The following is a 144,179-nucleotide window of genomic DNA, read 5'->3' as shown; positions in this document are numbered from 1 at the left end:
GCGTATCTTACAGTCCTGAGCGACAGCATGTGGATTCCTCTCTTCAGTACTTTCCTCTTCAATTCTCCCAAACAACGCACTCAGCACTTAATGGTAAGAGCTCCATCCAATAACACCGGAAAACACCAAATGTATTGTTTCAGTTGTTTTAGCTGATTTAGGGTCATTTTGATGTGTTGAATCCAGAAATCACATTGGTTTTGCTCAATCAGGTCAACTTTCTGAACAAAGCTACAGATTTGTTTACATGTACGGGTAGTTTAACGTCATATGATGCAAAATTGTTTTTCTGACAGGACTTTGCCAAGAATAAAGCCATCCCTCCAGGAGAAGACCAGGTTGTGTACTTCCCTCCTGTTTGGGACTGGTCACAGCAGTTCTCCACCAAAGACCAGACCCTCTTCAACAACCCCATGTACGTCGGAAAAGGAGCTGCCTGCGTTCACAACGGGGAAGTGAAAACCTTCACACGCACAAAGGTGAGTGTTTTACCACCAGTACACAAGCAGTGAGTGAAGCACTTACTCGTTTGGAAAGTAGAAATGAAATAATAAATATAAAAACTTATATTTTAGTTTTTAGTTTTTAGTTTTTGTCACATTTTGAACGACATAGTAAAGTATGACGTTTTTGTCAAATTTTTTTTTATTTAAAATTTTCAAATTTTGAACACCATAGTATAGTATGACGTTGTTGTCAAATTTTGGAACAAAAAATGTTTTTCCAAAAAATTGTCAAATTTTGCACGACATGGTATAGTATGACGTTTTTGTCAAATTTTGGACCAATTTTTATTTTTTTATTTTTAATTGTCAAATTTTGAACGACATGGTATAGTATGACGTTTTTGTCAAATTTTGGACCAACATTTTTTTTTATTTTAAATTGTCAAATTTTGAACACCATAGTATAGTATGACGTTTTTGTCAAATTTTGGACCAAAAAATGTTTTTCCAAAAAATTGTCAAATTTTGCACGACAGAATAGTATGACTTTTTTGTCAAATTTTGGACCAAAATTTTTTTTTTTTTAATTTGTCCAATTTCGGACGACATACTATAGTATGTTTTTGTCAAATTTTGCACCAAACATTTTTTTTCAAAAAAATGTCAAATTTTGGATGACATAGTATAGTATGACTTGTTTGTTGAGTGTTTGAGATAAATCAAATATAGCTCTATGTAGGAATTCTTGACATCACCGTCACTGATATACTTTTTGCATGCGTGAGGAGGATGTGATACTTCCAGTTGAAAGATGAGTATGTGTAATGATGAGTGACCTTTGACCTCCTCCCTCCTCCAGCAGAAAAGCTACAGCTCCACCATGCGAGGACCAGGCACCTCCCTGCGTAACGGAGTGAAGGAGCGCGGCGAGGAGACGCTGGTGCGACGCAGCTCTCTGGTGTCGGAGCTGAAGCCCGATTTCTCTCCGGTGAAAGACGAGAGTCCGTCGGAGCGGTTCTTCAGGGACTGGTTCTCTCAGCCCGCGGACCAGCAGGGCCTCCTCCTGCCTCTGCTCATGCCCTCACACGTGGCTCTGTGGAAGCTCTTCTTCCTCCGCTGGGTTCCTGAAGCCTGCATTCCCAAAGGAGGCCCCATCACCGCCTATCACAAGGTTTCCCAGCTGGTGGATGAAATCGAGATCCTGCAGAGTCAGCTCAGGCAATATAACGGGCGGAGCCCGGGCAATAAGCCCCTCCCCAGACAGAGAGAACCCCTTCTAACCCAGAGGAGGATGTACTTCAAGGCCACTTCCTTGAACGAACCGCAGACGCCTGCAGACTGCCTTTCCTCGTCCTTTCCTTTCACCCCAGTGGGAAACCTGTGCCGCCGTAGCATCTTCGGGACGCCCATCAGCAAGTTTCTGAACGGGGCCAGGACCTGGCTTTCTACAGAGACGCTGGCTAATGACGCCGTCTGAGGACTTTTCTCAGCTAACAACTAACCGTCTGTTTTTCTTTTACTAGTGCTGTGCAATAACGCACGTTAACGCATGACGCGATTCCATGACGACTGACCGGAAAAAGACGTGCGTGATGTCATGTTTACGTGCCGCGACACCGGAGTCCAGGCACCGTTTACCAGTTAGCTCCTTTTAGCACCGATAGCGTTAGCGGTCTTTTTATTAAAGGAAAAGAGCGGCGTACCTGTGTACTGCGTACGTGTGCCTCTGTTTTTAAATTTTAGCGCTACTTTGGAGACTCGGGCTAGCTTTAAATGATCTGAACACAAACCGATAATGTGGCGTTGCGTTCCCGCTTTTTATTTCGCGTTTAGACGAGCGTCTTTGGGTGGAAATCTTCACGCACACGGTGACGCAAAAGCGTGTGAAATTTGATGTAGTATGCATGCCAGGTGGCTAGGTGGCACTGTGAAGCACTGCCATACAACAACAGCAGGAGCGTTGAAACTTACTTCTACTTCTCTCTCGTAGCAGCTAAAGGTGACTTGAATGTGCGACTGATGGATTCTAATCCACATGTTTGTTGTTGTTTGTCTGTACTGCACATGGATCTGACGTCAGCGTACAGGAGGATAGCCAGCGTGAGCGGGAACGCCACGGTGGAGCGTTTTTAAGATTTTCACTCTGGAGGGTGGCTTTGTTTTTTGTGCCATCGCCGTCTAAACGAAAGACAAATCTGATCAAATATTTTGTCGGTTTCACCCGGGAGCGTTGTTGTGTAAAGCCAGACTCATTTCAACGATCTGGCTTCACGTAAACACGACGTCACGCGCGTCTTTTTCGGTCAGTCGTCGTGCGTTAACGTTTGACAGCGCTATCTTTTACCTGTTTCGTAAATACCGAGAAATTTAAATTTAAGACTTCTGATTTGTTTGTTTGTTTTTACCTTTATTATTAAGCTAGAGTTGAGGAGCTCAGAGTCGCTGTTTTAGCCTGAGAGTTGTTATTGTGAGGCGTCCTCTGACCGTGAGAGATGCTGCTCTTAATCTACCCAGATTATTCATGATTCATCATGACCCACGCAAAAAGAGCTTTGTGAGATTTTTTACTTGAAGACGAGGCTAAGAATTAACTTTGCGACTTTTATCTGACTCGCTGCATGTGTGCAACATCCGTGCTAAAGTAGGCCCTTCGATAATCTGTCATTGGATATTTGAAATGATGCATTTCACCGAACACCTGAGGTTTGTGCCTTCCTAGAAACTGTTTGTGACAGAGATGTAAATTGTTAGTTGTCGGGTTTTTTTGTCAGAAAGAGGAAGAGAAAATAACACTTCTACTAAAAACTATACGGTAAAAACAAAGAGAACCAGGTCTGGTTGAATGTAACGGAGCTTTTCTTTTCTTGCACAGACTTAATGCTATTTGCTCCAAATGCCCATGTTTGAATGGTTTTATTGGGTTTTTTATTTGCTGTGTGTGAAGTCCGGGGTCAAACTTTGTAGATGTACTTTATTTTTCACGCAGAGATAAAGGCCTATATTTTAGTATGATACTGGGGGGGGTCAGTGGAGATGTGAGGACTTCAATCTGTGGTAGATGTGTTTCCTTTTCTCTTTTGAAGGGGATTTTTATGAAAACTTGTCTCGAGGCCTTCTGGTAAAGGCACTGAGGACAGAGAAGAGCTTTGACTCAAACCAGTGCCTCGTTTGGTATCGAGTGAATCCAACAAAACGGGACGTTATCTGACAGATTATATTTGGGAGGCGGCAGGAGCAAATTCTGTGGAGCCGAGTTCTTTGTCTGAAAGCATTAAATCATGTGGATACTTGGGTTCACGAAGCTGCTCCTGCTCTTATTGATGCATTTAGAGACATTATTAAAGTAAAAGCCTCCGCTCTTAAGTCTGACAAATGTCTCCCTGGACGTTAACTCGCTGCTTCACGAGTCACTGGTTTGAGACGCGTGTGGGTGAAAATGATCGTTCATCCTCGGGAACGCCTGTTGAATAACTGGTAAGAAACTAGCACTGTGTAATGTTTTTGATGTCTTAACAACTTTTAATGACGATGTTTGTATATAAAAGACCACTGGACAGTTTTAATATCTGTGCGTCCAGTGATGCTCTCATCATTCTTCTGCAATAACTATTTCAGGTTGGTTTTTTTTTTTTTTTTGCATAAAATGTGTGTAATGTGAGTGCAAACCTGTTCTCCTAAATGCTATTCATTGCACATTTTACTCAAAATATATATATATATATATATATGATAGTTTGATTTAAGGTGGTTTATGAATATAATTTTGGCAAATATTCTAAATATTGTATATGCTATATGAAATCTTCCAATTAATATTTTGTGATTAATGGTACTAAATAGCTTTTTATCCTTGATTTAGAGATATTTATATACTTACGTGTTTCCACTAATTCACTCACCGTGTTGCACTCTGCTGTAAACGCATGACAACCGTTGGTTTGACATTAATGAGCAGCAGATGTATTTATTATTATGCAAATATGCAAATGTTCTCCAAGAGCAAAGCGGTTGCTACTGTACACCCCCTGTGCCTTTTTTGGGAAGATTTACCATTTCTGCAATTATTATGCTAAACTAATATGCTTTTTTTTTTTCCAAAGCTGTTGATTTTTATCAATTGTAGTTAAATTCAGAGGTACTGCACTGAAGCTGTTTTTTTTTACCGAAAACAAGGCTCACATGTGTACCTCGAACCAATCAATACATTATTTTTCAAAGGTAATTGTGGTCTGTCTTTTATTTCATTGACGCGATAATGCACACATGCTATAGAAAATATTAGTCAAACTTAGTACTGATTGTTTGTTTGTTTAAAAAATAATTTTCTCTTAAAGATAATTGATAATTAATTGAAGCCCATTGATGTGTGGCTTATTTAGACAACAGAATTATTCCTGATTACGGAGCCCCGGACATGACATGGTCAAAAAATAATTAAATTGTGGGCACAAAATAGTAAATTGAGGCCATAAAATAGTAAATTATGAGCTGAGAAGTCATAATTGTGAGATAAAAAGTCATAATTGTGAGATAAAAAGTCAAAATTATGTCATAAAAAGTCAAAAATACTATACTATCTCATAATTTTTAACTTTTATCTCATAATAATGACTTTATATCTCACAATTATAACTTTTAATCTCATAATAATGACTTTATATCTCACAATTATGACTTTTTATCTCCTAATTTTGACTTTTTATCTCATTATTTCGACTTATCTCATAATTTTTACTTTTTATTTGATAATTTCTAGTTTTTATCTCATAATTATGACATTCTCTCTCATAATTATCTCATAATTTCGACTTTCTATCTCATAATTATGACTTTTTATCTCATAATTTCGACTTTCTATTTAATAATTATGACTTTTTATCTCATAATTTCTACTTTCTATCTCATAATTTCTACTTTCTATCTCATAATTATGACTTTTTTATCTCATAATTTCTCATTATAAATGAGAGTTTTACAGCAGTTGTCGGCTGCAGCATCACCTCCTCAGTACTCCTCAGGACTGCAGCTCCACCTACTGTGCATTCATGCAAACTTCACTTAGTGCTTTTGCCTTATTTTTGTTTTATTTTGTTTTATTTTTATTTTATTTATTTTATAGGTTATTGAGTTTTGTTCTAAACAATGCTCTACGTGTGCATCCTGTCAGTAAATAATAATGTGCTGAAGACAGGTTAATAAAGAAGCTAAAGAGTATTAAACATGTGGCTAAAATAAATGACTTAATAACGTAAATAAACTCGAGTTGACGTCGTTTACGTGTGAGGGGGAAAACACAAACAGGAAATTGAATAAACGCGGTGACGTCATCGGTGAGCGCCTCTGCTGGCCTTCGTAATGGACTCGACTGCTAAGCCTTGATTTCTTCAATTCCTTTCCGCCGCAACATTACACCAACTTTCCGTGTCACGTCCGTGGAGAGGAGCGTGTGTTCGCGATGACATGTGGAGGTACGTGGACGCACCCGGACACGAACACGGCCGGGCGGCTGCGTCATGTTCGCGGCGGGCAGATGTGACTACGACTCCGCGCATTAGCTCGGCTCGGTGCAGCTGTGTTAGCCGCGGTGCTAACGCAGCTAACGCGTTAGCCCGGAGCTGCTGCTGCTGCTGCTCAGAAGCGGACAAACGTGACGAATAAAGCCGCTCTGAAGACACCGGCGGCCGTGATAAGTCACCGTCCACTGGCTCGTGTTCACGCGTGGATTGTCACGCTGTCACTCGGCTGCGTTTACGGGGAAACGGTGACTTTAAGCGACTAGCTAACTTAAGCTAAGTCAGCCTGTAGCACACGGAACACCCAGTTAGTTTAGCTGCGTTTTAACTCATTAGCGACTTCGTTGACCTTTTTAATGAATGAACTGTGTAAAGCAGAGGTTTGTGGTTTATTCTGAGTGAAACCAGAAATCTAATAAACTTGTGAGCCATTAAAATACACAGTTGAGTATATAATCTGTGAGTTAATCTGTTTCTGATCAGACCACAATTACAGGAACATGTTTACTTAAATTAACTTTGTAGAGACCGGGTCAGATGTGTTGAGAGTCATAAAGATAAACAGCAGCTCAATTCTGTGTCATTCTGTTAGATCACTGATTATTGGACACTTCATTAAAGCGGACTTAGACCGGAAGTTCCAATTAAGGCTGTTTTTTCAGTGTGTGTCTGCGTCATTACCTTGTTTATGAAGCCCTGAAGGTTCTAAACAAACAGTTCAGCCACTGCTGAGAACGCTGTGTTTTATTGTAATCTCAGGCTCAGTGAGATCTCTGAAAAAACCCGGTCCGGTTACGTAAACAGCGGTTCTCCTGAACAGCAGATCGTCCTGCTCCGGGCACTAGTCCGGGCACATCCGGTTGCGTACATTGAACCGCAGAAGAAGAATAACGTCCGTTGTGGAGGTGTTTCACGAGCGTCAGTGTCTTCTGACTCTGGGTCTGACTCTGGGTCAAAGGGACTGCGGTGGGGAGTCGTGACCAAACTATTTTTAAACACTTTTAAAACAATGTTTTGATAATGAGTAGCAGTGCATCCACCGTTCCAGAGGGGGGAGCTGTGCTTCTGAGAGCGGGTGTTGTGCTGATTATGTCACTTCCGGTTATTGGCCAATCACAAGACTCTGTCTTCTGGGGGTTAGATTTATGTCTGAAATATCGCGGCTGAGGAACAGCGTCAGAAAAGAGGATTTCTATCGGCTCGTTTACAGCAACTAGGAGGTTTTTGAGCATAAAAACAAGTGAATGTATGTAAGTAGACCTCCATAACTAACATATATATGCAACAGGACCACTCTATGGGAGCTTTAAACTGCAGCAGGTCATCTTGGTCATGTCTACATGCTGACGTGATTTGAGTTTTGCTGTCATGTGAATGGTTAAAACGATATTTTCCATAACACGCAGTTGAGCAGGTGTGCCTAATAAAGTGGCCAGTGAGGGTATTTCGCTTGTTTCTTGAATCTACCTCTGCTTCTCGGCTGTGTCGACGTGCGCAGTGAACGTCCATCTTATCTTTTTATAAAATGGGGTTTGTGGAAAATTTCTTTTAATAAAAATTTCAGTGCAATTTTTCTTGCAGCTGCGTCGTGCAGAACTTGATCTTTTGGCTTTTAGTTTTAGTCTTATGCACAACACATGGAAGAAGATTGGCCAAGAAGATGAATTCCTAAAAACCACATGATGTTGATTTCAGATCCCAAAAGTTTCCTACGATATAATAACGGGCTGAAGCAGAACAGCACCGAAAAAAAAGGCATGTTCACTACATGGACACACATGCACTTAGAGAGTACGGACGGCCATTTCAAGATTAAATGAATAAATATTTGATGGGATTATTCATAGAATAAATCTAAAGTCCAGTACATGAGAGCCAGTGAAGATACTGCATGGTTTAGTGGAGCTTCAAGATGCATTCAAGGAACCTGTTAAATAGGTGTGGGGGAAAAAAACTGATTCACATAAGAATCGCGATTCTAATCATCCACAATTCTGAATCGATTCGAACAAAAAATCGAACAAAACAGCAGTTTGTGTTATTTGTGTACAGTTTATTTATGGGAGAAAAAGGCAGCTAGCCTAAGCTTTTATTTATGCAAGTTATTTTTTTGTACAGGAAGTAAGTTTTGATTTGTTTCGAATGAATAAAAATTAACTTTTGTCTTGGAGGAATACTTCACCGGTTTATATTTAGCTTTGTATTACTAGTATAGGGGTATTGTTTTTGCCCACACTTGGTCCTGTTAGCGTAACTGTTAGCAAAGATGGCTGACACTGTTTACGATCTGGGAACGAGGTCCCGTCCCCCTATGGGTGGGTCTAAAAGTGCAGAATTTGCATTGCGGTTTCAAGCCTCGTCAAGTGTCACTTAAAAAAATGTATTTTGTGTCCTCGATTAATCGAAGAATAATTGGTAGAATACTCGATTACAAAAATATTCAGTAGCTGCAGCCCTAATGCTAAGCTGAATGCAAATCGGTGAAGTTTGCCTTTGTGTGATCACATCATTGGAATCAGTTTATTCAAAAATCACATCATTTTACACAAACTGTATTGTTTTAATGCCATAATATGCCTTAACACGCTTTGCTTTGAATAGAGAATCAATTTTGAATCGAATCGTGACCCAAAGAATCAGAATTGAATCGTGAAGATTCACATCCCGACTGTTAAATGTAATCTCTTCTGCAAAAACACATGCAGTCCAATAACGGAATGCTCACAGCTGCCAACCTGTGATAATAGATGGACCATAAATGAATGATTGAAGAAGTGTCTGATAGTTCTTTGTTCTAAAGTATAATAATCATGTTGTCACTGTTTCTTTCTCTTGTTTTTGTTCCTAGGTGAATTGGCAGAGGAGGTCAGCCCGGTGATTTCAGGACTGGTTTGTGCGTGGGCCGATCGGCTCGCGGGCGTCACTTCCTGTGCAGGACAGTAAAGCCACTCGCTCGGTCACACAGATTGCAATGAAAGCGGCTCAGGAGCGCAACCAGGAGTGCCTGCCTCCCAAGAAGAGGGACCTCCCACACAGCAACAGCGGCGGAGCTGGAGGCACTGGAGGAGGCGGGGCTGCAGGTGGAAGCGGCGCCAGTGCAAGTGGAGCTGGAGGCGGAGGCGGTGGTGCTGGTGCTGGTGTTGGCGAAGATGAGGTGGTTTCCATCCAGAACTCTGCAGCCAACAGTGAAACTCAGGGAGGGAACCCCGCTGCAGAGTGGCTGCGAGCTCAGCAGGGGCTTCATTACGGAGTGGAGAACTCTGATGGTTTACCAGCAGCAGTGCCCGTCGACCAGTACAGTATGCTCTACAAAGTGGCTCTTCCGTCCGCCACCTACTCACCAACCAGTCTTCACCCGGTGCTGAGCCACATCTCTCCAGCCTACACAGTTCACTCTCCCCTCCTGCAGCATCCAGGCCTTTCCTATCCTTCTCTCGGTTATGCCCAGATCCCTCATTCCTCTCTTCAGTTTGTCAGTTCCCCTTATGCAGCCGTTCCGTATGCTCTCACGCCTGGTTTTGTCCCAGGATCATTGATCTCTCCTTCAGGCACCATCCCCCAGTCCCACTCTGTGTCCCATCTTGTTCCTTATCCATCGGTTATCCAGGAAGGCGTCGTTTCCCCACCTCCTCAGGCTCATACCTTTGCCAAAGTCGCAGCATCCGGCGGCGTGCCGATGATGCTGCCTCCGGAGCAAGCCGCCCCGCAGCACCTCGGCGCCGTCGGAGTCCTGCCTGCGGCCGAGCTCAGCTCGCGGGGGTTACCCATCTACTACCACCCTCAGGGCGCCAGGGCCGCCATCGCCGCTCAAGACCAACACAACACTCGGCAGGAGAACGAACCGGAGATGAACGGGAGGGATAAAGAGCAGGGAGCGAGGGAAGCCTTTCCTGACTCGGTCTACGCCGCCAGAAATGTCCGTCTACTGCAAGTAGTGCAGGAACACAACCAAGACCGAGGCCTGCAGAACCGGAGGCTGGAGGGGAGGAACTCGCCCGGTCAGCGCAGCACTCCAGACAGCGACCTGGAGGTAAGATCGTTCCGTGCATCTTTTACTGTTTATATGAGTGTTGCACGCTTTTAATAGAGTAGATAAAGAGTGACGTCTTCACGCAGGTTGCTTGTTTATTTATGTGAGGAAAAAGTCTTATTTACTTTATTCAAAAAGCAGATTTTCTTGTGCATCATAAAGCATTTGGATTAATCGGTCGATTATTTTCTCGATTAATCGATGTATCGTTTAGTTCATAAAATGTTCAAAAACGTTGATCACTGTTCGTCAAACCTGGAAATGAGGAGATGTTCTCGAACGTCTTTGTTTTTCCACAAACCAAAATGATTCAGTTTTAATGATTTCTTTGTTTATGTGGAGCAAAGAAACCAAGAAAATATTCACATTTAAGAAGCTAAAACAATCAGAAATCTGGTTTTAATCATGAAAAAAGCTTCAAACTGATTATCGATTATTATTATTATTATTATTATTATTATTATAAAATATTTGGCGATTAATTTAGTCATCGATTAATAATCGATTCATCGTTTCAGCTCTAAATGAAATACTAGCAAACAGTCATTGGAATACAAGGTCTTTTTAGAGTTTAACTCATTTTACATAAAATTACCATTAATAAGGTTCCACTCCAGGGTTAAGAGAGCCTCGGTCATGCTGTTGTCCAAGTGTAAAGATATGTGACACTTTAACCTGCAGAAGCTGTTTGATTATTATTATTATTGTTTGTTATTTTAAAACTGCATAAATGTTTCCTGTGTATTTTCTGCATGTGTTGCAGTAAAGTGATTGAGAAATAATTGTACACTATGATCAAATGTCTCACTGCTGTGTTTATGCAGAGAAAATGTCATTGTTAAATGTTTGTTGTGGATCTGCAGGTCATTGAGGAACCACTCGATTACTTGTGTTAAGTCAATTCTTTAAAGCTTATTTTATGATGGTGTTGATTCTCTTACAGTTGAAATCATTTGTGTTGACTGACATTATTTGCTGTGTCTTGTATTTACCATGTTTGAAATGTTCCGTAAGTAAAAGCGTTGACTTTAATCCTCGGATCACCTTCCAGGTGCAGCAGGTGGTTGGTCGCATGGCTTCCTCTGGCCACGGTGGTAGTGGAGTGAGGAAGGAGGTCTCCTTTGCGCCGCTGAACCTCTCTCAGGGCGCCCAGCGAGCCCGAGACGTGGACGCAGAGAGCGCAGCCATGAGTTGCGGCCGCGCTGCGTACGCCGTGCAGCCCGCGAGCTACGCTGACCCCAGAGTGAGCGCTCTGCAGCAGCAAACGGGACAACACGCGGTCGTGCTCGCCAACGGGCAACCGGTTCTTATTCCTCTGGAGTATCATGCGCCGCATCAGCCGCAGCAGCACTACGCGGAACTGGCAAATGACGCCTCAGCAGCCGGCCACGCCTCCACCGTCGTGGCCTCCGTCAACCCGAGCTTTAAACCCTCTGATTCCTCAGCCAGAGTGTGCCTCGCTGAGAGGGCGGAGCCTGCAGCGCATCAGCAGCTCGCCCAGCATCCTCCTGTCCAGCCCACAGCAGAGGTGACTCAGGCCTTAGCGTCGAGCCTTACACCTGCTCCAACCTCCTGCAGCTCCTCACACTTCATGAAGGGGGCCATTATTCAGCTGGCGACGGGGGAGCTGAAGCGCGTGGAGGACCTGCAGACTCAGGACTTTGTGCGCAGCGCGGAGATGAGCGGAGGGCTGAAGATCGACTCCAGCATGGTCGTGGACATCCGCGCCAGTCAGCAGAGACCGGGCCTCGTGTCGCTTCACTTCACCGTGGGCGAGCAGCAGAGCAAAGTGGCCATAGACGTTCCCCCCGAGCATCCTTTCTTTGTGTTCGGACAGGGCTGGTCGTCCTGCAGCCCCGAGCGCACGGCCCAGCTCTACGGTTTGTCCTGTCATCACCTGCAAGTGGGAGATGTGTGCGTGTCCATCACCCTGCAGCAGCAGCAGCAGCAGATTCAGCCTCAGCAGCAGAAACAGCCACAGCACAATCACTCACAACAACAACAGAATCTGTCGAGGACTTTGAGCAAAAGCAGCGCTCCATCAGGACCTGGTCCGCAGCTGATGGGACCTCCTGCGCCTCAGCAGTCACGGCCTCAGTCTCACTTCAGGATAGACCGCGTCCACAGAGAAAGACAGAGCGTCGGGGACAGAGACGCGGCCGATAAGGACGAAGCCGCACATTTGGGGGTAGTCGGCCACACTGAGTCGCCCGTCAGACCGAGTAGGACGACGACGGCGGCAGAGCATCCGCGCAGCCACAGCAGCTACCACCTACACACAGAGGGCTCCGTGTTCGCCGGGATGGGAGCCATGCACTCTGCTCTCGGTGCCTCTCAGAGGCGCTGGTCCTCACCGGGCCTCCAAAGATACAATATGAAGGGAGACGAAGGTCCGCGCCCTCACATAAGCACCTCCTCCTCCCACATAGGGCCCTCCTTCATCCCCCAGGAGGTCAAACTGTCCATCGAGGGGCGCTCTAACGCGGGGAAGTAGCATCGCGTTTGGGTAGCAGCCGTCGAAAGGGACTGCAATGAGCAAGAGTGAGTCTGACGAGGAGAAGCAAGAGTGTGAATGTAGCCTCAGAATGTTTGAGATTTTGCACACCTAAAACATACAAAAAAGATCGTTCTCAAACTGGTGAGAACGAGTTCTGCTTTTGGTTCTTTTTCTCTCGCAGCCAAAGGATTATTGGAGCCAGAGCTGAGGTCTGACGGCAGAGTCGACCACATGTAGCTGACGAAATGCTTACCGTAGTCCTCACTCACTGCATTTCTCTTCCTCGCGACCGAGCTCGGAGGTTACTGTCGCGGGATCCAAACGCTCTCGCTTCCTATTTGACCGAGAATAACGAAGGCAGCCGTCGTTGATCTGCGATCTCATTTCTTTGAAAAGCTTTTTCACCCAAAAAGAAGAAGAAGAGAGTTGAGATGAGATGAGATGAGATGTCGTTGTTTTTGTTTCTCCAGGAACGAGATTCTCTCTCAGGCCAAATGTGGCGTCGTCTCGCGCTCGTCTTACAATCAAAAATAGTGAGAAATCAATCAAGAATCGAGAGTTTTTCTTTCTCCACAGCAATCACTTTCCACTCCAAAAAAAGAAGTTTTCATGACATGTTGTGAGTTTGACATGCTATCGTGTGAGTGTGTGTGTGAGTGTGTGTTCATAAATGCCACAGATTGGAACTCTGAGGTTACACAAATATCAGCATTCCAGTCTCATCGTCGGTGAGAATCTCGTCATCCATCGTGCTTTGTGTTAGAGAATCATGTTTTCACTGTAGCTCAGTGTTCCCTGAGCGTTCCCTGAGTGTTCCCTGAGCGTTCCCTGAGTGTTCCCGGTGACGTTGAACGCTCCTCTGAACTCTTTCACCGGTGCAGGAAGCATCGACAGTCGCTCATCTGCGGCTGCTGGTCTTCACCAAAGCCTCTTACGGGGGAAAGAACCAGAAACACTGAATCCTGGCTGCAGCTCACTTTAGCCCAAACCCCTGGAAAAGTGAAGGGAATCGAGTTTAGTCTCAGTCTCACTTTGGTCTCTTTCGTTCTTCACGTTCTCCTGCTCGGTCACCAAATTTAAAGCAATAGTTCTTTTATCAGCTCGTGTGTGAGAGCAGACCCTCATGATCTCATGTTCATCGTTAGGATTGACACTTGTGTTTTTAATTCTTCATCTCTCTGCTGGCTTTTCTTTTTGCATGAATTGACTCGAGTTGCTTCGTCCTGTTTTGGTCGTAACACACGCGGTCCTTTAGCTTTTGTACGCGACGATTGCGTCCCGTTGCACATGTCGACGTCACACTGACCTTGTTCATAGGAATTGCAGTACATTAGGTGGTGTTGTGTGTTTTCGTTTAAATGAAGGGAATATGTTTGAAGTATTGTTTGCGTTGTGGTGACGAGAGAGAGAGAGAGAAAACTACTCTGTTTACAAAATGGCCGGAGGCGAATGCTGCACTTCTGTCTTACCCTCATCACTCGAGAAACCTTAACAGATCAAACCGAAGATAAGTGCAATTAGATCCACACATCCAATCATACAAAGGTTTAGAACCACACGGCGTTCCTGATCCCGACATTCCCATCACAAAGTCTCACGGCACAACCTCTCCCTGTCACCGCGACCTTTGACCCCTCCTTCACTGGTGCCGTTGTTACGAGCAGCTTTGAAACACACGGTCCACATTTTTCCAGCTGGGTTTTTTAAAAAGTGACTGTAAACATGAGAAGAGGAAGAAGAGTTAAATCACTCGCTGCACGGCTGGGAAATGCATTGATTTAATGAATTTGTTCCAATTCATGGTTTAGGGAGATTTACGGTGGCCCTGAGGTGCAAAACACAAATCAAAAACTCAAACACAAAAACATTAAAGGTGCATTATGTGATTAATCTAAAGCAACTGGCCGTAAAATCCTCCTAATATGTCACAGAGACTCAGGAATAAAACAACAGTACAGACAAAATATTTGCTTTTAAAAAAATATTTTGCAGACTGCAAATCATGTTTATGTTTTGAAATCATGTTTTGGCGTCATGTGGCGCCACCTACCGCCGTCTACCAATCATTGCAGTCAGTAGAGTCTCAGCTGCAGAGCAACCCCGGGTTGCCAGTTACGTCAGAAAACGAAACCTAAAAGACCTCGGTATTTTAAAATTTTTGCATGTCCACATTCTTACATATGGCACCTTTAATTCGAAACGTTAAATTACGTACGTAACATTACAGTACATACCTCTTCTGAGTTAATGTTTTCTGCTATTGTGTTTTTGTTGTTGTGTTTTCTGCTCCATGCGGGATTGGAACCCGCAGTGAGGACTGAAGCCTCAACACGGGACAGCAGCTTTGCGTTGCGTTGTGGTTTTGCACCTCAGGGCCACCGTAGGGATGAATTTTTAATTCTCTCTTTAGCGTCCACCACCACTGCTGCTCTTGAGCTTCTGTTGCTCTTTAACACAGTGATGAGTTTGTCACTAACATGGATCTTTAATAACGTTTGGTTGCACTTTAACCCCCGAAATTAAAGTTTTATAGTTTATGGTAAAAAGACACAAACCTCGTTGTGTTTTCGCTGGAATTCACAGACGAATTTGGATGAAATATTCAGGAACTGCACAGTGGATTTTGTAAGCACTGAGCTGCCTTGGCGGAGGGAGGTCTGCGCTCTCTGAGTGCTTTTCTTGTCCAGAATCATTATGAAGGAAAGGAAATGACGTAAAGTTTTAAAAATTGAGTAAAAATTTCTGTCGTCCTGTCGTACTTTAACGTGCGTTTGGATAAACGAACGTGGAAAAATGTGGACTTGTTCTTTTCAAAGCTGTTCAAAGTAGTAAATACAGCTGCAAACGTCTTAACTCGCCACGCTGTCGGCAATATACACAATATATACACAATATAACACAATATATACACAACACCTGATCACATTTCATCTGAGAAGTCTTGGCATTTTCTATGCAGTAAACTCAGGCCGACGCAGACGCAGGTTGTTCCCCTCGAACCGTCTGCTTTACAGGAGTTCAGCTTCATTCATGAGATTTCTTAGGAAAACAAGCCAGCACACGGTTTTGTCTCTTCCTCATTCGTCCACGCCCGTTGTTGTTGTTGTTGTTGTTGTTGTTGACCAATCAGTGAACGTCTGACGTAGATCTGCAACTAACGGTTATTTAATCGATGAATCGTTTGGTCCATAAAATGTTAAAAAACGTCGATCAGTTTTTGTCAAACCTGGAAATGACGATGTTCGCGAACGTCTTTGTTTCCACAAACCAAAAAGATTCAGTTTTAATGATTTCTTTGTTACACTCTTAGAAATAAAAGTGCTAAGTAGAACCATATAAGGTTCTTGGGCTTGTCCTCATAGGAGAACCCGTTTTGGAGGGTTCCACCAAGAACCAGAGGCGATTCTAGAGTCTTGTAGGGGCCCTAGGCAAAAAATATATTTGCATAAATTGCAGAACAATAACTTCACAGAGGTTAAAGTGAGGTGGGGCTCCTTTAGCGAGGTTCAGGGGGGCCCCCTATTGGCTCGGGGGCCCCAAGAAGTTGCCTGTTCACAAGCTGCGCCTCTGCCAAGAACCCTTTTATAAAAGCCTTTATTCAGGAAAGGGGTTTTAAAGGGTTCTCTGGATCGAAATGGTTCTTACTGGAACCATTAGTGTTACAAAGAACCCTTGAAAAACCCTTTCTTTGGAAAAAGGGTTTTTGAGAACCCTCATTTCTAAGAGTGTAAAGAAACGAAGAATATATTCACATTTAAGAAGCTAAAACAATCAGAAATCTTGTTTTAATCATGAAAAAGTCTTCAAACCGATTCATCGATGATCAAAATAGTTGACGATTTATTTAGAAATAAATTGATTTATTGTTTCAGCTCTGAAGACTCAAGTCAAGAGTCGTCTCAGATTTCCCTGCGTTTCCGTCACAGCGTTATTATTATTATTATTATTAATATTATTATTCATAGGTCAAGATGCATTTGAAGGGTGCAGCTGTGCCTCGTCGTCCTCCTTAAAACCATCCTGTGCAACCTTTTTAGCTCTGAGCTCCACTTCTTCTTCTTCTTCTTCTACCACGATGTTCACGTCTCTTATCGTCTGATGTCGCAGAGAAATAATTGCACTAAATCTCGCCTCCTTTACAGTGTTTTTACGAAAAGGAAAAAAAATAAAAAATTAAAACCGTTTGCAAAATTGAAGAGTTTCAAAAATGTAAAGCACACAAAAATCAAAACGCGGAATTTTTCACAGCTTTTGTGTTTGTGTAGATAGATTTGTGCGTGTGTTTTTTTTCGGATGACGCTTGTCAATAATGCCTTAAAAGTCTCTACAGTGGTTAACGGACGCGACGCTTCAGACAGGAAATCTACAACCTTTGCTTTTTCAACTTTAGATCGTTTTAACATTTAATTTACAGTTTTTTAAGTGCGTGAAAGTGAAGTAAACGGAAGCTCATTTTTTACAGGACGAGGCCAAAAGCATCACACACACACACACACACAGGTGTAGTTATTGTTTGAACTGTTGCACAGGCTCCTCCGACGTTTCTTTAACGGACGCCGTTTGTCGCCGCGTTAATCGGACGCGTTTTTGTGACGACGGGAGTCGCGTGATCCAGTATTGACGGTTTTTGGTGTCGGCGGCGTGGGATTTAAATCAGGAGAATCAAACGGTTAAAAAGTTTTAAAGTCTGTGTTTTCACATTTTGACATTGTACTCGTTTTAGCACAAGGCGACACTGCTTTTTATGTGACGTGTAACTATTGTAAAAAAAAAAAAAAACGACAACAAAAAACACACAAAAAGAAAAACGGTTTGTTTTTTTTTGGAAAAAAAATGCCTAAATCTGCAAAATATATGCAATGATGTTTATGTAACATTCAATCCTCAAGTATAATCCAGGTTGTATGAACTTTGTATAGTGAGTTTTAATATCGTATGGCAGTACCAATATGTATTGATCTTTATCAGAAGCCTTAGCGTTGTTGACCCAAAGTGCTCCCTTAGAAAACCCCACACCTACCTGACGTTAACGAAAGCATTAATATCTCTATTTTGTTGCATTTTTATTTGTACCCTTTTGAATAAAATAGATTTGTACTGTATATTTGTACCTCTCTGTGAACTACTTAGGGTGGTCTTTGTTTTTTGTTTTTGTTTGTTTTTGCTGTTTTAATTCTATGTAAGGACACAAAGATATTGTATTTTTATTGTTACAGCTAACTTGGAGACATTGCATTTATCATGTTTGTTAAGTAAACACAATATAATATATATATAAATATATATATATATATATATACATACAAATATAAATATGAACTATTACCCAACTGGTGTGCTGTGTTTCTTAAGCTGCATTCAAGACGTGCTTATTAAGATTTAAGCATTTCATTAAAAGAAGTATCTTTGTGTAAAAGTTTAAACTCAAACAATGGTTCTGTTCAGAGCTTTAAATGACAGCACGAGTGAAATTACCACAATAACCACACGGTGGCGTTGATGTGCAACTTCTCAGCTTTCACAATTTGTGTGATGCAAAGTACGCATGCGTAGTTGAAGGGTTAAATGTAAACAAATGTGACCGCTACGGGTAACCCAGCAACAAGTTGGCCAAGCACAACCCGAGTTAACATATTATATCTATTTTAAAAAAATATATAGATTTATTTTTTTTACACGTTAGCATTTAAGCTAGCAGACTTTATCAATAACCCGTTCGTAAGCTAGCGGACTTCATCGCTAATGTGTTAGCATTTAAGCTAGTGGACTTTATCACTAACAAGTTAGTAAGCTAGCAGACGTTATCACTAACACGTTAGCATTTAAGCTAGCGGACTATATCGCTTACATGTTAGCATTCAAGCTAGCGGACTTTATCACTAACGTGTTAGCATTTAAGCTAGCGGACTATATCCTAACGTGTTAGCATTTAAGATAGCGGACTATATCGCTGACACGTTAGCATTTAAGCTAGCGGACTATATCCTAACGTGTTAGCATTTAAGATAGCGGACTATATCGCTGACACGTTAGCATTTAAGCTAGCGGACTTTATCGCTAACACGTTAGCATTTAAGCTAGTGGACTATATCGCTAACACGTTAGCATTTAAGCTAGCGGACTTTATCGCTAACACGTTAGCATTCAAGCTAGCGGACATTATCGCTAACGTATTAGCATTTAAGCTAGCGGACTTTGTTGCTAACCCGTTAGTAAGCTAGCGGACTTCATCGCTAACGTGTTAGCATTTAAGCTAGCGGACTTGGCAAACTTTCTCCAGAGCTCATACACAACAGACGGATGGATGGATTATTACGCGGCCGAAGGAGAATAAGTGGACAAGTTGAGGTGAACAGACACAGAAGTTACATCTGAGATGACGACGTGACGCCAGCGATGAGAAGAAAACACCCAGAACCTCTTATTAACCTTCTATCTTCTTATGGGGTGAGTTTTCATTAACAATGTTAATTTAACATTGAAAGATAAAAAAAATGTTGTTTTTTTCATGCTAGTCACTGTCTTTTAATAATCCAATGTGTGTTTCAGAATGTGGCTACAGTGTTATTACCTTACTCAGTATTGTTGTTTTAAAAATGCAAATGATGAGCACATCTTAACTTGAGTTCGATCACATGATCGTATTATATTATTATTGTTATATTATTATTTGAGCATCTGTTATTAATATGAATAACAAAACAACCTAATGTGCTTGAATAATGTGTGAATGACACAGCTTTGTGTATGGAGTATTGACTGTGATGCTAATGATTTAGCAACTATGAGAGTTAGCACATCGTCATCACATGACCGGTTCCTTTCGGGCAAACTCTGTCCAAAAAATAAACGAGATTTTACGAGCAAGATGACACTTTACGAGAATTACGTCTCATTCGTGAAAACAAAAGCCACAGAAACGACACTGGAATCTTCTGTTATCATAAAGTCAATGTTTATTTCCACATTCATCACCAAGGTTTTATTGTGGTCTGTACAACTGAACCCTGCGATGACAGGGTGGCGCCCCCTGGAGGAGGGTCGTCCAGTCAGAACGCAACGATATCGCAGCGAGCATAAATGTCGTGGTTAGCAGTGCAGCTCATTCATTTGGCCTTGTTCAGAGGGATCTACTTTGTAAACATGGACATTAAGAGAGGAAATCCTGAAAGACTTATTTTCATAATAGAAAGGCCAACATTTTCAATGAACATTTTTTTCTTTTTCACGGTAAAAAAACAAACAAAAACAGGCAGGCATTAAGTAATAAGAGAACACGAGCTCATATAGAACCATTCTAGGACAAGTGCATTTTCACGACATGCAGTGCTTTATTTAACGTCATCCGTACTGAGGGGAAACTGCTCGTCAGGGTTTCTCGGGATTCTTCCTTTGCATCAAAACATCAGACACTGAACTTTTCAAAGAGATCACGGCAATTACAAAAAAAAAACAAGAGCAACATCCGAGGAAAGCCGGCGTTCAGTCTTAGAGAGGAGGAGCTAGGAAAGGAGGTGAGAGGAGGAGCGAGGAGACACCTGAAGTCATGGGTTTGATGGCAGTGAGACCCTGCTGCTGCTGCCGATGCTGCCGATGCTGCTGATGCTTTCACGCACTTTTAAGACTAAAGCCCAATTTATACTCCTGCGTAAAGTGCTCTACGTAGTTTACGGAGACCCCTCTACGTCGGTGGAGAGCCTCTACGTCGTCTCCACAAAATATTTTTTCAGTGTCCGCCACTCCGTCAAGGGACGACGACGGCAAGAGCTGCCAAACTATAAATACGTCATATCTTAATACCCACAGCACATGTTTAGACTCTAAACGACTAATTTCTCGCCTCAAATGATCTTAAAACTGGGTTCCGGGACAAAAAAATCTAGCAGACTTTATCGCTAACACGTTAGCATTTAAGCTAGCGGGCTTGATCGCTAACACGTTAGTAAGCTAGCTGACTTTATCGCTTACGTGAGCATTTAAGCTAGTGGACTTCATCGCTAACACGTTAGTAAGCTAGCAGACTTCATCGCTAACGTGTTAGCATTTAAGCAAGCGGACTTTATCGCTAACCTGTTAGTAAGCTAGCGGACTTCATCGCTAACATAGACCCCTCTACGTCGACGGAGAGCCTCTGCGTCGTCTTCGGCAGCAAGAGCTGCAAAACTATAAATACGTCATATCTTAACACACAAACCACATGTGTAGACTCTAAATGGCTAATTTCTCGCCTCAAATGATCTTAAAACTGCGTTCCGTCACACAGAAAAGTGAGAAACGGCCACTGTTTCAATCTTATTCAGCGGCAACAACAGTCTTTCTCTCGGACACCATTGCTCACTGTAGCCAAAAGCACAACAACCTTGCGTAGTGACCCCTACTGATCGGGCGAGAAATTGCAGTGCGTATCCGGCACCAACGAGGGAGAACTATGAAGGCTGGAGGGGTCTCCGTGGTTACGCAGTCGTAGAAGTATAACGTGGCCTTTAAAGTGTCTCTGCTGAAGTCACATGACTGCATCAGAACCGCCTCCATCACGTCACGTGATCACATCGTTCTTCGGGATCAGAGCGTCGTCTTTCGACCTCTCACCGAGTTCCGTTGCCTGAGAAGCTTCGAAGTCTGTTGAAATGAAAAGTTGCGTTCTGCATAGTTTCAGTGGGAACGTGAATCGTTTTCCCGTTGGAATAAATGGAATAAAAACCACATCTGTTGCATAGAGGTTTGATGCACTCCCAGAAATAATAATAAAATAAAAAAAATCAATACTGTTAATAATTTAATTGTGTGTAACAGACTCATCTAGGAGTGACTCAAACAGTCCCCATCTCAATATGTCACTGTCAATATTTACTGTATACGTTTGCATCTGGACCAGATAACGGCACTAAAACCATAAACTTTAAACATGGCCTCGTATTTAAAAAAAAAAAAAAACAATAACAATTTTATATCACCAACAGATACAATGTAACCCAGATATTTCCACAAAAAAAAATATTCACATCATATTGCATAAATATGTGCAGGAATGAGGTTAATGAATACAGATGAATAAAATCTCTCTCCCAGTATGGGCTGTAACCTTCATTAAATTAACCTCAGAAAACAACAACAGGGACACGAGTTAAAATCATTGTTCGATAAACGAGTTCCTGCCGACTGAAGAGAAATAGATCTATTTATAGAGATAAGAAGGTGAAGTGGTAAAGTCGTGCAGCCTTACAATGCTACACAATCTGTGTGTGTGTGTGTGTGTGTGAGCCTCAATAGAATCATAATAATGTTGTAAATAATGAAAGAAACACATCTGACTGGGCAGAATTCAAGTAATGGTGATTATTTCTGTGGTCGGTCACTGTTCCACAGCGACCGCTGAAGTGAACGTCATGAGCCCAAACTATATATGGAGTTATAAGAGGTAACTAATGTGTCGTACAGTACAAGAACAGCAGCCAACAACTGAGGTTCTACTGAGAGGCAGAGGAACCACAGCTCTGCAACAGCAAAACAGCAAAATCAACAAAAATCAAGAAATCACACTGGCAAAGTATTCAACATGTGTCTGTGAGACACTGTGGAAATAAAACAGAACAAGAGTCAAAGTGGCAAAGAGAACGTGGAGAGAACGAGGAGATAACATCAAGTGAATGTGAAGAGAACGTGGAGAGAACATCAAGAGAACATGGAGAGAAGATAAAGAGAACATGGAGAGAACATGAACAGAACGTGTAGAGAAGATAAAGAGAACGTGTAGAGAAGATAAAGAGAACGTGGAGAGAAGATAAAGAGAACGTGGAGAGAAGATGAAGAGAACGTGAAGGAGAGACAAATGCATGAAGACGACAAACAGGACAGTCACATGACGATCACATGATGATCACATGACGTTTCCATCAGCAGTGAACGTTTGTGTCTCATTAAAGGGACAGTTCAGCTTCTTTGAAGTGCAGGTGTTTTCAGGCCCTGAGTCAGTGAGTGACAGGAGAATTTAGTCATCGATTAATAATCAATTCATCGATTAATTGTTTCAGCTCTACTCGTTTCCCCTCCGGACATGGACGCGGATGCACACGTAGCGACAACACGGCTACGGCAAACCAGTGCGAGAATTGTGTTCGAAAGAAAGAACGAGTATCTTCAGTGATTTGGAACTGGTTTGGGTTTTTGCGGAACAAGTGACTGTACAGGGGCTGCACAGTTTGTTTAAAGCCCATTGCAATAAAAGGCAGTAGCACAAGTAGAGACAGCACCGCTGACTGCGGGCGGCGAGCTACCGCCGTACAGTGCCGAACTGTAGAATATTGTAAAATATTTAACAATCCCAAAAAACGTGGGTTAATCTCCGGCAATTACCAGGGAAATGTCTAAAATCTCAATATTTAACACAGTAGTCTGGTCACTGCATTTTAGTCCAGAGACTGTGACTAAGTCATGGAGGAAAATATTCAAATAAACTGACACCGAAACACTGTATGTGTGTGTAAAACATCATAGTAAATCATATGAATAATTATTTTGTCTTTAGTAAATTGGGGGAATTTTTTTTTAGGCCGTACGACTTCAAAAAGACCTGCACCGTCCCTTTAAAAGTGCCTGAGTGATAAATGCAAACACACAGTGTGGAAAACAGCCTGCGTCCTCTGGAGAAGCAGTGTACAGTAGACATAGAGCTTTGGAAGCTTGGGGTTTGAACGCAGTAAGCCACAGGACAGAGGGCGCCACCCACAGGACAGAGGGCGCCACTGCGGCGCCAGCTGAGGTAGAATTTTGACTGAATATGAACTTCGCAGACCCACGATGGCAGCTTGAAGACAGAGGTGTAGCTACCAGTAAACCCGGGTCACTGGGCTGGCAGAGTGGACCAGAGAGGAGGGCGGGGCCTGTGGCTACAGAGTCCCCGCCCCCTTTACTGAGGATCCATGTGCAAAAAGATTCAAAAAGATTTTTTTTTATCCTCAAAGGAAGTTTACAACTGCTCCTACGAGAATCAACGGTCCACTGGAAAAAGATAAAAAATCTCTTTACAGCATGCTTTTATGTCTTTATCCATACAATATGGAACATTCCTAACGACGTTCCCAAGGTTTTCCCGACACGCTAATAAATTATAAACGGTTTGTGTGAAGCTGTCGGACACAGACGTCCAGGTGCTGGAAGGAAAACCAGCCAGGAATGGTTTGCTGTGACTGTGGAGTGCAGAGGTTTAACGTTGCTGTTCAGACGCCCGTTTATCATCCCCCCCCCCCGGTCCCCAGAGTGGGCCGGTCCGGTCCAGTTAGGGCAGCTTCATGAACAGACCATTGTCAATGGAAGGGACGGGCATGGGACAGGGAAACTGAAAGAGACTCATGTCGGCTGTGAGCGCGGCCATGGCTGCAGGATCGTTCTCGATCTGTGTCCTCAGAGCTGGGTCGATCTTCTCCAGGCGCCGTTTGATCCTCTTGGCCTCCCTCTCGCGGATCAGCCTCGCCTGCCTCTTCTCGGGCGTCTCGTTGGCCCTCTTCGCCCTCATGGCCTCGCGGTCTCTCTGCAGCCGCCGCGCCCTCTGCTCGTCCGATTCCTGCATCCTCTGCATGCGTTTGGCCTCGCGGTCCCTCAGCCTCCTCGTTTCCCTCTCCTCGTCCGTCTCGCACGCCCTCTTGTTCTTCTTCGCAGTGCGCTCGCGCTCCAAACGATGCAGGCGAGCGTCCAGAGGTTCGTTCTTCCTGCGCAGAGCCCACTTCCTCAGCGGCGACTGAGCCTCCACTAACTGCTGGTAGGCCACGCAGCTGTTGCACACCAGCAACACGCCGGCAGGATACACCGGCATCGGGCTTAAGATGTCGGGGATGGGAGGAAGGCCTGAGGAAGAGGAGTTCAGAGCATCGGGGATGGATGCGAGCGACGGCCCTTCAGAGAGCAGACCGTCGGGTAGTGAGGGATAGGAGGGTCCTTGTTCAGAACCTGGTCCTGGACCGTGACACGACCTCCTGGGCCCTTGAGACTGGCTGGAGATGTGGCCGAGACCCTGGCAGGTGTGACTGGCCTGACACAAGTTGGTGCTGGGGTCCGGGGCTTGACATGGGTGAGGACCCTGACATGAACTGGGGCTGGGACCCGGACCTGGACCTGGACCATGGCAGGAGTGGCTGCCGGGGCCTGGGCTGTCCATGGGACTGCTGGAGAGGGACTGGGACAAGGAACATGGGTTCCGTCCGTCCGTGATGTCCATCCTGGACGTGTCAAGGACATCTTTCAGCTTCTCCCTGCAAAACGATAAAGCAAAATTCAGCTGATCTTTTTAAGCATACGATGGTTCTTTGTTTGCATCTTGGCCGTTGTTAGACAAGTGGACAAAGAAGGACTCTGTGAATTTGTCCACTCCATTTCCTCGTCTTTTCCCAGAGACACATTTCTTCTTGCTTTTCTAACTTAAAGCGATCTGCGTCAATGACCCGAGACGAGTGCTACAGAGAGCAGAGAGGCGGCCAAACCAAACCTGTTGAAGTTGTTGGTGTCGGTGAAGCGAGCTCCACAGACGGCGCAGTTGGAGAGGCGGTCCTCGGAATGGATGAGAAGATGGCGCCCGAGCGAGCCAGGCGAACTCAGCGCTCGCCCACACACTGGGCAGACGTAGCTCTTGGTGTTGCTCATCATACTTGTGTGCTGTTAAACAAAGAAGGAGGCGACACTGAAACCACACCGACAATATAATGTATAAGAGACGACAAACGTCTACTTTAAGAGAAAGGAATAAAACCACTGAGCAGAGCACACGCTGTAGATGTGACATAAGATTTAACTTCTGTCACATGTATTGAGCCTGAATAACAGGTGTTTATATGTTAATATGTGCACGACTGAGGACTAAGAACTGCTCACACTGTTATTAATTTACCACTGAGACAGTTTAGATGTTTCTGGTGTAATGACTCGACATCACAGCCACGGAACACACAGTTCTTCCTCTAGTACAAGGATAAAACTACTGTGTGACATTTACACGAGAAACTGTGCAGTGATGTGAGCAGGGCCGGCCCAAGCCTCCATGGGGCCCTAAGCAAAATGTGATTTTGGGGTCAATTGATCAATAATAATGATTATTGATCATTCACACACCTACTATACTAAATATGAATACACTTGTTAAACTAAATGTGAGAACTTTTTGTTTGACACCAGATTTGCAAATTTACAGAAAAATCTTTCAATTCATATTTGGCAAAATCAGCAACTCCCCCTACTGGTGACACAGAATCAATACATAAAACCAAACGGTTTATAAATAAAAAATATTTAGATATTAAGGTCTGAAAATCTAAAAATGTGCACAATGTAAAAAATACAGCATTAAATAAAATAAACAAATAAATATCAAACAAATACTTCAATAATAATGTAAGTCAACAGAGGCACCTGGAACAAGGTAATAAAAATGGTTTATAAATAAAATTAATAATAATAATAAAGTTAAATAAATAAATAAAAACTATGTAAAAACTGTGAAAAAGCTTTGGTAAAAATTGGGAGAAAAATTCTAAATAAACTACAGGCCCTCTAGTGGTCACGGGGCCCTAAGCAGGCCGGCCCTGGAGGTGAGTTCTGTAAATGCTCATAGAGACTTCACAAACACCGGTGAAAACACCAACTTTGTTCCAGACGTTTAAACACAATTGGAAAACAGTTTCAAACTCCACACTTTTTAAGACTCACGCAGCAGTAAACCCTTTAAGAATAGAACGCTGCTCTGACCTGGTAGACATGGGAGATGAGTTTCTCTGGGCTGCTGAAGTCCAGCGTGCACAGAGGACAAACAAAGGTGTGGAGGTGGTCTCCTCCGTCCTCGCTCTCCTGATGACAAACAAACAAACACCATTAAAGCGTGCTCAAAGGATCTCGACAGCATCACTTCCCCATCACAGCAGTGTGGCAGTAAATCATGTCCAGATTCACTGTTTACATCCTGTGACGCGAATGCTACTAAAACGAAGCAGACCTTCTGGGTGTCATGACTTCATGATGATGATGATGATGTGTTCAGCGCATGAATGTGCAGTTTCTCACTAAACCCCAGTGACTCACAAACAGTGACATGATGCAGCGCGGTGTCATCGATGTGACTCACGCACAAGCTGAAAGACCGAGGTTTTCCAGCAGAAGGTCTAAGCAGGAAACATATTCACTGCTGCCGGAGGAGGTGTTGAAGTCTTTCACAAGCCCAGTGAAGGGCGTGCAGTTCCTAATCTCTGCTGGTTCTGTATATTTAACTTTATCAAAGCTGTCACTACTCATAGATAACATCACTTTGGCCCTGTCCAAATACCTCCCCTAACCCTACATTTCCCCCTAACCCTACATTTTGCTTATAATCTTAATCTTATAATCAACCCTCAAAATGTAGTGAGCTCTGATGCGGGCTTAAAAAGAAGTGGAAGATGAATTTACCCATGATGCTTTGCGAATTCAGCGAGCCGGCTGATATTTCTCAACAAAGATGGCGGGCACATCTACCGAGGAACATTTTCGTTGTGATATATTTTCGCAAATAAGCACGTAACAATGTCGAATTGTGTTGGAATATGTTGGTTTGATACACATCTAAAAGACCGTTGAGCTTTGAACACTAATGTCAGAAAATAAGTGACCATTTATGAAAGCAGCTAGCTAACTAGCTAGCGAGCGGCTACCCGCCGAGCGCCAGAGAGAGCACGCCCGCCACGCAGAGCTGCATGACGGGCAAACGCTCTCGAAGCACCCGGCAAACAGCCGCTAGCTAGCTCTGCTACATGTGTGTAGTTTTGTCAGTGTCTGGATGTGTGTACCGGCGTTCACTTGAACAAGAATACCCTGGACTTGTTAGATTTCAATCACATTTGTGATTTAGCCTTTACGAGGACGGAGAAAAACAAACAGCTGATCCACCGGCATTTTTCCTGAATGAAAATAGTAGCATGATCCAGCGGTAGAATTGTCAACATGTGACGTAGGTTAGCACGTTCGTTACGTTCACTGCGCTAATTTGCACGTAGTGGTGTCCCAAAACCAAGGGGAAATTTTAAGGGGGAGGTATTGGGACGGAGCATTAATCTACAAGTTTTGGAGTAATTTACAGCAGATTTGTCAGACACCGCCCCCTGCTGTCTGGAGGGCAGTGATCATTAATCACATCATGGACTGGACACCACTGTGGATCAGGGAGGCCATCGAGATCGGAGAACCTTCACCCAGGATGAGGGATCTCACATCCTATCACTCGACAGGACGTCAGACAGCAGAGGACGACTGCATTAACAACAGGAAGCTAGATGTAACGTCACGTGACCCTTCTGAGGAAGACCACAGGAAGTGGTCGAAAACCTTGAGTGACGTTACCACCGCTCTCACCTCTTTGACTCCTGCTCCTTGAAGGCGACACTGCGTTCTCTTGGTGGTCATGTGGTCGTCAGCCGAGGTGTTGGAGGACAAGTCTTCGCCGTGGTGGTCGAGGTCACTATCGCTGTCTTCTATGGAGGCAAACACAGCCCTATCAATTATAGACAGACAACAGCAGGTCTTACTCTCACTAACAGATGTTCCCCACACAATCCGTCCACTTGGTCTCGTCCCTCCAGCCTGTACCTGAGACGCTGTCCTGCCCGTGGATTTCACGCGAGTTGTTGCTGCAGCATTCGCTGTCTTCGGTGAATTCGTCCCTGCCGTCCATGTTAATCGTGTGTTGAAGTCCTGTGATGCCCAAAGTGTGGAATGGCCCTGGAGAAGATGGAGAGAGACGGTGTCTAATGAAAGAGAACGGTGGACTGAGACACTTTGTTTCATACAAATACAACAAAAAGTCTCAAAAACAAAAAGTAAATGAATTTTTGAAATTCAGGAAATGATCCATTTGCCCTGATGCACTTTGACAGTGAGCTGACTTTCTTCTCGAAAACAAAAAGTATCTCGGAATGACTTGAAATTTAGCATCATAATAGTCGTCATCGCCCTGAACAAGGATCGTTGAAATTATTTGCAAACCTCTTAAGGAATAATTTTAATGAATTTTTGAAATTCAGGAAATTTGCCCTGATGCACTTTGACAGTGAGCTGACTTTAGTCTCAAAAACATTAGGCACATTTGCGTTGTCCCTAATGAGGTTGCACAGTGTTTGTATTATGTTATCCTTTACATTCCTTATCGTACATTACCATAACTGAAAAATCTTCTTCAGCTCCCTCTATAGAAATACACACTTCCTTCGGGCACTGCACTATTTTCATAAATAATGGGTTTTCATGATATTCACATGGAACTAATGACAGTTATCTAAACAGGAGCCACATTTTTATCTTCACTCTGTGCATCAGTGTTTTATCTCCATGGCAACAAACATACTGTAATAACATACCACAAGAAGAAGGGATGAATTTTTTAACACATTCACCTATAGCTGAGGGAGTTCTTGCTTTGTTTGTAGTAACGAGAACATGTTGGTCCGTCTCAACTCTGTTGAAACGTATTTCTACTTTAAAACAGGCTGTTTGTGTATAAACTGGCAGAGACGCAGCAGCGTAATGAACGCTGCAGCGTGGAGGCCAGCTCGCTGACATACTTGCACACACATTAACTTCATTTGCATCCCCACCCCCACACATATATATACACTCACAGATACATGCCAGTCTCATGGGGAAGCAGCCTGCACTATTTTCCTGCAGCTAACGTCCTAGCTGCTGCTCCTCAGTACGTCTCTCTCTCTCTCTCTCTTTCAGAACCACCCACACAATGAACAGCCTGGCTCGCCCTCTGTCCTCCCTGCTCATATGCAGCTCTGACTACTTCATATCTATAGCATCAGCTCTCAGGGGAGGACAAAGCCTCGCACCATAGCAGCCCATATGTGGCTCATTTTTAACTCTTTCTTACACAAGCCTCTGTGTTTACGGCAGAGGATAAAATGACTTCTCGCGTCTTATTCTTAGGTTTACACTTTGACCCTGAACACAAATATGGAACAGCAGACTTTCATTTGTGCGTTCACGTGCAGGAATGTCATGTTTTATATAAAATCCAATTTTCTTCCCGCGTGAATTACCTGTGTCTGACAGAAATAACTACAGAGTGCAAACATGTCTGAGTCTGCACGGTTTCTCCAGTGTCAGTAAACTCCCCTTTATCCAAAAGTTCAATTTATCAATTTCTTTATTCTGAATCAGAAAATCCATTGTTTACTAAACCAAAACAGCATGTAAATATTGTAAGACACTGCTAACATATAGCAGCAACATGCAGCAGCATATTAGCCGCCACCACAGTGAGAAGCAAAGTAACGTTACGCCACCTCGTGAGCTGCCAAACTATAAATACGTCATATCTTAACACACACAGCACATGTTTAGACTCTAAATGGCTTATTTCTCACCACAAATTATCTTAAAACTGCGTTCCGTGACACAGAAAAGTGAGAAACGGCCACTGTTTCAATGTGATACCGGTTCCACAGTCTTTCTCTCTCGGACGCCATCGCTCACTGTAGCCAGAAGCACAACAACCTTGCGTAGCGACCCCTACTGATCGGGAGGGAAATTGCAGTGCGTATCCGCCACCACGACGGAGAACTATGAAGGCTGGAGGGGTCTCCGTGGTTACGCAGTCGGATAACGTATTACGCAGTCGGCCTACACGAGCAGAGTTGGTCTGCGATGAAAACTATATCACTACAAGCTGCCTTCACAGCACATAGGCAAAGATTGATGTTTTGAGAGATACCCATCCCCCCCAGTGCTGAGGCTCTGTCTGTACATCTGTCTCACACTCACACACTCACACACACACACACACACCCTCCTCCCTCCTCTGTCAGTCTCTGCCACTGTGATGTTATCTCAGCGAGTGTCTGTGTGTCTGTAAGCAGGAGGTGACGCAGTGTCTGACTGAATCCAGACAAAGAGACAAACTCATCAGCCAACAGACATGGTGTGTGTGTGTGTGTGTGTGTGTGTGTGTGTGTGTGTGTGTGTGTGTGCGTGGGGGGGGTACACACAAAACAAAACAGACAAAAGATAGAATGCCAAAAACTCCACTCAAACACCAAGCGATGGGGGTCCTGATGAATTCAAAGACCCTTCCTTTTCCTTTTCATGAGCAGAGGGCCCCCCCCCCCTTTACAGAGCAGACCAAGGATGGAGGAACAGACCCAATATTACGTAAAGTAAGTTAGTTTCTCCTGACTTAAACTTAAACATCTGCAAGTTCAGACTGAACCATTTAAACACACAGCAATCAACTCTATTGTTATCTGAAAACCTATAAAACCTGCAACAGCTACGGTTTTTCTACCATAATAATCCAGAGGTGCATCATACCTCACTCAACTCCTCATTAACTTTTATGATAAAGCATTCAGAGCCACTGAGTTTCCCATAATACACACTCTTATCTCACAAGATTTCCACATCACTAACACGAAGCACATTGTTATTTCTTCTCAGAGCCAAAACCTACACGGACAGAACAGAACCTAATAAATAATGCTGCAGAACATCAGAGTCATGAAGGAAAACAAACACAAAGGCAGACGGGATTGTTGTATTATTGTCTGGAATTCCCTCTGTGTGTGTGTGTGTGTGTGTGTGTCAGACTGTCTGCTCTGTCAGTCTGACCCTGTCTGAGGGTGAGGGGGGGGGGGGGGGGGGGTCATACCTCACAAAAAGACAAGTGAGACAATCAAGGAAAGTCTCAGAGTCCAGACTGACAGCATGTCTGCACTAACATGTTATCTACACCATCACGAGTGTTCCCACTCAGGACTCTTCTTAAGCTGGCTTTACACGACAACGATCTGAAGAACACAAACCGCAAAAATGGTGTTGCGTTCCCACTTTTTTATTCCACGTTTAGGCGAGTGTCTTTGGGTAGAAATCTGCACACGGTGACGCTAAAGTGTGTGAAATTTGATGTAGTATGCATGTGAAGCACTGCCATACAACAACAGCAGGAGCGTTGAAACTTCCTTCTACTTCTCTCTCGTAGCACGAAGTAGCAGCTAAGGCGACTTAAACGTCTGACTGATGGATTTTAATCCCACATGTTTGTTGTTGTTTGTCTGTACTGTGTTTTCAACCCTTTAGACAAACTGCCACGGTGGAGCGTTTTTAACATTTACACTCTGGACTCAGGGTGGCTTAGTTTTTTTTGCCTTTTTAAGCCCCAAAAACGCAGTCACCGTCTAAACGAAAGACACATCTGATAAAATACGTTGTCGGTTTCACTTGGGAGCGTTGTTGTGTAAAAGCAGACTTATAGAATGTTACTGAACAGCAGTTTAGCTCATTAGCTCGCAGGGATTCACGCAGTCAGCAGATAGATAACTAGATAGATTTTGTAGCATTGGTGCTGGCGGCCCGTAGGATTTACGGCAAAGTCGTCATTGACATTTTGGACCGTCCTGACACGACTATTCTGACAATAAAGTCCAAATTCTGAGATTAAAGTCATAATTCTGAGTTTAAAGTCAGATTTCTGAGTTTTAAAGTCAGAATTCTGAGATTAAAGTCAGAAGACAATGCTGTGACATCAAAGCCACCAAAGCCACCTTGACACACACACGCGCACACGCACAGACACACGCACACACACACACTCAAACCTCCAGCCATCAATGACAGACCACCAGCTCACGACTGCTGAACATCACAAGTGTCAACGTGCACAAACACGTGTTTCTGTAGCAACAACAACTATTATCTGTCCATGTGAAGGGAAAATACGGCTCCAGCAACAAACGTTCATATTTAAAATATCTGTTCTGATTTCCTGTCATCATGTAAACTGTCAGATCTGCACAGTGATCTTGATTATCATCATGTGACTCTCAGTCAGAGGCTGATTCTTCAAAACCAAAGGAAAGCAGAGATTCTTACACCAGTAACACTATGAACTAATCTTCTCTGTTATCACTAATTCACACATATTCCTATGATTACAGGTGCAGTCCCTGTACCTGTCCCTGTAAACACCTGTACCTGTACCTGAGTAAGTCCCCTGACAGGTCTGAGATCCACTCAACACATGCACAAATAACATAAAAATGACATATTTTGCATTTCTTATCCAAACAAAGTCAAAATCATCATCATCATCATCAAACAACAATAGAGTGAGTATTTTACTACCATGGTTGCCGTGGTAACAGCCTCTGTCTCCTGTCATTTCTCCACCTGGGCAGAATCGCTCCGTTAACAATCTTCTATCTTCCATTTTTTTCTTTCTAGAAAGTCGGTGCACACTGATTAGTGATCGTGAACACACACACACACACAAACTCAGGCACGCACGCACGCACACACACACACAGTCTCTCTCACACACACACGCAAATACTCTCTCTGACACACAAGCACACACACACTCACACACACACACAAGGCACAGGAGCAGTGATGTCCAAACACCAGTGCATACACGCACACACACACGCACACTTTCTCTCACTCACACACACATACACACACACAAGGCGCAGGAGCAGTGATGTCCAAACACCAGCGCACGCACACACACACACACACGCACACACTCTCTTTCACACACACACACACACACACATACACACTCTCACACACACAAACTCTCTCTCACACACACACACACACACACACACACACACACACACACACACACACACACACACACACACACACACACACACACACACACACACACACACACACACACACACACACACACACACACACACACACAAGGCACAGGAGCAGTGATGTCCAAACACCAGCGCACGCACACACACGCACACACTCTCTCTCACACACACACACACACACACTCTCTCTCACACACACACTCTCTCACACACACACACTCTCTCTCTCTCACACACACACACACACACACACACAAGGCACAGGAGCAGTGATGTCCAAACACCAGTGCACGCTAGCACACACACACACACATGCACACACTCTCTCTCTCTCTCTCTCTCACACACACACACACACACAAGGCACAGGAGCAGTGATGTCCAAAACACCAGTGCATGCACACGCACGCACACGCACGTACGCACGCACACGCACGCACACTAAGTCACCTGCCCAGTTAGAAGCCTGTCACAGAGACAGACATTTCCTTAAATTAACAGACGGTTAGATTTTGACGCTCCTTTCATCATCTGTGATGTTTTTAAAAGAATCTTTAAACTACACTTAAATGTCCACAAAGACCTTTAAACTATTCTACTTTAGAACTAAAGGTCATTAGTTCACAAACACCTGCCTTTGAAAACTTTGATGCCTTTAATGAACGTTAGACAGAAATAGAAAACATGTTGTTTTCATGTTTGACAGCAGCTCGGTGAGACGACAGCACTGTTCCACACACACACACACACACACACACACACGAACGCTGCAGAGTTTGTCACCATGGTAACAGCTGCTCTTTAACCAAGTGTGTTTTTTCCTCCACCTAAGAGATTATTTTGGGCCCAAGTTTTAATCTGTTTGCTGAGGAGCAAAACTGAAATAAAGTGAAGACGCATTTGGACTGAAGTTTATGGCCCAAAGGAAACGCTGACTGGATTTGATCCAGATCCAGATCCAGATCCGGGATTTTAAAACTATTGTTGACTCTCTTTCAAGATCGGGGATTATATCAACACCGTGGAAGGAGTTTGTGAGAAAAACGAGAGCAAGTTCTCTACATGACCACTAGGGCTGAACAATTCATCGAAATTTTATTAAATCCTTAATTCTTCTTAAATATAATATTTCCAGCTTTGACAAACACTGAACATCGTTTCTGAACATTTTCTGACATTTTACGGACCAAACCATTAATCGATTAATCGAGAAAATAATCGACAGATTAATCGATTATGAAAATAAACATTAGTTGCAACAAAACAAACAAAACTCTTCAGTTTTCCAGTTATGTTGCTCACATTCATACAAACCAGGGCCGACCCAGGGTATAAGCAAACTAAGCCGCTGCTTAGGGCCCCGTGACCACTAGAGGGCCCCCAAGAGCAATTAACTCAAAAATAATAATAAAAGTTTGGATTGTTGTAGTTTATTTTGAATTTTTCTCCCCATTTTTATCAAAGCTTTTTCACAGTTTTTACATAGTTGTCAGATGTGATTATTTAACTTTATATTTTATTTATAAAGCATTTTTATGACATTGTTCCGGATGCCTCTGTTTAGTTACTTTATTATTGAAGTATTTGTTTATTTTATTTAATGCTGTGTTTTTTACATATAAAAGTCAAATCTTTGTATTACAGGAGTGTATTTTGAATCACCCCAAAATATTTATTTTCCATTTTTAGATTTCAGATATTAATATCTTAATATATTTTATTTATAAACGGTTAGGTTTTATGTATTGATTCTCTGTGTCACCAGTAGGGGGAGTTGCTGATTTTGCCAAATATTAATTGAAAGATTTTTCTGAGAGTTTGCAAATCTGGTGTCAAACAAAAAGTTCTCACATTTAGTTTTACAAGTGTATTTGTATTCGTAACAGAGTAGAATACCTTTAGTTAAGTATAGTATGTGTGTGAATGATCAATAATCATTATTATTGGCAGTAACAGAGGGCCCCAAAATCACATTTTGCTTAGGGCCCCATGGAGGCTTGGGCCGGCCCTGATACAGACACACTAACAACAAGACAACAAATACAATCCAAAGCATCAACATATGTCAGTAATTAACATAATAAATAAATAGATATAGTAAAATCAGCTCACTCCTGTCACACAAACACATAATAGACAGATAAATAAACGCCACTTACTGATGTGTCTGAAATACCTACAGTTAACTTTGAACGGGTTGGTCTGTTTCCGTCTGGACATATTATTATAATCCGCTCCTGCGTTAAAAACAAACGGCACAATCTCCTCCTGCGCCTTTTACGCAGAGCGCGCGCTCCAGGTGAATCCTCCGCTGATGGAGGAGTGAGAAAAAAAACCACACGGATTAAATAAAGCGTCCAAAGAAACACGGAGGGCACGTGAAGGCGTCACATTGTTGCAGCTGATTTAAAAAACATAATCCCGGCTACAGTCACTGCGATGTCCGGTCTCACACACACACACACACACACACACAGACCGAGCAGCACCGAGCAGCACCGAAGTGCTCCGAGCGCCGCTGACACCCGCGCGCACACTGCGGCGACGCACGAGCTCAGCTGATCTGTGACGCACAGCGTGAAAACTGACGCAGCCGCGCCGCACAGGATTGTGGGACACGCAGGGGGGGGAGAAGGGGTGCTGCGTTCACGTCGTGTCGGAGAAACGACGACGACGACGTGAACGTAATGTTTACGAACAAAGATTATGTTCAAAATGAAGCTGAATAAACTGAACAAAATCAAAAGGACTATCATCCACACCCTGAGGAGTAAGCAGTTATGTAGCAGGCAAGGCAGGCAACTGCTTGGGGGCCCCCGAAACCTCCCCAAAGGGGCCCCACCTCACTTAAACCTGTGTGAAGTTATTGTTCTGCAAGTTGGGAAATGAAGAGGATCATTTGCAGTGTAATGCATATCTTTTTTTACTCAGTTTATATGTTTTTTTCAGTTATTTACAGTATTTTATTGGTCTATATATTTATATTGTTTTATAATGTGTGACCATGCTGGTTATTGAGGTCTCTGCGGTGTATTTAATCCAATAAACAAAGCAAACAAATCCATTGTCTTCTGCTCTGGTTCAAAACAAACAAACATGATTATGTCCGTCAGCAGCCAGGTGCACTCAGTCTGCTCCTGTACCTGCGTCCTGTCTTTATAGTTATACGAGTGCCACAAACACTGCAATCAAGATAAACTAATACAAACTAAAGAGTTTAAGCAAAACAATAACTACAATGTAAAATAAGCTATAATAAACAAACTATTCTATTAACTACTGAAATGTCCACTTAGAACAAAAAGTAGTTTCAACAGTTTATATAGAGAACCACTTTTAAAAGACCACAATTCACAACTACCATAGCGTATATTATATATATTTCAATAGGTAAAACAACTATTTCGAGGAGATTAAAATGATAAGAAATAAATGAAGTTGTCAAACATTTTAAGTAAAAGGCTGCAAAAATTCGGCAACTGCATCCGTCGATCCACCATAAACTATCATTCAATTAAGAAAACACTTAAAACACATTAGAATGCAGGATCTTGTCATTATTTCAGAACACCGTGTGTACAAATAGTAGAGAAGAATGTATGAGAATGATGTATAGTATGACGTTTTTGTCAAATTTCAGACGACACAGTAAAGTATGACATTTTTGTCAAATTTAGGACCAAAATAATTTTTCTGAAAAATGTGTCAAATATTGGACAACAAAGTTTTGTATGACATTTTTGTCAATTTTTTTCCGGAAAGAATTCACATTTTGGACCAACATTTTTTTCAAATTTTGGACGACATAATATAGTATGACGTTTTTTGTCAAATTTCGGACCAAAATAATTTTTCTAAAAAACTAATGTTTTCACTACAGTTTTCACCCATTCACACAATTCAACATGGGCTTAAGTGCCTTGCTCAAGGACACATATCTGACATGTCTATATTATAGACAACCCACAACCTTACAGTTGAAGAACAACTCACCCGACCACTGAGCTACCATGGCTCAATCCTAATACTTTTACTTCTTAAACTTAAGTAGATTTTAGATCCGAACATGTCAATACTTTTACTGTAATATTATTTAAAAAAGTGACTTCAACTTCTATTAGTCATTTTCTGGTAACATACTTGTACTTTTACTCCAGTATTCATTTAGGTAATTTAAATAAGACTGGCTATTTCCATCAGAATAGAGTTTATATATATATATAGTATATATATATTATATTATATTATTTTATACAGTCAATGATTATTTTATTATGACACTGCACACCATCGACACTAGAGGGCGCTCTAAACCACTGGCCTGCCAATGTCATAACATTACATGCAGTCGTCATCACTGACTGCCACGAGTAAACGGACCGCAGCACCACATTGAGCAGGGGTAGAGGTGTGTTCCTCCGCGAGGTGAACACAGAACGTACCATTCCAACAGACAAACAATCACGGCGTGTCAACAAACGTGCGATGCTTTCGTGATATCTGACAGATAATAAACACGAGTTCGTACACGTAAAAACACCCTGTGCGCATTGATCATTATGATCGAGCAGCGAATGGGCATCAATAAGATTAGGTTAATGTTAGCAAAGCTGGCTAACGTTAACAAGCCTAACGTTGGCCCCTTGTTGTCAGGAGGAGAAGCTTAACAGCGAAACACAGCTACAGCTATGACCAGCACGAAGACATAATTCAGTCGTTACCCATGGTGTCCGCAGTCTACACTGGCATATCAGGCTGGAGACCCGGGCTGAGCGGCCGTGAGAGCGGGTTGGCGCCGGGGGAAGAGGCTGAGCTCCGTGACACAGGCGCTCCGCGGCGGCGGCGGCGGCGCTTCTTTCGCGAACCTCTGGGACGATGTCAGAGTGTAACCCTCCGCCTGCGGTAGATGTGCTGAGGCTCGAGTAGCCACCATTTTGCATGCTTAGTGTGTTCCTCCCTCCATTGCTAATAGAGACGGATCCAGTCATTTTCTGGCATCACCGCGGCGAGTAAGTATGTTCCCGGGGATTATGTGTCGACAGAAACGCGCGGCTCTTGTCTTAACATGCGAGCGGTGGCGTGGTCGTTCGGTTCGTTTCGCCGTTGACAAGTGAGTGTAGCGCTGCATAGGAAGTCGCAGCCCTCAGTGCACCGGGGTTGTGCCTGTCAGCGGCTAACTAGCCCGGCTAACTACCTGCTGTGCTAGGGATATGTGAAGCTCCACAGCCGCTGATGTTGTCACTGTCATCGTGGCAACGTGTTTGGTATAAGTCATGCTCCACGTCTTTGTAGAAACACCACACATGTGTCGATGTTGTCGTTTGTTCTGGTGGAATTGTTGAATGGAAAAAAAGTCCAGAAACAAACGGAGTGGTCAGGTAGCTAGCTTACGCCAGATGGGACTCGCTAGCTTGGCAATTGGAAATGTTTGAAGAAGGCCTTAAAACTGCAGCATGTCCTCATCAATCTGCGGCCACAGTCGGTCTCTGACGGCCCCCGACAACATTAAGACAGGACTGTGGTGCAGGGAAATGCTGTTGATATCAGCGTTGAGTTTAGGAAATGTCAGCCAAGGTGAAGCTAGTGCTGTGGTGACAGCGCTTTCTCTGCGAGTACGAGTGTTAGCTCGCTGTTAGCTGACGTGCAAGGTGCACTGTGAGTTCGTCAAGTGTCATCAAGCGTTTAATTTAAGGCTCTCGTCATGAAATTAGACTTTACGAACATCTGATAATGAGTATTAATGAGTTCGTAGTTGGACAAAGTTGTCTTATAGATGTCTTCGTATCCACGTCGTTTATTTGTGTCTTCAGGAAGTTGACTAATATTGTCTGAGTTTGCCTTTTAATATGTGGCTTGGTGATAATATAGTGTTTTATTAATGAGTTTATTTCATAGAGGGATTTTTTTTCAGTTTCATGGAACAAGTTATTCAGGTGACGCTAAGGAAGTCGGCTGTAAGTAGGAAGTGAGCAAATGCCTGTGACGTGAGGTGTTCTGGACACCTGTATTATGAGTTTTCCTTTTACTGCTAAATACAAATAACCACCTTCAGTCTCACAATGACTCACACATGTGATATTTCCCCTCAGGTTAGCAGATAGTTAGCATTCAACAGAAGCCCAAAAATGTCCTTCCATGTGCAGAAATCGACGGCCATAATGTGAAGACTTAATGGCTTAAACAAAGCAACTGTGACCTTAATTAAAGGCACTTAACCTTTATATCTGCTGGCATTAATATTGCGATAAACTGACATCATGCTTTTTTAAGACGGTGGATCAAGTAGAACTTAAACATTGAGTGTTGCCACTTAAAGGTGCATTATGTAATACATTTAAAGCAACTGGCCATAAAATCCTCCTAATATGTCACAGAGACTCAGGAATAATGTTCATATAACAAACTGAACTCACCAACAACAACGATACAGACAAAACATGCGTTAAAAAAATATTTTGCAGACTGCAAATCATGTTTATGTTTTGAAATCATGTTTTGGCATCATGTGGCGCCACCTTCCGCCGTCTACCAGTCATTGCACTCAGTAGAGTCTCAGCTGCCGAGCAACCACGGGTTGAACCAGTTACGTGAGAAAAGGAAACCTAAAAGACCTCGGTATTTTGAATTTGAACGTCGTAACCGTTTTTGACCACATTCTTACATATGGTGCCTTTTAATGCATTTTTGTTTACTTCAATATTCTCACCTTTTTTTTTTTTTAGCAGCAGTAAGCAGTAATAAATCATGAGCACAGCTTCTAACACATTTGACGTGCGTCATTCATCACAGTAAGAAGAGCCCCCACACTGTTAGTGGTGAAAATACGTTCTTTTGGAGTTAGCGGTCGGTAACAAGAGTTGCTGTTTTTTATTAGCATTGCCTGTTGGCTATTTAACAACCAACAAACTCAAATAAATAATTATTTGTATTGGTTAACTGAAGCAACAATGTGGCCTAGGCCTAGGATATAATCTCTTGTTTGCACACAGCTATAACATTATTAGACCTCCATGATGCTGCAATACGTTTTCCAATGGACTCTGGTTTAGCTATTTGTTCAAGTAACTGACAAATAGTTAAACTTTAGTTCAGTACAAGAACTTATCTGCCACTGCTGACCAACAGGCTACGAATAGAAGTCAATTAATGTGTTGAACATTTATGTAATTGTGCACCATGGTAGGAAGAGAACTTTGGCTAATAGTTTGGCTAAAATAGTGTTGCATTTATGAGATATGTATAATGACTCTTTGAAGTGGGACCCTCTATTTGTATTGGACACTATGAAAAATGTACAAATGTGAGTTAATGTCAACAATCTTCACCATCAAATACATGTAACATCCTCTGTGCAGAGGATATTTGAGCAGGATCCACTTCTCATCACAATTGGTAGAGGAATCTGTTCTGTGACGTTTGGTCTAGATTATGTGTTGAGGTGAGGAAGGTGATCATGTTGCCCAAGCGCTGGTGTACGTTCTAATCCTTACTATAGCTCCCTGGTCCTTTAGTTAACTCTCAAAGCACAAGATTATTATTTAATGGTTCATGAACTTACAACAGGAATGACTGGCACGCCTGTCGAAGCCTGGGCAGTTCTGCATCGCTTGCATCTACACTGCGTAACGTCTGGTTTCGGGTCAGTGCCACAAAAAGAACTAGAACATTGTTCTTTAAGGCGTACACAGTACACCGGTCTGCTTCAGAGTTCACCAGCATCACCAGTAAATGCATGTTACCGCAATACAGTTAACAAACGGTACCATTTACCAACTGTGGGGGGGACTCTAGAGCATTTTGTTATTTTACGGTAGCATAGTAATGGTAATGAGCATTAAAACTGATAGACACCTTGTGCTGACTGTGTCTACAGACTCCTTTTATCCTCGTGCTTTTGTTTTTTTCTCAGCTTTACTTACATTACAGGAAGTTGTTTAAAGACGGTGTTGTTTGCCTCTACTTTCCCATGAGGTCCAGTCTTTTGAGATTACTTCAGGTTGTGTGCATTTCTCCCTGAATGCTCACTCACACCTCAATTATCTTAATCATTTCCTGTAGTTAAGGCCACATTATACTTCTCCGACTGCGTAATGCGTTATCCGACTACATAACCGCAGAGACCTCTCGAGCCTTCATAGTTCATAGTTCAACAACAGTTCTGCGCAACTGTTGTTGTTGTTGTTGCAGTGGAATAATATTGAAACAGTGGCTGTTTCTCACTTTTCTGTGTCCTGGAACGCAGTTTAAGTCTAAACATGTGCTGAGTGTATTAAGATATGACGTATTTATAGTTTAGCTGCTACGTTGTCGGCGGTGATCAGCTCCGCCTCTGTGGAGTGCACAGAGCAACGTTATCTCGGCCTGTCCTGAGGACCAATCGCAGCTCTTGCCGTCTCCGTTGTCCCTTGACGGACACTTAAAAAATATTTTGTGCAGCCGGAGACGACGCAGAGGCTCTCTGACAGGCTCTCAGGCAACGTAGAGGGGTCTGTGTAACCTAGCACTTTACACAGGAGTATAAATTGGGCTTTAGTTGGTGCGTCACCTTTTTTCCCCCCAAGTTTTGTAGTGTCTTTAGGGTCAAGAACTTCAACCTTCTTGTGTGTGTTAAAATTTAAATATATATGGTCTTAACTTGGCTCAAGGTGCAGAAGACAATATTTAAATATGGATGAAGGAAGCACATGTAAAAGCTGACGATACATTTTTTATATATATATTTGTTGATATTGCATGCTTGCTCTTTAGTGTTATGTGTTTTAAGTGGTATCAATTATTTTTGCTGCGTGGAGTTTTCTGACTCGGTGAAATAAGATGTATTCTTTGTTGGTACTTGCTGGTATTTGTACATGTATATACTGTAGAAGTCGGACAAATTAAGAGACGCAGTGCAGGCTACAACAGCCTGTCAAAGTGAGCATGGAAAATGCTTCTCCCCAGTGTTGACTGCATATTTTTCATCTTGTAGTCGTATATTATATACGGCTTATAATATTTGTGCTCCGATCTCCTCCTTATACAGTCCTTGTGGCATTCAATAATCTAATGTAAAACAATTTTGACTATGTTCAGTCTCTTGAATCTCAACAGGTTGAATAGTCCCTGTAGTCAAAGGGAGGAGCAGCATGCCTTTTGCTTGTTGCTGGTTGCCAGGCTTTGAGAGCGTATCTACACTGGTGCCCCAAATCTCCCGAGAGGAAACGCTTGCTTTGAACCACTCAGAATACAAGCACACCTACAAAGTCACTCTAAATATTTACGCTTAATTGCATATTTCTTCAAAAAGCGTCCGACATACCTCCTTGCAATGTGTCATAGTTTCTGTAGAGCAGCTAAAATGCAGAATTTGACTGTGACTGATGCATTTACTGACTTGTTTTTGTTCGTCAACCTTTCGGCTTTGGGCAGGAACCTGCATAGTTTTGTCATGGTTCAGATATTCTCAGGGAAATGGAACTGTTTTGTTTGACACAGTCTGCAAATACTGTAGTTAATCATCTATGTGGTCACCACCCTCAGCTGTAATAAGTGTGTTTTGCATGCCTTTTTAGATACAGGTGTTAAATGGATGCCAGTGCGTGAACAGTGCTTTTTCTAACATATATGTCAACAATATTTAAGAAAAGTGCTTTCATTTTTAGGCCAAATGTGAACATAATAGTGGGAAAAGGCCCTAAATCTATAACTACAAATGTTTATACTGTCCAAATGTCTTAGTAGGAATAACATATCAGGTAGTATTTGAAAAAGAGACAGCCCTGGTCTGGTCCCTCATCTGTTCAGATGATTCATCCTGGGACAGGTCCTGTCAGAATGTGATCACAGTTAATGCAGTAATGGAGGGAAAAGCACCTACGAAGCATTTTTGCAGTTGACCAAGGTGACATAACTGTATTCATGGCATTTTGTTGTTGTTGTTGTTGTTGTTGTTGACATCACGCATTTTGCTGCTCTAACAGATTGTAGACCCGTCCCCTATGATCTGCAAACTCATTCTATAAACTGAAACCGAGCCAAACGGATCTTGGTGAAATATGAACGAGTGATTATCCTGCAGCTGAAAGAATGAGGAACTTTAGTTTAATAAGCTCACAGCAGAGGCTGGATTGACTTTTCTTTAATGTATACACATTTGATTAGAGGCTCAGCAGGAGACGGCGTGCCATGATTCATGGAGCCCAACACTGGGGCCATTCAGCTCAGGTCATTTAAACGGTGTTACCACAGACAGTAGATCTCTGGCTTTATTAAATTTTGGCCTTGGCTGAGCACCCGGGCCGTGCTGAGCGACTGTTCCTTTGTGAATTACAGGGACTTCTTTGATTCTTTAGAAACCACTACTTCATTCAATGAAGGATGTCCTCATTCTTTTTATATCTGTATCATTTTCCTCCCTGGACTGGCATACTTTCAAGTCATTTAATTTAATCTTGTTATGGATAGTTAATGATAATGCGGTAGGCAGCTTTTTCCCTGGGCGATTCAGATATAAATACTGCAACCTACACAGTGTACAGGTTTAATACATGCAATTAGGCAATGCAGCTTTGTGTAATGTCATTTTCTGATTTAATAACAATCAAATCTGTTGATCTTTTGTGCCAGTGTGGACGCTGATGTGGCCCATTCATTCAAGGCCAAATGGTTTTGAACTCAATGGCCTCATAATCACCTTAGATTAGATTTTGTGTCTTTAATCTGTAGCTTTTGTTGCACATTGATATCAATGATGTAGTGAACTCTAGCTGTTTTTTATTAACATTGCCTGTTGGAGTAATATTGACATGACCATTCCTTTACTGACCCTCTTTCCACCTGGTATTAGAATGTTTTCTGTGATCAGACAGTGACCGGATATTGCTTCAACACATGCATTTACCACACGCATCTCCAGTGGTTACATCAAGATCCGATTGCTATCTGATCACAGTCGTGCCGATAATAAAGGCAGCCTACAGACGTACTAGTAACAAGAAATGACAATGATGCAGATAGAATAAGGAATGCTGTTATGCATCTGACAATAAGGTGAACATGGGGCTGAAAGTCAGTTTTATCAGAGCTTTTTGTTCACAGTTGATTCTCAGTTTGTGGTGAAGTATGCAGCATATATTCAAACATCTCAATGTTCCAGACTCTCAAACGCTGGGCTCGTGTGGACGGTGTGTGTGTATTCAGAGCAGAACTGATGATGTGTGTGAAAGTTTTATAGGTCATGTCTAGTGAGAACGTGAGCAGCAAAACTGCTTTATAAGAAAAATACTAGTTACGGTTGAACCGAGCCAAACAACGCTGTTTTTTTGTGTGTTAAACTTCTTTTAACATCCCGTGTTATTACCATTATTGAAAATCACAGGGTAAATATCAGCATGCTAATGGAACACGTATTGCTCTGATGCTGAGCATGGCAGCAATCCAGTAAGAGATAAATGCTAACCTCGCTAACAGGTGCTGTGATTGTCATAGAGGAAAAAGGAATCCTTTATCTTACTTTGATGATAAAACGCTGCACTGACTAACTTCTGACTGTTTGAGGCTCGGCCGTTTTATCAGACACTAATGAGCGCCGTCTCACATTAAACACAATTACATCATCAATGAAAACAGTTCTTCACTTCAGGGTTAGACACTGAGATGGAGAAATTGCCTAACGTTTCAGTTGCTGGAGCAGCTTCATTATGTTGACAGATAAAAGTTAGGTAAGAGACAAATGTCCTCAGCCTCTCTCGTTAAAGTCTCATTCTTAAACGAGGTGAATCAAACTTGGAATATAATTTCTCAAAGCTCCTGGTAACCATGTAAACTGATGTGTAAAGATGTCGATACTCAGTGGAATTACTTCTTAATCCAAAGACCCGTTAAATGCACCATCTCTTGGATGAAAGAGAAATCTAATTTCATAATTGAAGCTGGATGCTGCAGCATGAGTTTTCCTTATTAAAGGTTTAACTCTTGTCCTTGTGTGATCTCATCCCTGTGTCTTTTCTTGTTGTTCTTCAGAGAATGCCAGCTCCGATCAGACTTCGGGAGCTGATCCGGACTATCCGGACAGCACGGACCCAGGCAGAGGAGCGCGAGATGATCCAGAAAGAGTGCGCTGCCATCCGCTCGTCCTTCAGAGAGGAAGACAATACGTACCGATGCAGAAATGTGGCAAAGCTGCTATACATGCACATGCTGGGCTACCCAGCACACTTTGGCCAGGTCTGTTTGTTGTGGCTTGGATTTCCGGAGACATTATTGTCAGAATGCTCTGGACAGTGTTGATGATGATGATGTGACTCTTGTTTTCCAGCTGGAGTGCCTGAAGCTGATTGCATCGCAGAAGTTCACTGACAAACGGATAGGTTATTTGGGAGCGATGCTGCTGTTGGATGAGAGGCAGGATGTCCATCTACTCATGACAAATTGCATTAAGAAGTAAGTTTCGGCGAATGTTCTAGGTTCATCATAATTATTATTATTTTTTTTTTATTGTCTGTTGTGACTTATTCGACTGTCTTTTCCCCACACCAGTGACTTAAATCACAGCACACAATATGTACAAGGCCTGGCCCTGTGCACTTTGGGCTGTATGGGTTCTTCAGAAATGTGTCGTGACCTGGCAGGAGAAGTGGAGAAGCTCCTGAAAACATCTAACTCCTACTTAAGGAAAAAAGTAAGACTGACTTTTGTCTTCTTGTTTATATCTGATGGATTAAGGGCCAATTCCAATTCCTATTCCTTATTTTGTCACTTGAAATGGGACACCCCTTAAATGCAGATACGTCTCCAGACTGTAGGGGGCAGAATAACGCGAAAGCTGCGTCATGTCTGTCAACTCCAAAGAAGAAGAAGAAGAACACATTAACGTCAGGATTATTTATTCTGATCCGTTTGTCAGTCAAGTTATTAGGTTGTCAGTTAGTTATAAGATGATACTCATACAAATATTCAGCTGACAGTTACCACACACCACGACTTATTGAAAAGTAAACCACACCGGCCGACTATTGACAAAAGATGGTAAAATAAAAATAAATGTTACGCAACAATGACGTCAGTAATCCATAATATGGGCCTAAACTAAGATCATTTTTATATTAACAAAGAAAATACTTCATTTGTAGCGTACTCGTTTTGCTGCTTTCGGCGCCATCTTTGTTATGTCAAAACATGCAATGCATTCTGGGTAGCCCTTGCTCCCAAGGGTGGTCTCGGAAAATCTCAATATTGAGGGCGATACAGCGATTAAACTTGGCCTCAACTTAATTTTTCTGAGAATCGGGACAGCACTAGCAGGAGCGGGGATTTTTTGAGATTGAGGGTTAAGCAAGGAATTGGAATTCACCCCTAAATCTAGGTGTTGTACTGTAATTTAAACATGATGCAGTTTCTCTTCACACTGAGATAAAATCCTGTTCTGTGGTCTGAGCTCATTTCTATTGCTTTTTCCTGTGTGTAAATATTTGACAGGCAGCATTGTGTGCTGTTCACGTCATCAGGAAGGTTCCAGAACTCATGGAAATGTTCCTTCCAGCTACAAAAAACCTGCTGAGTGAGAAGAATCATGGTGAGTTTTCAAAGTTTGTTCGGATACCGTTGCTGGCTCCGAGGAAATGTTTGTTCTCCGCTCTTCAGTCTTTGTCTGCTGGTTTCCTGCTGCTCGCAGGGTTTTGCTCAGAACAGCTGGACAGCTGTGTCCTTTGCAGAGGACGGCAAAATTAATGAGTCTGTCATAAAGTATGGGCTCATTTGCTCCTAACAGAGGGAGGGAGCTATGCTACGAGACAAGTGATTGTTTTTAAAATAGCACCACTGGAATAATGAGTAGCACTATTTATTGATATGTCAACATTGAGCGTCCTGTAGTGGATGAAGATAAATGACCAACTTACTCTGTGAGATACAAATAAACTACACTCTTTCTTATTATTACTTGTAAATGTTGGGCCACAAAGTCATCAGTTTTTTGTGGCGTTAGAATTCCCTTTCATTTTCCCTCCTGTCCCACAGCTGCGTTTTCTACAAGGCCCCGTTAAGTTCAGGTCACGAGGAGACGACGAGTCTGTGTAGATTTATGGTGCCGTCACCTCAGGTCCTCTGTGGTTAATCATACATGGATGCATTTTTTGTAGTGCTGTGCAGTATGTTAACGCACGTTAACGCACGACACGTTTCCATGGCGACCGACCGGAAAAAAGATGCGCATGACGTCATGTTTACGTGCCGCGACACCGGAATCCAGGCACTGTTTACCAGTTAGCTCCGTTAGCTCCTTTAGCTGCGTTAGCTCCTTTTAGCGCCTACAGTGGAACTGGAGCGGTCTGTTTATTAAAGGAAAAAAATAACCAGCGTTCCTGTGTACTGTGTATGTGTGCCTGTTTTTAAAGTTTAGCGTTACTTTTAGGGGTGGGGGGAAAATTGATTGATTGAGCAATTCTAATCATTCACGATTCTGAATCGATTCATAAACTTCAAACTTTTACTATTTTTAAAAACCACAAAACACCAGTTTGTGTTATTTGTGTACAGTTTATTTTGTAACTTCTGGGAGAAAAAGGCAGCTCGTCTAAGCTTTTATTTATGCAAGTTATTTTTTGAACAGTAAGTAGGTTTTTATTTGTTTTGAATGAATAAATGTTAACTTTTGTCTTAAGTTTGCCTTTGTGTGATCACATTATCACATTATCTAATACAAACTGGATTGTTTTGATGCCATCATTTGCCTTAACACACTATGCATTGTATCAAATTTTGAATCGATAATCAATTTTGAATCGAGAATCGTGACCCTAAGAATCGGAATCGAATCGTGAGCTACCCAAAGATTCACATCCCTACCAGGCACCGTTTACCAGTTAGCTCCGTGAGCTGCATTAGCTCCTTTTAGCGCAGTTAGCGCGCCTACAGTGGAACTGGAGTGGTCTGTTTATTAAAGGAAAAGAGCATCGCTGACAAATAACCAGTGTACCTGTGTACTGCGTATGTGTGCCTCTGTTTTTAATGGTTTGTGTAAACTTTAGACTCATTTTGTCAGAAGTCACGTGAACATGACGTCATCTTTTTCCAGTCAGTCGTCATGGAAACGGGTCACGCTCGAGTTCATTCCTGCTTTCCTTAATAATCTGATCAAACTTGTACCATTGAGATGTTGAAACGAATATTACCGTGATAATTTTTTGTACAAACACGATGATCCTCCAAACTCGAGTATCTCATTTTCAGATTGTACTTTTTTATTTTTGCGTCATTTACAAAAACCAACTAGAACACATTCCCGTATTAATCCGTCTTTAATCTTTAATCCTGTCAGGTGTTCTCCACACATCAGTCGTCCTCCTCACTGAAATGTGTGAAAGAAGTCCCGACATGCTGGCTCACTTCAGAAAGGTACAGATGGATGAATCTTTTTGTCCAGACGGCGATGCAAAGCATTTGTCTTAATCTCACGTCACATTTCATTCTCCCTTTGCACATTTCTTTTTGCTGTAACTGAGCGACTTGAACATGTTTGGATTGCGCTGCAGGTTTCCTCTACTCTCAAAGTATGTCTCGATCATTTTTCTCCTACCTCTGTGTTTTTTCTCTTGTATTTCACCTGCTGCTGTACTGCTCTACTCCTGCAGGTGTCAGACGCACCGCTCCTCATGATCACGATCTGAATATATTATTATTTTGAGCTCTCTGAAAGTCAATGATTTCCAGTTTCCCCTCCCTAACATCTACCTCATATTTTTTCTGTCATTTGTCTTTGTTACAATTCCTGCATTGTGTTAGAATGAGAAGGTAAGAGTACATTCTGATAACTCATAGCTGGTGCATGCTGTAAATAGTAATCACTCCTCACAGTCACCTCAGACGTCACCAAACTCGTGTTGAGTAATGTCATCTTGTGTTTAATTTCTCATTTTTGATTCCTTTAACTTGCACAGTGATCATTAATTTGTCAGTGTTTTTGAAAAAGTAGAAATGATTGGTTTTTTTTGGCCCATTTGTCAGATACATTTTCACTATTGTTTTCATTTGCCTAAAATACACTTAATTTGGTCACTGTGTTTAAAAGCAGTTGGGTGGGTTTGTCATCACAGGTGTTTTAACCAAGAGCAGATGTGTTTTTCTTTACTTTGCCTGTGTCTTTGTTAGGGATTAACTTGTCACCTGTTTAGCTCGGGTGTAATTGTGCAGAGGTCCACGAGGTGTGTAGTTGTTGTCAAAAGGGAAATAAAATGGCTGTGTTGCCTTTTAAGACACAGGGATTAGTTTAGAACTGTAGTAGTAGAGGATTAGTAAGATTTATATTTGTTTAATCTTTGCATGTTCTATAAAGGAACCTGCTGTGGATTATTCAGTGTGCTGTAGTTTGGTAATAATCAACATTACCGATGAGGAAAAACTATAGAACTTATTGGGTTCGGTCTTGTGCTTTAATGCTGGATAAGACTGTGTCATTCACTTAAGTTTATGAAGTATTAGCATGATGTTGTTCATACCAAATTAAATTCTAGGCTCAAATGCAAATGGGTCTATTTAACTCTTTATAACAGAAATGTATGTGTATAATTTCCGATTTCTCGAAGCCAAATAGGTTCTAACCTAATATTTTTATGCAATCAAATGTTTAATTTTACTGCATCGAAAATTGATTATTAACCATATTGCTCTAATTCTCACTAAGCAAGAATTTCAAACCCATACGCTCACACGAGTCAAAAATAAGAAATGATTAGATTTAAACGTTCTTGAATTGCGTTTATGTTGGTAAAAGTACACACTTAGTGACGCCTCTTCTGTTTTCTGTCGTTGATCTTTTCGTAGCTGGTTCCACAGTTGGTGAGAATCCTGAAGAACCTCATCATGTCTGGATACTCTCCTGAGCATGATGTGTCGGGCATCAGCGACCCTTTCCTGCAGGTAACTGTCGTCTCTACTTCGGTCTAGATCAGGGCTCTGCAACCTGTGGCTCTTCAGCCACTCTGCAGTGGCTCCTTGTATCTTTAGAGAACAAGGCGACAAATAAAAGTGTTTTAATATGTTGTTCATCACATCCAACGTCGACGTAAAATGCAATATTAAGTAGACATTTGGATGTCTTGTCCATCTTTGGATCCACATGCCTTTTTCTCAAGTATGAACGACACACAATCCAAATGTTTGCTTAATTTATTTCAAAGTGGGTTCATTTTAATTTCAATAATTTGTCACAAACAATGAAACAATGGAAGAACTAGTTCTACATCAATATGCATTTTATTTTTGCTCTGCTTTATAAGAGGTGGGGTATAAACAGAACATTTTGTAGTTCTTAAAGTTCATAAATGAAACGGACTATTACTTTTTTATGTATTATATCTGCATTAAAACCTTTATTGGGTTGTTTTGCGGCTCCAAATGGATTTTATTTGGGTGGAGAGGCGACAAAAATGGCTCTTTGCATCTTAAAGGTTGCAGAGCCCTGGTCTAGATGTTTCTGTGTAATGTTCTTATGCCACATCACACCACAGGTGTTGACTAACCTCTGATGATCCAATGACATTCTTGGTTAATTTGAGGTGTAAATAAGAAATGTTAGTGGCAGCAAAGGAGCTAAAGAAACCAGAATGATTCTGTGGAGTTATAGTTAATTCAAATAACAGGACGTGACGTGACTGTCTCCTTGTTTGCACAGGTGCGGATATTGAGACTACTGAGAATTTTAGGCAGGAGCGACGACGACTCCAGTGAAGCAATGAATGACATTCTTGCCCAGGTTGGACATTTATCCGTTATCTTTGTGAAGTGAATGAAATGATGAAGCGGTTTTTCTCCTGACACGTGAACTGTGTGCACACCCGCAGGTGGCAACAAACACAGAGACGAGTAAAAATGTAGGCAACGCAATCCTGTACGAGACCGTGCTGACGATAATGGACATCAAGTCAGAAAGTGGACTGAGGGTGAGTTGATTTACGTGAAGAAATAAACGAATGTGACGACGTCTGATCTGAACATTTTAAAGAAGAAATCGACGTCTTTCCTCTCTTAGGTCTTGGCCATCAACATACTCGGACGCTTCCTTCTTAATAATGACAAAAATATTAGGTGATTATTTCACCCACAGAGTTCACAACCATCACGATGTTGCTCTGAATTTCTGTTGATTTATTTAAAACGATCTTTCTTCTGCAGATACGTGGCTTTGACTTCTCTACTAAAGACGGTACAAACGGACCACAATGCAGTGCAGAGGCATCGAAGCACCATCGTGGATTGTTTGAAGGACCTGGACGTATCCATCAAACGGTGACTCGCCGTACTTTCATTTATTTCACACGTTTTCTTTGTGTTTTTCCCTTTTCTTTTCTGACCTTTTGTCTATCTTTGGTTTTCTCGTGCAGACGTGCGATGGAACTGAGCTTTGCTCTGGTGAACGGCAACAATGTTCGAGGCATGATGAAAGAGCTGCTCTACTTCCTGGACTCCTGTGACCCGGAATTCAAAGCCGACTGTGCATCGGGAGTCTTTCTAGCTGCAGAGAAGTATGGCTCTGACTTCACAACACCTTATTATAGTCGTCAAATGGCTTTGTAGTAAACTGATAACACGTTCTCTGTGACCTTGATGTTTGAAAAGACATTAAATCATCAGTACACCCAGCACAGTCACTACTGAATCTGCATTCATCAAAAACATGCAGGTTTAATCGGTCGGTTGTTTGCAAAGAGGGAAAAACGTTCAGCACTAAAGCATTGAAATGCTGTATGATGATAAAACGAGTGATCCATCGTCTGACAGACCATGTTGATACCAATTGTTTTCTGACTGCATTTCTCTCCGTCGTGTATTACATCCCGATGATTTGTCTTCAGTCTTTTCATGAACGCGTTCTTCACGTTCCAGGTATGCACCTTCGAAACGATGGCACATAGACACCGTGATGAGAGTCCTGACGACGGTACGTACGCCTTCAGTGTCTGATGAGTCGCTGTGAAGTTGTAAATAAGTGTGTCTCCTTTGTCGCAGGCGGGGAGCTACGTACGAGACGATTCTGTTCCTAATCTCATCCAGCTCATCACCAACAGCGTGGAGATGCACGCCTACACGGTGCAGAGACTCTACAAAGCTCTGCTGGACGACATCTCACAGGTCAGCTGTTCAGATCAGGGACGTCTCGAGTGACGGAGCGTAAAACCACACATTTGATTCAGTCAGTTTTTAATAAGTTTGTATGATGTTTGAATGGTTTTTCTCTGTGTTCTGTAGCAACCTCTAGTGCAGGTAGCATCGTGGTGTATAGGAGAGTACGGGGACCTGCTGCTGTCTGGACAGTGTGAGGAGGAGGAGCCAATCCAGGTAAACCTGGACCAATCACAAACACTCAGATTTTAAACAAACCTCGGTTTTAAAAAGAAACACCAGGAAATTAATGTTTTTTCTTTTGTCCTCTTAAATCAAGGTGACTGAAGATGAAGTCCTGGACGTGTTGGAAGGACTCCTGGCGTCTAACATGTCCGCACCTGTGACCCGGGGTTATTCTCTGACTGCCATCATGAAGTTGTCCACTCGCTTTAGCAGTGTAAAGTAAGTCATGGTCAAAAAGAAACGCTTTGTTTTGAAGCGTTTAGTTTTGTATTAATAGAATAGGGGTAGTATTTTTGTAGAATTGTGCTTCCCAACCTCAGTTTCACCTGAGTCGAGTTGTTTCCCTGAGTTGTCACATGTCCACCTCTGACACTTGGTCCAAGTGGACGGCGGTTTTGGAGCTTAAAAACGCAAAAAAAATGAAGCCACCCTCCAGAGTGGAAATCTTAAAAATGCTCCACCGTGGCGTTCTCGTCTAAAGGGTTGAAAAGTGAGCTCTGAGCTGCTCACGCTGGCTATCCTCCTGTACGCTGACGTCAGATCCATGTGCAGTACAGACAAACGACAACATGTGGGATTATAATCCATCAGTCGGACATTCACGTCGCCTTAGCTGCTACTTCACGCTACAAGAGAGAAGTAGAAGGAAGTTTCAACGCTCCTGCTGTTGTTGTATGTAAGTGCTTCACAGCGCCACCTAGCCACCTAGCATGCATACTACATCAAATTTCACACACTTTAGCGTCACCGTGTGCGTGCAGATATCCACCCAAAGACGCTCGTCTAAACGCGAAATAAAAAGTGGGAACACAACGCCACTTTTGAGGTTTGTGTTGAGATCGTTGTCGTGTAAAGCTAGGCTAATTCTGCACGTTTTAGACCCACCCGTTACATTCCCAGAATGTAAAAAGTGTCCGCCATCTTTGCTAACAGTTACGCTAACAGGACCAAGTGTCACTGGTGAGCACGTAACAAAGAAAAGAATGAAGATGTTTCTCAAGTCAGTGGAAACTGAGGTTGGGAAGCACAATTTTACAAAAATTCTACCCCTAATCTACTAATACAATGCTAAATGCAAATCGGTGAAGTATTCCTTTAACAATAACTAATAACTCCTTCTCATCTGTTATGTGTGTGTTTGTAATATTCAGCCGAATCAAGAAGGTGGTGTCCGTGTACGGCAGTAGCATCGACGTGGAGCTCCAGCAGAGAGCGGTGGAGTACAACGCTCTTTTCAAGAAATACGACCACATGAGGTGAAACTCTTGAAGAACATTCACACATTTAATTTGCTCCCGTGTTTTTTGGCGTGCTCCTCATACCTGACCTGTTTATTGAACGCAGGCCAGCTCTCCTTGAACGAATGCCCATCATGGAGAAAACGGCCACTAATGGCCCCACAGAGATCGTGCAGACGAACGGGGAGGCGGAGCCCTCTGCTCTGGAAGCAAAACATCCACCGCCTGTCACCCAGCCGGCCAATCAGGTTAGGACAGGATTCAGGTGGCGTCTGAAATGTTTTAATCACAGCAAATGATTCAGCTTTTTAAAAACGTGCCATTGTTGTGAGTTATGACTGCGGTGCAGGTGCTTTATCGTGATTATGTGTTGTCCTCGTCTTCCAGGCTAATGATTTGTTAGACTTGCTGGGTGGTAATGATGTGGTGCCCGTGATTCAGACCACCATGCCCACCAAACCCGCCTCAGCTGGAGGAGAGCTGCTCGATCTGCTGGGCGACCTTTCGCTAACTGGTATGGTCCGAGTCTTTTTACGTAACCACACACGGTGAGGACGTGAACTTCTATTTGTGTCATCTCAAACCCTGGTGTGTTGCTCTCCCTCCCCCCCCACCTTAGGAGGTCCAGCCCCTGCTCCCTCTGTGCCCTCCTCCCAACCTCCTTTCCTCTTGGACGGCCTCTCCTCACAGCCCCTGTTTAATGACGTTGCCCCTGCAGGTGAGAGTCCGCTGAACATCCTCCTCCCCAGAGTCGTGTAAAGAATTGTTTTAGAACGATGCGTCTTTCCCTCTCTGCATTCAAAGGTATCCCTCCGATGATAGCGTACAACAAGAACGGTCTAAAAATAGACTTCACGTTCGAGCGAGCGAACCCCAATCCCAACGTCGCAGTCATCACCATCCATGCTACCAACTCCACAGAGTCGGAGATGACGGAGTTTGTTTTTCAGGCTGCAGTACCAAAGGTAAGCGCACACGAGTTCACTGATTCCCAAGGTGATTGTCGTGGCCTCCTGGTGGGCTATTAAGGTACTGCAGGTAGGCATTGAGAGGTCATAAAGTAAACACAGAAAGATTCTCATGGAAACCCAGCTATTGGTTTATTAGTTGTCTTATTAATAGTGCTGGGCACGTTAACGGCGTCAACGTTAATGCAGGTGATGTCATGTTCACGTGCCGTGGCACCAGAGTCCATGCACTGTTTACCAGTTAGCTGCGTAAGCTCATTTGGCGCCGTTAGCGTTAGCCTACAGTGGAACTGGAGCGGTCTGTTTATTAAAGGAAAAGAGCAGCGCTACAAATAACCAGCGTACCTGTGTATGTGTGCCTCTGTTTTTAAAGGTTAGTGTTAACTTTAGAGACTCATTTTATCAGAAGTCACGTGAACATGACATCTTTTTTCCGGTCAGTCGTCATGGAAATGGGTCATGCGTCAAAGGTGCATTATGTAATAAATGATAAAATCCTCCTAATATGTCACAGAGACTCAGGAATAATGTTCATATAACAAACTGAACTCACCAACAACAACAGTACAGACAAAATATTTGCATTAAAAAAAATATTTTGCAGACTGCAAATCATGTTTGGCATGTGGCGCCACCTACCGCCGTCTACCAATCATTGCAGTCAGTAGAGTCTCAGCTGCCGAGCAACCACGGGTTGCCAGTGACTTCAGAAAACGAAACCTAAAAAAACTAGATGTTTTGAATTTGAATGTAGTAACTGTTTATTGGCCACTTTCTTACATATGGTGCCTTTAATGTCGATGCCGTTAACTCGCCCAGCACTACTTTTTGAAACATTTGAAAGCAAAATTGAGTCACTTGAACACACCGAGTGTGTGTGTGTGTGTGTGTGTGTGTGTGTGTATTTAAATTGTCCACCATTGCCTGCTTTCCTCAGACATTCCAGCTGCAGCTCCTCTCACCGAGCAGTAATGTTGTCCCAGCACTGAACCAGGGATCTGTCACACAGGTCATCAGAGTCCTCAACCCACAGAAGGTCAGTTTGTCCACATGTGTTTAACCGTACGTGATCATATCCTCTGTATATATAATAAACAGCATCATCCTCACACGTTTACAGCAACAGTTACGGATGAGGGTCAAGCTGACGTACACCCACAAAGGCTCGCCCGTGCAGGACCTGTCTGAGGTGAATAACTTCCCCCCTCAGTCGTGGCAGTGATGATCGGCTGCGTCTGCTGCTCTTTAAAAAAAAAAAAACCCACCACCACCACCAAGGGAACTATGAAAACGATTTCCTTTCACTTCCCTCCTCTCTTCCAATGGATCCCCCTGTGACATCCGTGCACGCTGCTGCCCTCGAGTTGCATGGGAAGCAGCAGAGCGTCCGACGAACGCGGGAGAAAAAAACGCAGATGTTACGGAGAAAAAAAAAAAAAACCCCGTCGACGATCGGCGTCGCAGAGAAAAATTTGGGGAAAACATATCAATCGGCAAACTTTATAAACTTTTCTTTCCTAATTAGGTTTTCATGATCTCTTTGCCTCCAAGTACTGTTTTGTCCACTAACACCTTCACCACACACACACACACACACACATCACTGTAGAGTCATCATGGTTCTCGTTTTAATTTAGAATCCAAACTCTCGGCTTGACTTTTTCTACAAATCTCTGAAAGGTCGATCATCGAGTGCATCGTCGTCTCCTCTCTGACCCTCCACACCACCAGTGATACGACTTTGTCTGAGTTGTATACGTCTTTGAATTACATTAATTTGCTTCACGCGTACGTCGAGCATCGTTAGGATCACGATCGCACACCGACTGAAGCTCACGGGGGGATTTTCCACGACTTTGTGCTTTAAAAAGAGCGTCGAACGGATCAGCGTTAGCGGACAGACGAAGAGGAAACGCTCAGACCTGCTCTCACGCGCCGCTCTCATCTGATCTGTAGCTTTAGTTTTTAGAGTTGGTGAATATGAAAGTCAACGGTTCATTTGCTTTACATCACGATCAGTTCGTTCATTCATTCACTGAGACGTTTAAACTGGTCTGTCCTCACAGTGTAGATACGTTTCAGATGAATCGAAGTCACCACGCACATACATGAAGATGATGAAGCTCGTTATGAATGTAGTTACATGCACTGAATGCCCCCCCCCCCTCTCTCTCAGTCTTGTTTTTATGGCAGTCTTCTCTGACGGAGACGCTCGTCGTCTTTATCAGCACTGTTTTTGTGACACTGTTTGATTTCTGCAGTAATCTGACTTTAACTATTTATGCCTGATATCAAAGTGATGTGCCTTTTCTGACTAAAGCCCCTGAACTCTGGAGTTGTGTATGAGCTTTGTGAGTTTGCTCGTGTGCTGATTGTGTTTTTGTTGTTTTGTTTTTGTTTTGTTTTGGTCCTGAACGATCTGAATTGGCGTCGCGTCATTACGTCGAGTTCTGTGACGAGTCTCCACGTCTTAATGAGCGAATAATAATAGACGGCCACAGAAATGTGACGATTGATGATTGAATTCCAATTATACGTCCGTGATTTTAATAATTCCCCCCTCTGTCGGTTAAAAACACTGATTGGATGTAATTAATCAATGAGATCTTAAAGACTATGGCAGCTAACAGATGTAAAGTGACACTGAGAACTGGGTCAGGTGGTTTCTGTGACTAATACAACACTGTGTTCTCTGTTAACGTTCAGTCCATCCACAGCTTCGCGTCTGCATGATGTTCATTAACTAACGAGCTGAACTTTCTATCTTAATCCTCGGATCTTCACTTCAATCAGGCTCTTTATTCTTCTTTATTCTTCTTCTTTTTTCCTCCGTGCTTCACTTTCTTCTAACTTCTGTGACCAAATCAGAGAGACTCTTAGCTTTGGAGATATTTTTCAGCTATGATGTGTATATTATGGTGAAAACAATTTCCCTCCTAATTTTTCCTCTTGTTTTTGTTTTCCTGTACATATTGAGGGCTTTTACACTTTGTCCGTGTCTCTTGTTTCTATCTTTCATCCTTTTTTTAGACGCCATTTTCTAAAAAAGAAAACCCAAACAAACGTTCACCGTGTATATTGTCTAAATAGATCCGCTCATCGTTTAAATCGTCCAATCGGACGACTTCCCCGTTACCATCGTCATCATCATTGTCGTCAGTAACTCACTGTAAAAGATATATGATCTGCTGCCTGTACATTGTATATAGTTGTAAAACAAACAAAAAGCTGATCGGATTAAATAAAGAAAGAAAGAAAGAAAAACCCACATGAAGAATTAGCTAGAAAGTATAATTATATGCATATATTTACAAAACAGAATCTTAAAAAGGACGGATGCTGCGTTTTATGATTTAATTATTTAGCAAAGACGTGAAAGTGAAGGGTTTAAATCCGTCTCCACAGACGCCGTGTGAACGATGCACTGTACTACTGAGAAACCTGACCTTTGACCTTTGACCTTTGACCTTTGACCTGTGTGTCCACGCCGACCTCTTCATCTTGTGCTCGATCGTCTTGCTGATGTTTTCCATCCCGAGCGAGCGCTCTCTTACTGTCTCACGTCTTCACCTGAACGATAGGGAGTCGTTTTATCTCGTCTGGAGCTGATAGTTTTGGCCGTTCCTCTTGGATCAGTGCAGCGTCTTCTTTTTTGTCTCCATCCCATCATCACCGACGTTATAATAGCTTCTTTAAAAAGGCGATTGTGAGGATATTGGAGCGAGATGAAGGCAATAGATCCGTGTTTTCTGTTTTCATTTCTCTTTTTTTGAGGCGTTGCTTCCTCCCCAGAGCAAACCTCACAGGCCAAACCTGTGCTATGAGATAACGACCACAAGGGGGAGCTGAGCAAAACGACCACAGGAAAAGGAAAGATTCACACCTTTACATCACGTCCAGTTCATTCTGTGTCCTTGTTGTTGTTGTTATTAATGACATCTGGGTTCTTTCAGCGATAAATGTACAAATGAGCCCGACACAAGTGCTTTGGAAGGTTTTAATTTAAAAAAAGAAAGAAATGGATCCGCGTACATATACGAGTGAGAGTGTGTGTGGCGTCTTTTATCGAAACGGGACATTTTTTTGGCTGCAATTTCAACTTCCAGCTTGTGAGCTGCATGTGGAAAACCAGTGTAAATAATGTCATTTCTTCTTTTTCTTTTTTTTTCTTTGAAATGCAAAGACGTTCAAAAGTCTAAAAACGGTTCACACCACTTTCACGTTCACGGGGTCGGGACGAACGCCGTGTTTTCAGAGCCAGCTCAAAGTGCACATCCTTCGTTTGGATTATTCCAATAACTGATGATTTTTGTTGTGTTTCTTTTGTTTTTCTTTGTTGGGTTTGAGTTGCGTGTGCAAAGGGCTTGGAAGAGCATTTAAATTATGACCATGTTCAGTTTCCCTGTTAAATCCAGCAATGCACCCATTGTGACCCCCCCCCCCCCCCAGGCCTGTCCTGACTGTAAAACAGTGTCCTTTCTGATTTGTTTTAAACGTAAGGTTCACTTTGGTCCAGTCAGGTTTGACATGTTGAACTGAACCCTCGTTCAGCCGCGTGGCTTCAAGGTGAGTGTGAATGTCAGACTGAAAGTATGAAAAGATGATTAAAGATGAAGTTGTAAACTATTAAATGGGATATTTTCAATTTATGCTGTGTATTCTTGTCTTTGGGTTGGAGAAATGATCAAGCGAATAAAACATCAAATAAAACATCTATTATGGATTATTGTTTGGTTTTTGTTGTTTTGGGTTTGGAGTTTATATATAGATCTATACATATAGATATAGATATATATCAAAATGTTCTCAGCTTTTATGTGGATGCTGTTTCGAATGAAGTCATGTATTCCACCAGCTATAAGATAAGTAGTTTTTATACCAGGTATCTGAGAAAGTACTGAGCTCTCACAGTGACACCATAATCACCAAAGATGAGGTAAGATTTATTTTTTTCATTTTCTATCCACTCTGATCACATACTCTGGTATAAAACAGTAGAAAAGTGTGTTTTATTTTCTTCGAGCACCACCAGAGGACGCTCACGTACCACTGATGGTACACGTGCCACAGTTTGAGCACCAAGGGTTTAGATCGATGGAGCAAAATGTTACCAAGACGGTGAACGACAAGGACACGTGAACGACGAGGACACAGGTGAACGACGAGGACACAGGTGAACGACGAGGACTCAGGTGAACGAAGAGGACACAAGTGAACGACGAGGACACAGGTGAATGACGAGGACAAGTGAACGACGAGGACAAGTGAACGACGAGGACACAGGTGAACGACGAGGACAAGTGAAGGACGAGGACTCAGGTGAACAATGAAGACATATACTTATACATACATATACATACACATATACATATACATACACATACATATACATATACATACACATACATATATATACATATACATATATATATATATATACATATACATATATATACATACATACACAAATACATATATATACATACATACACATATACATATAAATACACATACATAGATATACATATTCATACACATACATATATATATACATGTACATATATATTCATATTCATACACATATACACACAAATATACATAAATACATATAAATACACATATACATATATACACATACAAATATATATAATGTAGACACAAAGACACACACCCTTCAGTGAAGTGTTGTGATTTCTCCTCATTGAGCTCTTCCTCCTCCTCTTCCTCCTCTTCCTCCTCTTCCTCCTCAGCTGATCGACACTTACAGTCTGATCACATCGATCGATCGGTATCGATCAGTGTGATCGGCTCCTCCTCTCAGCGGCTGGCGCCGTGGCCCCGCCCCCGTCATGTTTATTGATGAGCTCGCGGACAGTCGCGGGCCTATGATGTGACAGCGCACACACACACACACACACACACAGTGTGTGATGGCGTCTCTGCTCCGTCACGGCAGGAATGTTCTCTTCTCTGTGGAGATGCTGCAGTCACGTACCCGCCGTTCACAGACATGAGACATGGCGATGGAGGACGAGGATCGAGCCGCTGTGGTCACGACTAACACCGCGGCTCATGGAGGAGGAGGAGGCGGCGGCGCTTGTATCGACAGGCAGCCGGACACCGTGGTCCAGCCCGCGGGTCCGGGCAGCCGCGTTCGTCCCGGAGCTCCTGCTGCGGCCGGGATCCGGGTGTTAAAGGCAAGTGTGACCGAGGAGGCTTTGTGTTGTTGTTGTTGTTGTTGTTCTTGTTCTTGTTCTTGTTGTTGTGTAGAAACATGACAAAGTGACACACACACACATGACAGGTTTGTCACAGATTACAGGCAGAAAGAAGAAGAAGCAGCAGATTACGTAAGAGCAGAGATATCAGGTGGTTGATGATTAATCTGAGCACAGGAGATGATGATGATGATGATGACGGCCATTCAGAGGGCCAATTAACACACACACACACACACACACACACACACACACATACACATACACACATTCTTGTACTTGCTGCATACTTGAGACCAGGTAAAGGTCCTCACTGGCAAAGTGAGGACCAGCATTTACACTTTATAAATCAACACAATATCTATCTATCTATCTATCTATCTATCTATCTATCTATCTATCTATCTATCTATCTATCTATCTATCTATCTATCTATCTATCTATCTACGTTTCTATCTATCTATCTATCTATCTATCTATCTATCTATCTATCTATCTATCTATCTATCTATCTATCTATCTATCTATCTATCTATCTGTGTATCTATCTATCTGTCTTTCTACGTTTCTATCTATCTATCTATCTATCTATCTATCTATCTATCTATCTATCTATCTATCTATCTATCTGTCTTTCTACGTTTCTATCTATCTATCTATCTATCTATCTATCTATCTATCTATCTATCTATCTATCTATCTATCTATCTATCTATCTACATAACTACGTATCTATCTATCTTTCTACGTTTCTATCTATCTACTTATCTACATATCTACGTATCTATCTATCTATCTATTTATCTATCTATCTATCTATCTATCTATCTATCTATCTATCTATCTATCTATCTATCTATCTATCTATCTATCTATCTATCTACATAACTACGTATTTATCTATCTTTCTACGTTTCTATCTATCTATCTATCTATCTATCTATCTATCTATCTATCTATCTATCTACTTATCTATCTATCTATCTATCTATCTATCTATCTATCTATCTATCTATCTATCTATCTATCTATCTATCTATCTATCTATCTATCTATCTATCTATCTATCTACATATCTATCTAAAGTCTCTCTGTGTCTCATCAGCGGAACATGAAGAGGAACGGGAGTCGTGGTTGCGTCACGAGGAAAACCCGGTTCGGATCACGGGAGCGTGACTGGTTGAAGGGCGACCTGAGGCGTGGCTGTCTGTCGGTGTACGGAGGCGGAGCCTCAGTGGAGCCTCAGCCTCAGAGTGACCTGCAGCTGGTCCTCTGCTCCACCAGCACCACTGTAGAGCAGCTGTGTCCTCAGAGGGACGGACGGGGACTCTACGTCCAGCTGCACGGAGACCTGCTCAGGTAAACCAGGGCTTTGACCTCTGAAGAAGTTAGTGTGAAACTGTAGCTCAGAGACTGAACCTTTGCAGAAGACCAACCCTGACGCTGCCTCAGTCCACACACTGTAAAATAGAAAAAGTTGAGAAAACTCAAAATTTAAAGGCAACTTAACTGCAATAAATATTTGAGTTTACAGCCCAACGAAAGATCTGCAGTTTTTAAAAAAAGTTCCATCAACTAATAACATTTTGTTAGAAAAGTTAGAGTTGAGCTAACTCAAAATTCTCTTTTCAAACTAACTAGTTAAGATGATTTATTAATAATATCAATCCTCTCATATACACACACACACACTGCATCTGTTGAGGAGACTGAGGTCTTCTGGATGATCCTGAAGATGATCCTGAAGTCGATCTTGAAGATGATCCTGAAGATGATCCTGAAGTCGATCTTGAAGATGATCCTGAAGATGATCTTGAAGATGATCCTGAAGACGATCCTGAAGACAATCCTGAAGTAGGTCTTGAAGACGATCCTGAAGTCGGTCCTTAAGACGATCCTGAAGTTGGTCTTGAAGACGATCCTAAAGATGATCCTGAAGACGATCCTGAAGACGATTTATAAAGATGATCCTGAAGACGATCCTGAAGACGATCTATTAAGACGATCCTGAAGACAATCTATAAAGATGATCCTTAAGGCGATCCTGAAGATGATCTTGAAGACGATCTTGAAGTCGGTCCTGAAGACAATCCTGAAGTAGGTCTTAAAGATGATTGTGAAGACGATCTATAAAGATGATCCTGAAGACGAACCTTAGGACGATCTTGAAGACGATCCTGAAGTAGGTCTTGAAGGTGATCCTGAAGATGATCCTGAAGACGATCTTGAAGTCGATCCTGAAGGCGACCCTGAAGTCGACCCTGAAGTCGATCCTGAAGACAATCCTGAAGATGATCCTGAGGTCGATCCTGAAGTCGATCCTGAAGTCGGTCCTTAATACGATCCTGAAGATGATCCTGAAGTCGATCCTGAAGTCGGTCTTGAAGACGATCTTGAAGTTGGTCTTGAAGACGATCTTGAAGACGATCCTGAGGTCGATCCTGAAGACAATTCTGAAGACAATCTTGAAGGCGATCCTAAAGTCGGTCCTGAAAAGGTTCCACCTGGAACCCTTTTGGAGGGTTCCACTAAGAACCCTTTTAAAAGCCTTTATTCAGGAAAGGGGTTTTAAAGGGTTCTCTGGACCAAAATGGTTCTTACTGGAACCATTTTGGTCCAGAGAACCCTTGAAAAACCCTTTCTTCAAGGAAAGGTTTTTTCAGAAGCAAATGGTTCCAAGTAGAACCTCAGCCCTTGTAGAAGAACCCTTTTGGAACTCTTATTTGTAAGAGTGTAACGCAGTAAATGTCCTCACTGTGGGTCTAATAATATCTTAAAATACACAGCAAATATAAATACAAACAAACTAATCATAGCATTCATGTGAAAGTCTACTTATATCAAACAGAGTTGACTGTAATAATAATCTGTAGGAAACAGATTATCTTTCCACATTAACATTTTTCTTCTTCTCATCTCTGTTTTAACCTCCTCGGTGATGGGTTCAAGTCGTCTGAGTGGGTTTTACTTCACTCTTTGTGTTAAAGTTCTCTCTCTTTGTCTTCACCGTCAGGAGGTTGGATTCCTCTGAGCGTCCTCTGCAGATCCTCTACAATTACCTGGCGTCCATGGGTTACGCTGACGCTGGGCGAGTTCAGCAAGAAGCAGCAAACTCTGACCTGAGCTGTTTGATCCGCTTCTACAGTGGTGAGTACTGATGCACGCGGGGGGTCAAAGGTCATCGCTGCTGCTCTGTGGGATCTGGTGTCTGACGCTGATATTAGACCCAAAGGCAATGGCAGCTTTGTCTCATCCTGTATGGGGAATGGCTTATACAGTATATATATATATATATATATATATATATGAATCATAATGAATACACAAGTTCAACACAAGTTTGTATTCATTACAGGTTTGAGTTTGTTATTAAAGGATTTTCTTTTATTATCTTGGAATAAAAGTGGTCAAAGTTAAGACTTTGACTTGTCATGTGACTGTGGTTAATCCAGGTTTGTGTTGCAACAGGTCAAAAGTTCCACAGTAGTTTTTATTATCACATTCTCTTTGAGCTTAAGTGTGTGTGTGTGTGTGTGTGTGTGTGCGTGTGTGTGCTTTCACTTTCCTCACAGTAAACTGCAGTGCAGCAGTTGTTATTTGAGCCTCAGTGAGAGAGCGATGCCTCTCTTTCTTAAGCTGTCTCTAATGTCCTGTTTAGCCTCAAACACACTCCCATTGTGGCCGTGAACAGTGAATGAGTGAAGGCGCCGTTGTCTCCTGTGGAGTTTCTCTGTCCCTGTGTGGGTCTGCCCTTCACTCACCACTGTCAACATCCTCCCATGGTGGTGACCCTGGACCTGCAATGATTAAATGTCCTGGTGCAGGTGTGATATATATATACAAACACAGGAGGAGCAGCAGAACAGACAAACTGACTGTGTAACATAAGAAATGCACGTGTGTCTTTGTACACCTGACGTACACACACACACACACACACACACACATTGATTCTCACACACTAGCAGCAATTAAGAAATGTGCCATTGAAAGTAAAAGGATGTTCACCAACATGTTTTCATTTCATTAACTGAGTGATGCTGACTCAGCGAAACACACAGAAAATCAGTTCACTGTCAAAGTGCATCAGGGCAAATGGATAATTTCCTGAATTTCAAAAATTCATTAAAATTATTCCTTAAGAAGTTTGCAAAAAATTTCAACAGATCCTTGTTCAGGGCGATGCCGAATAATATGATGGTAAATTTCAAGTCATTCAGAGATACTTTTTGTTTTTGAGAAGAAAGTCACTGTCATCAGGGCAAATGGATCATTTCCTGAATTTCAAAAATTCATTAAAATTATTCCTTAAAGGTGAAGTCAGTAGTTTATAGTGCCATCTAGAGGAGAGGCTGAAATTTACAACAAAGAACTGCTCCTCTGCTCACCCCCTCCCTTCCCTGAGCGCTACGGTGTCCTCAGAGGGTCAAATGTCGTCCTCGTCGTCTTTCTCCGTGTCAGCAGATGAGGTTCGTGAGGCGAGGGAGAGGGCGGAGCTACCATGGGAGAGAGTGGAGGCGGGACTTTAGCTACAAGTAAAGAGACGCTTGATTTGTTCTCTCGCGTTTGTCCTTACAGGCTCTGGTAGAAACATGGCGTCTCTCTGCTAACAGTGGCTATGCAACCACGGTCCGCGACCATGTTATTTTACATGACTTTTTGAAACACTACGAAAATGAAACAAAAACTATTATACAGAGACTAGACAATGCAGGAGCACATACTATGTATAAAAAAGTGGATTTTGGGTTATATAAACCCATAAATACTACATATTGTCCCTTTAAGAGATTTCCAAATATTTTCAACGGATCCTTGTTCAGGACGATGCCGACTATTATGATGGTAAATTTCAAGTCATTCCGAGATACTTTTTGTTTTTGAGAAGAAAGTCAGCTCACTGTCAAAGTGCATCAGGGCAAATGGATCATTTCCTGAATTTCAAAAATTCATTAAAATTATTCCTTAAGAAATTTGCAAATATTTTCAACGGATCCTTGTTCAGGATGATGTCGACTATTATGATGGTAAATTTCGAGTCATTCCGAGATAATTTTTGTTTTTTTGAAGAAAGTCAGTTCACTGTCAAAGTGCATCAGGGCAAGTGTTGATGAGCCACTTCCTTTGCTCTCATTCTTATTCCTCGTCTCTATGTGAGCAGATGATCTGTTGTTCTTCTTCTGCCAATATCAGGAAGTGCTTGGAGTTTTTGGCTTTAGTCAGATGTCAGAGTCACTGTGACCAAGAGCCTCAGCTCTGTGGAGATAGTTTTGTCAACTCCTGGACAAAAGAGGAGGAGGAAGCCGCCGTGATGTTACTGTTAATATCTTACTGTGACTGAGTGAACTGGTGTCGATCACAGGTGGACGTGGTTGTTCTGAACGATCCATGTCTGTATTTAATAAGCTCAAAGGTATCAACGGTGTGCAGATAGTGAGGGTTTGGCACAAGGTTGTAACCGTGACATCTGTTCATTATAAAAAGTCCGTGACCTTCGTGCAGCAAAGAGAGAACATGCTTTTATTTGATATACTTAAATGTTCATATGAAGCTTTTTATTCCCGTGTGAGTGTAAACTCCACTGTTTTCTCTCGGTGCAGTGAAGCAGGTCATTCATTCATCTCCACCATCTTCTTATTTGTTCAGGAAATTCATCTTGAATTCCCTCCTCCGTCCTCGTGCTGTGAAGAACAGATGAGATGAAAATAAACACGGACGAGCCAGTAAACATTTTCTAAACGCTGAGTCGCTGAAAGAAAAAAGACAAAAGACAAAAAAAAGTCTGTGGTGAAAACAACTGCAGTGTTTGTTTGTTAGTGTGGAGCTCAGAGTGTTGAAGCTCTGGCTTCAGTCCACCGGGCTGTGATCCACCGTGGCTTCTGTGATGAATCATGTTAATGAAGCATTTTGCAACGTTCATAGTTCTCTAAAGGTTTTAACGTCAGAAAACACTCAGTCTATAGTTATTTTAGGAGATTCTTGTGTCTGAAGTTCAGAAATCCTCACCACGGACGTGTCCAGGTCTCATCTTCACCAGATTTCTTCATCCCCGGGACGGATGTGGTCGTTTAGCAGCTCAAGGTTTCTGGTGACATTATGGAAGTCGACTAATCCACACTGGACTTTGATTTAGTGTGTCACCTGTTTCCCTGGCAACAAACTACCCCACAGACCTTGAGGGGATATGTGTTTGTTTTGGAAGTTGTTTTTATGGCTGGGAACTAAAGAGGCTGATGGTTTTCAGACGTGTGCTTGTGTTGAAGTGGACGAGCAAAAGCAGGATGTTGTGTTTTTAAGGCTTTTGAAGTTAAATTGAGGCTTTTTCTCTGTCTTTGTCGCACTCAGCGCTCTTGCACCTGCACAGTTGCTGCATATGCGTGTGTGTGTGTGTGTGTGTGTGTGTGTGTGTGTGTGTGTGTACACACGTCTGTAGTCGGCTGAGTCAGCATTTCAACTGATCCGCACAACTTTAAAGGGCTGTGAAGTTAAGACTTGGGTGAGGACGAGACCTTTTCAGACATTAACACTGACCTAACACTGACCTATAACTGACCTAACCTTGACCTTACTTTGACCTAACCTTGACCTTACCTTGCACACAACCCGAGTGGTTTCCTGCACTCTGTTTTTGAGCTCCAACCTGGTACGACAGAGTATTTGAGTGGTTCAGATGTCGTATCTCTCTAATTACGCACGGTAAACATTGAAACCATGCATATCTTGTGCTCAGGTACAGTAGACAAACTGGTTACAGTACATATGTGAGTCTAAGCCTCTCCAGGAGTTTACCTCTGTAATAATAATCATGTGTTTGTGAGCGAGGAGACTCCTAAGGATCAGCCTCTGCTATCGATCGACCACTTTGTTACGAGAAGCACTTTGGCTTCTTGTTCTTTGTCAGTTTCTGTGGAGGTTTTTCTTTTCATGTGGACGTCCTTGTGAAGTGAGAGAAGAGAGGAGGAGAGAAGAAGAGGAGGAAGAGAGGAGGATGAAGGAGTGAAACACAGAGAGAGGCAGCATATGTTGGTTTGAGGACATCTGGACAGCAGAGGCAGTGACTCCTCTGTGCTTACTTGACCTGACATTAGTGTCCTTCAGCACAGACACAGCTGAGGCTGGTCCTGATACTTGGACCAGGTGAGGACCAGATTAGGACCAGGTTAAAACAAAGGTGAGGACCAGGTTAGAACCAAGTTAGGACCAGGTCAGGGCCAGGTTAGGACCAGGTTAGGACCAGATGAGGACCAGGTTAGGACCAGATGAGGAACAGATGAGGACCAGGTTAGGACCAGGTTAGGACCAGATGAGGACCAGGTTATGACCAGGTTAGGACCAGATGAGGACCAGGTTATGACCAGATGAGGACCAGGTGAGGACCAGGTTAGAACCAGGTGAGGACAAGGTGAGGACCAGATGAGGACCAGGTTAGAACCAGGTGAGGGCCAGGTTAGAACCAGGTGAAGACCAGGTTAGGACCAGGTTAGAACCAGGTGAGGGCCAGGTTAGAACCAGGTGAAGACCAGGTGAGGACCAGGTTAGAACCAGGTTAGGACCAGGTTAGAACCAGATGAGGGCCAGGTTAGAACCAGGTGAAGACCAGGTTAGAACCAGGTTAAAACCAGGTTAGAACCAGGTTAGAACTGCATTAAGATGGAGGACAGAGAGATGTTGACCCTGTGATGGATTTACATTAATATTCTGTACAAACAGTGATGAACCACAACGTTCCTGGACTCAGACAGACCATAATATTGTGTGGGTGTGAGTAACAGCTATCGTGGCCTTGTCTCTGTTGTCTCAGAGAATGAAGGTGAATTTTTCATGATTTAAAAGCTCATTCAAGTCACGTCACAGGGACTTGAATGGATCCACCGTCTCTCCTTTATTACACCGTCACAGAACATGAGGTCATGGTGCTGATCTCAGACCAGTTCCTAGAATCACTGCTAATGCTAATGCTAATGCTAATGCTAATGAGTCAACAACGGTGTGTGATATCATGCTGACCCGTGAGGACAGACTGTATGTGACTGTGTTGAACTGTGCTGTTAATTAGCTAAATGTGTTTATCACAGGAGGGAGGAGGTGGTGGCTCTGCTGCAGTGGATCAGTGTCTGCAGATCTACACTCACCTTCATCATCTTCATCTTCTTCCTCCAGAGCATCCAGTGAACCCAGACCAGCAGGAGCGAACGCTGCTGAAAGGCGTCTTCAGCGTCAGGAAGGGAAAGACGCAGCTGCATAAATGGGCGGAGCGTAAGGTTCTCCTGTGCGGAACCTGCCTCATCGTGGCCTCAGTCAAAGACAGTCTGACGGGGAAGCTGCACATCTTACCTCTGGTGGGGGGAAAGGTGAGGGATCACCTTTATAACTGATAGATAACGTCCACTTTCTCCACGGTACAGCCCATAATACTCAACTCCAACAACACACTGTATCTGTGCTCTATCTCCGTCCTGAGGTGGAGGAGGTGAAGCGGAGACAACACTGTCTGATGTTCAGCTCGGCCGGATCACAAGCTCAGACCTACTTTGTCAACTTTGACACACTCACAGATTATCAGAGGTGGCATCGACAGGCGTCTAAAGTAAGCAAGAGTGTGTCTGTGTGTGTGTGTGTGTGTGTGTGTGTGTGTGTGTGTGTGTGTGTTCTTGTACTTGCAGCACACTGAGGTCCAGTGAGAGTTTTTAACCAACGGAGTGAGGTCATTTTTACAAAGTGAGGACATTTTGTCCGGTCCTCACTTTGTTTTCATTTAAATCACTTCCTTAGGTTGTAAACATGCTATTCTCCCGTTTTCCAGCCCTGGTGTTTCACACACGTTTTGCTCTGGGGTTCCACCTGCAGACATTTCATGGTACTGCACCCAGTAGTTCTTTATTGATGTCATTTGTGAAGTAGATATTTGTAATTGTGTTGATTTATAAAGCGGAAATGCTGGTCCTCACGTTGTCAGCACCTTTACCTGGTCCTCAGTATGCAGCAGGTACAAGAAGAATAACTATGCATTCAGAGGTAGTAAGAATTCCTTTATACAAGCACAACTGAGAGAGATGATCCATAAATGCACGTATTAGCAAAGTGTTTGTCTGCAAGAGAGAAAAGTAAAATCTGACTCTGAATCTTACGTACACACATAATATAATTGTGTGTAATTATGCAGCGAAAGAAGCTCCTGTGATGTTATGATGATGAATAGAAAAACGCAAAACGATAGTAATCTGTGTGTGTGTGCGTGTGTGTGTGTGTGTAGGTGGTGTCTCAGACGGTCAGCATGGTGGACCTGTCCTGCTACAGTCTGGAGGCCGTCCCTGAATATCTCTTCTACTGCCAGGACATCACTCACCTCAACCTGAGACATAACTTCATGAGTGTGCAGGGACCTGGAGGTCTGCTCAACCTGCCCAAGTAAACACACACACACACACACACACACACACACACACACACATATATATACGGTATGATTGTCTGTGAACAGCATCGCTCACAAAGTACCATGGATTTAATGTAAAATGTTGTTGTCCTGATTCAGTTGTTAATCTTATGAATTATGGGAAGTTTGCTGACCAAACTGACTGGATCTCTGGGTGTTTTCTCGAGACTGTAGACGTTGAGACCACTTAGTAAAGTGATGGAAACACTGAGATTGTAGCTATGGGATCAGTGTTTGCTTCGCTGAAATATACAAACACAATATTTCATTTAAAAATGCAAGAAAAACTCACATCTGTGACGTGTTAAATGAGTTTAACCGTTTGAAAACAGTTACTTTAAGGTGCTTTGCTGTAATCAAACAATGCAGATGTTAAAATGTTTCAAACAGTAAAAATCATCAGGACATTGTTAATATAAAATGTCCCCAAAAACATAGAAATTTTAGTTTTGAGTTTTAGAAAGATCCAGCTCATTTATAAAAGACTACACATTTACAATTTACAATTTACAATGTACATAAACAATGAGTCAGATCTTTAAATCTATTGTAAAACTCTCAGGTCGTCACTGAAGAGCAGCTCAGATTGATTTGAATGTGAGGTCAAATCTCTTTCTCCAAGATTCTGATCAAAGCTTCTGCATCGATGGTTCCTTCACAAACTCAGATGCAGATCAGTCGTCACATGAACTCTGATCCAAACCATCACACATCCTGGGTTTTGCACTTTGTGTTGTTGTGTTGTTGTGTTGTTGTTGTGTCAAAAAGACAACACGTGGACGTGTCTGCAGAGACAGCAGAGATGGCAAAGTACTTTTCCAGCTGTTTCACTCTCTTTTTGGCCATCATCCCTAGTTGTTGTAGCCCTCTCACTACCAGCCTGAGTGTGTGTGTGTGTGTGTGTGTGTGTTCTTGGCTATCAAATATGAAAACCAGTATTCTGCACCTACAGCCGAGCTCTGACATGGTGTTTAGGAGTGGTTGTTATTTAAGTACCTTTGTGTAGAAAACCTCCTCCATGCTAGAGTCAAAGGTACAGATTCTTCCTGAGTCTTTTCATGATATGAAGATGGTGAAAAACCTTCATTCTTTACACTGTGTTGTCTTTGAACTGACGGATGTTTATTCAGCACAGAGTCTTCCGTACTGTTCCTGTGTGAGTGTGTTTCAGAGTATTCATGAATGCATTTCATTGACAAATAACGTAAACATTATTCACTCTTCAGTCTTTAAAGAAACTGTTTTTCTCACTTCTACATCACAGCTTGTGATCCCCTCTCATTTTAGCGTTGTTCAGTGTGTAAACAGTGAGTTTTGAGTCTGGTGCTGCTGAGGAAAGAAGATTCTCTGTGAAGTGCTAATTGTCTCCAAACCTCTTCTCGCTCCCTTCACTCAGATCCATGCAGCATTAGTGCTTATCTTTGTGTGCTGTTTCTGAATATATTAAGTTATGTAAGAACTGATTCTGCTGCTTTGTAAAGAAGATTTACTCCTCACTTTGTGAAGCTTCCTTCCTTCTTCTCTGTGCGTTCAGAGCGAGGACGGATTAAAGGTAAAAGTCTGAACGTGTGATTTATGACGAACACATATGAGTCTTTTTGTTTGTGAACAGCATAAATCAAAAGGTAAAAAGAAGAGAATCTGATGAACGTTTATGAGGCTGCTGTGGATTCTGCTTTTATGATTAATGGTTTGTTAACTTTGCCCGACAGAGGAGTGGAACGAAGCTGTGGGAAAGCACTCACTCTGTGACTGTTGTTTCTATAAATGATATACTATAGTGACACTGATGTGGTCCATGACGGGAGATGTTGACCATTGACTCACACTCACACAACTGTTCTCTGCATCAAAGTTCCTTTGGTGGATGTAAAGATAAAAGAGTGATGAGTGGAGCTGAGAACAGAGCGATGTGAGCCTGTTAACCCTTTAACCTCTTCTTCCCTGACCCTCTTTTTGGAGTCCCTGCTCGAAAATGACAATCTAAATAGAGTATATCTCTGCAGTTACAAGCTCTATGTGGATTATCTTGGTATCAAAATAAAGATAACACTAGTTTCACTGTAGATGCCACTGTGTCAGAGTAAATGTACATGGAACACAGCATAACTGAAGGATTTTTTTCCTCTCGCCTAAAAAAATATTGCATTTTAAAGAAAATATCACCTTTAAAATATGCAGCAGGAGCTTAAAAACACATGGAGGTCATGTAACATGTGGACATGAGCTGTGCAAAGTCTGATGCTGCTGAAGTGAAGCAGAGTGAAATTACAGAGGTTTTATTAAAGAGATGTCTAGGCGTTCTCTCTTGTTTGGCACAGTTTGGCACAGTTTGGCACGATCTGTGCCATTTGAGATTTCTCTGGTACCAGATTATTAAAAACCCATTTAATTTTATTTATATGTCACTACAGGTCTAAAAATAACTTGTTTTGAGAAAAAAAAAAAAAGTATGATAACTCGCTGTAAATCGATGCTTCCTGTTAACCACTTTAAGGTTCTACTTTTCTCTCTTTTTCCAGGAGCATAATATAATAATGATAATAATATCAGTGACATGAGAGTGAATAATGATGAGCTGGTTGTTTGTTCCCTGTCATCATTTCTCTGTCTTTGTCCAGGTTTTCTCAGCTCAAGAGTCTGAACCTGTCTCACAATCGTCTGGGTGTTTTCCCAGAGTGTGTTTGTGAGATCCTCACACTCACAGAGCTCAACCTCTCCTGCAACAACATCCACGTCGTCCCGGTTCAGACCGGCAACCTGCAGAGGTTTGACAACACGCTCACACATGCACATGTACTGTGTGTAGACTGTATTCACACATATATATGTTGTGTATGCTGCAGCCTGCAGACTCTGTCTCTGGATGGAAACCACCTGAGCTCACTGCCTGAGGAGCTGGGCGGCCTCTCTCAGCTCAGCAGCCTCGGCCTCTCCTTCAACAGCTTCTGTCACATCCCCGTGGTGTTGGAGAGGCTGAGTGCAGTGGACAAACTGTCTATGGCCGGGAACAGAGTGCAGACTCTGGAGCTGTGTTCTCTCTCCAGGATGAACCACCTGAAAAACATCGATCTCCGGTAAGAGGCCGCTCACAGAACACAAACAGCTCTCAGCCTCTGCAGAGTGTCTGCAGATTCTCATTGTTTTCCATGACTCTACTCATTCAATGCAATTGTGTATCATGCAAGTTCAGAATCAGACCTGATAACATCTGCCCTGATTTGTCTCCCGTTTCTGTTAATGATCGGATCTGCATGATTGCACAGATGTGATCCACTGCGGAGGTGGTGAATCAAAGTTCTCCACTACGGAGCCCCCGTGATGTGACATGAAAAAAAAAAAAAGATCAAAAAATTTTGAAATCTCGAGTTTCAAAGTCGAGTTTCAAAGTCATAAAAAATATGAAAAAAAAAATAAATGTGAAAAATATTTTTTGGAAACTCGAGATCTTGCCCACCCCCCCCCCCCCAAAAAAATTTTTTTTTTTGAATTTTTGAATTTAAATTTTTTTTTGGAAACTTTGGAAAAAATGGAAAAAATAATTTGATAAAAAAAAATAATTGAAAATTTTTGGAAACTCGAGATCTCCCTTTGGAACTCGAGATTTCACTCTTTTTTTCGTCTTTTTTTTTTTTCTCATGTCACACTGGAAAAAAACTAAATAAAACAAACTGTTAGTATTTTGGTCTTGGCTGCTAATAAATGAGCATATGAGCATTAATAGTGTAAAAGACCTGTGAATATATCATATATATATATATATTAGTCAGGTGTCATGAGCTGAGGATGTGGTCTCTGATCCGTCCTGAGGACAGATTGAGTTCATGCAGCTCGACACTGTGGACAAACGTGATCTTGAAGCATCTGTGAATGTGTTTTCTGTGATCTGAGGATGCATGAGGACACATGAGGACACATCCTCCTCCTCCTCCTCCTCCTCCTCCTCCCGCCCTGTGTCCTAAACTCTTACATGAGCCTCAGCTGTTCCTCCTGTTAGCTCTACCTTTTTACTCTGCGTTTATTTATAGAAAACACGCTCGCTTTCATATAAACTCTCTACGCTCACATCTTCAGAGGAGCAGCTGTGGCACAAAGGAAGTGTCAATCTGAGGAATCGCTGCTCCGCCCACAATCTGATAATAACTCCACCTGTGGGGTGAGGCTGTGGTTTGGCAGTGGTGGAACACATTTGTTAAGGGGCAAGGTGCATCTGTGGTGAATTAGTGGTCTGGCAGCGCTCATAAAACACATGTTGCTGTTTATTAACAGGATGAATGAGGTCAAGGAGAGTCTGGATCTCATGGTGGAGCTCGGTCACACAGTCATTGTCAGACATTTCTACTCGGTGTTAAAGGTGGAGGAGCTGTTTTAAGACGTAGACAAAAAGTCTGATTCTAAGAGTCAATTCTTATCTTAACCCTTAATCTTAACTGGCCTCAAAACCAAGTGTTGAGGGTTATTTTGTCACTCCAGTTGTTCTAAACAAATATCTATTGTCAAACGTCATTAACTCTTTATCCTCTGTGATGAATCCAGACTGAATGGACTGCGCCGGGTGAAAAGTGAGAGTCTGGAGTCGCTGACTCAGGTGACGCAGCTGGATTTACGCGACAACTGCCTGGAATCGCTGGACCTGAGCCCCGTCTGTAACCTGGAGACCGTGCAGTGCCAGAGGAACCAGCTGGGGGCGCTCACGCTCAGCGGATTCACCCTGCGCATGCTTCATGCCAGTAACAACCGTGAGTCTCGCACAGAGCGTCGATCTGGACGCTGTCGTCACCTGACGGCCATCGTTTTAGAAGCTGCTGAACACACTTTAATGTTTATTCCCCCACAGGTTTAACCACAGTCAACGTCTATCCTGTCCCCAACCAGCTGACGCACATGGAGCTGTCCCAGTGAGTGGAAATAAGAGGCAGCCATTGTTGTTGTTGTTGTGTGTTTTAAAACATCTTATCTTTACGTGATCCAGACTGGATTTACTTTGTCTCACACACAGAATTGAAGGCTCATATTCGTCTTAAACATTATTTCCTGTTGTTGAACTAACTTCCAAATGTTTAGATGACATAAAGATAGCTTTTGCATTATGTTGGTTATGACTTTAAAAATGACAGCGTGTGAGTGCACATGTGTGTTTCTTCTCTGTTTGTGTGACTGTGCGCGTTTGTGTGTTGAGACAGGAATCTTTTGGAGTATCTTCCCGACTGGGTGTGTGACTGCAGAAAGATTGAGATGTTGGACGTGACACACAACCTCCTGTCTGAGCTTCCCTCCAGGTTATTCTCACGTTATTTATATCTTATTGTTATTATTATAATACATGTAAATATGTGTATTAATGTTCAGCCTTATGTCGTGAACGGGAGCTTCTAGGAAGCAGAAACTGAGGTGTCTCATTTTACCTCTCTCTCCTTTTTGTGATTTTGTCATGATGATGAAATCTTCGTGAAAAAAAAGCTCAGAAACAGCTGATCGCCGTCTTCTCTGGTTACACCAACACATGATTTAGTGCTAGAGTCGCCATCGTTCACTGCTCACCTTCATCAGAGACATTGGCATTTGAATAAGACTTCTGTAATGATTGTTTGGTTCTGTGGTTGTTGTGCCTCTTTGTTGTGCTGTTGTTCTAACCCTCCTCTCTAAAATCTCTCCTGGCCTCTGACAGACTGTTCAACAGCTTGAGTTTGAGAAAGCTTCTGTCAGGAAACAACTGTTTGCAGAGACTTCCTGACCTCCTGGATCACGTCCCTCTGGAAGCTCTGGACCTGCAGCACAACAAACTGACCCAACTCCCCGAGAGCCTCTTTTACAAAGCCTTAAAGTGAGTCCTTCCTCTGTAACTTAAGTCTCTTAGTTATCTTCTTTGAAACATACACTACCGTTCAAAAGTTCAGGCTCACCTATACAATTTGTTTGTGTTTTCCATTAAAAGTCAGACTTTTATTCATCAAGAGTTGCAAAATGAATAGAAAATATAGTCAAGATATTGACCAGACGTTTTTACCACATTAACAATGTATAGAGTGTATTTCTGATTTCTGAAAAAAGTGCTTTTCCTTCAAAATAAGAACTTTTTTTTCCTCATAATTAAAAAAATTTAAATTTCTTTCTCAAAATGTATTTATTTTTTTCTCCAAGTTTAAATTTTTTTTTCTCAAAAAGTTTATTTTTTTCTCAAAAATAAATTTTTCTCAAAATGTATTTTTTTCTCAAAAAATTTTTTCTTCTCAAAATTCAATTTTTAAATTTTTTTTTCTAAAAGTTTTTTTTTCTCTCAAAATGTATTTTTTTCTCAAAAATTTGATTTTTTTTCTCAAAAATTAGATTTTTTTTCTCAAAAACTTGATTTCTTTCTCAAAATTTCGTTTTTTTTCTAAAAATTTCTCAAAATGTGAGTGACCCCAAACTTTTGAATGGTAGTGTATTCCTCTGCTCTTCTTCTCTCTTATGATTGTATGTCATTGTGTTTGGCTGATGAAATAATGATGTCATGTACGTGCAGTGATGATTGTGGTCAGTGTTGTGGAGAATAACTGGAGCTCAGCTTACTCTCCCTGTGTTTCCTGTGGTAAATCACTTAACACACATTAGCATTAGCAGCTCAGATCGTCAAACGTACTTTAGGGTCCGTCTCTAATGCTGAGACGATGATGATGATGATGATGATGATGATGATGATGATGGCAGCCACTGCTCTGTGCACCGTGATAGAGAAGAGGCTGATGATGATGATCAGTCTGCATAAACATGGCTTCACAGGGTAGAATTTCACATATTCATACTGTCATGTTGACACTGAGATGTCAGCAGTCCTGTACGTTTAAGAGGCTCTCGTTTCAATATGAGGCCTTGATTTAACAACAGCGGATGCAGAAGTACCACTGAAGCTATCATTACTGCCTCTAGTACATGTGCAGGTTCACTAATATTGAAGATTAATGCGACACCAATAGAAATAATTTATTAAGTAACCTTTATTGTTGTCATGAGAATTAAAAAGAGAGAGAGAGGAGAAACCTCCTAAATCATCTGCAGTAAATACATAACTGTAAAAATGCAGATCCCTCTATTCTACATGTTTATTGATTACCACAGTAACACACACACACACACACACACACACACACACACACACACACACACACACACACACACACATACACACACACACACACAAACACACACACACACACACAGTAAAACAAAGTGCAAACACAGCACTCTCTCTCTCTTCTATAAAACAAGTGTCTCACATTTTAAAGTCACACATTTAAACATAAATGTGAGTCTCAGACTATCTATCTATCTATCTATCTATCTATCTATCTATCTATCTATCTATCTATCTATCTATCTATCTATCTATCTATCTATCTATCTATCTATCTATCTATCTATCTATCTATCTATCTATCTATCTATCTATCTATCTATCTATCTATCTATCTATCTATCAACTTTTCTATCTATCTATCCATCTATCCATCTATCCATCTATCCATCTATCCATCTATCCATCTATCCATCTATCCATCTATAGACTGATAAACAATCACTAAAACAGAACAGAGCTCTGCGATATATGACGATGTTTCACTGTAACCTGGAGGTTTTGATGTAACCAAATGTCTCCAAATTCATGGCAAACAAAATAAGGACTGTTTTGATGTCATATTTGTATGAATCTTAACTATCTCAGCTTTTCTTCCACAGCCTTAAATCCCTAAACGTATCCGCCAATTCCCTGGAAAGCATTCCACCAAGTAGCCAATCAGAGGAGAGCCTGAGCACGCTCCAGGAGCTCTACCTGAGCGGGAACAACCTGAACGAGGACTGTGCTGCTCTGCTGGTCGGACACCAGAACCTGCGCATCCTTCACATGGCTTACAACCAAATGCTCTCCTTTCCAGCCAGGTTTGTGACGAGCTTCATCATCTTACTGGATGATCTGGATGATTGATGCACTATTATTGTTCCCTATCTGACTGCGTAACCACAGAGACGCCTCCAGCCTTCATAGTTCTCCGTCGTGGTGCCGGATACGCACTGCAATTTCCCGTCCGATCAGTAGGAGTCGATACGTAAGGTTGTTGTGCTTTTGGCTACAGTGAACAATGGCGTCCGAAAGAGAAAGACTGTTGTTGTTGTTTTTGCAGCTGAAAACAGTGGCCGTTTCTCACCTGAAATAAATATTTTTCTGTCCCTGAACGCAGTTTTAAGATCATTTGTGGCGAGAAATTAACGATTTAGAGTCTAAACATGTGCTGTGTGTGTTAAGATATGACGTATTTATAGTTTGGCAGCGACGTCGTCGGCGGTGATCAGCTCCGCCTCTGTGGACGACACAGAGCAGCGATATCTCGGCCTGTCCTGAGGACCAATCACAGAGTCCTGAGGACTCTTGCTGTCTCCGTTGTCCCTTGATGGACATTTAAAAAATATTTTGTGCAGCCGGAGACGACGTAGAGACTCTCCGACGACGTAGAGGGGTCTGCGTAACCGACGTAGAGCTTCTATACTGTGGCCCTTTGTATTTAACATTTGAGACTTTGTGCTATGATGTAAAATACTGATATTCATAATTCTTATTATCAGTTTCTTATTCATTGTCGTGTTGATGTGTTTTCAGTAAGCTGAGTAAACTGGAGCTTCTGGAGGAGCTCAATCTGAGCGGCAACAAACTAAAGAGCATCCCGTCCACTGTGTCCAGCTGTAAGAGGCTCCACACCCTCATCGCTCACTCCAACCACGTCACCGTCTTCCCAGAGATCCTCAACCTGCCTGAGATCAAGGTTCAGACCTGGTCTGGTTTTGTTAATCCTGACTGTGTTTATCATGTTCATCATGTTCATCATGCTCTTTTCATCTCTCACCTCCAGCTCGTTGATCTGAGCTGTAATGAGCTGACTGAGATCCAGTTGCCCGATTCTCTGCCTCCGACTCTGCAAGAGCTGGACCTGACGGGCAACAGCAGCCTGATGCTGGAGCACAAGACCCTCAACCTCTTCAGGTCAGACACTGAACCAAGACACTGAAACAAGACTCAGACGATGAACTCACTGCTCTCAGATTCTATAGTCGTCGTCTTATTATTATTATTATTCTATCTTCTATTTCTAGAGCGCTTTTCTAGACACCCAAAGCACTTTACAAGGCAGGCAACTGCTTGGGGCCCCGAGCTGATAGGGGGCCCCCGACACTTGGAGCCTGAGGGCTGTTTTTAGTGAAATGTGCATTGAGCAGCCGCCTCCCCGTCCCCCTTAAACAACAATGACATCTCAGTAGTAAACCTCCCTAAAGGGGCCCCACCTCACTGTAACCTGTGTGACGTTATCGTTCTGAAGAGGATTATTTACAGTGTAATGCATATCTTTTTTACTCAGTTTATATATGTTTTTTTCAGTTATTTACAGTATTTTATTGTTCTATATATTTATATTGTTTTATAATGTGGGTTCTTTACAGTATAATGTATTTTTTTTTACTAAGTTTATATAGTTTTTTAAAAGATATTTACAGTATTTCATTGTTCTTTACATTTATAGTTTCACATACTATATTCTATGTATATATACATATAAAAATATTTTGAACTCATACGTTTTTCGTTGGTGGCAGATTATTTGTAACATAATGGTTGGAAGGGCCCCCTGGGGATTTTTGCTTAGGGCCCCTACAGGCTCTAGAATCGCCTCTGACCAACCATGGGCCCCTCCTGACACATATTTTGTGATCTTGTTAGTAACTGTATGTTGTGCATTTTCTCTTCTTCAGCCACATCACCACTCTGAAGTTAGACCAGAAGTCTGCAGCCACAGCTGGAGCTGGAGATTCTCTGAGTGTCTCCACGCCGTGGAACCATGGCTACTCTGAAATGAGCGGACAGAGAAACAAGTGAGTCCAAAGCTTTGTATATCAAGCTAAAATAATCTTATCTACAATCAAACACGTTTGAGCTCAGGCTGTGAACAATCAAGATAATTCTTTTGCAGTTTTGTGTGTGATTTATTATGAATAAACTGTTATTTTTCCTCAAATGGAAGGAAAATAAAGCATAACATCACATTATATTTCAGTATTTTCAGCCTGTGTTTGCTTCTCTTCTATATTAAATGAACAGGTTTACCACGTGTGTCCTCTGTCAATCTGTATAAACACTGATTTACAAACATGTTGTTGTGTCTCTTCACTGTTTGGATGTTGCTTTAACACTGAATCTGACTCACTGGTGCAGTGAAACCTCCTTCTATTAGCTTTTAACTCTTGTCATAATTGTTAAACGGGTCATTGTTGAAGAAGCTTCTCCGTCTTTGGCTCAGATCTGTGTCTGTAAAACGCTGACATCGTGTTTCTGTAAATGTGTGGAGCAGGCTGTGCGTCTCTGTGCTGACCGCCGACCGCTTTGGAGACGGCGTGGAAGCGTGTTACGGAATCTTCGACGGCGACCGCAACGAGGAAGTGCCTCGGCTGCTGCAGTGCACCATGGGAGACGTGCTGTGCGAGGAACTGCAGCACTCGAGCGTCGACGGCGTCTACATGTGCAACACGTTCCTCACGTCGCACAGGTGTTTGTCTCCCTCCTCTCTGTCTGTGGACGTATCTGTGTTTTCAGGCATTGATCGGCAGCTTTTCTTTATTTTTCAACCAAACAGGAAACTGGGAATGGCCGGACAGAAACTGGGAGCGTCTGCGTTACTGTGTTATATCCATCGTAACCTGTCCGATCCCGGCGGTTACCTCAGCCTCACCGTGGCCAACGTGGGCACATGTCAGGCCGTGCTGTGCCGGGACGGTCGACCTGTTCCTCTGTCCAAGGTTTACAGCCTGGAGAACTGCACCGAGGAGATGGACAGAGTCAAACTGAGTAAAGCCATTATTACCGAGGTAGATCTAACATAAACGTGTCGCTCCGTGGTTCAGAGGTGAACACGCGAACGCGTCGCTCTAACAGCTCTTTCTGCTCTGCAGGATAACAAAGTGAGTGGCGTGACGTGCTGCTCTCGCCTGCTGGGCTGCTCTTACTTGTCTCCGTGGGTTCTTCCGAAGCCTTGGGTGCAAACCGAGCCGCTGTGTTCCCAGGACGAGTTTCTGATCCTGGGGAACCGGGCGCTCTTTGAGTGGGTCTCTTACGAGGAGGCGGTGTGCACCGTGAAGGCCGTGGGAGATCCCCGCGCTGCGGCCAAGAAGCTGTGCACGCTCGCCCAGAGTTACGGCTGCAAGGACAACATCGGTGCCGTGGTGGTGTCTCTGCGTGTCGGCGAGGACGGCTGCACCTGTGATCCCACACTGGTCTCCTCCACCGCCGCTGAACCACGAGCTCCTGCTCCTCCTGCTCCAGCTCCTGTGACTGTGACTTTGACTCCAGGCCCCGGTGACGCAGCCACGCTTTCATCCAGCAGTGGAATCATCTCCGAGTTCAACAGTGAGACGTCGGCCTCTGAGGTCGGCAGCGAGGCAGGGTCCACGGCTTCAGACGAGCATCAGTCGTCCGGCCTCGCCCCTCGTCCAGAGAGACGCTGCAGCCTCCACCCTGCTACCACACTGTGTGGCATCATGGTCCCCGGCTCTGGAGCAGGACCTCACCCGGGCCTGTTCCAGCGTCAGCCCTCCTGTGCCGCCTTCTCCAGTAACCAGTCTGACAACGGCCTGGACAGCGATGACGAAGCCCCTGACGGAGTCATCTCCAACGGCAGCAAGTTGGAGGTGGAGGTGGACATCCACTGCTGTGCTTTCCAGCTGCGCTCACGCTCTCCTCAGAACTCCAGAGACTTTGAGAGTGAAAAGCCAAACTCTGACTTTAGCGGCGGTAAAATGCGCCGACAGAACAGCGTCGTGGTCTCGGCCACAAACGGCTGCCTGCTGGCCGTGTGCGGGCGGGAGATCACCGACCTGAAGAAGTCTCCGTCCACGTCCAGCCTGTTTGTAAAGAAGCTGTCCAACGGCTCCGTGGTGGCTCCCGAAGACAGTCACAACCTCATCGAAGTGGCCCTGGAGGCTCCCAAGAAGAAGTCTGGCTACTTCAACGCTCCGGCGCAGCAGGACCCTGAAGATCAGCTGATCGTTCCCGCGAGTCTGGAGCAGGAGGTGAGGGAGCAGCTCCGAGGTCAGAGTCCTGTCGTCACGTCGTCCGCGCCCTGCTTCAAAGAACCTGTGTGGGATCATCCTCACCCTCCTGTGTTTGCCTCCGGCCTGGTTCCAGGTCCAGGCCCGACTCCCATTCTGCAGCAGCAGGAAGTCTACGACACTGCTCTGTAGAGAGGGAGGAGGGAGGGAGGCCATGATGATGATGTGTTTCTGTGATTGTGCCATTCCAGTGAAGACGGGAGAGATTTCTTTTCTCATACATGTGGAATTCGACGTTGCCATTCGGAGGTTTTTGTGAGGACGAGGAATCCTGTGGGACGCTGACGCATCGTCGTCGTCGTCGTCGTCAGTGACGCTACACACACACTGAATCAGAGGTGACGGACGACTGCGGTGACGTGTGTTCGTGGTCTGAGTATCCAGAGGGGAACTGAAGTCCCCGGGCGGCGAGGGAGCGCGGTGTTGTGGAAAGGGATGGCTGGATATCACAGATACCTCATGTGTTCAAACGTGTCGGCAACATTTCCCTTTACTTGGAAAGTCAAGCAATCTGGGTGTGTGTGTGTGTGTGTGTGTGTGTGTGTGTGTGTGTGTGTTGGATGATGATGGTGATGATGATGATGATGATGATGGTCAGTTAGGTCAAAACTCCTCTCCAGGGGCTCTGTGGTCTCTCAGGTCCTGGAGAAAAAAAGAAAAGCCCTGTGACTGAAACTTGAAAAAGTGCCTATGATCCAGCCTAGAGCCCCGCCCCCTCCACCCCCACACACACACACACACGCACATTCTTGTACTTGCTGCATACTGAGGACCAGCATTTCCACTTAATAAATCAACACAATCACAAATATCCACTACTGGGTGCAGTACCATAAAATGTCTGCAGGTGGAGCCCCAGACCAAAATGTGTGTGAAACACCAGGGCTGTAAAACAGGTTTTTGTACCAGATTGAGGAGCTGTGTTAAAAACAGATTATAACATCTTTACAACCTAAGGAAGTGATTTAAATGAAAACAAAGTGAGGACCGGACAAAATGTCCTCACTTTGTAAAAATGACCTCACTCTATTGGTCAAAAACCCTCACTGGTCCTCAGTATGCGGCAAGTACAAGAACACACACACATTCTTGTACTTGCTGCGTACTGAGGACCAGCATTTCCACTTTATAAATCAACACAATTACAAATATCTACTTCATGAATGACATCTATAAAGAACTACTGAGTGCAGTACCATAAAATGTTTGCAGGTGGAGCCCCAGAGCAAAACATGTGTTAAATACCAGGGCTGGAAAAAGGGTGTTTTTGTACCAAATTGAGGATCTGTGTTAAAAACGGTGCCTAAGGAAGTGATTTCAAAGAAGTGAGGACGGTCCTCACTTTGTTTGGTTAAAATCCCTCACTGGTCCTCAATATGCCGCAAGTACAAGAACACACACACACACACACACACACACACACACACGTATCCAGGCTTTGTTCAGCGACGTGATCTTGTCGGTTATATATATACACACAGCAGAATATTAACATTTATATTCACACAAACATTGTGGTTATGATTTTATCTTTTTTATTTTCCCCCCGTTCCCATTTAATATGTAGAGAATCTTACATATGTGATCATTTAATTCAGCCGTAGCCGCCGTCATTTATAGAGCAAATATATGACAAATATAAAGCATAAAAATATCTATGATTAAGTGCAGGGACGTCTGTCTCACAGATGATGACCAAGTCGTCAAATTACATACGGTAGATTTAAAAAATACTAAATTATAAAAGTTTTATTTATTTTTTAAGACAAAGTATATTAAAAAGAATGTAAACGGCACAAAACGCAATATTGGACACCAACCATTAAAAAAGAGAAAAACTGTATATATAGATATCTGTATGTATATGTATATGTATGTATATGTATATATATATATGTGTATGTATATATATGTGTATGTATATATATGTATATGTATATATATATGTAGATGAATATATATATATATATGTATGTACATATGTATATATATATATATATGTATATATACGTATATGTATATGTATATATACGTATATGTATATGTATATACGTATATATATACATACATATATACATATATGTATATATTCATATATGTATATATGTATGTTTGTATATGTATATATACATATATGTATGTATTTATATGTATATATACATGTATGTATGTATGTATGTATGTTTATGTGTATATACACATATATGTATGTGTATATACACATACATATATGTATATATACAGTTTTTCTCTTTTTTAACGGTTGGTGTCACAATATTACATATATATTTACATATATATATGTATATATACATATATATATATATATATATCTATATGTGTATATAGATATATATATACACAAACTCCAGAGTTTCTATCCAAACATACAGACATACCTGTGACCCGTTAACCTCAGTTATATTTTGCAGCGCTCACACATTTTGCAGCGCTGTGATATTTAACGTGTGTTATTTTTCTCTCATTATCGACAGAATCCAAATGCACAAAAGTTGGGATTATAAAGAAAATGTCTATCAGTGGAGATTATCACGTCCTCCTCCTCAGACACGTGTTCTGTGGACAGAGCAACAGTTTGTTATAATGAGTTATAACCAGTTCATGTGTTTAAATTCAGAGTTGTTAAATATAAAGCAGCTCTGGTGAAGGTTGTTTCCTCACGATGTCGTCTCATGAACGTCTCCTTGTGCCAAAAGAGTAAAGTGAGGCTGAAGGAGTTTAGAGTCGGTTGAATCGCTGGCGTCGTTGATTTCACGGTGTTCATCCACGGCCGACGCACACAGCTCCACGCGTCACTGTTCCCTTTAAGCCTTAAAATGTCTCCGCTCAGTGTTTTTTTGCGTCTGAGAAGCCCTTTGTTCTGTTCACTTTGTGATTTCTGTCGCTGACGAAGCCTTAAAACCACGCGTGAGTCTGAAGCTTGTGTTGATTTTGTCTCTTGAAGGGAGCAAACACTGTTAAAAAAAAGAAGCACTTTGTACTTATAAATAGTTTCTTTTTCAGAGTTCTATCTATATTTGAGTTTAATTATTGATCGGCGTTATGGTAACATATCACCTCCTGTCTGAGAATACACAGCCATTCAAATGAAGAGAACACAAAGAAAGCGACGCCACGGTCCCTTTATGTTCTTATTTACCATTTTAATAAATACATCTTTGGACATCAGCATCACAAAAAGCACTTTTTTCTTTGTTGCTTTTCTAACTATGGGCCCCTGTTTTCACCATTATTAATATTCAGGCTTGATGTTTGCTTAGAACATTGTGTGAACTGAATTAGAGCCGTAATAACGAACCGTTATTTTAATATGATCGATTCGTCTGTTGGTTGATCGGTGTTTGTCAAACCTGGAAATGTCGAATGATTTAGATTTTTGGTGATTTCTTTGTTTTATGAAGCAAATATTCACATTTAAGAAGCTGAAATAATCAGAAAACTTGTTTTCATCGTGAAAAAAAGCTTTGATTATTAAAATAGTAGACGATTAATTTAAATATTGATCAATCGAGGTATTGTTTCAGCTCTAAACTGAATAATAACCTTCTGACATCAATGAACAAATGAACGTTGGCTCCAAAATAATGAGAAATGTGAGAAAATAAATTCACAACAATCACATCCTTTTTATGCTCATTTAAAGTCAATCATTTCCAGTGACTTTATTGATCTGATGCATTCCTGTGCAGGTTTTTAATGTTCACTTAAAAAGACTTTAAAGACTGTTGACCACTGCAGGTGCACCAGGCGGCCACAGGGGGAGCTAGAGGAGCTGTAAGACAAAATGATTGTGAAGAATTCTAACGTTTAGTGGGAGTTTGAGGAGTTTGGGAGGAAAAAACGAATATGCAAACTGTAAACACAGAAACACAAAGTGTGTATTAGAAACTCCTGTGTGTGAATTATGTGTGTGAACGTCCACGCTGATGTCGTCATGTGTGACATAATCGTGTACCTTGAAAAGTGTGTGTGTGTGTTGCTTTTTTATGACCGTGTGAGTGATTTTCTGTGTAGTTTTTGTAATTCCAGGCCCAGTTTTGCTCAGTCAGACATTAACTGTCTCACACACTTTGTTTTTGGTCTTTTTTTTTGATGAAATGCTCTAGATTTATTCTGTTCTGTCTCCTGTTTCAGTCTAGACCAGGGGCCTCAAACTCAAAATGACCCGGGGGCCAGTGAACTTCTAGTCTGGTCAGGAGGGGCCAGGTTTAGTGATTAGAAATGAAAACATTATATCTTGATAATCCATCGTGATGTTGTAATTACAAATATTTAGGATGAAATTCCACCATTTCAAAGTAAAAGTGTTTGTTTTGATATAGTTCACGACCAAAAAAACCCCATTTATGACGCAAAATGAACCTGTTTATAACAAAAAGAGACAGAAATAAAACAGTAAATCAAAAATACATGTAGACAATTGTAATTAAAACACTGGACAGGCTTATATGTCATTAAATGTTGAATTTAATCATTAATATGCTAATATGCTATGCTAATTCACTAATCAGAGTAAACCAGAGTTAATACAAAAATAACAATATATATATAGAAATGTTGACTTTTGAAGAGAAGGTAAAGGCACGACTTCTTTGAAAATTATATCTTGATAATCCATCGTGATGTTGTAATTACAAATATTTAGGATGACGTCGCACACCATTTCAAAGTAAAAGTGTTTGTTTTGTAATAGTTCACGACCAAAAACCCCCCCAATTATGACGCAAAATGAATCTGTAAATAACAAAAACAGACAGAAATAAAACAGAATTAAAACATTAAATCAAAAAATACATGTAGATGATTATAATTAAAACACGAGACAGGATTATATGTCATTAAATGTTGAATTTAATCATTTCATTATAAGTGTAGGGCCGCAGGACATTGACTGGCGGGCTGCATGTGGCCCCCGGGCCGCGAGTTTGAGACCCCTGCCCCTGCTTGTACTTGCTGACAAAGTGAGGACCAGCATTTCCACTTTATAAATCAACACAATTACAAATATCTACTTCATGAATGACATCTATGAAGAACTACTGGGTGCAGTACCATAAAATGTCTGCAGGTGGAGCCCCAGCGCAAAAAGGGTGTGAAACACCAGGGCTGGAAAAAGGGGTTTTTGTACCAAATTGAGGATCTGTGTTTAAAACAGGAAGTGATTTGAATGAAAACAAAGTGAGGACCGGCCAAAATGTCCTCACTTTGTTGATCAAAAACCCTCACTGGTCCTCAGTATGCCGCAAGTACAAGAACACACACACATTCTTATACTTGCTGCTTACTGAGGACCAGCATTTCCACTTTATAAATCAACACAATTACAAATATCTACTTCATGAATGACATCTATAAAGAACTACTGGGTGCAGTACCATAAAATGTCTGCAGGTGGAGCCCCAGAGCAAAAAGTGTGTGAAACACCAGGACTGGAAAAAGGGGTTTTTGTACCAAATTGAGGATCTGTGTTAAAAACAGAGCCTAAGGAAGTGATTTCAATGAAAACAAAGTGAGGACCGTCCTCACTTTGTAAAAATGTCCTCACTTTGTTGGTTAAAAACCCCTCACTGGTCCTCAGTATGCCGCAAGTACAAGAACACACACACACACACACGCAGACAGGGTAGAATGCATTGACCTGATTTATTCCCTTTAATTCCTCACAGAAAAGCTTCAGCTCCGTGTACGACAACCGTGTGTGTGTGTCGCAAAAATGTCTTTGTGTGAATGTAAAACGACGCGCACACGTCCTGTCAGTGTATGCATGCATGTGTGTGTGTGTGTGTGTGTGTGTGTGTGTTTGTGTGTGTGAAGACGCTCCAGTTGTTAATCACGTGACCAAAGTAGCCATCGTTTGATTTCCTGTACGTTATTTTCTAGAAATGCTTGAATATTTTTAATTTCTCGATGCCAAGAAGAAGAAGAAGAAGCTGAAGCTGAAGCTGTTTATTTTTGTATGTGCTCGTGTTCGTGCAGATCTATATTTCCTTCTTCTTCCGCTGCAGAGATTCTGAAGTGACCAGGATTCTGAAGAGAACTGTCCCTTTATTTCAAAGGTACTGACTATAATAAATGTATTCACTGTTGAAAGCATGCCCTAAATGTTAAGTCGGCATTAAAAACACACACAAAATGTGATTTGTAGATCATCTAAAGTTTTGGTTTTATTTACAGGATTTATGATTAAGGACTAAACACGACCTTAGAGAGTGAAAAGTTGTCGTTTTTTTTATTTGAAAATGCTGCTTTTGTTAGTTTTAAGCAGACGAGCTGTTTTTAAATTAATTCTTAGCCACGTAGCAATAAAAGTTTTTACTGTGAGTTTTCCTTTTGTCCATTTTGCTCATTATTTCATGATGATTTCATACCAATAAATATCTTTAAAATGACACTTTCTCGTCAGTATGAGACGTGATGTTGACCCATTATTTTGTCAATAATCTTAAATTTAATAAGTTTATTATTTAATGCTCGTCAAAATGCTGACATCATTCTTCAGCACACTATAATATATACTTTACTGTATATACTATATAATAGTATACTGTATACTAATACTGTGCTCAAGAATGTTGTGCCATATTATGCCATCTATTGGTAGAATTTTGAATTACATCTGTATTAAAAATGTAAAAAGCTGCAGTGACAAGAAATTATATTTATTCTTGAAGAATATTTTAATATTTAATGTTATAAAAACTTTGAAAAGCATACAAAATATAAAATCCAAAAATCATAGGACAAACTCTTGTGTCATGTGACGTTTTCCTGACTGTATGCTAACACCTGTAGACTTATAAGTGATGTAATAACTATTCTAAAAGTAAACACAAAGCAATTGTACAACACTTTTTAATGAACAATAACATTTGCAAATATACTGTATGTCATGAAAAACGACTTGTGTATAATAATCTGTAAACTAGACGAGAGGCAACGATGAAAAACGTAACAAAATTCAATGTAAAAACGTTAATTGAAGCGTAAAAAGAGTATAAAAGCAGCTTTAGAATAACGGTTAAAGGGGCTGCTGTATGTAACACGTGTCTGTTTATCTTATCTCACTCAGGGCACCAGTGTGTGCGCTGCCGACCGACATTGTTTGGATGAGAAATGCAGGAGAAACAGGTACAGATGTTGTTTTTGTGGTGGGAAAGATGAAGTTTAGCTCCTCGTAGATCCATCGTGGTTTGTGCAGGATCCTCAAACTACCAAACTACACGGTGACCTCAAGGAAATAACTAATCTTTTATTCGTTTAGATTGGAGTGCCTGTTTTAAACTTAAACATAGCCCATTTAAAGGCACCATATGTAAGAATGTGGCCAAAAACGGTTACTACGTTCAAAGTCTTTTAGGTTTCGTTTTCTGACGTAACTGGCAACCCGTGGTTGCTCAGCAGCTGAGACTCTACTGACTGCAATGATTGGTAGACGGCTGTAGGTGGCGCCACATGACGCCAAAACATGATTTGCAGTCTGCCAAAAAATTTTTTAATGTGGATATTTTGTCTGTACTGTTGTTGTTGGTGAGTTCAGTTTGTTATATGAACATTATTCCTGAGTCTCTGTGACATATTAGGAGGATTTTATGGCCAGTTGATTTAGATTTATTACATAATGCACCTTTAAATATACCAAAAAATTCATCTTTAAACTAGAAAAGCACTCGGAGAGCGCAGACCTTCGCCTCTGCCTACAAAATACACCGTGCCGGCACGCATGGGTCAGACAGCGAGTGTTATAACCAGTGATCGCGTCTACGGATCACGCCCAAAATGAATTCACTTGTTTCTGGTCCCGTTGCGGACATTTCCTGAAAATGTTATCCAAATCCGTCTGTGACTTTTCGAGTTATGTTGCTAACTAACAGAAAAACAGACAAACAAACTCCTTGGCGGAGGTAAAAATATGTTAATTCACTAATCAGAGTAAACAAGAGTTAATACAAAATAACAACAGCTATAAAAACATGTTCACTTTGGCCTAGAAACGATTGTCCTGGTTTGTTTTTTGCTTCTTCCTCTCACGCACCGACCTGAACGCTCTGACGGCCAACACTGCACCAAAGATGAAGACGAACACGGCCGTGGCCCCAAAGAGGCCTCCTGCGATGTCGGCCCCGTGAACGCGACACTCGAAGCCCTTGTGCCCTTTGCTCTTGTACATCTCCTCTCTCTCTGTGCAGATGGGATTGTTGTAGGTTTCCTGCAGCTTAATGAAGTAGAAGGCCAGAGCGGGGATGTAACCCAGGCCGATCAGGAAGTTGAGCAGAGCCTCGCCCAGCAGCACGGGAGGGACGCGGTACGGCACGCGGAAAACCCCCAGGCCGAGCATGACAAAGGCGTAGCTCATCAAAATCCCCCCACAGGCCATGGCGAAGACGTACGGCGGCCGTTTGAGCTGATGGAAGAGCCGGTCCAGCTCCTTCACTCGCTGTGCGTCGGCTCCCGTGAACGCGTTGGCTCCACCGAAGTGATAATAGTAGACGCCGCCGAGGCTGGCCAGGTCACGGTAGCCCCCGTTGTTGCTGTAAGGCACTCCGGCACAGATGATGATCAGCAGGTTCACAAACGCCTCCATGAGCTGACACAGACCTGCGCAAACACAACGTCAACACATCACTGAGTTAAGATGTAGAGCTGCAATCATTACGAAAAAACTAGCGCTGTTCTTTTTCAGAAACGTTGCCAACGTCGCACTTTAGTAATACTTTAGTAAGGCGGCTCAGAGCCTACAAAATACACCGTGCCGGCACGCCTGAGTCAGACAGCGAGTGTTGGACACTAACAAATAAAACATACTTGCCTCTGCTTGTTAAGATGTACCTCAGGTTGTAAAGAGTCTGTCTGTGTTGTTGTTGTTGTTGCACATAATAGTCGTCGTCCTGCTCGGCGCGGTGCACCGGTGTCTCTCTGGACCTTTAAGAGACAGAATTTACTCTTTACATTTTACATCACACAGCGCTGCGACACCAGGTCAGCGAGTGCCGGGCCTCGTTCACAGAGAGGATAAAGTTCCTTACAGACTGGAGGGTCCTTCATGTTCACGTCTGTGGTCTCTGTAATCAGCCGGCTCCCTGTGAGAGGCACTCGTCAGCTCCCTCTGATTGTATTGTTGGACTCTCCCGTCTCCAGCAGAGCCTCTTGCGTCCACGTCTCTCGGCCTCTGGTTTCGTCCTCTGCCGTCGTACGAAGCGTGGCCTCCTCCGTGAGGTGAATAGTCTCGGTCTCTGCTCTTGTTCTCTGCGTACTCGTCGCTCCTGTGGTGGTGTCTTCCTCTCTCTGGCATCTTCTGAATGAATGAATGAAGGAACATGAATCCAGTTACAGACGTAATAAATAGAGTAGATATTTGGCTTATATATATATCGATCTGCAACTGTGGACAGCAAACAGCACGATGGATGGTTTATGAAGATGAATGACTGCTAAAGGTCCAGAGATAAGGGGTTTCTCTACAGTGCTCAAAATAAGATTAAACAAGATGTCTGATTCATATATTCAGCTCTGCAGAAAGCCTGGAAATGACCCATTTATGTGAATCAGGTGTGTGAGAGCAGGGAAACCTCAGAAACATGCAGGCCAGTGGGACATGGACTCCAAAAACACACACAAAAAGTCCACAACTCACACATTTTTGTTTTTATGCATATCCAAATCTGTTTTTTGTCTTATATTCCTTTAGAGCAGTGGTGTCAAACTCATTTTCATGGTTACCCTGAAAGGGCCAGATAACTGTCATACAGACTAAATGTAACCAAATATAATGTAAAATAAAGGTAACTACTCCGTAACATATTGCTATAATAACTTTCTGTATTTATGACTTATTCAAGTTACAAATAAGATGCATTATAGATGTAACTAGTACGCGATGGTGTTTCTTAACAAACTAATTAGTTTTAACAGAATTTTAAGATCAATTAACCACTCACGGGCCACAAAAATGTGCTTTAGAGTGTTATTGCACAGTCAAAGCACACATTAACATTGAAGAACCCACTTATTGACTATTTTTTGAACAATTCTACCGCCATAAAATCAAAATAAATCCACATACATATTATAATTATGATCATGAGAGTAAAACTAGGTTTAAGAGTCTACAGATGGGAAAAACAACACTATTTGACACTGTCTGTCAAATTAAAACTACATACAAAACCATAATCTTGAATTTCTACTGATTCCAGTGTACTCTCTCAATCTTTTAAACAATTCTAAACAATAATTGTGCTCATGCATTTACCACTCAGGTCAAAAACATCCCATAACGCAGTAAGAACATTGAAACCCCTCTCTCCACAGCTGCATGTTGTTTGTTAAAGACTGTTAAAGAATATAACTTTTCTATTCAGAGATCAGATCCACTGATTATCTTTGTTTCAGCGCGTGGGAACCAACACGTTTTACACGCAATTCACGATCTTCACGAAAAAAATGCTTTTAACGCAAAAGTAAAATAGTTTCTGATGAATAAATATCTGTTTTTTCCTACTTTTAGAGCTCGTGTTTTCGTCTACGTCGAGGAAGCAACAACAACAACAACAGCAACAACAGTCCACCTTCTTATATTTCCTCTACTTCCTGTTTCCTGTTTCCTTCTCCCGTCGCACACCTGTGATGTGCCACGCCCACTCGTCTCGGTACCGTGACCGTTGACTTCTACCACTCCCCGATCTAAATGATGACAACATACGACTCTGCGTGTACACGTAAAGTTTATTTCAATGAAGTTATACAAACAAACAGCGTATAATTCACTCTTTTCAGTTTGTTAAAGAACTGCGGAAGCGTCACGTTTATTAAAACACAACATTCGCCTCAGTCATCGCTCCACTTCCAAAAAAATCGACAACCTGTGATTTATGTTTCAACCCGGACGTGAACGTAACGTACGCAGCTCACGCGGTCACGCTCGCGATGAAGCGTGCGGCAAAGATGTAGTTTAACGTTTCCGGTGAGGCATACGCGTTTCAAAATAAATGTCCAGCAACGGAAAGCAAACACATTAGACAACGCACACTCCAAATGGCCTATTTCACCTAAAGTTAAAGAAAAACACTTTAAAGTTATAAACAAAATTGATCCAGTGGCAGAATTTGTTAAGAAAAGATTTGGTGTTTTTTGGTGATTTTTGTGTGATTGCTTTTTAAATTAAAAAAATGTACTGCCTCTTAAATGATATGATATTGTCTTTTATTTACATCATCTAACCGTGGCTGTTTCTGACACTATTAATGTTGTTAAACTCTTGGGTAAATATCATATCCATTGTGCAAAATGGAGGAACTCTAAACCTTCTTTTTCTTGTTTCATTCATGAGTTTAAATTATTCTTTTCATCCCTTAAAAAGACAAATAACAAGTATGCCAAAAAATCTAGTCTAAATATTTCTTGTCTCCGTCTCTTCTTAACTATAATTAAATTTAACGTATCTTTTGCTGCTCTGTTATTTACGTCGAAACGTGTTTGCCTGGGAAATTGTACTTTATTTCAGAGCTGAATCGATTATTAATCGATTACTAAATTGATCGTCAACTATTTTGATAATCGATAATCGGTTTGAAGCTTTTTTCATGATGATGATGACCACTAGAGGGCCCCCAAGAGCAATTAACTAAAAAAAAAAGGTAAAAGTTTGTATTGCTGTTGTTTATTTTGAATTTTTCTCCCCATTTTTACCAAAGCTTTTTTCACAGTTTTTACATAGTTGTCAAATGTGATTATTTAACTTTAGATTTTATTTATAAACCATTTTTATTACCTTGTTCCGGGTGCCTCTGTTTAGTTACATTATTATTTAAGTATTTGTTTGATATTTATTTGTTTATTTTATTCAATGCTATGTTTTTATGTAATCCCCCCCCCAAAAGATTGTGCACATTTTTAGATTTTCAGACCTTAATATCTTAATATTTTATTTTTAAACCGTCAGGTTTTATGTGTTGATTCTCTGTGTCGCCAGTAGGGGGATTGGCCGTGTTTGCCAAACATTAATTGAAATGTTTTTCTGTAAGTTTGCAAATCTGGTGTCTGAGTAGAATAAATAGAATACCTTTAGTATAGTAGGTGTTGTGAATTATCAATAATCATAATTATTGGCAGTAACAGAGGGCCCCAAAATCACATTTTGCGTAGGGCCCCAAAATCACATTTTGCGTAGGGCCCCATGGAGGCTTGGGCCTGCCCTGTAAATAAATAATAATAATACATTTTAAAAAAAAGAGGTCAGTCAGTCCATAAAGAGGATCGGCTTTTATTGTGAAATCCGAGAGCAGAGCAAAGCGCCGGAAGTGCTGCTGCTGCTTCTTCCTCGGGCTCACGCTGCCTCTACAACCGACCGCGCGCTGGCTCTGCTAGCAAGCGAGAAAGATAGTGGACCGAAATGGCGGTGACGGCGACGCGAGAAGCATGAAGTGCCGATGCGTTCTTACGTGGATCCAAACGCACGACTGACAGGACAACGTTGGAAAAATGACAATGGCGTCGCAGTAGGACACCGTTCGTAACGGTCGCACCGCAGCTACAACACCTCCCCGGGAGAGTTTTCGTGTTGCCAGCGGAGGAGAGAGGGAGAAGCTCACCGGGAGCATGGCTGCTCACAGTAACCAGGTAGCTAGCTAGCTAGCCGGGCTAACGTTAGCCTGCATAACATACCCCGGCTGCAGAGTCACGATCGCACCACGTTTCCTCGTTATTCGGGCCTACACGCGTGTCTTACCCACGTAGCATTGTTAGCATCCACGTGTTGTTGCCCGTAACTCCAGTCGTGTCATTGAAAAAATAGAACTAGTGAAAAGTGCTTGCTAATGCCCCCCCCACCCCACATAAGCCCCATTGAAACAGCACCACTAGCTAACAGGGCCCCGGGTCTCTCCATTCAAATGAGTCGGCGCTAATATTTGCCACAGTTCCTCTGAGCACGGCACGCGGATTCACTCAAACCACTTTAAAATGACACGAATCGCGTGTCAGTCGCGGCTTTGGTGTGAAATGTCACGAGTGTCCCGTGTCGTTTCTTAGAGGAAAGTAAGCACGAAAACTGCTGCGTGTGTGTGAGTGTGTGTGTGGCCCACCTGCTCACACAGGCCTTCTCCTACTAGCGCAGATCGTTATTACTTACAACAATTTAGTAGTTAAACAAAATAAACACATCTACAAATACACCCAGGGGATATTATGACGCGTTGTGTGACATTAGTGTCTTTAATTTGATTGTTTATTGTTTGCCTGGATGAAACGTTTCATGCTAGTTTAGCTGTTAGCACCACTGCTGTGCACAGGTGGTGCGCTGGTACACTGCAGTCAGCCCCGCTAGCTGCTTAGCTACATGGAAATGCGACAGGAGGCCTTCGTTAAAAGAGCCGAGCTTTATCCCACGACATGGACACTGTCAGAACCGGGGTTGAGCTCACACGCTACCGGGCAGCCGGGCGGTTATATCGCCGGTATCGCAGCGACACAGCCCGCTTTGTAAAGGAAGCGAGTTCAGCGCCATGTCGGAGGCAGTTGGTTAGCTAGCTGTCATGTGCGAAGGCCCGTAGTGAAGTCTCACTGTGCACGGAGAGGCATGTCAGCTCTCAAGTTTATGCTAGTTGGCTGACTTAAATTTAAACTTATGACATAAATATACACAGTGAAAATGTCAAATGAACGTACACAGTTCAGATTGTGAATGACAGACGCAGAATTCTGCATGCTTTCACACTTCCTCATCTTCCCCCGCTCTTTCCTTATCGGTGATAAAGCATGTTCATAACTATATTTAAATGTCCCTCCTTTCCACAATGGCATGGTCACGGTTATAATCTGTTTAAATGCGACAGAATGAATAGCATGCATGACACCAGACTTTGTAAATTGCCAAACTTAACAAAGTGACAGAATTCCCTAGTAACAGTTTCGCTTATATCCTGGGGGGCAACCACATTTGGACTCGGATCAACTATTTCATTTGGTGTTGGCGACTGTTTTTCTTGCTTAACAAAAATTCAGCACAAAGGATCGTTCTTTTTCTTTATTTTAATTTAAATGCACCATAGACAACTGAGAACCTGAACCAAAGCCAGTCAGTTCCCCCCCAGTGCCAATACACTGTCCTCCTCACTCTCAAGTGTGAATTTAGTAAAACAGGTCATACTGGAATTTCCTAACAGTTCTGTTCTGTATCAGTCGTAGTCACAGTTGGCAAATACAACTGCAGACGGCAATAATCGGCTTATTTTTTAATGCAATCTTTGCAGTTTGCAACCATATTCATTTTGTTATAGAATATTTGCCTCTAAAGTTTTACTATGGTATCCTGTATTGGTTAGAGTACATTTGATTTGAGTACATGTGATTTGTAATTATGATGAATTGAGATGATAGTTGGGGTATTTCCCTGCATTCAAAACCACAAAATAAATGACATTATCTTTGGTTTAATTTTAAGAGTGAATAATGAAACGGTAACGCGTTGCGAATGATTGACCACGTAGACGTCTGCTTTTGTTTAATTTTCATTCATTCATGCATGCTCAAGTGCCCTCGGCAGGATTTAGGTTATTGATTATTTGCTGCAGCATTTCTTTACTTGTACTGGGAACACGTTGGAGCTTATGCCTTTTTTTTTAGAAAACTTTAAAAATGCACAAAGGAACTTATTGTTCATAACATGGCAACTGTAGTTTTCCTTTTGACTTAAACTAATAAAGCAGTTTAAAAGGGAACTTCCTTGCAGCGCTTGAACAAATATTACAGCCCAAATTGGATTTACACCCCCCGAACGCAGTCAACCAGACGTCTGAGAATGAACCACGTTGACTGTGTTCATCGCATTGAATATTAAGTTATCAAATTACAATGTGTTCATCCAAGTGTTAAATGAATGAAATGAGCTGAACTTCCCATTACAAATAGTAGTCACCAGTCAAACAATTAAAAACCATTAAAAATATTTATAGTTATTTAAGCTAAACATTGATTTTGTGGATGTTATGCAGTGAAATATTACATTATTTGTTTAAACAGTCCATTAATAACCAAACTCTCCACTGTATTGATGCGCTAACAAAAATAAAATAACTGCCATTCTTTCAGGACTTACACCATTTTAACTGTTTAAATGCTTGTGATGAAATATTTGCCCAGACACTACTGGAATGTGAAGATAACGTCTCTAATCAGTTGCTAGCCTGAATGACAGCAATTCCTTATTTGCATAGTCATTACACCAACATACAGGCCTAAGTAAAGCTCTAGAGATTCTCTGGACAAAATTGACCTGCTCTCAAAGTAACACAAAAACTTCCTTGCTGACATTTGAGTTTCAGTACATAATCGTAAATAGTAACATACAGCGACTTTGGGATAAACAATAATATATATTATTAAGAATTTGTCTATAGAGCGATAAAAATGATTTGATATCAGTGCAATAATACTGAGGTGTATTATAAATTGAATGTTTAATCTCTGATTTGTTAATTGTTGGTCAAGTTATTTTTCTCCGCATAGAAACACAATTAACTGGCTTTGTCAACTTTTACGCAGAACCAAAATCAGTCTTTATTGATTAATTCTAGGGATGTGAATCTTTGGGTGGCTCACACATTCTGATTCTTTGGGTATTCGATTCAAAATCGATTCTCGATTCAAATGATTCTCAATTCAAAAATCGTTACAATGCATAGTGTGTTAAGGCAAATTATGGCATCAAAACAATACAGTTTGTATAAGAAAATGTGATCACTCAAAGGCAAACTTAAGACAAAAGTTAACATTTATTCATTCAAAACAAATAAAAACTTACTTACTTCCTGTACAAAAAAATACCTTCAGCATAAATAAAAGCTTATGCTAGCTGCCTTGTTCTCCCAGAAGTTACAGAAATAAACTGGTGTTTTTTCAAAATAGAAACTTAAAAAAATATATGTATTTGTTTTTTTCAAAAATCAATTTTTGAAGTTTATGAATGGATTCAGAATTGTGGATGAATAGAATCACGATTCATATATGAATTTATGAATCCGATTTAAATTTGTAATAACTTATGTTAAACTATTTGTAATAAAATGTCTTATTTTTTAGGGTAACTAACTGGTGTAGTCTCCAAAGTGTGTTGAAATCATACAGATGGCTAATTTGTTGTAATCCTCAGTCCAAGCGAACAGTAAGGGAAGCTTAGTGTGGTACGCGTGGCATTCCTGCAGAAAGAAGCTAAGGGACATTCACTCTGTTGTGATTGTATTAGTGATCCTGAGGCCACTGGATTACGGCTGGCTGTTTGTTGCTCGTCGTGCCATTTCAGCAATGTGGGGGCCTCGTTTGCAAAGAGTTCCATATGCTCGAGTTGCACTTTCTTTTTTCCTGTGCCCCTCCCCTTTCACGTTCCACTGTTTTTCACACTGAGAGGATTAACGCCACGGTCAGTGAGCTCGGTTCACCTTTTCTCAGCGGCTTTGTGTTTTTCATGTCCGTTTGGACACTTGGGTATCGCATTGCAGCGTCGCATCTGAAGCTCAAAGGTGTAGCCCGTCTACAGCTAATATAATATATGACAATAAAAATCATAACCTAGGATATCCCTGTATAATAGCAATTAAATAGGGATGAACGACATTGGACTTTTTGCCGATATGAGATATCAAGTGTGTTTGGGCCAATAACTGAGACTGAATCCTGCACAATAATGTTATGAGTCATTTAAAATGGCTCACACCTTTTGGTTAATAAGTGGTTTTGATATCATGACTTTTTAAATACATTCAGGTGACAATGTAGTGAATTCATCAATTATTCTAATAGTTGACTCACTGGTTTGTTAGATTAAAATAAGCTCTCTGGTTTTTCAGCTCCTGGAATGTGAATATTTTAAGTATCTTTGCTCCATATTACAATTTTAAACTTTTGACTGAATCACGGCAAGAAAAAAATACATCTTTTTAAGGAAAGTGAATATAATTTAGTCCATTTTTTTAACCGATGCCTTTATTTGTTTTCTTTCTACAGTACATCTTCGGGGAATTCACCCCTGATGAGATCAACCAGTTTTTCGTGACTCCACGATGTTATGTTGAGGTAAGGAGATTGATTTGAATGCAGCACTAACGGCTGTTTTTCCATGATGTGGGTGGAGCGTTGCACAATGTATGTCAGGGTTGGGAATCGCAGGGTACCTCAAGACACGATATGCAATACATGGCACACGATGCCAATAATATTACGATTTGGTTCTGTGATAATCAATATAATGTAAGACAATGATATAGAAATATGTCATGATATCTGTCTTAACTAAAGGAAAACCAATGTCCATGAAAAGTGCAGGGTTTCTCTATTTATTCACAACCTAGAGAACAAAGTGCATAAAGTCGATGTATTGAATGTGGATTGGACATCTCTAACATGGCTCTCTCTGTTGTTAACTCCGTCTGCTTTGACGAGTGTCTGCAGGGTCTTAAAGTATTAAAAGTTGATAAATCAATTTTGGGAAAATGAAGGCGCTTAAAAAGTATTAAAAAGTCTTCTATGTGATTTCATGAGGTATTAAATTTTGTCCATAGAGTTGGACTGCAGAACATCTGCATGAATATATTTATTTTTCCCACCGCGTTTGTTAAAAACATCTTGCGACAGCGAACGCGCTTTGTTCTTTCCAGCTTATGAGTTCCTTTGTATAGTTGTTCTCTATAGATTTAATCGGAAACTAATACTGTTTGTAAGTTAAATATGTGTTGCTACAGCTTGAAGTGGCGATAAGGTCTTAAAATATTTTGACAAGGTCTTGGAAAAAGTCTTAAATAGGTATTGAAAGTAACTTTAGGATTCATGCATTTACCCTGTCAGTCATTTGAGCATCGTATTGCACAAGGAACGATATATCACCAAATATGATATTTACCAGAAAAGATGCGAATAGTGGGAAAATTTACCTGGTAGCAGTAATTTCATATTGAATATGCTTTAATATTAGAGTTGTGTCAGTGTGCCATAGTGGCACACCGTTAATTAATTATATAAATTAAATTATTATAATTGTATATAAATGTGTCTGTTTTAACCGTATAAGTGTTATGTACCCGTTTTAACCACATGCATCTTTACTGTAAAGTGACCCTGAGTGACAGAAAGGCACTTTGAAATAAAATGTATTATTATAATATGTAATGTCTGTATCTTGGCAACACTGCAATGGTAACGCTTGTAAGGTTATGCCGTGTTTCCTCTCTACGATTTCTGCTATTTAATCACACACTAAAACCGTAGTATGAATGTGACTAATATGAAAATGTAGTTCTTTAAGTTTTAATTTTGCTTTTTTGTTCCCCTAGCTTCCTCCGTTCAATGACAAAGCCCCATGCGTCAGTCAGTCTTCTGGTATGTATATTGCATTAACACCAAATTACATATTAGCATCAAAATACACTACTTTCTGTGAGGATCAGACGGTTACCTTGCTTTAAATGTATATCATATTTGTATTTATTCAGAGCAGGTTTCTTAGGGCCCAGGCTGAGCTCAGCTAGCTTACCTGGCAGGCAGATTTTTTTTTATCTGATTGTGTTTTCATACATTTATAGATGAAGTTACATTTTAGTTTTACATATACTACAAATGTCAGCAGTTATTGACAACAACATTTTTAATTTCACCCCCTTTCAGCCACCAAATGAGAAATGTTTTAGTAGCCACCTTTTAATTGAAATTGTACTCATTTGAGCATGATATTTGCCTTACCTTGATTTGTATTGATTATTTAGGAAGTTACTGCACTCCTGCTGTACCTTATATTATGGAGTCTATTGGACTGCAGGTTTGCGGTGAGTTGAGGTGTCTGAACACCCTGTGGCTTGACTAGCTGTTGTACGTTTGCTGTAAAACTCAAATCCAGGGATGAAGAACTGGTGGCTCTCTTAACCTTGCGCCTTTATTCTTTCTCTTGCCTGTCGGTATAATCTTTAGAGCTTTGCATGCTCAAGATACTGCAAAGTATCTTATCTTCTCTTGCATATAATGCATTTTCACTACTGCAGGGCTCTGAGTCGACTTAAAATCTGATTTGATTTCCGAATATTTTTTTTATAACAGTCACAATAGTGCTGTTTCATGTGATTGCTAACATACACATATTTAGACTTTTATTGTTATGGGTTTACTGCAGAATGCATTCTACAGTCATGAAGTTTGATTTCAGTAACACTAACAGATGATCTTCTAATCTCAGTAGAGGAAGTAACCGCTGTTTTCACACGCCCTTTTTTTAACCCTTTCAGAACGTCAGGGTTTACTGTTTGCGTGGTCAGTTTGCTGTGTCATAATCAAAGACTTTGGTGATTGTTCTGATTTGCTCCTTCTCACTAATGTTTTGTGTTTTCACTATTTTCACTTTGCACCTCTCACTGTACACTACCTAACAATTTAAACGGCTATACAAACACACTGTAATCAAATAATGAAAACAAATTTGTTATGTCATGATGATGATGATGATGATTATGTACATGAATGATGTAGATGTGTCCCTGATACGCTGTGGATCGTGCAAGTATCCAAATTTATCCAAAATTGTTGATATGATGTTGAAGAGATTCAAATATATAGAAATGCACAAATAAAATGTGCTTTAAATGTGCTTTATCTGAAGTAGAAATATCTATTAATAATGTAACTTTTAACTAGTTTGATCATTAATTAATCTGTGTTTTTTATTTATTATAACAAGCGTTCAAATTTTTCAGCTTAAATGCTTTAAATTTTCTCGAGCTGCAGCAAACTGATGTCAATTATTACCTCGATTAATCGTTATGTCCATGAAATGTGAGAAAACGTGGAAAACCATCAGTTGATCAGTGTTTGTCAAACATGGAAATGAATCTCAAATGTCTTGTTGTCCACAAACCCAAACATTCACATTTAAGGAGATTAAGCAATCAGGAATTGTTTTAATAATGAAAAAAGCTTAAAACGGATTAATCCATTATCAAAATAGTTGATGATTAATTTAGTAATCGATTAATAATTGATTAATCGACTCATTCTTTCAACTCTAATATTTTCTGCTCCATATAGCAAAGAAATCATTAAAACTGAATAATTTTGGTTTGTGGACATTTGAGAATTTCCAGGTTTGGTGAACACGTATTGACATTTTTCAACATTTTGACATTTTTCAGACCAAACAAGTACTCTATTAATGAAGGAGAAAAAAACTGATTAATTGATTATGAAAATAATCATTTGCAGCCATAATCTCGAGAGTGCACAGTATAGCATATCTTTAAGAATACATGCTTTGGATAAATGTGCAGTTATCAGTCTCTCCATAGTTCATTTGAGGATTTTTAGGATTTTGAATCCCTATTTAAATATATGTAAAAATTCAGGACCACATATGGTCAAGTCCAGTCACTGATGGCCGTCTGCGATTTGTTAAACAAATATTAATAAAAAAACTATCATAAAAGCATGTCAAAGACAAACTTGTCCCCGCTGTCCCACTGGAAATATTAAATATTTATTATCACCCCACAGAGGGCACTTATCAGCCCAGAAGGAATGTGGTTTAGCCCAGCATAGACCCAAAACTAGCTGCTAAAGCCTACAATGGGACCAAATGATTTCTATTTTGTTATTTCTGCATGTTCCCATTGAATTGTGGCATATTGGTTGAGAAATAATGATCTCGTATTAAAGTAAACGGCTGTCTTATGTAGAATTTAGTCTGTATTTAGAGACATAACCTTGTTTCTAATTGTGACCTGTTATCTGCAGCAGAAGACTATCAACGCATTGAGTTTGGCGTTGATGAGGTGATGGATTCCAAGCCGATTGGGCTGAACGATCCTTTGTACAAGGTGTCGAGCACCCTCAATCCCCAGGCTCCAGAGTTCATCCTGGGCTGCCAGTCGGCCCAGAAAGCCCAACAGACGCTTCCTTCAGCATCCGACGACCAAGACGACACCCACTTCGACTCATTAGACGGCCCTGACTCTGAGGCCTCGGCCATGGACAATCACCAGGGCTGCCAGGACATGGACGGACTCCCCGGTAGCCTGGGACAACGTGAGAAGAAGAAAAAGAAAAAACGACCGCCGGGGTATTATAACTACCTGGACCCGTCTGGTGACAACAGCAGCAGTGCAGTGGATGGGACGGCTGTAACGGCACTGGTGAACGGACATGCACTTGGTGGCCCGCATAACAGTGCTGAGGATATGGACAGTAAGGGATTGTCAGGGGCTGAACTTTCCGCCCCTGGACCGGTCTCCACAGCAACATCAACAGCTGCTGCGATGGCAGCCAAGTTTTCCCCCACATCCACTGCCAATCAGAGGACTTGTGATAGCCCTGATGATTCTTCTTTGGACTTTACGAGTGGAGCTGCCTCTTTATCGGATGGCAACAATACAAATTCCTCCTGTTCATCCTCCTCTCAAAGCAGAGGGATGACGGAAGGACCCCGGACTGGAGACCAGCAGCCAGATCACTTAGCTACGCAAAGCCCCAAACTTTCAGATACTCCACACAGCCCCCGCTCAAAGTCGCCTCTTCCTCCTTCGACCGCTGTGGCCACCTCCCCTGTTGCCACTTCCGTTACGACTACTGAACTGGAGGGAGGGGAGGTAGCGGACAGTGGGGTGGCCAACGGGCTAGCAGAACCTGAAACTCTCATTAGTGCAGATGGACACAAAGAAGAGTGTGAGAGCAGGGAGCAGATTCAGCTGGTCTCCCCAGACTCTGCTGCTCCGCCAGCAGTTAGAGACCAGGCCCATTCGCCTGTGATTGCAGCTGCCCCTCCTGCCAACCTCCCCAAGTCCTGGGCCAGCCTCTTCCACAACTCTAAGCCTCTTCCTGGGGGCCCCCAGGCCTTTGTGGAAGTAAAAAATGTTGTAGAAGTTGTGGCTCCTGTCCCTGCCACGCCAGAGCAGCCCGAGAAAGTCGGGGAGGTCAAAGAGAGCCCTGTCCATGTATCAGAGGATCCCATGGCCCCTAAGCTTGCAGGTATTATTTAAAGATGCTAATTGAATATGTTGAAAAAAAAAGAGAAAAGTTCCAGCTGAGGGTTATTTGCTGCTGGAGAAAAGTGCTACGCTGCTTCATTTACTTACCTCCCCTTGGTGGTAATGAATCATTGCACCATTCCGTCTTGTATCCCATATTAGTGAATGATTTAAAATATGTGATCTTTGAAGTCATAAGTGATGAAAGTTCATATTTCCCACTCCATCTTATGCAGCTATATATTTAAATTGATCAATGGCACTGAGCCACATGGCAAGATTTTAGACATGTTTTTGATGTTCCTGAAATTCAACCAATGAACACTAGATGGTGCTGCTACATATATAGAATAGGAGTAAGTCACATAGTATAATTCACTTTTCTCATTATAAGTAGACGGATAATACTTTATAGGACTCAATGTCGTCCTGTTCTCCTCAAACCTGTACCAGTTAGATGTTTTTTTAACTCTGCAAGATCCTTATTCTTATGCAGAGGCATCGTCCGGAAAAGTCCCCTTGTGTGCCCTGGTGTGGTTATAAAGACGTGTGAAGTATGTAAATGTATAAGTCGTATTTCATGTTGTGGTGAGATCCTTTTACATGTGATGGTTAACCTGCATTATTGCTGCAGTTCTAATTGAATGTGGCTATTCTGGAATTTAGCTCCAAGAAAAAGACGGTGTTCAGTGTTGACTTAAAGTGAAACTAATATTTCAGGCAAAAGAAAAGAAAGGGAATTCTAGAAAGATCGTATTGATCAGGTTGGGTTAGAAAATAAACTACGGCCAAACCATCGTGGGTTGGCAGCATGTGTGGAGGGATCGGTTACAAGAATAGTTTAGTTTAATGTGAGATCACTTTGGGGTTCATTTATTTAAGAACTTGCAAACGGATGCAAGATTACAAGGTTACTGTACTGAGACACACTGAAGAGTGTTTTCCATTCGCTCTTTTAAAAGGAGTTCAGAGTATTTGAGATTTGTTTATTTAGACAAACCGATTAATGCTGCATTTAGGATCGTACCAGAGATCTCATTTATTCCTCTCTACCCAAATACTTTGGTTTGCTTTCCACTTGAAACTCAATTCCTTCCAGTCAAATGTGCACATTATCTCAGTTCACTGAGGTACTTGGCACTTACAGGGCCATCTAGTTTTAATTTGACTGATGCAATTTGTTCCCATTTGAGAGGGGAAATTTCACTTAGGTTTGCTTATGAACCAGAAAGCTGTATTTTTATCCGAAGAGCTCCATTCAAGTAGTTTAACAGCCACCAGTCGCAGTGTTTCTGCTCAGAAGTAGCACGAGATTGACTCGAGAAACAAAAGATTTACAGCAGAAGTTTAATTTGGTTAGAAATGTCAACGGGGAGGATTTTAATGAAACATAAACAGAAAATATAATCGATTTACTTGTTAGGAATACTGGTTTCCTCAGTCTAAATTGAGGGTATTAATCATTTGTCAGTAATTGGCAAGGCAAATGACTTGCTGCAAATCATCTACATGCTATGTGCTAAAGGCTATATTGTACCTATCTCATTTTCTGCCTAATGTTTACATATTGTTGTTGTAACAGCAAAAGAGATGTATTTTTGTACAAATATCCACGTTACCATGGGCGCTGTGTTTTTGAATGACAGACTCCCTTCCTAGGCGTGGTACAGCAAAGTCTCGTTCACTCCGTCAACCTCATGTGCTGTTGTCATTAGAGGCAGGAAATGAACGAGGGACATTTGTTTTCTGTTCAAATTCACTCGTGAATCGGGACCGAAAGTCTGCAGAATTGCACTGTGCTGGCGTTTCACTGTTGTACCTGTTTAAAGAATGTTTTGTCTGTTTGAATCCCCAGAACTTATTGAGAATGTGAAGTTGATACATAAACCAGTGTCTTTGCAGCCGAGAGGACTGATCAACAAGGGAAACTGGTGCTACATCAACGCTGTATCCTTTCACTCTGTCGCCATGTGTTCACGCGTCCAGATCACACAAAGGTTAAATGGAGTTGAAGACGGTCCCCGACATGGGTATTATGAAATATAGTTGTTTATCTTCGGCTGACATCGGAGAATGAATTTGAGCTCTGCCAGCGAAGCTCTTTGAGTGTAATGTAAATGTTTTACTCGATGGTGATTATTTAACAAATTCTCTGCTTTAGATTGCAGGGATTTCCTATAGCAATTTATACAGTTCTAGCTCTACTTGACTCTATTTGTTTTTACTTTACCATTAGGGTTAGCACCTGCTGCTTTTTTTTCCCCAATGAGCTGATAACAAATATTATGTCACTGGACGAGTCACGATTGCGACGTCTGACGCGAGAACGAAATCCACCATTATTAGAAACTAGGGCTGCAACTAACGATGTCATTGTTCTTGTGGTAGCAGCAAAAAAGATGCTGTTCACATGTATTTCTGCACAAATATCCACGTTACCATGGGCGCTGTGTTTTTGAATGACAGACTCCCTTCCTAGGCGTGGTACAGCAAAGTCTCGTTCACTCCGTCAACCTCATGTGCTGTTGTCATTAGAGGCAGGAAATGAACGAGCGACATTTGTTTTCTGTCCGCGGTGTCGGCGTTTAAGGTGTTCATGAATCGCCGTAGTGCTAACATGGAATTAGAGCTGCAGAGATTGCATTTAACATGTTTCGCTGGTTCATCTTCGTCTGTTTCCGTCATCATTTGTGCGTTCTTCTTTTCTGCTTCTTTGCGGGATGTAAACAGCAAGCTATACTACCCCCAGCACTTCCTGTAGCTAGTTCTGGTTAGCTCGAGCGTGTGTTTGTTTGCACTGCTGTTACAGATGAGCGTGAAGTGCCCGACGTGTGATTAACGTCGGTCAAGGCTTAAATTTTATCGTCGACAAATTTTTATAGATGACGTAATCGATTACGCCACCTAATCGTTGCAGCCCTATTACAAACTGGCAAGAGCGTTACAGCAAGCCGTGCTGTAGTGACCCCACCCACGTTTATGAGGTACTAGGAAGTAAAGGAGAACAACAACATGCCTAATACCCAAAACTGAGTAGAGTTGAGCCGAGTAGAACTATAACAAAATGGGAAAGTGCTGATTTAGTGTGGCCTATAATGTTAATGACTCGGTGCGGTGCACTTTTATCCCAAATCACCAGCTTTTGTTTGTCTGAACAGGTCTGAATACAGGAAGTGTTCCATCACATGCAGTTGTGACGCTTGCTTGCTGTCCACTGGATGGTTGGCTTGTTATTATTGCAGTGTTTGATTTTTGTGGTTATGGCTGCAGCACCAAGTCATTTCACTATTAGTCGTCACCCTAGACCGTAACAATAGGTCCAGTTTTTCAAAACTCAAGTTTCAGTGATTAATTAAGAAAATAACCCATCAAGTAATAATATTAGAACATTAGAAAAAAAAATTTCCACTGATATTTATTGAAGTTTTAATAGAGGAGGAAAAAAAACCCCAACAGAAGTTGCGTACATATTGTATAAACGTCACACCTGTTCTCCTCCCTGACTACAAACACTCAGACCCTACAGGCCCTGATCGCATGCCCTCCCATGTATCACCTGATGAAGTCCATTCCTCTGCATGATGAAACGCAGAGACCATGCACCTCCACTCCCATGATAGACAACTTGTAAGTAGCGTTTCTGCAAGCATGGGAAAATGCATTGCATCGCTGTATTTTAAGTGTTAAAATGTACTTGTTTCTAACAGTGTGAGGCTGGTGAATGAGTTTAACAACATGCCAGTGCCATCCAAGGCCAAACAGCAAGGTAAGCTGCCACGGTTTGTCACTATTGCTCGTGTCAAAATGGACTTTGTGTCAGCATCTCCCATGTTGTGACGTCTGTGACTGTCCACAGTTGTCGGTGAAAAGGTTGTGAAAGATATCCGGCCCGGTGCGGCCTTTGAACCGACCTACATTTACAAACTCCTCACTCTCATCAAATCGAGTCTTTCTGAGAAGGTAAGCTATTCTGCCTCCTTATGATTCATCATATTATCTTGAATGCATTTCCTCTTGGACAAACAGTGCTCGAAGAAAGTGTTCCTTCTGTTAGGAATTGAACTCACCTGTCAGGCATTTCCTGTGTGACACATACTGATTCAGCTTTAATGCTTTTAATGAATGATAACGCTCCAGTACTCCTAATGACATCCACTCCCTTCCTGCCTTGCTTTGAAAACATGCTTCATTGTCTGTGTTTAGCTCACTGGAAAACTGTGTGCACATTCACGTGTGCTCAGTCATGTGTCCACACAAGTGTTTTCAGTTGACAGTAGGCATTCTTTGTGAAGTCGTTTAATTGGCACTGACGTGCAGATGCTGTACTTTCAGGGCCGACAGGAAGATGCAGAGGAGTATCTTGGCTTCACTCTCAATGGACTGCACGAGGAGATGCTGGCGTTGAAAAAACTTATCTCACCTCAGGAAGAGAGTAAGCAATTTAATCACTTTTGAAATCACACGGTCTTTATAGATATCAGAAGTTGGAGATTAATGATGTGACTGCAACAGCAAACATTCCAGTTTTTCTTAGTAAATATTTCCACAGTTTAAAATGAAACGTTTAAATTACGTTATCTCTGGCCCTGGTCCATTAGATGCCAAAAAATATTGATCAGTGTTTGTCAAACCTGGAAATGACGATCTTCCCAAATGTCTTGTTTTGTCCACAAACCACAATTATTCAGTGTTCATGATTTCTTTGTTATATGGAGCAAAAAACTGGCAATATTCACATTCAACTCATTTTCAGCAATGCACGTTTTACAGCATTTTGACTGATTTTCCAAGACCCACAAAACAGGTTGTTCTTTGACTGTGTCAACACCGAAACTACCAAAAGAAAGAGTTCACTCTCTTTCATCACACGTCATTGTCATTGAACGGTTGTATTTGAATTGACGTCTATAGACGTCATTGGCAGACAATGAAGTTAAGAAGCTGAAAAATCTTTAGAAAAAATTCTTTAGAAAACTCTCAAACCGTATAATCGATTATCAAAATAGTTTACAATTTCAGCCCTAAAGTTGTCCATGTTAACCAGTCGGTTATAGACCCTCACTCTCTAAAGTGCTCATCTTTTGTGGTCTATTATTTTTGCTCAACAGAAGCTCCGACGCCCAACGGGCCCGAGTCTCATCCAGCTGTGGAGGACGATGTTGCTGATAAGGACGAGGAAGGCAGCGAGGACGAGTGGGAGCAAGTGGGTCCTCGAAACAAGACTTCCATCACACGCCAAGCAGACTTTGTCCGCACGCCCATCACGGACATCTTTGGTGGTCACATCAGGTATTTTGACAGATGGTTAAAATGCATCTCCGTTGAAATTAATCGACGTCTTTGGCTTGTTGCATCTGACAATTGGAACTTATGGAAATCTTCCTTTTACTTTGCATTTACTGAAATAACTTCTGGTCGCACTCGACAAAAATGGAGAATTTCACTTTTACTTTTATTAATCAGTTCAAGTCCTTTGACACAGAAAACCACACGAGTTTAAAACTGAAAGACGACTCTTGGAGCAAGCAAATGGATTCGCTCTGAAATGATCTTAATAATGGGTCTGTGTTAGACGTTATGCTCTGTTCTCATTCTGAATCCATCTTTGTGTTGACCACAGGTCTGTGTGTCTTTTATTCCCTATCACTCACAAGTCAAGGCTGAATCTTGGTCTCTATTTCTGAAAAAAGTTGTGCTTTTCTTTTCTAGTAGCTGCAGCTTTGTTTTATTGATATTGGGCAGCGTTGATATTAAATATATGCTTATATCTGCTCAGTTTCTGCAAATGCTTGACCTGAGATTCCTGGTTCAATAGTATGATGGAGAGGGAGATGGTTATGGTTTGCCACCAGCCATCTTTAGCTCCTCAGAGTCCATGTGACTCAGAACCACTGTGGTCAGAATTCTCTACAGCTAAATGTGGGGCACCCATCCACAAACAAAGGTCTTCGCTTTCAGAAAAAACATGAAAGTTAAGAACCTGCGCTGGTGTAGCTTACCCAAATAATGTGTTCTGAAGCTCTGGTCTGGCACAGTCCTGGTCTGCACTGGTCGCACTGTGTCTTAAAGGATTATTGTTTTAGTAATGGTCGAGACCAGAGAGGAATTAAATAGAGCAGTGTTTGTGTACAGAGGGTAGCGTGTGTGTGTGTGCGTGTGTGTGTGTGTGTGCGTGCGCCCACTGAGCCTGGCAGTAATCCTTGCTGTATTAGTCAGAGTAATTGTTTCTTTCTTAAGAACCATGGTTGTCCTTTTTTCAAACGTATACTATACAGGTTCAGAGTCATTTTTGGAATTCCACAATCATGCGTTCAATCTGTGGCATCTACAGATGGAATTATGTTTTAACACAAACGCATAGATATTGAATTGTTATATTCATGTCCCGAATGCCATACTTGTATTTCTTGATTCTTTGGCATTTCTAACTTCTTTCTTTTTTTGTCCTGTTCTATCAGATCTGTGGTGTATCAACAGAACTCTAAAGAGTCGGCCACTCTGCAGCCTTTTTTCACCCTGCAGCTCGACATCCAGTCAGAGAAGATCCGCACTGTGCAGGAGGCTCTGGAGACGTTGGTGGCACGGGAGTCCGTCCAGGGCTACACCTCCAAAACTAAGCAGGAGGTGGGAAAACGCTTCAATTTCACTCAACATTTGAGTTACAGACGGATAATTAACGTCTTTTAATCTTGACAAAAATTGAAAAATAGGTGACCAGAGATATTTGTGATATGATTTATATAATATGTAACAGTGTTAGTGTCTCTGTGTTTTAATATTGATTATTTTAAAAAGGTTTTGTACTTATTTCTTTGGATCTGAGTTCCTCACAATGGTGGAAAGTGCTCGTCTGGAAACACTTAGAAGAACCAGTGCAGAGAACATCTGCTCTCCAGCTGTTAACTGTCCATGTTTGAAGTGTGTTCTTTATTATGACTGAATCCTTCTCGTCTTCATCCCTTCAGGGACATTTCTATTTGGTCCTCTGTCACTCAGAGAAATAAGTTAGTGATTCACAAGCTTTTGTGTTTCCAGCAAAGTGAAACCTCTCGTGCTGTACTTGTTCTGTTCTTTCCTGTCTCCACACGACTTTTATTGGGTTTTGTCCCAAGTTAACAGTTGGAAATAAACATCTTTGCTTTTCTTTTTTTTTCACAGATTGAGATCAGTCGGAGAGTGACTCTGGAAGAGCTGCCTCCTGTGCTGGTTCTTCATCTGAAGAGATTTGTGTTTGAAAAGACCGGAGGCTGCCAGAAACTCACCAAGAACATCGATTACCCCGTTGACCTGGAAATCAGCAAAGGTATGAATCCCCAAACTGAATCTGACCGGTGTTTCTTCATTATCAAGTGTCCTGATTAATGATTATTTCCTCTGTGTGTCAATCATCAGCAAGAACTTGTTTTAATTAAAGCTGTCACTTAATACATGCACACAAGGACCTCAGCGTGGATAAGAGGCAAAATGATTAAACTGAGTTAATCTGTAGATAAGTTAATCCATTAGTCTGGACATAGGAGTCGTTTAAAAAAGGTTATTGTTGTAAATTAGACCTTTTGCAGCAGGTACAACAAGCTCCTGCTGTGGAGTGGACATGTGTACGGCTCACGAATTAAAATCTGTTGTTGTAACTGAATTCTCTGCATCAACATGAGATGAACTCGTAATATCCACATCATTTCAGCAGCAAAACAACATCTTTCTACTTTTAATTATGTTTCTTATCTCAATTTCCTTTCAGATCTCTTGTCGTCTGGAGTGCGGAGCAAAGTGTTGAAAGGCCAAAGAACTTACAGGCTCTTTGCAGGTGTGTGTTTGTTGTTCTGAATGTCTGCACAAAGCTTCACACAGAAAATGATTGTTGGGTCAAGTTGAACTCTTTAAAATAGATGTAGAAATATATTTTGAATGTTATATAGAACCATTGATGCTTGTATAGTTCTAGCTCACTGCAGACGAAACTCATCAGTCCAAACAGTAGTTTTCCTACTTTGAAGTAATGGATGAGTAATAATTGAAATACCGTCAAATATTCCACAGTTCTCTAATGTCCGTTTTTTTCCTCCCCCCGTCTCTCAACTCACCTAGTCGTCTATCACCATGGAAACAGCGCGACAGGCGGTCATTACACCACGGATGTCTTCCATATTGGTCTGAACGGCTGGCTGCGCATTGACGACCAGACGGTCAAGGTCATCAACCAGTACCAGGTGGTGAAGCAGACTGCAGAGCGCACTGCCTACCTGCTGTACTACCGCCGCATCGACCTGCTGTAGACGCACACACACACACACACCATACAGTACCCCAGTATATTCACACACACACACACACACAGACACACACTCATTGACAGTACAGTACATTGACACCACATACACACCAAACTAATGAACAGGAACACTGCCCAACTTGTCCTCATGCAAGATTTTCCTCTTCTTCCTTCTGTCCCTGCTTTCCTGAGAACCAGCTTTTCCAGCAGCTCCTTTCCCTCGTCGTCTTTTTTTTTCTTTTTGGAGGAAGAGAAACGAGCTGCGTTCACAGCGATTTCCCCCTGCGACGGCGCTCTTCTCCGCGCACCACTGCTGTTTTGTTCCTTTGACGTTTAGTTTTTTCTTCTAAAGCGGCAAAAGGGAGGACCGACGAAAAGACTGAACGTGGGCTTCGGTTTCACGTTAGGACCTGACGCTCACCCGACCGGGTCCAGCGGACTCGCCTCAGATAGCAAACAGTGGACTCGCTCAAGGCTGCAAAGTGGACTGCTGGGTAATTCTTCTTGTTTGAATTACCTTTTTTAAGGAAATGACCTAGAAAAAAAATCAGTGTTTGCCTTTAAATAAAGGAGAACTGTTGGCGTGAAGAATTTGCCGCAGTTTAAAAGCCTATTTTAATTTGCCCGAGTGCATTGAAAAAGGCCCCGGCACCAGCATTATCATGAGTTTCTCTCTCTCCAAGGCCAGATTGTCTTCTTCGCTGCCACCAACACCAACAAAGTCCTCCTCCTCCTCCATTTCCTCACTTTTACGACGCTTTTAAATCTAGGTACTTGAGCCATCATAAACGGGGGGGAAAAGGAAGGTGGTTCACAGGATGGGAAATGAAAAGCTTCCTCTGAGAGTTCCTTGTTATGGTTGTCTGGGTTTAGGTTTAGAAAGACTTCAAAAAAAAGAAAAAAAAAAGAAGATATATTAATGCGCTTTAGGGTTTAATAAATAAGCTTCTGTGCACAAAGTATAAACTGATTGATAATGATGAAATGACAGGCAAATGCATATTTTGCAAATATTTAGATTAAAATGTTGAGAAAAAAAACCACAAAAAAAAACAAAGACTAAAAATATAAAATCTAGCTGACTGAGAACTTGTTTGGGTCCTGAACGACTGCACTAGTTTTTAGACTCAGTTCCTGCACTGGAGAGACGGCAACCAATCAGATTCCACTGCAACACCTGCCCTCGTTTACTCTGTACATTTCCTTCTCTGTCCATCGTTTGTCGTTTTTTCTTCTCGTCTGAAGGTTCCACCTGTGTAAAGGTGGCGTTATCAGTGTAGTTCTGAGCCACAAGCACCCGTCTAACCTCCGCCTCAGCAGGACGCAGGGCCTTGCCTTAGGTTCAGCATGTGTTCCAGTCTAACTCTAATCAGACGGCAGCAGCTCATCGTATGTGTGTGAAGAGTGAGGAGAATGTTTCCTGACACCTTTGTATTTGACTCTTTCGTTGCTCCTCCTCTTTGAGGGAAACGGGACGACGCCTGTGCTTCTCTGCTCTGGACGACACGTTGCAACAAGGAGATGGTGTTTGCTTTTTGTTGAAGATATTGATTTTCTTTTGGATCTTTCGTTGATGACGATGATTTTTGTTTTTGTTTTGTTTGAGTTACTAAAAGTTGTCTCTTTTCTTTTTTGTCATTGATCATTTATTGGATGTCTCCTTGCTCTTGCTCCTTTCAGAAGAATACGCTTGCAATTTGAATTGGTGTTTGAAAAGAAATTACACAGGCTAAAGCACAACGATGAATAAAATTGATACAGTTCTTTGCTTGAGATTTTCCATTTTGTCATTTTTTTGTTTTAGTTCCATTTCATCACAACCACCAGTGCCACAAACTTCAGTATTAACACTAAGATAAATAGTATTTCTGAATTTTGACCCAAAAAATGAATTTCCTCGCTCTCTCTGCGGTCTGTTAAGATCCACAGGTGAGACGGTGATTATCCTGTTAAAGAGCAGTACGTGGATTTAAGTTTCAGTCTCTCCTTAAATTCCCTATCGCTGTTGTGTGATAGAACATTCATGTGATGCATATTGACTTTTCCTGTGTGCGTTTCAAATTCAGAGACTTTCCCAGATAAACCAAAGGAGAACATTGGAGGCTCTTCTGCCTTCACCTTCACTTTCTCACCGCTTTCTTTTGCCTTTTCCATGTTCTGTCACTGTTCACACTTCAGTCATCATTCATCGCAGAAGCTAAAGTGATCGTACGTTTGTGCTTTGTCGTCATCTCTGCACAAACTGTGACGTTGCCGAGTTGCGTTTGTTTTTTTTTTTCTTTCCTGTCCTAAAGAATGATGAAGTTGAGGTTTAGAAACAAGTTTTCTCTGGGTCTTTGGTGGAGATGTGCCGCTGAAACGCTTCAGTGTTTGCTCCTAACGCGTATCGTCATTGTCTGCTGGGAAAACTTCTGTCTTTTCGTTTGAATCTTCCAGCGTTATATTTTGTTTATTGTTCAAATAAAGGATTGTGCAAAAAGCTCAGTTTGCTGATGACGTGTCGTCAGAAGACCGCTTGGCTTCCTCCTGACGCGTTAAAACACTGGGAACATCTGCAGCGTGGACCGCTCTGCAGAACAATGTGCACAACAAACCCAAACACAACAATCCGTAGAGTCTATGGTCGAACCACACGCTCTTAATTGCTCTCTTGTTTCTGTATGTCGACGTATACTGTGTGTAGAATGTCTCATCTCCCACTCCTGTGGTCTGAGCCTCGTCGCCCACGCGGCTCACTTTAAGGCCTTGGCTGCTTTTGTTTTAATGGGAAACAGACGGTGAAGAATCTGCCAACTAAGCTTTTTGTGCCCTTCAGTATCCCTGACTATTTATTCCTTTACTACACTTTTTTACCGTCCGCTGAAACGCAGCTTCACTCACAGACTTATAATTATGGTGTTTTCCTTGTTGTGTTTAAATGCAACAAAAAGTTTGTTTTTTTTTACAGCAGAAGAAGAAGGAGAAAACACACATTTGAACACTCGCTTACAAACCAACTATACTCACTTGCCTGCACTCGTGTCTTATTCCATCATTGAGTTGGTGATGGTGATGTAAATTGATCAGTTATAGCATTATCACCACTTACCTATTTTAATGTCGTCTCTGATCAGTGTATGGACAAGTAAAAGAAGCATATTTCATATTTCTTTGATCCATAACGGTGTGACTAAAGCGATGAGAGGCTTCTGTCATGAGTTCACTGATCAGTCACACACATTAAAACACACAGCTGGTTGTACTGTTATGGCTGATTGGTGTATGTACAGACTAATAATGAATTAAAGAACCACTAAACTGAATGGGAGGAGGTGTGCCGGTGTCACTGAGTAGTTTAAAGTTTGTGTATGGAAGTAAATCTGTGCCGTCTGGGTTTAAATTCGAATTTCTAACACATCGAAATTAGACTTTGAATTTTAAAAACCATCAAATTTCAAGCACTGTTTTTTTTTTTTTTTTGCCATTGATTTTTTCTCAACGTTGAAATAAATTCAGTGTAAAAAAATTCACTTGCAAAAAATTCACTTGCAAAAACGTCAGTTAATATCCGGGTCCCCAGACAGAAGCAATCGATCCCTGTCTCAATTCATCCAACACCAAGCCAATCAACTAACGATCCATTGGCCATACATGAATTCCAGTTTAATACTAAACCTCATAACTTGATTTTTGGCGCCACCACTGGCTGCTCTTTGCACAGAAAAATGAGGATGTTACAAACCAGTAGAAAAAAGATGATGTTTTAAACCAGCTAAAAGTTACTGGACTTTAATTAGGACGACCATATTTAGAAAGGAGGCCACTTGGCTCTGCTTCGAGATACTTCAATTACACTTGGATGAATTGAGACAGGGATCGATTGCTTCTGTCTGGTGACCCGGATATTAACTGAAGTTTTTGCAACTGAATTTTTTGAGACATCGAATTTTTTGCAACTGAACTTTTTTGAGACGTTTAAAAAAAATCAATGGCAAAAAAAAAAAACAGTGCTTGAAACTTGATGGTTTTTAAAATTCAAAGTCAAATTTTTCGATGCAAAAAAATTCAGTGTTAGAAATTTGAATTCAAACTCACAGGCACAGATTTACTTCCATATTTGTGCATCATCAGGTGCTTTGGCCGTCGCTGTCGACAGAACATAATCCCTGTTCTGCATCGACGGACCAGAATCCAGAACCGTCAGTCGTCAAACTTCACCTGAGGGAAAAACTCTTGGAAGAACTGCGAACTCTGTCCTTCCAGAAGAGTTCAGAGACTTTAGAGACAGAATGCCAGTGAACGTTAACCTGTTCTTGGTCTTTCCTTTAATTCACTCTTTATGGAAGTCTTCTCCTCACGAGCCTTTTTAAGCCTGAACACAAGTTTCCCAACATTTTGCAGCACTTTTTTGATGCTTGTAGCTGTGTCTAACTAGTACGTGTTTGTAATTTAAACACGTGAAGCCCGTTGTAAAGAATTAACAGAATCCTCAGAGTGGAGATGATGATGATGAACCTGTGTTTGAGAGTTGCTCGGGGCAACAAAGTGAATCCATATGTTGCTGCTGCTGCTGCTTCTGCTGCAGTGAAACAAAGGGTCCTTGTCACGTTGGTGCGTCTGCTGCACAAACAGCTCGACCTCTGACCTCTGAGTCATTTTGTTTTAAAGAGCAGGAGACGACCGTCAAACTGACCACAAAATCAGTATCAAACAAATGTCAGATTAAATTCTCCTAATAATATGATGTAATCCTTCAAACCACAATCACCATAGTCCAATTTACAAGATTAAATAATGTAGCATGGGATTATTTTATCAATTTTATTTCAGTTTTATTTGTATAGCACCAAATCATAACATGCATTATCTCAATATCCTGCTCATCTACAGTGTTTTACAGATTACATCCATGAAAGATTTGGATTAATGTCTCTGGGAAGAAATGGATAGATTTTGTTGCACATGTGGATCAGGATTCATGATTTTTAAATCTGTGAGATGTGGAATGAACTGACGCTGACGCTGGGAAACAGAGCAGCGTCGGCGGAGGTTTGCTTTCTCGGTCTTGATCCAAAATCTGACGTCTTCAGCTCAAAATTAGCAAACTTTATTTTTAGTTTTTCATGTCCAGTCTGAAACCAAAGTCAAACTTCATTATCCACAACTTTATCACTGCAACACTTTGATGCTCAAACGTTCAAATTTCATTTTAAGAGTGAGAAGACATGATTTATAGGAGTTAACCTTTATATTTCATCTGACACAGACACGGGTGCCACCTCTGAAATCATATTATTATTATTTTTATAATAATAATGACATTATTCACAATGTTTCAGGCCATTAACACTGACCTGTGACCTCTGACCTGTGACCTCTGTGATCACATCTTCTCTGGTGTTTCCTGTTCCACCCTGAGGTTTGTTTTAATAATTAACGCCGAGCACCACGTGTTGACCCACAGTTTCCTCCTCAGCATCCTCATGCTTGGGTTTTGTTTAGAGATTCACTCTCAGTTTCTAAGGGAAAAAGTCAACACGGCAACCGAGAGCTTCAGGGAACGTCCACGAGCCCCTGTTTAAATAAACCCCAGTGTGTGTGTGTGTGTGTGTGTGGTGGTTCCCCTTCAATCCTCAGTGTTCCACCTGTTGGAGATTATATAACGTCAGAAACTTAACAAGAAGCTGATGTTTGAATGGTTCGATCCCGCTGTTGTCTTCAGCTCAGGCTAATCCACTTTCCACTCGGAGTTCTGGGTCAGCGTCGGCGTCGGTCGTCGGCGTCTGTGCCGAGCGACGGAGGAAAACCCTCGTTCTCTTTGGAAGCGTCCGAGAAACACGATTACAAATGGGATCTGTACCAAAAAATGGGGAATCGGAAAAATCCTCCTCATCCACATTGAGGAGCACATTTACGGGTCATTTAAAAAGAAACAAACCGGTTCAGGTGTCAGTGACACATGGTCAGTAAAGAGATTCACGTGTTTCCCTCTCAGCTCTGTTTCATACTCTGAGCTGCATCACATTAACATCTCACTTTGGCACATATTCATACATACTCAGATTTTAGGTTTCTCTCCTCCTGCGTCTGAACACAAACGTCGAACACGTCGAACCACGAGCTTCTCTGTGGGACGACGCAGCAGAGACGGAGCAGATGCATGATGGGCCAGACTTCCTGTTCAACACTGTATTTTGACTGAGTGCACAAAGGCACAAAGTGGCAGAGTTTGCTTCTTCCCTTTGTGGGAAGAGAAGTCTGCGTCTGAGGCTCATTCCTCCTCCTCCTCGGTGACCACGCTCTTGTAAATATGTGAAATCGAGCTCGCGATGGAATGAAATGTGAACGATGTGGGTCACGACACGGGTTACATGACTCTGGTTAAAGAGCAGCACAGTTACTCTGTCTGTGCCTTATTATAATAATAATAATAATAATAATAACTCATGAAGCATTTTCAATGAACCCTTTAATATCAGAGCTCGTTAAAATCACATATAACTATAAATTAAGTTTAATAATAATGATGGTTGTCATTGTAATGAACTTTTCTTCAGTGATTATTACGTTGTTCCCTTGTTGTTTAATTTGTGTCTGTGACTTTTTCTGACATAAAACCTGACTTTGTCACCAAAACCAAAGGATCTGAGTTGTGGTTAGTTTAAATTAGGGTTAGTTATTAACTGGTTATGGTTAAGGTTTAGGTTAAAGGTGCCATATGTAAGAATGTGGTCAAAAACAGTTACTACATTCAAATTCAAAATACAGAGGTCTTTTAGGTTTCGTTTTTCTGACGTAAAATGGCAACCCGTGGTTGCTCGGCAGCTGAGACTCTACTGACTGCAATGACCGGTAGACGGCGGTAGGTGGCGCCACATGACGCCAAAACACGATTTCAAAACATAAACATGATTTGCAGTCTGCAAAATATATTTTTTTAATGCAAATATTTTGTCTGTACTGTTGTTGTTGGTGAGTTCAGTTTGTTATATGAACATTATTCCTGAGTCTCTGTGACATATTAGGAGGATTTTATCATTTATTACATAATGCACCTTTAATAATAATGATGGTCATAGTAATGAACTTTTCTTCACTGATTATTATGTTGTTCCCTTGCTGTTTAATTTGTGTGTGACTTTTTCCGGCTTAAACCCTGACTTTGTCACCAAAACCATAAGATCTGGGTTGTGGTTAGTTTAAGTTAGGGTTAGTTATTACCTGGTTATGGTTAAGGTTTAGGTTAAAGACTTATGTGTGTGTTTTTATTTATTTATTCTCTTTTTCCTGGTACAAACTCATGATGCTGTGTCTGTGGTTAAAACCTGGATTAAGATGAGAGGTTAAGATTAGGGTTAGGGTTAAGGTTTAGTTTCTGTCTGAATGATTTAGTCAATGCGGTGTGTGTGTGTGTGTGTGTGTGTGTGTGTGTGTGTGTGTGTGTGTGTGTGTGTGTGTGTGTGTGACGATGATGTCTGGGAAATACGTGATTCACAGATGCTGATGTCGCTCTGACAGCGCGCGCTGATTTACGCACTCTTCTTCCCTCTGACGCCGCGCGCCGTTGCGCGTCGTTGCGCGCACACCGCGCACGCCGCGCGCTCTTTGCCAAGAACATATCCTTCTTCAGGGAGGCTGACTGGCGGGTGTGGGAGTGAGGAGGAGGCAGACGGTCATTTTTTCCTCTGCTCATGAGGGGTCTCCTTCTCTATATAAGGCTCTGTGAGCCGCACAGGAGCCGCACAGTTCTTATGAGCTCCAGGATCAGCGCCAACACTCAGCAGCAGCAGCAGCAGCAGAAGTCTGGTCCTCCTCACACTAGGGAATAATCCACTGTGATCCAGAGCAAGAAGAAGAAGACATATTAACACCAGGAGACGATATAGGTGAGATATAATTACTCTGAAAACACGTTTCTTTGCAAATATGTCTTATTTTTTTTTACATGTTCTGGGTTATTTTACTTTAGGCTCCAAACAGATCAGAGATATTTAACTTCATGCCACTTGTTGAGTCTCTTCTCTTTAACTTAGTCAATTATTTAAATGTAAACATGCTAGAAATAAGGCCTGTTGTTATTATGATGATGATGTATATAAATATACTGTGTTGACCTCTTCATGTCGGGGTGGAGATGAGGTCACAGACGTGTGTCCAACACTCCTGCCTCCGTCTGTCACTCAGGTATAACATTCATGAGAGACATGAGAGAAAGAGCCCAGACACATGAAGCTGCTGGAGGCTCAGTGTGAAAGAAGGGTGGAGGTGGTGGTGGGTTAGGGGGTGGAGGGGGGTGTTCAGCAGGGTGTGGTGCATCATGTGCTGCCCGCTGGCTCACGGTGCCACAGCAGAGCTGGTTCAGCGTGTTGACACAGAACCGGAGCCAGAACTTCAGCCAGAGTGAGAGAGAGAGAGGTGAAAGGATTCAAGGATAAGAAGCAACGCTGTGATATTTGGCTTTGTTTTAGTCTTTCTTTGGTGTTTTTGTCGCTGCTGCATGTTTCTGTGCAGTCAGAGTTCAGAGGTCAGAGGTCAGACACGGAATATTGATTGATCCTGGATCATGTGTCACAACTGCACTGTTGTTGTTCTGTGATGTTTACAGAGAGTTTGACAGACAGTGAGGGTTGATTAAAGTTCCCCTGAAAGAGTCAGAATTCGTCTTTATGACGCAAACATTCACTGCACTATAGAGATATATAAACTGTTTATTAATGTATACACAAGTATTTTAATACAAAAACGACAGCGAGGCAGTGACAGCAGCTGATGTTTGATGATGTTTTTACACGTGAATGAACCTGATAACGTCGTGTAAGTTTGTCTCTTACAGAAACTCTCTCAGTGTTACTGCACTCTGTTGACTCACGCTGTGGGGAAACACTCATTAAATATTTCCTCTCAGCAGGTTGTGTCTCGGGCTTCGAGGAGGAACACACACACACACACACACAAGCACGCACACACACACACACACACACAGAATGAGCCTCGCTGCCATGTCCTGGCTCCTGGTCGTCTCCGTCTTGCTGCTCCGCGTCATGGACTCTGCGTCCCTCGTCCTGCCCGACTCCAAGGAGCTGAGGCAGCTGCTGAGCCGCTACCAGGAGGAAGCAGAAAGCAGCAGCAGCAGCAACATCAGCATCAGCAGCAGCAGCAGCAGCAACAGGACCCGACGAGCCATTCGCTGGTCAGACCGCGATGAGATCCTGCAGCTGCACAACAAGCTGAGAGGAGGCGTCTACCCCACTGCCTCAAACATGGAGTACATGGTGAGGACCTGTCCCCACTCACCTGTTCTGTTTCTCTGGTTATTCTTAGTTGTTTGACCTCATTTGTTTTAACTTTACCTTCCACCGCGTCAGCAGCACTGAGCTCTGACACGACGGCGGCAATTAAGGTTTTTTAAGGTTTTATTGTTCCTCGAAAACTTGGAACGGCTCTAATAAAAGCCGCCTTTTCTCTCTGCTGGAAATATGCAGTCATGGTGGCGAGCGGCTGCCAGTCTGCTGTGCTGCTGCTGCTGCTGCCCTTTAATAAGGAGGAGGATAATAATGCTGAGTCTGTTCTACCTGAAACACACACACACATCAATGTTACAGGGATTATTGTTGAGACACAGGAGGTTATTGAAAAACCACAGAGTCCATAAAGTAAAGTAAAGAAGCAAAGGTGACCAGTGTGAGTCTGAAGTGTGGTTCCAGTCCTGGAGGAAAGAAAGTGTCTGTAGATTTACTGAGATTCCACTGAACAGGAGCGTGTGTGTGTGTGTGTGTGTGTGTGTGTGTGTGTGTGTGTCGGGGTGTTTGGGGTTACACTGGTGTCTGTGTGCACATGTTTTAGTGACCACCAAAAGGCTGGAAAGTTACTGAGGAACTGTGCTGTAGCAGAGAGAGTCAGGTGTCTTCTCCTCTATCCTCCTCCTCCTCCTCCTCTTCACCACTGTAAAGACAGAAACCCACTCAGGAAATGTGTATAACTCAGCTGTGATTGCTGCAGATTTGTAGTGGATGACGTCCAGGCGCCAGCTGCTCCACTCCAGTGACACCGTCGAAGGTTAATGTTGAACATGGAAGGAAGGAAGGAAGTGGCCGAGGCCTCGATCCGGCTGTGGTTTAACGATCCACTGAGTCAGAACACGATGTAGTAGATGATACAGGGACCGCTCAGCAGGTGACGGCTGCTCACTCAACCTTTTTCTTTTTGTTTCTTAATGTGTGCAGGTGTGGGATGATGAGCTGGAGCGCTCAGCCACTCACTGGTCAGAGCAGTGTCAGTGGGACCATGGACCTCAGGACCTGCTCATGTCTATTGGACAAAACCTGGGGGTTCACTGGGGCAGGTGAGCTGCACACACACACACACACACACACACACACACACACACACTCTTGTACTTGCTGCATACTGAGAACCAGCATTTCCACTTTATAAATCAACACAATTACAAATATCTACTTCATTAACGACATCTATAAAGAACTACTGGGTGCAGTACCATAACATATGTGCAGGTGGAGCCCCAGAGCAAAAAGGGTGTGAAACACCAGGTTTTTTTACCAAATTGAGGACCTCTGTTAAAAACAGAGTATAACATGTTTACAACCCAAGGAAGTGATTTCAATGAAAACAAAGTGAAGACTGGGCAAAATGTCCCCACTTCGTAAAAATGTCCTTACTTTGTTGGTTAAAAACCCTCAATGGTCCTCAGTATGCTGCAAGTATAAGAACGAGGACACACGCACGCACACACACACACACAATTGTACCTGCTGCATACTGAGAACCAGCATTTCTACTCTATAAATCAACACAATTACAAATATCTACTTCATGAATGACATCTATAAAGAACTACTGGGTGCAGTACCATAAAATATCTGCAGGTGGAGCCCCAGAGCAAAAAGGGTGTGAAACACCAGGGTTTTTAGCTCTGTTATAAACACAGTATAGCATGTTTACAACCTTAGGAAGTGATTTCAATGAAAACAAAGTGAAGACCGGGCAAAATGTCCCCACTTCGTAATAATGACCTCACTTTGTTGGTTAAAAACCCTCAATGGTCCTCAGTTTGCCGCAAGTACATGAACGAACATGCACACACACTTGTACTGAGGACCAGCATTTCCACTTTATAAATCAACACAATTACAAATATCTACTTCATGAATGACATCTATAAAGAACTACTGGGTGCAGTAACATAAAAATATCTACAGGTGGAGCCCCAGAGCATAAAGGGTGTGAAACACCAAGTTTTTGTACCGAATTGAGGAGCTCTGTTAAAAACAGTGTATAGCATGTTTACAACTTTAGGAAGTGATTTCACTGGTCCTCAGTATGCCGCAAGTACAAGAACACACACACACACACACACACTGCATAATACCTGTGTGAGGTCTCCTCTGCCCCCCCCCCCCCTCCCCCCCCATCATGTAAACTACAGCATCCTTCACATACCATAAAAGAACTCTTTCACATCTCTCTCTGCTCTCGCTGCAGTTTCCTCCTCCATTAAAACTTGAAACCTTTTCTGAAAAATGTACAGTACTTGTACCCTGATACAACTAGAGCGACAGTACTTTGATTCAACAACAACAGTCTTTCTCTCTCGGACGCCATTGCTCACTGTAGTCAGAAGCACAACAACGATCCAGTATTATAGACATCTTACTGGACACCGTACTCCAAAAGTCTCTGACACCAGGGTAAACCCAGACCATATGAACAAAGGTTCAACCTTTAACCCTAGAACACCATTGCTCGGGTGGTTTTCACCCGAGCAAATACATTTATGTGATTTTCATGCAAACCAAGTTTTCATCTTTATTATTATTATTATTTTTTTTAGAAATTTTTTGTTCCCAAATTCCTAATTTTCCAGTCATTTTGGAGCATTTTTATATTTGCCCCGTCATGATGCTTTTCTTTCACTTTGTTAGACATGACACAGTTTAAAATAAAAGAACACTACTCATATTTGTCATGTTTTGATATATTTTGATGACAAGTACTTTTTATTGGGTGTATTTATTATTAAATTGTTAATTTGAGCGATAGTGTTCGAGGGTTAAAAACAAAATGGGTTTATGTGTCACAGCAGGTGTCTTTCCAGGAATCTGCTCTGATTCTCACAGTCTTTCTCCTCTTTCTCCTCCCTCTCTCCTTCTCCTTCTCCTTCTTTTCTTCCTGTGCCAACAAACCTTTCCTCTCCTCCTCTCTTCAGCACTTTTCAGTACCATAAAAAGCCATGTTTATAACAACATCTCCAGCCGATTTGTGAGCTCTGTGTTTAGATTTGCTTTGATTCTTTCTTTCTTTTCTCTTACTCTTTGTTAAATTCCCTCTGTTCTGCAGCAGAACACACTGATGTTCTCTGTGTGTGTGTGTGTGTGTCGGCTCACTTTCAGACTCTTTAAGTCCAGTCCAAGTTATTTATAAAGCACGTTTAAAACGACGTTGTTGACCCAAAGAGCTGAAGCCAAGTCAGGCTGAAGCACCTGGAAACAGATATTTCCCTCCATGTTTGCTGCCTGGTACCTGGATGATGTGTGACTGAGCCTACTGTGTGTGTGTGTGTGTGTGTGTGTGTGTGTGTGTAGATACCGCTCTCCTGCCTACCACGTCCAGGCCTGGTACGATGAGGTGAAAGACTACACTTATCCTTATCCCCACGAGTGCAACCCCTGGTGTCCGGAACGCTGCTCTGGGCCCATGTGCACACACTATACTCAGGTAAGAGTTTAGGACAAACTGGACAAAAATAGATTCATGAGACTGTTCCAATTAAGGCTTTAGTCGCCAGGTTGCATTGTGGGTAAGCAGGCATCGTGTCATGACGAGAATGACGAACACAGTGAAAAGACTCTTTGGAATTTAAAGCTGTACACTCTTAGAAATAAGGGTTCTTCTACAAGGGCTGAGGTTCTACCTGGAACCATTTGCTTCTGAAAAACCATTTATTCGTGAAAGGGTTCTTGGTAACACTTATGGTTCCAGCAAGAACCATTTTGATCCAGAGAACCCTTTAAAACCCCTTTCCTGAATAAATGGTTTTAAAAGGGTTCTTGGTGGAACCCTCCAAAAAGGGTTCCTGGCAGTCTGTCCCATCAGATTACATCACATGTTACAACCCTACACTCTTAGAAATAAGAGTTCCAAAAGGGTTCTTCTACAGGGGCTGAGGTTCTACCTGGAACCATTTGCTTCTGAAAAACCATTTATTCGTGAAAGGGTTCTTGGTAACACTTATGGTTCCAGCAAGAACCATTTTGATCCAGAGAACCCTTTAAAACCCCTTTCCTGAATAAATGGTTTTAAAAGGGTTCTTGGTGGAACCCTCCAAAAAGGGTTCCAGGTAGAACCTTTATAAAAAGGTTCTACCTGGCAGTCTGTCCCAACAGATTAAATCACACGTTACAACCCTACACTCTTAGAAATAAGAGTTCTAAAAAGGGTTCTTCTACAAGGGCTGAGGTTCTACCTGGAACCATTTGCTTCTGAAAAATCCTTTCCCAAAGAAAGGGGTTTTCAAGGGTTCTTGGTAACACTAATGGTTCCAATAAGAACCATTTTGATCCAAACCCTTTAAAAGCCCTTTTCTGAATAAAGGGTTTTAAAAGGGTTCTTGGTGGAACCTTTATAAAAAGGTTCTACCTGGAGCCAAAAAGGGTTCTCCTATGAGGACAAGCCGGATAAAGTCAGTTCACTTCAGATCCACAGGACATGTCTGTGCTCTTTGGCAGGATAAACTCTTACCCTTGTGCTGCCGCTGTATACATTACAAACCCTCCCTCAGTCAGGTCTGATAGTTTTGCTTGACAGAGTCTGTTTTTAGATGAGGGATCGTTTCTGTTGATGACGACCAAACACAGGCAGAAAAAGTAACATCCACGACAGAAATCACCAACAGTTCCACGTGCTGTGATTCACCTGACAGGTGATGCTAGGAAACACTAAAGGAAATGATGCTCGTTGGATTATGTTTCACAGTATTTACAGGCACTGTTTGAAAAGGCTGACAATCATGTATGGTTTAGCTTTTAGAATATGAAAATAAACAGAGAATTAGGTGTAAGTGATGGAAAAGAAGAAGAGAGTATGGCGGCACAAAGAAGACCTGAAAATTGTATGAAAAAAGTCAAATCCATGGACAGCAAATGTCTCAGTGTGTGAGACCAGACTTTACTTTGTTTCTGCTGCGATGAGTTTACAGAAAGAGCCGTGACTCCGCCCTCTCGCCCTCTCGAACCTCTGCCTCAAACCTGAAACCATGTGGTAGTCATTTCCAGACATCCACAGCAGACATCCCTCCCTGCTTGACCTGGATTCTTCTGAGGATGCTGCAGAGAGAGAGAGTGGACAGTGCCAGATACAAGCATCACCATCATCATCACCATCATCATCATCATCATCATCCTCCCTCTGACTGCCTCCTCACACAAAGCAGACACAGAGCAGCACTCAGCACTCAGTCAATGTGCTGACTCACTGCTTCCAAAGCTGCAGCAGGAAAAAAGATGGACATTCCTGAGGAGGGAGAGCGAGCACATGTTTGAGGAGGATTTATGGAACATGTTGTGTTGGTTCATCTGTAACAACCACAGCAGTAGCAGCTTTCATTTAACAAGGCAATTTGACTTTGGCCTCAGACTCTTTCAGGGCTTCGCTGAACTCTGTGAAAAAGCTTTTTCCTCTTGTAATTGGATGTTTAAAACGATCGTGATTGCATCACAGATGCTAATTGGGTTTACAAATGATGTGCATGTGACCGAGGGCCATAATAACAGACCTGACACCCCTGCTGTTCCACTGGAACCCCATTAATTACAACTGCCAATCAAGTTTCTTCCCCCGGAATAAGTGAATGTGAGCTGATGAACTGCTAACGTTTGGCCGTTCTTTTCTCCCTCATTTACAGCTGGTCTGGGCGACCACGAGCCGAGTGGGCTGTGCCGTACATGTGTGTCCAAGGATGGACGTTTGGGGAGAAGTGTGGGAAAACTCTGTTTACCTCGTCTGCAACTACTCGCCAAAGTAAGATCACGTTTCCTCCATCTTCCACCTTTGCTCTCTGCTGACACATGCTCAGTGTCACGGTCTTCTTATACGCTACCGTTCAAAAGTTTGGGCTCATTTAGAAATGTCCTTATTTTTGAAGGAAAACCACCTTTTTCAATGAATATAACAAATTTTGAGAAAACATTTTTTTTGAGAAAAAAATGTAAAATTTGAGAAAGAAAATAAAATTTTGAGAGAAAAAATTTAGATCTTTTAAAATTTTGAGAAATTTTTTTTTTTTGAGAAAAAAAATTAAATCTTGAGGAAAAAATTTTTTTTGAGAAAAATTTTTTTGAGAAAGAAAATTGTTATTTTTTTAATTTTGAGAAAAAAATTGGGAAAACATTTTTTGAGAAAGAAAATAACATTTTGATAAAAAAAATTGAGAAAAAATATTTTTAAAATGTCCTTACTTTTGAAGGAAAATCACTTTTTTTTCAATGGATCTAACATTAAATGAATCATAAATACACTATATATTGTTAGTGTGGTCAACGACTATTCTAGCAGCAAATGTCTGGTTTTTAATGGAATATGTACATAGGTGTATAGAGGCCGATTTCCAGTGTTCTAATGCTACATGGTGTTTGCTAATAGTGTAAGAAGACTATTGGATGATTAGAAAACCCTTGTGCAATGATGTTAGCACAGCTGAAAACAGCTTTATTTGGAACAAAAATCATTATTTCTAATCTTGTCAACATCTTGACTATATTATATCAATTTTGAAACTCTTTTGATGAATAAAAGTCTGACTTTTAAAGGAAAACACAGAGAAATTGTATAGGTGAGGCCAAACTTTTGAACGGTCGTGTAGATGAACTGTATGAAGAAACCTCTTGTTCCTGAGGTTTTCTATAACACTGTGTGTCATTAACATCCTTCCACGAGTCAGAATAGAGAAATAATAAAGAAACACAGGGAAAGAAAAACAAGAGCAGAGCGAGCGTTTGTTTTCCCGACGGCCGACAGGAAGTGAGAGGCTGAAGAACGGCGAGGCGTGTGCGGCTAACGACTCTTTAGGAGCAAAGCGTGCTGGAGTCATTACCAGGTTATGAGCCCCGTGAAGCCGCACCGATGATTCATTTCCACCATAGTCAACGTGTCCATTGTGCCCTCGTCTCTGCAGGGGGAACTGGATCGGAGAGGCCCCGTACCAACATGGCCGCCCGTGCTCCCAGTGCCCTCCCAGCTACGGAGGAGGATGTCGGAATAATCTGTGCTACAAAGGTGAGAACATGCACACGTTTTTCTTTATTCAGATATAAATACGTATGAGACCCGCGATCGACGTGAACTCCATCTCCACAGAGTCTCAGCGCTCAGAGACCGAGGACATGAACGAGGTGGAGAAGCCTCAGGTTCCTCTTCCTCCTCGCTCCACCACCACCACAAAACCTCCTCCTAAACCCAAACCCTCTGCTCCAAAGAAACCGGCGTCTAAGCCGTCCACGCCGAAGACGCCGTCTTCGAAGACGCCAAGCAGCACCTTCTTAGGTGAGAACAGGAGTTCTTCAGAATAATGACCTCACGCTTCGTTTGTCCGCATCTCTGAATTCAACCTGTTTTTCTTTTAATCTCTTGCAGCTCAAAGCATTAAGTGTGAGACCAGACTGAGAGACACCTGCAGAGGAGCAACATGCAACAGGTCGGATTAGAGGAATGAACATTATCCACCGTCATCTGCTTCCTCTGTTAACTCACTCTTGTGTTGTGGCTGCAGGTTTCACTGTCCGGTTAACTGTCTGAATAAGAAAGGAAGAGTCTGGGGAACTCTCTTTTATGACGTGGTGAGTATGACACTGGACCAGAACCAGAACCAGAACGAGAATCCGAATCAGAATCAGAACCAGAACCGGAACAAGAATCAGAACCAGAACAAGAATCAGAACCAGAACAAGAATCAGAATGAGAATCAGAATGAGAATCAGAACCAGAACCAGAACCAGTACCTGAACCTGAACCTGAACCTGAACCTGAACCTGAACCTGAATCAGAATCAGAATCAGAACGAGAATCAGAACCAGAACAAGAATCAGAACCAGAACCAGAACCAGAACCTGAATCAGAATCAGAATCAGAATCAGAATCAGAGTCAGAGTCAGAGTCAGAGTCAGAATCAGAATCAGAATCAGAATCGGAATGGGAATCGGAACCGGAACCAGAATCAGAACCAGAACCAGAACCAGAATCATAACGAGGATCAGAACCATAACAAGAATGAGAACAAGAATCAGAATCAGAACCAGAATCAGAACCAGAACCAGAATCAGAACCAGAAACCAAAACAAGAATCAGAATCAGAACCATAATCAGAATCAGAATCAGAATCAGAATCAGAACCAGAACCAGAACCAGAACCAAAATCAGAATCAGAACCAGAACCAGAACCAGAATCAGAATCAGAACCAGAAACCAAAACAAGAATCAGAATCAGAACCATAATCAGAATCAGAATCAGAACCAGAACCAGAACCAAAATCAGAATCAGAATCAGAACCAGAATCAGAATCAGAATCAGAATCAGAATCAGAACCAGAACCAGAATCAGAATCAGAACCAGAACCAGAATCAGAATCAGAACCAGAACCAGAACCAGAATCAGAACCAGAACCAGAACCAGAAACCAAAACGAGAATCAGAATCAGAACCATAACCAGAATCAGAATCAGAATCAGAATCAGAATCAGAACCATAATCAGAACCAGAAACCAGAATCAGAATCAGAACCAGAATCAGAATCAGAATCAGAATCAGAATCAGAACCAGAACCAGAATCTCTTTATTGTCATTACACATAGTACAACAAAATGAAAGTGCGTCATCCAGACGGTGCAATTCCGACACATATTTCACATATAAAATATAAGCAAAGAATTTAAGATTAAACAAACATGAAATACACAAGTAACACACAACAGAACAGAGAATGTGATTTCTGTCTGTTCTTAATAAATATTTACAAATTCACCTTGTTTTTTTTTTATTCTTTCAGCAATCAAGCATCTGCCGCGCTGCCATTCATTTAGGTGCCACAGACAACAGTGGAGGTTTGGTCGATGTCACACGAGTCGAAAAGTTACCCTTTTTTGTCCGAGGCTCAAAGAACGGCATCGAGTCTCTGAGGTAAGCAGTGATTTTATACATCGGCACACACACACACACACACACACACACACACACACACACACACACACACACACACACACACTGTCCTGTGTCGATAGGATTTGTCTGAGCACAAACTTTGACTTTGTCTTTTACAGTAAATACAAACCAGGAAATGCCTTTGTGATGACCAGAGTGGAACGTGAGTGAACTTCTCTCTTTGAATCATGATTCTGTGAAGATCAGTCAACACATTTACGCCTTTTCTTTCCTCTCTGTGTGAACAGAAGTCACTGCTGACTGTTACACCACGGTGGCTGAGATCTGCCCCTTCAAGAAGCCCAACTCTCACTGTCCAAGGTGCCGTCAGACGTCTGACAGATTATCTTTTGTTCAAGCGCAGATTATTAAGATCACACGTGGAAAAAAAACAGTATTTCTATTAATATCAATTTCATTTTCTATCATTTCATCCTCAGAGTTTTCTGTCCCACCAACTGCAAATCTCAGCCTTCTTATTGGTCTCCTGTCGTTGGGAACAACATCTACACAGATGTGAGTCATGCAAACACACACTTCTGTTTCTAATCTTCTAATAATAATAATTATAATAATAATAATACTAATGCATCCATGGTCTATTAAAGCAGATAGAAAAGAACAGACTTAAAAACATGGACGTCGTCTTCTGGTTTGTCAGAGAAGTTCTTCAGAAAGACAGATTGTAGTGAACAGTCACCTGGAATAAGTACTCTCTTAGAAATAAGGGTTCCAAAAGGGTTCTTCTACAAGGGCTGAGGTTCTACCTAGAACCATTTGCTTCTGAAAAACGGGAAAGGGTTCTTGGTTAAGAACCCTCCTTAAGTAAGAACCATTTTGATCCAGAGAACCCTTTAAAACCCCTTTCCCGAATAAAGGGTTTTAAAGGGGTTCTTGGTGGAACCGTCCAAAAGAGTTCCAGGTGGAACCTTTATAAAAAAGGTTCTACCTGGAGCCAAAAAGGGTTCTCCTATGAGGAAGAGCCGAAGAACCTTATATGGTTCTACTTAGCACTTTTATTTCTAAGAGTTTAGGCAAAAACTTCAGTCAGAGTTTGTCAGTCTGTCACAACAGATTAAATCACATGTTTACAACCTTACACTGTTAGAAATAAGGGTTCCAAAAGGGTTCTTCTAAAAGGGCTGAGGTTCTACCTGGAACCATTTGCTTCTGAAAAACCCTTTCCAGAAGAAAGGGTTTTTCAAGGGTTCTTGGTAACACTAATGGTTCCAGTAAGAACCATTTTGATCCAGAGAACCCTTTAAAACCCATTTCCTGAGGGTTTTAAAAGGGTTCCAGGTGGAACCTTTCCTATGAGGACAAGCCGAAGAACCTTAGCTCTTTATTTCTAAGAGTGTACAAGTCTATGAGGACATGAGTCCACTTCTTACTTGTTATCTATAGAAAGTCTATGAATTACTGTCTGGATTTGTCTGATGTAGAATTGTCCTGACTGTTTGAAACGTGACTTTCAGAAGTTTACTCACGTCTGATCTCAGACTAAAAACTCTCACAGTTAAGTTTCCTGCTCTGCTGAGCTGAATATTAACATTAATGAACAGATAAGCTGTGTCATAAGAGTCATTTCACTGCAGACTGTTGATAAGAGTCGATGATCTGTTGTCTGTGAATGACTCTAATCTACAGTCATGACTGAGAGCAAAGAGAGACAATCCCCACTTTGCTAATGTGTGTGTTCAGTCAAATTAAAATATAACAAATTCTCTAACCTTCTAATTCTACGTTCTCTTCTGTCTCAGAGCTCCAGTATTTGTAAAGCATCGATCCACGCAGGCGTGATCAGCCCAGACGGAGGTTTAGTGGACGTTCTGCCTTTGGACAAAAGAAAGAACTACGTCGGCGTCCTGAAAAATGGCGTCCAGTCTGAAAGGTACTGGAATGATCTTTTCATATTTGAGAGACTGATTCATCACAATCACAATCACAATCACAGGCTGTTTGTTCTTGTGCTGTATTTAAGGACAGAGAACAACCATGTTTACACAGTGTGTGTGTGTGTGTGTGTGTGTGTGTGTGTGTGTGTGTGTGACAACTTCACACAGCTGCTAAATATTTGTTCAGTCGCTGTAAAACTGCCAAACCACTGATTTCTGCTGCAGACACGACAACAGTGAGCAGCTCCTTCATGTATCTCAGCTGTGACTGTGTTGTTGATGTGTTTCACAGTCATGTTTTAATACGATGCATTGATTTGATTCACTCTGATTCACTGTGTTTACACTGAATATGACCCTGAGAGTTTGTTCTTCTTCCTCTAAACTTCAGTCAGGATTGTTGAGCTTTTTTATGTCGACAAACATCAGAGCAGGACTCTGTTTTCAGCAGATTCTCTGGGGTAAAAAGAGCAAAATCAGGATTGGGGCCAAAGACGTTCATCAGGACTTTGCTAAAAATGAAAAAAGGTGTCAGAAAATACCAGAGAAAGGATTTTCCTCCTGTAATAATAATAATCTTTATTTATTTTTTATTTATAGAGCACCTTTCAAATCAACCCCGATTAAAAGCCAAATAAAAAAGATATATTTTCAATGTCTTTTTAAAAAAATGGCTACAAACTCTGCTATTCTTAGGTCTAAAGGGAGAGTGTTCCAGAATTTAGGATTATTAAAACAAAAAGCAGCTTCAGGGTTCCAAAAGGGTTCTTCTACAAGGCCTGAGGTTCTACCTGGAACCATTTGCTTCTGAAAAACCCTTTACCCAAAGAAAGGGTTTTTCAAGGGTGCTTGGTAACACTAATGGTTCCAGTGAGAACCATTTTGATCCCGAGAACCCTTTAAAACCCCTTTCCTGAATAAAGGGTTTTAAAAGGGTTCTTGGTAGAACCCTCCAAAAGGCTAAGAGTTTATCCTGCCAAAGAGCACAGACATGTCCTGTGGATCTGAAGTGAACTTACTACACTCTTAGAAATAAAAGTGCTGAGTAGAACCATATAAGGTTCTACGGCTTGTCCTCATAGGAGAACCCTTTCTACTTGGAACCCTCCAAAAGGTTTTTTAAAACCCTTTATTCAGTAAAGGGGTTTTAAAGGGTTCTCTGGATCAAAATGGTTCTTACTGGAACCATTAGTGTTACCAAGAACCCTTGAAAAAAACTTTTTTTTGGGGAAAGGGTTTTTCAGAAGCAAATGGTTCCAGGTAGAACCTCAGCCCTTGTAGAAGAACCCTTTTGGAACCATTAATTCTAAGCGTGTATCTCCAGTTTCCTTTTCGTTCAGTTTTAAAACATTTTTCTTCATCCAGACGTTAACATCTGTGAGACAGGAAAAAGGATTGTTTTAAACACTATAGGGTTCTCTGATGGTTCCGTGCACACACACACCATTCCTCATATCGTTCTTGTGTGTGTGTGTGTGTGTGGACCGAGCTAAAGGCAGATCGAAGGTCTTCTGTGGCCGGTGCTGCTGTCATGTGAGGTTGTTAGAGTAATGGTGTGGTCTGATGTGTGGACGGCCCACACACACACACACACACACACACACACACACACACGTGAGGTCTGTGCTTATTTAACGAAGGCTTTCTCAACTGAGCGTGAAAAAGTGCTGAGTGGACGAAAACGCGGCAAGACCCCCCCCCCCCCCCCACACACACACACACACACACACACACACACACACACACTCAGGGCATGAGGATAGGAGGTGAAAGAGCTGAGTCTGTGCAGCAGCATCACAGACTCTCCGATTACCCGAGGATGGAAACGCTCTTTTTTTCGCCGCTGCAGTGATTTTCTTTACGTACAATTATCTGTGATCTGATCGCGATCACACTGAGATCTGTCATCATTATTGATCATGGCAGAGATTCAAGGTTTGTCCATTAATGAGCTCATTACAGAGGAATCAAGGTTTATAACAGTGAGTCACAGACTGTGTCAGAGTCACTGAGTGGACTTTAGTTCTGCTTTTTCTCAGGCAAAACTTTCAATATTTTACAAAGAGCACAATTAATATTTACAATTAAAGTTGATTTTATTCATCGCTGCATCTGAAGGGTGACGTCATATCCTCTGTGGCTCGAGACGCAGATTTCTGAAGTCTGAGAATATTGTGACGTGATCTCAGCTGATTGAGACTCAGGGTTTTAAACGAAAAGTCAAATACAAGAATCAGAAATATACGGACGGGATAATATAAAACATGGTTGTGCACGGCAATAAAAAGCTCTCACAGTCAACTGATTGTGCTGAAATTACATTATTCTGTGAAGCTAAAACGCTGTCGAGCTCACCAACGTACAGTCCTAGGGATTTAATATGAAAGTACCACAGAGTCTACATCTTTCCAGAGCTCATGATTTATAATGATTCTTTTTTTTTTTCATTTTGGAATGTTCACTAAAAATATGGATACTTAGTAACATGTTTTTATTTAAGTTTTACAATTATCAATTACTTTTACATAAACAATTATGTCATTATTATTATTTTTACATTGTTTAATATAGTGCTTACTGTCACTTTGATAACATACAATGGTATTTCTGCTGCTCACAATTTGAATTTTCGTTTCTTAAGAAACAAAATACAGTCAAATTAAATTGTATTTGAGAACTTTTTAACAAATTGGGAAAGATAGACGTATATAAAAGAGCAAATAAAGAAATGCCAACCAGGGAAATAAAATAAACAATACAAACTAGTTGTTAGTCCAAATAAAACATTCAAAAATGAAGCATAACAACAGGATTACAGTGGTGATCAGACATTTCCAGGTCTGGATAAGTGTGGAAAAACGTTTGTGTTGTTTCCAGACTATTATCTCACTTTCTAAAATGAAATATATTAACATATACAAATGAAAACAAGTTACTAACACAACATAGTCTAACTGTACATGATATGAAACTAATCAAACTGGCTGTATGGTGTCGAGTTACCATGGTTACTGTTACTAACTGTGATTCTCATGTGATTCTCATTTATTTATTCATTTATTGGCGACAGTGACAGCGTCATGGGTCTATGTTAGTTTTCCGAGGTCTGGCTTCATGATTTTAAAACCATTTATTTACATAATGAGCGTCTAACAAGTGGTATTCAGGTGTTTAATATTGACAAAAAAATCCTCTAAGAAGTCTGGAAAAGTATGGAATTTTGACATGGAAAACATGTTATAGATTTACCCATAATCTCTTCTTTAAAAGTGCTTTTTAACTCTTGTGATTAATTTATTAACCTGTAACACATGTTTTCTTTCTCTTGTGTTTGCAGTAAGAGTAACACGGAGGGCGGCTCCTTCAGAGTGTTTGCAGTGAGAGAGTGAAGACGTCACAGAGTGAGACGTCACAGAGTGAGACGTCACAGAGTGAGACGTCACAGAGTGAGACATCACAGATTCACCTCAAGTGTCCACAGGTTGGAAAATCACGGCTCTTCATCTCTGTCTTTGTCTTCAGTCCAAACACAACGATCACATTTCAACAGCGGTAAAAAGTCATTCACTCCAGATATGGATAATAATATTTCTTAATCTGTGAATACAGAAATATTGTATATGTTTTATATTTTATGTTTTATATTTTATAGGATGCATTGAACAGCTGGTGCTGGACGTGTTAGAGTTAAAGTTCTATGTTTACATTGATTCTGTTCTTATTCTAAAATATACGTTGGTTTTTCATACACAGGAATGTATACGGATCACACTGTATTTAATCATCGTGTACAGAATATATGATATTTTGTTTGTTTTAAAAATGGAGTACCATATATTAACACTTTTAATTTTATTATTGCCTTCCTCTCTTTATTTAACCTTTATTTAAGCAGATAAATTGAGATTAAAATCTCTTTTCCGTGATCGACGTGGCCAGGATTACAAACAATAAATTAAAATAGAATTCCAAACAATTAAAATGGATCGTCTGAAGTTTAAAATGGAACAAAAAGTTTGGCGTGAGATGAATTCACATATATTTTCAGTTTGCTTTCATGCTCCTGAACATTTGGACCACGAAAGTAAATCTTAGAGTTGTGTTAGTGTCGGTCGGTCGGTCCTCAGAACAGTGTTTGTAATAATACGCAGTCATGTTTCCATGTTATATTTATTGTTGCTTAGTGTTTTCCTTATTTCTTTATTTCCTCGGCTTCTCGAAGAGTCTTTCATTTGGCTTTGAAATTTACCAAGTTTATATAAATAAATGAAATGAACACGTGGAGCATGTTAATGTCCTTTAAAGCCAGTTTCACACTATTAAGAGGAAACCGTTGGTCAGTGATGACACTGTTTTGACATTGATTTGAATTGTGGCTGAATTCTCTTTGTCCAGCTCTAACTAAGAAGAACAGGAGGTCGTAGTTGTTTTCTTGCTTTTCGATCTTCACTCTTACCAAACTTTGTCTTCAATAATGTCCACGTATGAGGTGAAAAGTGAGGATTTCTTTATTGTTATATGAAAACACTCCAGTCATCACTCTGGTGTCATAACGTTAATGTATTTTAGCATCGTTATCGTCCCTCACGGAAATCAATGATACACATTTAGAGCAGGGGTCTCAAACTCACGGCCCGGGGGCCACATGTGGCCCGCTAGTCCGTGTCCTGCGGCCCTGCACTTATTTTTGAAATAACAAAATTCCACATTTAACCCTTTAAGGTAGGCACCAAGAAAAAAGCAAAAGCATTTTTAAAACTTTTTAATAAACCTGGTTCGCATAATTCATAAAGTACAACATTCACAACAAGTCACATTAATTTAGTGTTTTTCTATGAGATACAGTGACTTAAAGTGTGGTCGACCAAATGGTTGAGTCGTACCTTAAAGGGTTAATTATATATAAGTCTGTCTAGTGTTTTAATAACAATTGTCTACATGTGTATTTTGAGTTCATCTTTTAATTCCATGTTTTGATTCTGTCCCTTTTTGTTATTTACAGATTCATTTTGAGTCATAAATGTTTTGTTTCTATCAAAACAAACACTTTTACTTTGAAATGATGTGCGATGTCGGCCTTAATATTTGTAATTGCATCATCACGATGGATTATCAAGATATCATTTTCATTTCTAATCACTAAACCGTTCATTTTCCCCCCGAATTGTTGGACTTTTTTCTCTTGACCCGGCCCCTCCTGACCAGACTAGAAGTTCTCTGACCCTCAGTGCATTTTGAGTTTGAGGCCCCTGATTTAAAGGCTCTTAATAATGACACCATTAAACCATGTGACTCTGTGAGAATTTGAAAGGAGAAGCCGAGCGTTTTCAGACTTTATCTCTTTATTCTACCTCAGTCCTTTTGCTGCGCTACAGTCTTTTCTATATAAGGGATTTTTTTTTTTAAAGGCAAATGTTAACGGTTTTTAAGGGAAATGTAAATAGTATAATATTGTATTTCTGAGTCATCCACTAAGCAGTAAGATAATAACTCAAATGTGTGAATTTATTTCAGTTTGTATTGTTTTTATACAGGTGTCGGGGTGGGTTCTATATATTTGGCACAAGTTGAAAATAAAGTATGTTTTATATGTAAAACAGAACATGTTTTTGTAGAATTTTGTAAATAAATTGCACGGAAATTTACAAATGGCTGACAATTGATGGTTCATTTATTCATCTACAGAATCCTCTGCTTATATAAACCAGAAGCTGCACTTTACTGTTAATACATGATATAACCATTCAGTTAACTAACCAGGAAAACACGTTTTTTAATCTTTAATCTTTAATCTTTCATGAGGCTGAGACATTTTACAATAACAACATGTAAATTCAAGATTTAAGACAGTTTTCCATAACACAGATGAAAACCCAATAAAATGTTGTCACGAGGCTCAGATCTGTTGCTTTGTTCTGTCAGTTTTTGTGTTAGTTTATATTTAAAGTTGGGTTTGATTTACACCCCCTTTTATTTTGGTAAACGTTCATGTCTTCCTGTCGTGCTCCTGTCACCTCATCTGTCTTGACTCATCTCCCCTAATTCCCTCATGCTCTTCACCTGGTGATCCTTAAAGGGACACTGTGTAGTATTTATGGGTTTATATGACCCAAAATCCACTTTTTTATACATATCATGTGCTCCTGCATTGTCTAGTCGCTGTATAATAGTTTTTGTTTCATTTTCGTAGTGTTTCAAAAAGTCATGTAAAATAACATGGTCGCGGGCCGCGGTTGCATAGCCACTGTTAGCAGCGAGACGCCATGTTTCTACCGGAGCCTGTAAGGACAAACGCGAGAGAACAAATCAAGCGTCGCTTTACTCATAGCGGAAGTCCCTAGCGGATCTTTTTACGCGTTTAGAACGGAGGAGCACACGTGTTTTACAGCGGAGAAAGGAACACCAGTACCTGAGTGTACGCCCGCACCACGGAGAAAGACGACGAGGACGACATTTGACCGGCTGAGGATACCGTAGCGCTCAGGGAAGGGAGGGGGTGAGCAGAGGAGGGTGAGCACCTCCTCTAGATGTCACTATAAACTACTTACTTCACCTTTAAGTAATCACTCACACCTGCCCTTGATTCCCTGTGTTCTTGGGACTTCTTGTTCTTTATTAGCTCAGTGCTAAGTTTTGTTATTTTCGTCTACTTTTAAAACAAAGAGCTCCGGTGGCTTTGTTAGTTTTTTGCAAGACGAACAATTAAAAGCTCTTGAGTCATTCGTTTTGCCTCCTGTTTTGCGCGTTTGAATCGAAGCAGTGAATTCACCTCCCTAACAAATGTTGTTCTTGTGTAAATACAAGAGGTGTATATTCTGGCCCAGGCTCATTTATACTCTAATCTAGCATAGGCCGCTTTAACCCCAGGTTTATTCTGGACTGGGACTCTAAACTATGTCCTGTTAGACCAGTTTCTGTATGGAATTTGCATGCTCTCTTCTCCAGGTCTTCCCACTTCCTCCCATAGTCCAACAATCCTGCAGATTTAGGTTCATTGTCCACTCTTAGTTGACTGTATGTTGATGATCCAGAGCGTTCCTCACCTCTCACAACCCTCATGTGGAGGATAATCGTAGATAATCGTAGAGATTGAACCAATGACAGTGTATTAAAAGCGTTTCTGTAGATCTCAGGACTTTGACCAGAGCTTTATCAGGCTGAAATCTGTGTGTGTGTGTGTGTGTGTGCGTGTCATGCATTATGAATGAGAGTTAGACCCAGGCCACCCAGGACGGGCCCATTATCTTTGGAAGAATATAACTGACCGTGGCTCTGAACTGGCTCTGCGTCTTGTGGTCAAACACAGGCCAAAGTGAAGTGGAACAACAAATTGAAGCGATCGCGTTCATTCATCGACCGCATACTTTACAGAGAGAGAGCCAACACTGGAGGGCTTTAGCTGATGGTCAGAGGATTCTTACCAGAAAGAAAGAAAGAGAGAAAGAGAGGAACTCTGTGCTCTCAGCTGAACATGTCATCACCTTATAATCAACCATTTCACACTCAAACTGTCATTTGTCACTGACTGAACAACTCTTTATGATTCTGAATGCACTTTAACGCTGTGTGAGGAGGAGAAATGAGCAGAAAAGACGGAGGAGAAGGTTTGTCAGTATTGATCGTCCTCATTCCTGCAGCTGTTTTATCAGACGCAGATGTTTGGACAGAGATAAACAGCTGCAGCAGACGTGTGTGATGACTGTTTTACTCCTGTTGTCGATGGCGATCAAACTTTGTACTCGTGCTGTAAATCCCCCGACGGTTCGAAGAAAAACACTCTGTTGTTTTCCTTTTACTTTTCTTGTCCTCGGATGTTTTTCACTGTTCAATGAAACCAAAAAGACAAAGGTCACGACAGCAGAGTCAATAATAATAGTAATATACATGTATGTACTACATGTAAATATAAGAATAAAGTACACAAATACAATATATTTGAACATAAGAACATTCTGTAACATTCTGAGTAGTCTTGTGTTCTGTTTCCTGTTTTATTTTGAAATAACTACTGCTTCCTCTGTGATTTCCTGATGTCTTTCACCTGTTCATCGTTATCCCTCCACCTGTGTCTGCAGACCTGTAAGTGTCTTTATTTAAGATTTAACATCCGTTTCCTCTGTCTTTTCACCTCTGTTGTGTTTTTGCTGCTTTTTTGGAAACCTTTTTTATTTCAAGATCATTATTTAAAAGGTGTTTTTCTCTTCAAACTGAGACTGTTGTGGAGTCCACGTCCAGTGTTTGTTCAGCCTGATACTTACTACAGCAAGGGAAAGTACTCTACCGTTCAAATGTTTGGTCTCACCTATACACTTTGTTTGTGTTTTCCTTTAAAGTTAGACTTTTATTCATCAAAAGAGTTGCAAAATGAATAGAAAATATAGTCAAGACATTGACAAGATTAGAAATAATGATTTTTATTCCAAATAAAACAGTTTTCAGTTGTGCTAACATCATTGCACAAGGGTTTTCAAGGGTTTTCTAATCATCCAATAGCTTCTGACGCCATTAGAACACTGGGGATTGGCCTCTATACACCTATGTACATATTCCATTTTTTTTACCACATTAACAATGTATAAAGTGTATTTATGATTAATTTAACATTAGATTCAAGTGCTTTTGCTTCAAAAATAAGGACATTTCTAAGTGACCCCAAACTATAAGGCGCACTTAAAAGCCTTTCATTTTCTCAAAAAACAACAGTGCGCCTTATAATCTGGAGCGCCTTATATGTGGATCAATTGGTAAAGTTTGACTTTATCTGTTTTGTTGACATTCCCTTTAGCACAGCTCCATCTAGTGGATGCATAACGCAACACCAGACAAACGTTTGACTGCAATATCTTCTATTCTATGCGCCTTATAATCCGGTGCGCCCTATATATGAAAACAGTTCTAAAATAGGACATTCATTGAAGGTGCGCCTTATAGTGCGGAAAATACGGTGTATATATATATAAATAACTATGCATTGAAACACAAATGACAATAATATAATAGTTGTCATGGTCACTGAGTCTCTAGCACATGTTGTAGAGTGTAACACGTTCTTGTATTTTGCTGAGAAATGAGTCTCAGGAAGAGCTCGTCACAGCAGGTTCGCTGTTCATGACTGAGCTTGAACTGAATGTGCTGAAGTGGATTTATGAAAAAGTAAATGAAATCATAGAGACTCTCATCGCTCTCTTTCCATTGTTTTCCGGTGTGAACCCTCTGTGAGGCCTGATCTGTGCTCGTGTGCAGTTGTGGGTGGTTGTAAAGTGAGAGCCGTGTGTGTGGCTCTGTGAAACTGTATTATTACCACAATTTAATATTGGGAATTTTATTAATGGGGAGGGTTTGGACGGTAGCATGCAAGCTTCATGAAACAGAGGTCACATCCTCCAGAGGAGATGTTTGGTCAGAGAGGCCTCACAGAGCAGCACATGGTTTGAAGCCAGTTTGTGTTTGGCAGAGTTTAGATCTCATCCTTTCAGAAGAGATGAATGGTTGGTGTAATTGTTATGACAGGATGTGTCAAAGCTGCTTGTCCATCACAGGAGTGAAGTACGAGTTTTTGGCCTTTACCAAAGCTGTTGTTTTACGGCAGTGTTTGGAATGTGTTTGGCATTAAGAGCAAGAGCAAGAAAAGGGGAAACTGAGATACTTAGAGCTGTTGACTTATGTCAGGACAGATGTTAGTATATGAATGGTTTGATCACAGTGGTGGATTACCTGCAGTAAACTGTTTACCAGCGTTCTGTCTGTGGGGATTTTTCCATTGTTGTTCCATTGTCTCTCTCTGTTTGTTTTGTCTTCATCAGAGCAATAACAATGAATCACTGACCGACTTCCCTTTGAATTGTTGCTGGTGAAGAAGACGACGACGACGACGACGACTAACCCCCGAGCGAGAGAACAAAGACCGTTTGTCACAGAGATGACGAGGAACCACCGTGAACTGGAACACTTTAAAGCTTCGCTGCCCAGATTGATCCACAGGTGCCACATATTAGACTGAAGAGATAAGACCATGGTGATCACTGACGCTGACGCATGTGTGTTCTGGGACGAGTCAGAGCTCGGTGATCAAACATATGCTGCAGACTCTCTGGTCTCAGCAGACAGAGATCATTTTGTGGTACAAACCATAATCCATGTTGTTTTAAAGATGCTGACTTTTTCTGACTCTATATTTCTGTGGATGATGGTGAAGGAAAAGTCCGTCTGAAGTGTTTCTGTTCTGGATCAACTGTGACTTTAATATTCAAACTCACTTCCAATAGAAACTTCTCTCCCTCTCTCATATTTGGACAGATGTTGTTCACTGCAGCTTTTCATAATTAGATCATTGATGCTGGACTCTGTGTTATTGACATGGCTCAAAGTCAAAGTGCATCAGGGCAAATGGATGATTTCCTGAATTTCAAAAATTCATTAAAATTATTCCTTAAGAGATTTGTAAATATTTTCAACAGATCCTTGTTCAGGGCGATGCCGACTATTATGATGGTAAATTTCATGTCATTCCGAGATACTTTTTGTTTTTGAGAAGAAAGTCAGCTCACTGTCAAAGTGCATCAGGGCAAATGGATGATTTCCTGAATTTCAAAAATTCATAAAAATTATTCCTTAAGAGGTTTACAAATATTTTCAACGATCCTTGTACTACGACTGAAGAATAGTCCTGGACATATAAGTTTTAATGGATTTGACCAAATCTGTCATGGACTTCAGAATAAATTGCTAATCAAGTGTTTCACAACAATATTTCACAACAAACCACAAGTGTGAACTTTGCAGTGTGGCACGATGGGGAAATTCAGGAGAACACAGTTAGACAAAAATCCCCCAAAACCACAAATGACCATCAGCTCCATCCACCAAATGAAATACTTTTGATAAGTTGACTCACAAAGCAAAGCCAATCCTGAGCCATGAAACTAACACAGCTAAAGAACGTCTACTGAAAGCATATCTGTAAATAATTCCATATTTTACATACTTAGACTTAATTTTCACCAGACAGTGAATACTACAGTATTTGTAAAAATGCATGAAATCCAATAGCATTTATTTAGAACTCAATCACTTAAAGCCGTTCAGCGATCACTCGATCGCTCAGTGTCGTCTTCTGTGGAGAAAGAAGAAGAAGAAGAAGAAGAAGAATTGCTCCAGTGGAAACTCACATTTTTCCCCCTCTTGCTTTTCACAACAACTGAATGATTAATTTCCCTCACTCCTCTTCCATCTTCTTCCCATTAGTACGGTCTTAGGCTAAATGATGAGTTCATGAAACAGTGAAACACTGTTGCATAAGTAAACCCCGTATTTGGGCTAAATATAGGGAACCTCGTTGCAGACGTTGAAACAAAGAGGACACTCAGAACGCCATCATACGCTCAGGCCGACACATAATCACATGCTGA

General features: G+C 41.6%; 8 protein-coding genes across 14 annotated transcripts in view; 6 read left to right on the top strand and 2 right to left on the bottom strand.

Moving 5' to 3' along the window:
* The window catches only part of mtmr10 (myotubularin related protein 10), a gene marked incomplete at its 3' end in the record, with an annotated part of 13,890 nt that extends 11,967 nt beyond the window's left edge, over nt 1-1,923 (top strand). The window contains exons 14-16 of one of the 2 annotated variants that reach the window (XM_083891625.1): nt 1-93; nt 297-479; nt 1,309-1,923. The exon at nt 1-93 is cut by the window's left edge and continues 78 nt beyond it. In XM_083891625.1, the coding sequence (XP_083747751.1) occupies nt 1-93; nt 297-479; nt 1,309-1,923 (891 nt within the window). Of the gene's footprint in view, nt 94-296; nt 480-1,305 lie in introns of both variants that reach the window. The other variant, XM_083891624.1, reaches the window with a different exon arrangement.
* A 3,911-nt stretch (nt 1,924-5,834) lies between these two features.
* atxn1l (ataxin 1-like) lies at nt 5,835-12,483 on the top strand (the record flags this gene model as incomplete). The annotated part of the gene is made up of 3 exons (XM_083890952.1): nt 5,835-5,914; nt 8,808-9,989; nt 11,041-12,483. Exons 2-3 carry the CDS (start codon nt 8,931-8,933, stop codon nt 12,481-12,483), a joined length of 2,502 nt encoding a protein of 833 aa, XP_083747078.1. The 5' UTR covers nt 5,835-5,914; nt 8,808-8,930.
* Nucleotides 12,484-23,761: 11,278 nt separating this feature from the next.
* On the bottom strand, nt 23,762-37,937 carry znf821 (zinc finger protein 821; the record flags this gene model as incomplete). The annotated part of the gene is made up of 6 exons (XM_083891217.1): nt 37,826-37,937; nt 28,084-28,215; nt 27,850-27,968; nt 26,218-26,316; nt 24,965-25,131; nt 23,762-24,731 (listed from the first exon to the last, which is right to left on the bottom strand). The coding sequence occupies exons 1-6, from the start codon at nt 37,827-37,829 to the stop codon at nt 23,762-23,764; spliced, it is 1,491 nt and encodes a 496-aa protein (XP_083747343.1). The 5' UTR covers nt 37,830-37,937.
* Nucleotides 37,938-37,993: 56 nt separating this feature from the next.
* ap1g1 (adaptor related protein complex 1 subunit gamma 1) lies at nt 37,994-59,294 on the top strand. The gene is made up of 23 exons (XM_083890937.1): nt 37,994-38,113; nt 45,105-45,308; nt 45,400-45,524; nt 45,621-45,762; nt 46,560-46,656; nt 48,400-48,476; nt 49,902-49,997; nt 50,752-50,832; nt 50,921-51,019; nt 51,109-51,164; nt 51,252-51,365; nt 51,461-51,601; nt 51,963-52,017; nt 52,086-52,208; nt 52,326-52,415; nt 52,519-52,643; nt 53,576-53,680; nt 53,769-53,910; nt 54,050-54,176; nt 54,282-54,380; nt 54,467-54,627; nt 55,568-55,666; nt 55,751-59,294. Exons 2-23 carry the CDS (start codon nt 45,108-45,110, stop codon nt 55,850-55,852), a joined length of 2,457 nt encoding a protein of 818 aa, XP_083747063.1. The 5' UTR covers nt 37,994-38,113; nt 45,105-45,107; the 3' UTR covers nt 55,853-59,294.
* Nucleotides 59,295-61,954: 2,660 nt separating this feature from the next.
* Nucleotides 61,955-82,543, top strand: phlpp2 (PH domain and leucine rich repeat protein phosphatase 2; the record flags this gene model as incomplete). Its single annotated transcript, XM_083890881.1, has 18 exons — nt 61,955-62,208; nt 63,863-63,996; nt 69,010-69,200; nt 69,311-69,436; nt 70,103-70,257; nt 72,907-73,053; nt 73,132-73,362; nt 74,822-75,024; nt 75,123-75,183; nt 75,469-75,564; nt 75,954-76,109; nt 78,002-78,202; nt 78,918-79,080; nt 79,168-79,298; nt 80,063-80,182; nt 80,659-80,853; nt 80,941-81,172; nt 81,257-82,543. The coding sequence occupies exons 1-18, from the start codon at nt 61,961-61,963 to the stop codon at nt 82,541-82,543; spliced, it is 4,077 nt and encodes a 1,358-aa protein (XP_083747007.1). The 5' UTR covers nt 61,955-61,960.
* A 7,873-nt stretch (nt 82,544-90,416) lies between these two features.
* Nucleotides 90,417-93,011, bottom strand: marveld3 (MARVEL domain containing 3; the record flags this gene model as incomplete). The annotated part of the gene is made up of 4 exons (XM_083890880.1): nt 92,931-93,011; nt 91,456-91,724; nt 91,239-91,351; nt 90,417-91,027 (listed from the first exon to the last, which is right to left on the bottom strand). The coding sequence occupies exons 2-4, from the start codon at nt 91,719-91,721 to the stop codon at nt 90,417-90,419; spliced, it is 990 nt and encodes a 329-aa protein (XP_083747006.1). The 5' UTR covers nt 91,722-91,724; nt 92,931-93,011.
* A 1,804-nt stretch (nt 93,012-94,815) lies between these two features.
* usp10 (ubiquitin specific peptidase 10) lies at nt 94,816-114,456 on the top strand. 2 transcript variants are annotated; one of them, XM_083891250.1, is made up of 15 exons: nt 94,816-95,047; nt 99,428-99,496; nt 100,750-100,795; nt 101,179-101,238; nt 103,193-104,419; nt 106,274-106,365; nt 107,936-108,045; nt 108,126-108,184; nt 108,275-108,378; nt 108,751-108,850; nt 109,527-109,707; nt 110,877-111,042; nt 111,577-111,721; nt 112,160-112,225; nt 112,507-114,456. In XM_083891250.1, exons 1-15 carry the CDS (start codon nt 95,027-95,029, stop codon nt 112,692-112,694), a joined length of 2,634 nt encoding a protein of 877 aa, XP_083747376.1. In that variant the 5' UTR covers nt 94,816-95,026; the 3' UTR covers nt 112,695-114,456. The 2 variants fall into 2 exon arrangements, with proteins under 2 accessions (XP_083747376.1, XP_083747375.1); XM_083891249.1 differs by having other exon boundaries at nt 103,190-104,419.
* A 5,963-nt stretch (nt 114,457-120,419) lies between these two features.
* On the top strand, nt 120,420-138,424 carry crispld2 (cysteine-rich secretory protein LCCL domain containing 2). Of its 5 annotated transcripts, none has more exons than XM_083891065.1 (15): nt 120,420-120,555; nt 121,578-121,941; nt 122,893-123,011; nt 125,272-125,404; nt 127,590-127,705; nt 128,859-128,959; nt 129,041-129,226; nt 129,317-129,377; nt 129,453-129,519; nt 130,725-130,855; nt 130,996-131,039; nt 131,125-131,197; nt 131,317-131,392; nt 132,637-132,767; nt 136,109-138,424. In XM_083891065.1, exons 2-15 carry the CDS (start codon nt 121,654-121,656, stop codon nt 136,158-136,160), a joined length of 1,578 nt encoding a protein of 525 aa, XP_083747191.1. In that variant the 5' UTR covers nt 120,420-120,555; nt 121,578-121,653; the 3' UTR covers nt 136,161-138,424. The 5 variants fall into 5 exon arrangements, with proteins under 5 accessions (XP_083747191.1, XP_083747190.1, XP_083747189.1 ...); XM_083891064.1 differs by having other exon boundaries at nt 120,440-120,853; XM_083891063.1 differs by having other exon boundaries at nt 120,440-120,853; nt 121,575-121,941.
* The last annotated feature ends 5,755 nt before the right edge of the window (nt 138,425-144,179 follow it).

The sequence above is a fragment of the Microchirus variegatus genome (genome assembly GCF_963457635.1).
Source record: "Microchirus variegatus genome assembly, chromosome: 6".
NCBI lineage: Eukaryota > Metazoa > Chordata > Actinopteri > Pleuronectiformes > Soleidae > Microchirus > Microchirus variegatus.
The sequence above is the reverse complement of the archived record's forward strand: the minus strand, read 5'-3'. Positions and strand labels throughout refer to the sequence as shown.

Coding starts and splice junctions, on each gene's coding strand:
- ap1g1 (XM_083890937.1), top strand. CDS start 45,108: ATGCCAGCTCCGATCAGACTTCGGGAGCTGATCCGGACTATCCGGACA. Junction 45,763..46,559: donor ACTCCTACTTAAGGAAAAAA/GTAAGACTGACT, acceptor AATATTTGACAG/GCAGCATTGTGTGCTGTTCA. Junction 54,177..54,281: donor GGGCGACCTTTCGCTAACTG/GTATGGTCCGAG, acceptor CCCCCACCTTAG/GAGGTCCAGCCCCTGCTCCC.
- crispld2 (XM_083891063.1), top strand. CDS start 120,804: ATGAGGTCACAGACGTGTGTCCAACACTCCTGCCTCCGTCTGTCACTC. Junction 123,012..125,271: donor CTGGGGGTTCACTGGGGCAG/GTGAGCTGCACA, acceptor GTGTGTGTGTAG/ATACCGCTCTCCTGCCTACC. Junction 131,198..131,316: donor CCCAACTCTCACTGTCCAAG/GTGCCGTCAGAC, acceptor TTTCATCCTCAG/AGTTTTCTGTCCCACCAACT.
- usp10 (XM_083891249.1), top strand. CDS start 95,027: ATGGCTGCTCACAGTAACCAG. Junction 101,239..103,189: donor TATTGGACTGCAGGTTTGCG/GTGAGTTGAGGT, acceptor TGTTATCTGCAG/CAGAAGACTATCAACGCATT. Junction 106,366..107,935: donor ACTGGTGCTACATCAACGCT/GTATCCTTTCAC, acceptor ACAAACACTCAG/ACCCTACAGGCCCTGATCGC.